At 34.9% G+C, this 106,253-nt stretch overlaps 1 protein-coding gene across 1 annotated transcript; it reads right to left on the bottom strand.

Annotated features, from left to right (window-relative positions):
- Window positions 1-20,828: 20,828 nt before the first annotated feature.
- Window positions 20,829-96,484, bottom strand: LOC149085275 (sugar phosphate exchanger 3-like). The gene is made up of 15 exons (XM_089233195.1): window positions 96,165-96,484; window positions 87,137-87,245; window positions 82,189-82,281; window positions 80,345-80,428; window positions 73,085-73,230; window positions 70,448-70,544; window positions 62,483-62,567; window positions 62,236-62,381; window positions 58,710-58,851; window positions 45,672-45,697; window positions 43,045-43,120; window positions 35,662-35,861; window positions 31,549-31,614; window positions 30,768-30,910; window positions 20,829-21,614 (listed from the first exon to the last, which is right to left on the bottom strand). Exons 1-15 carry the CDS (start codon window positions 96,299-96,301, stop codon window positions 21,599-21,601), a joined length of 1,566 nt encoding a protein of 521 aa, XP_089089321.1. The 5' UTR covers window positions 96,302-96,484; the 3' UTR covers window positions 20,829-21,598.
- Window positions 96,485-106,253: the final 9,769 nt, after the last annotated feature.

Genomic DNA, 106,253 nt, shown 5'->3' with positions numbered 1-106,253 from the left:
TTTATGTCTCTAAACTCTGAAATAAAATTGTTTAGAGTGAATAAATGATGTTTTACTGCTTTTACTGCATCTGATTCGAACAAGAAATACAGTAATTCCTCGTTACATCGAGCATATCGGGAGACAAAAAAAAAAGAGCGTATACTTAAGGGGGAGCAACTCCGAAAAAAAAAAAAATTGTTTTTTTATTGGTTATTATTATTATACACCCAATTTTGCATAAAACACCGTGAACAGCGTATTTTAGCGATAAATAGAAATTAAAATCTTTGTTAGAAGTGAGGTTGTCAACATGTTCTTAGAAGTTACATTTCAGTTTTTTTTGGCTCTCCTGAAAAATTTAGTTTTTTTAAACTAAACCTCAGCGGCTCTGAATTTAAAATTATTTAACCTTTACATTAAACCTTTTTTTAAATCTTTTTTCAAAGCTACCAGATATCGGGATGTTTTTTTCACTGTTATGTTGGTAACACACAGAAATGAGGGAATTTTAAAAATCAAAGTGCGAAAAATTGTACAATCAGTTTTTTTGTTTAAAAATGTGTAGTAAAAAGTACTACTTTTGAAAATGTTTATGAAAATCATGTAAATACAGTATATAATTTAAAAAAGCTCACGTCTGTGTGCTACGAGCATAACAGCGATGAAAAAAAAAAAACCGCCCCGATATCTTTTCTAGTTTAGGAGAAAAAGGAACGAGATTTTTTTTTCAGCATCAACAGCACCCCCAACCCTTCTAAGTGCCTAGGGTCGCACTTGCAATTTTTTAGCTGAGCAGCGGGCACTATCGTCCAAATTTATTGTAGAGTGGTTTTTTTCATGATCGTGAAATAGTAGTGTGATATTCATTCTCGAGTATTAATGTAGGGGTTCGCGTGCACCAGGGTCTTCATGGACACTGGGGATTGGGAAACCCAGTTTTAGAGGACCGCAAAGCTATTTTTGCCCCGGGCAGCTAAATACTTAAGTCCGTCCCTGTTCGTAGGTGATGTAAATTGAAAAAAAATTATATATATATATTTTTTTTATAGCTATATATTATATACACCGTCATAATAATTTGATGACCATATTGTCCATTTTCTGCTCTCTCGACTTCTCAACAAAACATGCCCCGTTTTCAACGAAGCTTATTTGAATTTGTAATCTTTACTGAAGTCGTAGATAACGCTTATATAACTTATAAATAGATATAAAGTAGAAAATTACATTATATCATAAATTCCTTGACTATACAGAGTGCATAGGTAACAGGGCGTATGGTATTTTACTGGCGAACTGTTGATTCTAGAGGCATACTTCCCATTATAAAAAGTATCCAAATGACGTGTACTCAGATATGTCATTCATGTTGCAAGGGGTGTTTTGCGTAGTTATTAAAATAAAAATTTTAACTTTTTATACGGACACCCTGTGCTCAAGAACCCAATTAGAAATTTGGTGCTCTGTCTCTCCTAATGCCAAAAAAAATCTACGTTTCTAAATACAATATTCACAGAGATATTCGAATTTGAAAAACGAAGGGTAGTTGAAAAAAAACAGTGTTAAATACGGGTAAATCATTTTATCCGCATTACGGAACCAAAATTAATTTAGAATATTTTTCTAATATACAGGGTGACCGTAAATTTCAATTAAGTTCTACGAAGAAGAAGTTCTATTAAGAAGCTTCACACTCTTAGAGAATACGAAAAAACAATCGCTTTTACGACTCATTCGGAAATGTCCCGTAAAATACGAGCGAGTCACGGGTCACCCTAGATAATTTCTAGATAAAACGAGAAATACACTCTTTTGCAAAAAAAAAAAACAAAAAAACGAAGCATCCCTAAAAATAATCCGATCATCTCGAAATTTCGCATGCAAATTCCTTTATGCCAAGTATGCAAATGATTAAATTTGCAAGACCAATGAATGTTAACTTCGGTCATAGCGCGCGTTTCTACTGCGCGACTAGCTGAGCTGAATGAACAGTTTTGTGTCGATCCCATGGATTTGTTCCACTCTACCGACCTTACAAAAGGATCATATCATGACCTAAAAAAGATTATGTCCGTGTAATGTGTGTAGTGAAAATGTGTATAAAATGTAAGTGTATAGGACAAGCCAGGAGAGATACTGCGCAACTAGCATTGTATAAAACAGGTAACAATCGCGGATGGTTTATCTTTCCTTGTTATATATCGGCGTTGCACTTAAGACATAACCAATAATGCCGTTACGTTGTCGAAGACCTTATAGCCAATTGGACGACTTCGAACGTGGTCGCATAGTCGGGCTGAGCTGAATAGAACGTAATTTGCTGGTCCCGCGGTACAATTTTTTATGACCGCTCTACCAGTTTTAGGCGTGGACCACTGAAGTACGTGGCCTATATTGGAATGTCAGTGTGTGTGTGTATAATGAAGTGTAGGGACAAATTTGGGAATTAATTTCGAGCTTCAGCTTTTTCGTCATTTCTCACAAGTAAAATGCCGCCTAGTCCAAACAGCACCTAAAGAGAGAAAATGGCCCAAGTCCAACGGCGAAACGCCATTGGCCAAGAGCCCACCTGCGTCAGGATTGGCTGTTGACTTGTGAGGAAAAAATGATAGCAGAAAAAATAAAGTCCAGAGGTGAAAGGAAAAAGAAGAGAGACGAGAAATTTTTCTTTTTTCAAAATTTTTAGATTTTTTTGGAGATTTTTTGGATTTTATGAGAAGAGGTAGCAAACAATTAAAAATAAGATAAAAGTAACATAGAAAAAGAGGATGATACAAAAAGAGAGGGGAAGAAAAAAGAGGTCCAGCTGGAGACAACTTGCCAGGAATTTGTCGCTGGTTTTGGTTTCTTTCATCTCTGCTTTCTGACGGTATTTTTCCTGGATTCGCCGTCTGGTTTCCGCCAGTCTTTCCCTGGTGCCGGGGATTGCGAGAGCTGCTTGCACCCATTCTTGAATGCTACAGATGGATTGACGAATTTTCTAGAAAGCGTCGTTTTTCGAGAGTCCGTCTTGCTCAGTTAGCTTGATCATTAAGTCCTGGTACGTCAGTCTAAAAGTGTCCATAGGGTCGATTTCAGAATCAACCCTAAACTGGTGTCTGGTGAATACGACGTTGATACTTCTGCTGTTTTCGGGATTTCAGGTGATGGTTGAGGCATCTGAGTCGGTTTGCCTGCTCTCTGGGTTCTCTGAGTGGGTTTCGACTTCTCTGCCAGCTGGTAGGCTTTACTGTAGGGAGAGAATTCACATTTTTTATAGTTCGCTATGTGGACGAGTCATTTACGGATTGAGGTTTATTGACCCCGTGTACGTTAGTGAAGTCCTTCGTAGCATGCTGTTGGATGTATTTGACGCACCTCTCGGGCGCGGAGCATCCAGAAGAATGATGACCACATCGTTGACATCTGAAATACATGATGTGTTTTGCTGCGCCACGGGGCCGGAACTTCTCCACTTTTATCCGGAGTTTATCGAGTGAAGTGAGATTCAGGATCGCTGAGGAATCGGGGGTTTTTGGCATGTCCACCCGCCAGATGATGGGCAAGATCTTGCTCCATCCCTTCTTCTTCGTAGCTGTTGTACCTTGACCGCTTCATATCCACTTTCCTGTAGGGAGAGAAGAATGTCCTCATTGGGGGACGAAGGGCCCAAGCCCTTTATGACATACCTGTCGGGTTGGTCAGTCTTTAGGGTAAACGAGTGAAACTCGATTCCCTTTTCGTTCAAGCGCCTGATGACGGCACGATGGTCGTACGTGCAAAAAGCGTTCGAGAATCTGCAAGTGACAGTGAACTGGGTGAAGGATTATTGCGAGGACTCGGACATAGCGCTCAATTTCCAGAAGTGCAATGCGATCTGGTTTTTTAAAAGGAACCCCCCCCCCCGGCGGGACCGAATCACCATATTCGTATTGGTAATGCTAGACTGGCCCCAAAGGCGCATATTAAATATTTGGGAATAATTTGGGTCGTCTTCAGTTGATGGGACCAGGACCTTCCCGTTCTGAATCTTGGCGTCATATGCATGAAGGGTGGGATCTTGGGCCTTCTACGCAATGGCTGCGCTGCGATTGGTCCGCTCAAGCTGGGGGGCGGAGCATCCGTAACTTCTTCAGAAGACAGCGTTTCTATTGGCTTGCTGGGAATGGTGAGCGGAGTCAGGATTTCATCAGATGATGCCGCATTGTCTTCCAGCAGCGTAGAATTTTCTGAAGGCGGAAAGGGAACCGGGAAGAAGATTGGATTCCGGCTTTTTCGGTGGGCTCGGCTTGCTCTTTCTTCTTCGTGGCCTTGGTTTCTTTTCCGGACTATCTCGCAGTGGTTCGGATCAGCGATGACCGTCATCAGGTAGAAGTTGTCGATGAGCTCTGTTCTAGCGCTTATCTTTTCTGCTTCGGACGACATCTTGACCCTCTCGAACAGCTCGTAGGAACCGCTTAAAAAGGGAGAAAGTTTTGCATGATCTTTTCGTGGTCAGCTTTTCTTGGATAGCCGACACATGATCATCGCTTAGCCCAAACAAGATCTGAGCAATCGCCTCTACGATCTCTGTGATCAATTCAGCGGGTTTTTCCTTCTCAACATAGTCGCGGGTTAATCTCCCCAGCGTTTTCCAGTGGGTCTCCTTTTCCGGTACCAGTGTCGAATGTAGGAAACAGCATTGTAAAATACCGATCTTCATCTTCCCGGAGCAGTGAGACTGCTTGGCACGTGCGGGATCGTGTACCTAGAAATAAAAATGACGGAAAATACGGAGCAGCATAAGTTGCGACCGTACCCCACGAGGTGCACACTTCGCATAGTCGGTATGCGTGAAGCTGGCTGGTCATGAAATTGTGAGCTCTTTATACTTTTGCACATTACGAGCCAATCAGAGTCAAGCAACTGTGACGTACGTCACAGTGGACCGCAACTTTTGATCCGTTTAGCGTCACGATATTTCCTGGCGACATTTAATAATGGATATGCCAAATTCACGAGTGTCTCGCTGCAGTGTTGTGCAGGTTGAGCATTGTCGGAACGCGTATTCGCGAGTGTGTCTCTGGCTGTAACGCTTGGCAACTTATCGCCAAACGCTCGCTATTTTCGACTACTTTATTAGTAAATGCACCTATTAGCCGAACTCCGTTCGGCACGGGCCTGCGGCTCGCAAACGGCTTCGCCCCCCCCCCCTCCCGAACGGGCTTGGACGTCGCTTCGCTTCTCCGGCCGTTAAAGGGGGGACCCTGCCCCTGGACTGAAAATATCATCTCTGTTTTCACCCGGAATGCATGCGGCGATTGATGTAAGGGCCGTATTCAACTGTAGTCACAATTTTTTGATAAGAGATCAATATAGATTGGTTAAAAACCTGAATTTAACCAGTCCGTGTCGATCTCTTATCAAAAAATTGTGGCTATAGTTTAAACCATGTCGGTGAATACCGCCCTAAATGAGTCACATTTAACCTGTCCAACGGTTTAAAAAGGTTAAATTTTATTGAAATAAAAAATAAATTTAAGATCACACACACATTAAAAAACGAAGATGGTAATAAGGAAAAAACCTCAGCCGAATGTGTGGGGTCCACAACCTCCGCTATGTGCGCCCCACGTTTTAACCATTGTACCAATTGCAGCTGTCGAACCTTTGTAGAATTCAGTATATCCATTATATTAAACGTCGCCCGGAAATATGTTGGCGCCAACCAGCAGTCACCAGGAAAGCATGCGCGTTCTGACAATACTTAACCTGCACACACTGAGCTACGTATATACCTTTCCTTAGAGCTCAGTGTCTGCCATAGCTTCATTAAGAGTGCATCCAAAGCGTATTAATAATTAAGCGTCTTTAATACCCTTTGAAGCGGCTTTGGTGCCTGCACAACACTGCGAGACGCTTCCCTAAATTCTACTCTACTCCGGCAACCACGATTGGTACAGTGGAATGCTCACGGGACACCTGAAACAAAGGTTGTGAGTTTAATTTCCTCTTCGAACCCATCCAAATTTTTTTTTCCTCTTTACCATCGTTTGAAAAAAAAAAAATTTAATTTCTTATTATACATTTAATTTTTCTTTTAACCGTTGCACAAGGATAAATGTGATTTATTATATTATAATTCACCACCAATTGTCAGATGCACGGGAATGGGGGTTGTTCCCAAACAGCGAACGTGGCGAGACAAGGGAATGGCGACCGCCCCCGTATAATAAGTTATCGTTTATTGAATCACTAAAAAATGCTTTCATTTTTTTCTGATTTAATCCAAATGTGGTTCAGTTGCATCAAGCAAGGGTGGACTTGGGGGTCTGGTCCCCTCCCGAAATGTGAGAAAATTGAATTTTTTTTTTGAATTGAATATTTATTTTTGAGCCCTAGCTCATTACAATACTACAATGCAACAATCAGAAACGATAACATTAATTCGTATTAGTGACAAAACACAACTATCTAATACAAAAATATTTTTCTAAACGTGAGAAAATGACCGAAAAAGAGGAAAAAGCAAGGGTGGACTTGGGGGTCTGGTCCCCTCCCGAAATGTGAGAAAATTGAATTTTTTTTTTGAATTGAATATTTATTTTTGAGCCCTAGCTCATTACAATACTACAATGCAACAATCAGAAACGATAACATTAATTCGTATTAGTGACAAAACACAACTATCTAATACAAAAATATTTTTCTAAACGTGAGAAAATGACCGAAAAAGAGGAAAAAGATGGCCAAATCTATTGTTCTATCACTTTGGTCCCCTCCGAACGAAATTTCTGGCTACGCCCCTGGCATCAAGTTAACAATAATGACGGCTCGCGAAGCGAGCGCACAGCAAAGCTGGGCTCTGCTATCATTCATTGATTCATGGGGTGCCGACCCATTCCTTTGTTATTGGCTCATAATGAAAATAGATTCATTAGGAAGCGGAACATAAAACTTACGTTGCGGCAAGCCACTATCATTATTATTATGATCGTTATATTATAGTATTATTAAATTATACGTCATTGTAATATTATCGTGTGAGCAACGAGACGTCATGACAAAATAAAAGCGAAATCGTTAATAGACGCTAGTGTTTGGCGATAAGTGGCCAAACGTAACACCAGGAGGTACACTTTACACATACGGTGATGTTTCTATGACGTCACAGTAGCCTGATTCTGATTGACTGATATAAGTATAAAGACCTCACAATTTTTAAGCGCTAGTGCTGGTCATGCCGAGCAATAGGCCGCCACCTGCACCGTACGGACACGGCTGTGGAAAGGTGCTGGCAGCAATGGTTGCTGCCAGGAACTCATCAGAGGAATGAAGGCTCTGGAAAGCCAATGTGCACGAATACGAGGCAAGACTGGATGGTTGGGCGACCTACCAGAACTGCCCCAACGGCATCATTGTCCGCTATCCAATTTGTGCTACAGACTCTTCCATACCACCAGTGGTACCTTCCACAATCTCACGGCGCTTGGCTGAGGCGGGGTTATACCGTGACCTACGTGAGTGACACTTTCGAAGGTCACGGTTATACTCACAGCGGCCTTCAAGACGTTTGCTTTTAACCCCACAACATCGGTAGAGTCGTCTAAAGCAGTGGTGCACAAACTTTTTGAAGCGCGACCCCCCCCCCTTTTTACCAAAAAATTTATTGCCAACCCCCATATATGCTGACCATGTGCCCCGGTTTTCCGGGACATTACGATTTTCTTTTGCCAGTAAACGTGCTGTCCCGAAAGCCCTTTTCGGAACGCTTGTTCCGATTTTAATTAAGCGAAATCGACTTCCGAAGATATTCAGTTTTTTTAAATATCATATTTATTCTGTTTTTTGATGTAATTGGTGTCCCTTATGCAAGATGGAAGTGTAGTGAGGTAATCCTTGATTAAGGGTGATTTAGAAAGAATCATCCGATTTCAAAATGATTCTACACTTGAAATCGACCATTTGATCATTTTTGGCGCACCACGGTCATTTTCTGCACACGAGGGCTAATTAGACCGGGACCTACAATTTATTGCCGATTCCGAACGCAGGCTTGTTTTTTATACTCATCGAGAGGTTGGTGCGCTAACACCTCGATGGGGGACTTCCTGCGGTCGCCATTTTTGTTGTACCCTGTGTCAGGAAAGTTTTCTGACAAGGGCGAACCGGGTATCGAACTCGGGGCTCGGTAGCCCGGTCGATAAGGAAGTCGTCTAAAGCAGTGGTTCTCAACCGGGGGCCATATGGCCCCCTTGTGGTACTGGGATATTTCAAGGGGGCCACGGAAGAAAATGGAGAAAGGGGCCATGACAGGTGGTTTGGAGAGCTGAGAAGAAAAATAAGGTGTGGAGAAATAAAGATTTTATACTAGTGACTAACACTTACAGTGAGAGAGAGAATCCAACAAAACCACCCATAAAACTAGGGCCTTCTTTAGGGCATGGACTCACCCAGGCCTCACCACCTACATTTTGCAACAAGTTCCCTAGGATGGGGTTTTTCTCAAGTCCCCGGCTAAATTTTTCAGACCCCCCCCCCTTCTCTATATGAAATTTATTGTATGAAAAACAAAAATAAAATGATGAAAACCATATTAGGCCCCGGGCTGTAGCTCTGTCAGTCCCACTCTTGTGAGGGGTCATGTCCAGGGACCTCATGCCCATAAGTAACCCCACCTTATGATATTTTGTATAGTACAATATTAATTTTGAAAATAAGTAGGAAATATGTAGGCTGTTTATTTCCAGCTAAAGTATGGGACTACCATAGCATCACTTTGCCTAAGGTGGAGGCCCCCATGATGTTGAGACGGTTCTGATAGAACTCTGACTAGCGGGGAGATCAATATATACCAGGCTAGTGGTCTGGAGGCCAATTTTCTTTGCAAAATTTTCGTTTAGTATAAATTCACTGAAAAAAAATCATTTCAATACATATAAAGTGTCTTGCTTCTAGATGAGAGTTGAAAACTCTGGGTAAGACAGGGGAGCCACAAGAAAAAAATATGGTTCAAAGGGGGGCCACGGGCAAAAAAAGGTTAAGAAACACTGGTCTAAAGTACCAAAGGATGTTTAGAAGTGTCGCGAGTTCAATACCCGGTTCGTCCTTGTCAGAAACCTTTCCTGACACAGGGGTAAAACAGAAACGGCGACATGACCACACAAAAAATTGCTACCGCAGGGAGTCCCCCATCGAGGGGTTAGCGCGCCAACCTCTCGATGAGTATAAAAAACAAGCCTGCCGTTCGGAATCGGTAATAAATTTTAGGTCCCGGTCTAATTAGCCCTCGTGTGCAGAAAATGACCGTGGTGCGACAAAAATGATCAAATGATTGGGTATCGAACTCGCGACACCTCTAAAGCCCCGTTTACATGTGCAAGATTGGGGGTCGCTTTGGTGATAATTACCGGCATGACAACTTTTTTCTCCCTCGTAGGGAAGTAAAAGGTGGGAGAAAAGCTCATCAAAAAAGCCCATCTTTCTTGGGGTGGATTGGAGGTCGACACCGACCTTCTCTCCCATAATCCTTTGCGCCGCGAAAACTGCTATAAGCTCCTTCGTCAACCATCTTGAATCAGTCACTTCCGTCCAAACTACGTAACCAGTGACGACTTCCGGAAAGAAGAGGTGGAATTACCTAGAACTCCTTAATACGTATATGAAGTCGTCTTAGGATTACCTGCATAAAATTAACGTCATGTGAACGGTTTGTAGCGAAAATCCCCGTTACCGGGAGCTTCCCGGGATGTTTTATAGTACTTGTGAACGGGGCTTAAACATCCTTTGGTACTTTAGGCGAGTATCCGACCATTTAAAAAAATTGTTCATAAAACATTCACATATTACTTATTATTCTATTGTGTTTTTAATTTTTAATGTTAATTATTTTGTAAACAATTTTTTATGAATGAAAAACACGAGTAAGGGGCTTTTCAAGTATTACGTCAGCAACTTTTTAGCTATTTTTGACCCCCTCCCCCTTGTCTGCAAACTTTCGTCATCAGCTCTGCCCCCTGTCCCCTAACGCATATTGGTGGAATTAGAGACGGGCGCGGGGGGTGGGGGCTCGTGGTCTCCCCCCCCCTCCCGAAGATCAAAATTTATTTTTTGATGTAAGAAATATTTAAAAAAAAATTAAAATTTCCGAAGAAAATACCTTAAAATGTTATTATAATCAATTTCTATTTATTTCAATGCTATTTGAAGAACTCAAAATTTCTTTTTAAGAAATTCGTTGTGACCCACCCTCTAAACCAGGAGTTCTAAAACTGTGCGCAGAGGAGCGGTGACCCTGACAAAGGTTTTTCGAAGAGATTCTTTGTTAAACAGCTCTGGGGAGCCGGCGAAGCTCGCAGATAAGCATTAATTAGGGAAAGGGGGTGCCACGAGTGGAAAATGTTTGGGAACCCTGTGCTCTAAGTTATATATGATAAACCCTTGGTCCGCTGACCCAGGGGCGTAGCCAGAAATTTCGTTCGTGGGGGGACCACTTTCATTTTGGGGGGGGGGGACCAAAGTGACAGAACAATGGATTTGGCCATCTTTTTCCCTTTTTTCGGTCATTTTCTCACATTTCGGGGGGGGGGGACCAGACCCCCAAGTCCCCCCCCTCGCTACGCCCTTGCGCTGACCAGATGCGGCATGCGCCCCTGAAACCTAATTTTGCAAAAATGAACTAAGCGGCACATTTACAGATCGCTTGAGTGACCCGTGGCACAATTCCAGAGCATTTGAGCGGCCCGTGGCACATTTTTAGATCACTCAAGTAGGCACGTGACACAGTTCCAGAACACTTAGGGAAGAGCGGGGTAATGCCGAACATTAAGGGGAAAAGGGGGAATCTCTAATTACTCAATTATTTGCAATATTTGCTATATAGGTATTTATGAAAATATTTGCTATATAGATATTTTATGAAAATATTTGCTATATAGGTATTTATGAAAATATTTGCTATATAGGTATTTATGAAAATATTTGCTATATAGGTATTTATGAAAATATTTGCTATATAGGTATTTATGAAAATATTTGCTATATAGGTAGATACCCTGTTTAATTACCTACTAAAAAGCCCCAAAACATTTGACTTTATAGTTAAGGTTTTCATAGAATTTTTTTTGTAAGAGCTCACACTGTTCGGAATTGCCCCAAACGACACTTCGTGGCGATTTCTTAGTCTAACCTCAAAATGTACACAGCAAAGCAACCAATCTTTCTTCCAACTTCATAAATAGCTAAAGAAACGTAGAATCTAAAATTTAGATTCTAAATGATACCAAGCTCACTACCTCTAAACGTATTATCTCTTATAAAAATTAGCACCAATTTACTAACGAAAGTTACGAAAAACTGTTTTTTACACCCCACTCGCAATAATACAGCCAGAAAGCCATCGCCCGCTGAATGAGTTTACGGTGGACACCGCCAGGCTGCAACACTAATCAGACCCCTCTAAATCCAAACAATGACCGAGAACAAGGGTGTTCGGGATTACCCGTTGTTCGGTATAACCCCGCTCTCCCCTAAGCGATCAATGGCACATTTAGAGATCCCTTGAGTGACATGTGGCACAGATTTAGAGCACTTAAGCTAAACCCAGTGCGGTTCTACATCACTTAAGTTACCCGCAGCCCATTCCCAGATTACTTAAGTGATCCGCGGCATAATTACGGATCACTTGAGTTATGCGTGACACAGTTCCAGAGCACTTGAGCGGCCCGGATTCATTTCCAGATTACTTGGATTCGCGAAGCTTTTTTTTTTAGAGATCACTGAAGTAGCTGTGTGGGGGATTTTTCAATAGGGAGAATATTAGTTCAGGTGCCCAAAAATTAGCGAAAGGTTTTTCTCGTTTTTGGTGCACCGAGTAAGATGCCATTAAGACTATTTCATATTTTCATGAAGGATGGTTGATGACGTAAGTATAATCCAAACCCCTCCCCCATTAGAACCCCTATATACACGGCATCTTACTCCCCATCGATGTTGATATAATGCTTGAATGACCACTAACGTGCTATATTGAAATAGACATACTTGTTTACTTTATGGTCGGCTCTAGACCGGACAATACCTACCCACCCCTGTCTAAAACGTTTCCTCGCCGACTATATTATGATGTTCGGGTTAAAAATATCTTGTTGCACAGAAAGACTTGGGGGGAATGATATTTGAGGCAGGGATGAGACGATGAATCACCAGGACCGGTTGTTTATTTACTTGAGCACCAGCACAGTTCAAAAGAAAAGCGACAGAATACCCCCTCGAACATGATTTTCGAACATGTTATAGCAAAGGGAAAAAAAAATCCACGCTCATTTAGACCCCATTAACTTTTTCTTTCCCAACCAACACGGCTTCAGACGATCCCTTTCTACTATATACCAACTGTCCTTTTTCATCCATGACCTTTCCAAAGCCATTGACAGGAAGGTACAAACCGATATCTTGGATTTCTCTAAAGCCTATGATGAAGTTCCGCACCTTTGATTCACCTTTTTCCACTTTGCTGTTTCTAATATATATATATATATTAAAAACAGCAAATATACACACACATACATACAATGGCACATGCCTATTAACCTATCTAAAACAGTTTTCATGAGAGCTACACGTAAAACTCTTCCCCTCGAATTTTCATACTCGATCAATAACGTAACCATATCCCAAGTTTCTCAATTTAAATATCTGGGAGTCATAATCTCGGCTGATCTCCGTTGGAATAATCATATCGATTATGTCTCTACCAGAGAAATGCCTCAATAAACTTTTTCCTTCGCCGCAACATCTACTCGTGACGGCCGACTTTTTTGCTACCAAACTTATATTTCTCCCGTTCTTTCTTATGCAGCTGAGGTCTAGGACCCCCACACCTCTTGTAACATCGACAAACTTGAATCTATCCAAAATAAATCCGCCCGCTTTATTCACGACTGCTGGTCATCTTTTAGTTCAGTTTCCGATCTTAAACTCGAACTTAATCTCCACCCACTCGCTACTCACCGACTTATCTCCGCTTAGCCATGCTTTACAAAATTATTCATGGAAATTTAAATTTCGATACGTCCGGTATTTTGTCTAGGCCTTCCTATGTTTCCAATAGATTTGACCACCCCAAAAAATTAAAACCTATTTTTGCCTCTAGATTGTTTTAAATTCAGTTTCTTTCCCAATACCATAGTTGAATGGAACAAACTCCCCTCTACTATTGTTAACTCCCTCACGATCTCCGATTTCTTGTCTAATGTTTCAAAGCATGTGTAATCTACCGCGTCCTCTTGTATAGGCCTAGGGCGAACAATAACAATATTGTATAAATAAATAAATCGACGTATACAAGCATACAAGGCCGCCAGAGAAGGGGGGGGGGGTTCACCAATTACTGATTTGAACATTCAATGTGCAATTGCTAGCCATTGATGGGTGCTACGGCTTTGAATTTTAATCATTTCATTATCTGTGTATGAGCTTTACACATGTTTAATTTCAATAAAAACTGTCAATTTCTCCATGGTGCTTCGTTTTTTTTAAAGAGTGTATTTATGACATCTTGCCATCGCATGGAGTTGAAACCGGCTTTTGGTTAAAAAACCCCATATTATTTTAATATTGAAGAAAAGAATAATTTTGACGGAAAAAAATTTCAATTCAATGCTTTCCTCGAATTCTTTCCGTGGTTGAAATGTCCGCAGTTTTTGACGGACGAGATCGGGAGAAAAATCTACTGGAAGTAGGCTACTGTTTCTCAGTTATTTAGTCATCCAGATGGCCTGAATTTTTTCAAATGACACAATTTCGACGAAATTCAAAATGAACAGTTTACATACCAGTAATATATCATTTTTTTAATTTTAAAGCTCTTCTTGTTCCGTGACTTCTGAAGACACCAATCGGAAATTTGTGCTCTAACAAATAAAACTAGTTATTTTTCGACATTTCTACATTAAAAGAAATATTTTAGTTTTTTTTTTTTGGGGTGGGGGGAAAGAAGGAAAGCGAAGATATATATCACGAGAACAAAACAATAAACGTTTTGACGTAGAATTATCTTATGGCCACTATAAGACGCCTTCATATACGTGTATTAAGGAGTTCTAGGCCACTATATGCGCTATTCTGACGTGACGTCACATATAGAGCAATAGATTTGGCAGATTTGGCTAGAACCTCTATATACACAAGAAGTATATGAAGGCGTCTTAGATTTGGCCATCTTTTTCCTTTTTTCCGGTCATTTCCTCACATTTCGGGGGGACCAGACTCCCCCCCCCCAAATCCCTCCCTCTCGCTACGGCCTTGCTTTAGGCGAGTATCTTATCGAAGGCTCGGGCTAGTTGGATCCTACAACAAATATACAATCTGACCCACTTATAACGAACACGGATATTACGAATTTTCATAGATAACGAAGTTTTCCGTGTCCCGTGAATTTTGTATTTCATCTCGATGTTATTTTGATTGCATATAACGAACACCGATTTCAAAGTACGCTTATAACGAATTTTAAGCAGGTTTTGAAATACGAATTTCTTTGTTATCCTATCTAAATTTTCTTATCTGTAAATTTACCTTTCTATTTGACACAATGAGCTTTTTTTCCTTGAAACAAAATGTATTTGAGTTTTTTGAGCATTGTAAGAAAAGTGGCATAAAATCCTCTTCGCTTCACTTTTTTTACACTTCTCACTGTTAAATCCTTACAGAAGATAGAGCCTCCTATACTCCTCTGAAGTTAAATCCTATTTTTCTTGCAAAAAACCTTTATGAAGGAAAGATTAAGGCTATTAAAGAAGATACCAACGAATAAGGCAAATACACGGAAAACAAAAATCCTAATGCATTTCGACACCAATGGGTGTCGTCTTCAGAGGAAAAATATTTAACCACTAATCACGCTGACCGAATTTCCCATTTGGGTTGAATACCAACTCTTAACCCTCGGTTGCTCAGCGGAAAAAGTACGTCTGTTCACTTAAAACGTCGTGGTCAGAAATGAGTGTCAGTTTGAAGTGAACAGACGTACTTTTTACGCTGAGCAACCGAATATTTTGTGTTTTTATTTATGACGATGTTGTTTGGCCGAAGCCTATACAAGAGGGTGCGGTGATGGGATTTGACATAGGCGATTTATGATACATGCAAAATCGGAGATTGAAGTACAGTCTACAGAATTTGATGGAAGGTTGTTCCAATCAATAATTGTACAGGGGAAAAACTAAATTTGAAGCAATGTCATTGATATCATCAGCGTCAAAGAGCGCTTGAAGGTGATCCAGAAGGATCAGCGTTTTAGGTATCGTTATCATGTTTGTCATCATTGAAATTTATTGAGCAATTGCCCATTTAGGCCGAATCCTGTTCGTCATCGTGCATTATTTGCTCGTGAATTTCTCAATTTTTTTCATGGATGGGTATTCTTCAGTCAGAAGAAAAAAAGACTTCAGTTTTTGACAGAAGTCAGCATGATACCTGCAAAAAAAGTTATAGTTTCTTGCCCAAAATGTGCCGCTAGCATGATTTCGAACAGCGATCGCACCAAGAAATTCAGTTGGCGTTGGGTTGCCGGAATAATAACGCAGAAACCAATTAAAGTATAATATTTCGGTGAATCCCGTGGCCAATGCTTTCTTTCTTCATTGGTTCTAGAATTCTTCCTCGTGATGTTCTAGCTTGCCGCAAAAGAATCGCCGAATGCCTTTTCTGTCGGCAATCTTGATTTTCCCGATGTTAAAAAATTCTAGGTCGCCAATGGGCAAAAACCTTGGCGAAATCAGAAATCCCCAAATTTGGCGTAACCCCGCTTACGGAAGCTTAGCCCAGTGGGCTGTATCCAAGGTTTCTAGAATATATAGGGCTCTATCGTCATTAGATGTGGCGTCCAGTGCCATCGTAAAGCACCCGAGTGGCGTGATGGTAAGACGCTCGTCTACTACCGTGAAGGGCTCTGTCACGGTTCCAGGCTCGAACCCGGGGAGAATATAGATAAAATATTTTCCTAAAGAGCTTGAGGCGACCATCGATGGGAGATGCCGCTGTACTCCAATTTATTCGAAAAATCTGGGTCCTTTTTGAGTGAAAGTGGGTCCCTCCCGAAAAAAGTATGGTCCCCCATAATTCACCGGTATCTCTATGAATGTTTTTCAGCCAGCATGCCCCAGGTTTTTGATCACCTACTTATATCTCTTTGTTGAGACAGAGCAGCAGACCATGTTCTGGGAAAGAGGTATCTGTGAATCGAATAAATCATTCATTTCCAATAACATGTTCTATCCAAAAGATCATTTACTTTCATTGTCTACTCAATCCATGATATGGGGATGCTTTCATTACTAATAGTGTCATTCTTTTATACCTAGTAAAAAACAGTATATATAAGGGCAGGTTCCATTACAAAGATTGCGTTGCATAACCACACGCTATCATTTACAATGTGATACACACCACAATTATAGATATTTCAGCACAACAACGATCGTGAATACATCTGCAAGCAATGCTCTCCGAAGTTCCGGTACCCATGTAGGAGGTGGCAGGGCCGTATTAAGAGTATCATGGGCCCCCGGGCCAAGTGGTTTTTCGGAGGCCCTATCTGGTAAATCCTAGAAAATTTGAACTGGATTTCATTTTTGTGAGGCCCCTCTTCTCTTGAGGCCCGGGTGGGCCCATGCGTTAAGACGGCACTGGGAGGTGGTTGACGGGCTGCAACTCGTCGGCCAAGCATGTCCCACACATGCTCTATTGGATTCAAGTCAGGTGAGAATGCTGGCCATTCCATACGGGTTATATCCTCAGATTCAAGGCATTCGTTTACGATGTTTGCTCTGTGAGGACAGCCGTTGTCATCCATAAACACAAATTCTGCACCCATGGCACCCCTGAACAAACGTACATGTTGTTTCAGAATGATGTCCCGATAAATTTAGGCTTTCATGGTTCCGGTTTCAACATGCAGATCTGTTCTGGAACCCAGTATAATTCCATCCCAAACGAGCAATGCTGCACCACCGTAACGGTGTCGTTCAATGATGTTGTCTTGGTGGTAACGATACCTGGCGTTCTCCATATGAAAGTCAGACGTGAATCAGACTGCAAGCTAAACCTGGACTCGTCGGAAAACATCACACAAGCCCACTGTGACGATGTCCACATTGCATGTTCTCTACTCCAGGGTAATCGCTGCCGACAGTGAGTTGCCGTGAGTGGAACACACAGGCCTGCGAGCATATAGACCAATATCTCCCAAACGTCTGTACACGGTTTGCCTTGAAACTGTGGTACCCGTGGCTGCAGGTAGCTGACGAGACAGGTCGGATGCTGTGCTCCGTCTGCTTCTTTTGGCAGTTACTGCCAAATACCGGTCTTCATTCGGCGTTGTAACTCTGGGGCGACCTGTACTGTAACGTCTACTGACATTTCCGTTATCTTGGAATCGTTGTCAAAGCCTAGAGATGACACTTTGGGCAATTCCAAGTTCCTCGGATACTTCCATCTGAGTACACCCACATTCCAGGCGGCCGATAATTCTACCACGTAAAAAATTATCCACACGCGTCCTCTGTGTCATAACTATTCGCTTATGGCACTGAGCGCCTTACAGAACTCTTGTGAACAATTTTACTTCTTTGCCACCATTCCTTATATACCCCCTCTTACACTCTCGTCATTGTGACGTACTATCGGCATCATCTGGTGGCTTCCTGAAATTTGCATATCATTCTTGCAGCTGTGTGTGATAATTCTACAGGTGAAATTTTCACTTTAGATTTTGATTTCCGTGTGATTCTGAATTATCCTTAATTTATGGACATGAGTGTATTTCATATGGTAATTTAATCAAAAAATTTTAATATGAATTTTGTAAACACATTTATGATTGTTGAAAGACTTGAGCGTTACTGTATATGTAATAATGATATACAGGACTATTTTTGTAGTTGATAAGGTTTGCATTCATCCATAAAAAATGTTTCTTATAATTTTTTAAATAATTCTTAAAATGAGCACTATATTCATATAGTGGTTATAAAATTATTTTATGAGAAAAAAAATGTCAACACACTTATTTTAGAAAAGCAAATGCCCCCTTTCCATTTATTCTAATTAAATCTAATAAATAGGTCACGGGAAACTAATTTTATAAACATACATTACAATTTTTATTCCGATATAGGATAATTTACACATGGCACAACATTTCTTTTTTAATAAAAATACATATATGAGAAGAAATTCACAGAATTTTCACTATCTAGAGAGGTGTGCAAAATTATTATTTGTGAGTCTCAAGACCCTTGTAACCACCAATAACTTTTTTTTATTGTTCAACTAATGAGGTTTCCTTGTAGTTTTAGTCTCTTTGAAATAATTTATAATTGTTAAAAATTTTCATCCATGCTTTAGGCTCTGTGTGATAGGTACATATCTGTTTTGCTAAACAATTAAAGTGAATTAATAATGTTTTCTTTTCAATCCTTTCACTCCCACATTGGGATATATATAAACAGGGTGCATGGCTAACAGTATGCACCATAAATTACTGGCCAACCTTTGATCCTGGAGACATACTTCAAATTGGAAAAAGTATCCAAAAACCCAGATGCATCATTCATGTCACAAGGGGTTGTATTGTTATTAAAAAAAAAAAGAAAAAGAAACTTTTTACACAGACAACACACCCTGTGCTCAAAAATCCAGTAAGAAAGTTGTTCCCTGCCTCCTTATGCCAACAAAAAAAATTCCACGTTTTTAAGTGCAATATTCACTGAGATATTTGAATTGAGAAAACAGAAAAGTTGGGAAAAACAGCATAAATACAATTAAAACACATTTTACCTGCATTTATCCTATTTTTCCCAACTTTTCTCCATTTCTTAAATTCCAATATCTCAGCCAATATTGGAAACTTGAACTTCCATTTGAAAACATGGAATTTTTTGGTGACATCAGGAGCAACAGAGCAATAACTTATAATTCGATTTTGAGCACAAGGTGTCCATATAAAAAGTTAATTTTATTTATTTTAATAACTATAGAACCTTTGCAATATGAATGGCTTATCTGCAGTCCACACATTATTTGGATACTTTTTATAATTGGAAGTATGCCTCTAAGATCAATGGTTTGCCAGTAATTTCAGGTGCATGCTATTAGCTATTTACCCTATATATGTATATTCCCAAGGTTCTAAATGGGTAGCAAAAGGGTTAAGAAGTAAGGTTGTGAATATATTCTAATGTAATGAAAAATTTATTGTTTTTTAAGAAAAAACTTCTCAATAAAAAAAATTACTAAAATACCAAGTAGCATTTAAAACTATCATTTATGATCTATGCATTAAGTGAAGACAGACATTTGTTAAACCTTGTATTTGGACTCAGACTTTTCCAGTGAGAAAGTTAAATTGCTTTAGTAATTCTGTGAAAATTAACATGCCTGCAAATACAATAATTAATATCACCATTAATATTTAATTTTTGTTATTAGTGACTTGAGTGAATTCAGCAAGAGCAGTGTGATCAAAGAAACCAAGTAAAAAGATATTTCAAGAATCAAGAAAAGTACAAAATTCTATGAAGACATTTTGAATAATTTGTTTGATTTTGCACACCTCCATTTTCTTTCTGACTAACAATAAAAAATTTCAAAAACAACAAACATTACAAAACACTGATGGATAAAGAAAAAAAAAAATTCTCAAACAAAAACTCCTCATAAAGCAAACTGCTTTATCACACTAATCTGGTATGTTTTATCTGACACTATAACAGAAATATACTTTGTGTTACACATTTACATTTCCATAGAATGTTTTCTTTGTTAGCTTTGATTAGTCTTTCTCAGAACATAAATGCAATACACTTTGTTAACCTTCAGATCAATAGTTTCAGAGTTTCATAAAAAATAAAACTTATATACTATTATTTATAAAAATAGCAAAAATACAAAACAGTTATACGGATGTAATTCATTCCATTAATCTTTTACAAAATGTTGATTACATTTTCTGAACTATCTAAACCTTTATGTATCATAGCCTGCACTCTTGTATACCTCTCAAATACCTTAGAGAAAGAACAAGTTGGACAGATGAGCTAGACAAAAAAGATTTTTTTTATATTCCAGAATCTATTAGGAAGTATCTATTAAAATGGAATGTCTTGAATACTTTCAAGGTGCACACAAGTGCATAAGCTTATATGTACAGTATTATCAAAAGTAATTAGACATCATAATGATTTAATAAAACTATCTATATTATAACCAAAATTTGTCTTTTTACAATATTGCTGTCACGGTCCCAGGTTCGAATTTGAGGGAGGATATAGATAAGATATTTTCCCTAACAAACTTGAGGCAACCCCTGATAGACAGTGCCTTCATTTCCAACCCATCTCATTAATGGCAGTAAATTGCAATATAGCGATATTGCCAGAGTTGGTGTTTGGTGAAGTAGCATTAAAATATGTGCATACTCTCAATCAATCTATGAACAGCTATAATTGAAATGGTTCATCATTTGCCCTACAAAATTGTTATAAATGGCGAAAAAGATATGAACATAAAACACAGACATAATGCACAACTGTTTGATTTATCACATATGAGGGATTGAGAATCAAAATGGTCTAAGTCACTGGAGTGCAACTTTGCATAATAAAGCGTTCTTTCCTAAAAGCAATGAAAAAATCAGTTTTCCTTGAAATGATTTTTTGCTTAGGAATTGGAGCATTATATGAAATAAAACATTTAACATAACAATGTGAACTCACGGTAATAAATCATTAATATGATGCCATACTTCATTACCTTCCAATTTTTTCACAACTGTCTGCAAATATTGTTAATGATGTGAAAAAAGCAATTTTTTTTTTTAAGTTTTTGCGTACAGTACTTATTTGAAACAATCTGCAGTTTGATGCAAACTGCCAAAAACAATAAATATCTATGAGAAGAATAGCCTAGTAAAATTTACCAACAGTTTTAGCAGAGCATTTCAACTTTATCTTTGCTTCCCAGGAATAAAATTTTTTGTGCTTATGCAAATTTTTGTTATGATGCTTAAATACTTTTGATAATAAAGTGTATGTACCAAGAAAAAAAAAATCAAATTAAGTATATCACACCAGCCTCTGAAATATCCCTGATAATTAAATAAGCCGTTGAATATATACTCTCAATGGTTACTATATTTTTCAAATCAAATGCACAATAACAACAGTAATATAATAATATATAATATACAAAGTATATAGTGAAATTATGATGAAATAATAATTGAAAAACAAATCCTTGTTTTCTCAGAGACATTTTTCACACATTCTTTCACTTAAAAGAAATACAAAACATGTAGAAGTTGAACTTTTAAGTATTTTGATAGTTTGAAAGCTCATAGAAACTTTTCACACTGATAATACAAAATATAGTTGAATACTTTTCACAACTTTCTAATGCACCATCACCCTAGTTTATAAATTTAGGTGCAAATGAATTTAAAAATTTAACCTCAAACTTTCTTGTAGCAAAATATATATAATATGTTTATGATCCATGAACATGGTAAATCTTTTTAAAATTGGGAATATTTCACTTCTTTACAGGAATGAGTCTTTTAAGTACTGCTGAAGTTACTTAACAATTACATGGACTCATTTCACTCGTCGATGTTCCTAAAAAGACAATAAAATTTGCAACAACAGCAACAAAAGGAAATGTTTAAGTTACATTAATTTCATTTTGTATTTAGCTGCTATTCTGAGGATTTTTTCATACTTTTGATTCTTTACTAAAAAGGGTAAAAGAACATGAGCTTTTTGTGCAAGGTAGTATCGTAATGATGCTATGCTTAACAAAAAAGACAGGAGTAAAAATATGATGGTATGTACAAACAATAATAATACATAAACAACATTCAACAATAATAATAAAAAATTGTGATTGTACTTTACACATATCTCTATATATATATATATATATATATATATATATATATATATATATATATATATATATATATTATCAAACTTGAGATGACAATCAGAATCAAACTGATTTTTACACAAATATGTTGAGCATTCATAACTGTGAGCAGAAATATTGTCCGGTTTATTACTAATTAGACCTACATTGAAATTTAACGTTTAAAATTATATTCAATAAAACCTAATGTGTTTCTCATGAGAGGCTATCAAAATTAAAATAAAATAATTTCAATGTATAATGTAAAGGATGGGAAACCAAAACAGCAGTAAAATGTTTTTGTGAATTATTTAACTGCTTCTAACAAGTTTTAACTTTTAGGTTATCAGCAAATGATAGCAGATATATAAAGAATCGGCACTTATCATTATTCAATCACAATAACTTGATCAACTCTGATTACCCCTTTCCAATAACAGAATGATATTTTTGTTGAAAAAAGGATATTTATTGATTTAAAGGTAAAGAGCAATAGGTAGAAAACCCAAGATGCCTGATTGACTATGAAATTATGAATATTTAGAATTATATTTATGAATAATTTATGAGACAAACTAGAAGCATGCGCCAAAAGTGTCATAAAGAGGATTTCATACTCACCAGAGCCAATAAATATAATTTTCAAAAAATACACCAAATTCCAAAATATCACACCAATCACTGTTCTTTATACCCATCAAGATCACATGATCCAATTACATCAAGGAAAATAAATATAAAAATTTGTATAGATGTACCTAGTGTTAAACAGAAAAAGCAAACTCCACATTTCTATGGTTAAGATAAGTACAAAGAAAAATTTTTAAAAATATATTATTAGGTGATTTTTTACAAAAAGCAACTATTAAAAACTTTTCAACCATAAGTAACTAAAGAATTTGACTAACTCTGCAAGTAGTAGATGGTAAAAAAAAGGGAAAGAAAGCATTTAAATTTATTTTATTCTCAAATTTTTCTATAGGTTCAAAACAAAAATTTCAAGTGCATTTCAGTAAAAACAAAATGAATATCATCTGACTATACACAGTCAAGTCACATTATAGCAACCACCTCCTATTTTTGATATTAACTGAGTGTAACTAATGAAATAAGACCAAGCTCACAAGCTGGCTTGGTGAAATGTAAACATTCTGAAATACTATCACAGGTTAAGAGCTATTTATCAAATTTCGAAAAAAGAATGATTGATGGCTTGATGATGATTTCAGCCATGCATCACAACATGTCTGAAACTGGGCAATCGTAAAATATTTGGTTGTTGATGTCATTCAAGTGTACCAAAAACTAGACAAATGGCACCACTGTGATTAACAGAAGTAAAGACAGCAGAGTACTAAGTGTATGGATGCGAGAGGTGAACATGGGCGAAAAAGGTGCAGGAGAGCCAACCAATACACTATGATTCATAGTCCAAATGAACCAGGGAGCTACTAAAAGTCTGTTTAAAATGCAGTGTACCAAACCCTGCTGGGTACAATTCTTCAAAGGAGATGGAGAATCACAGCACTCATGGTGTAATGAAGTCGTTTTGCTACAAATGACAGTAATTTTCATGGCAAATCATACATCATCTTATTGGGAAAAGGGGCACGGTAGCCCGGTCGATAAGATGCTCGCCTAAAGTACCAAAGGATGTTTAGAGGTGTCGCGAGTTCGATACCCAGTTCGTCCTTGTCAGAAAACTTTCCTGACACAGGGGTACAACAAAAAACGGCGACTTGACCGCAGCAAAAATTGCTACCGCAGGGAGTCCCCCATCGAGGGGTTAGCGCACCAATCCCTCGACGAGTATAAAAAACAAGCCTGCCGTTCGGAATCGGCAATAAATTGTAGGTCCCGGTCTAATTAGCCCTCGTGTGCAGAAAATGACCGTGGTGCGACAAAAATGATCAATGATCTTATTGGGAAAGTGTTACTTTATTGAACAAGTCACATTCTATGCAGCATGAAATGGATAGCTGCTGCTGTATCCAAGGAAAAATTATGAGAACAAGACTCCATAATAGTTGCTGGAAGAATAAAAGATAGTGATAGCAGTGTATTTATCCACTGAGAAACATTATTGTGGCATTGTCTAGGTTGAGTGGATGTACACTTTCGATGGATATGATTATCAATTCCTCCTTGCAATTATGTAAATCAATGAATGTTTATTGTCTTTCTTGGAGTACTGTTCTTCAAGAATTGTAATGCAACATACGATGAGGCCTTGACGTGTCTGAATATTGTGGAAAAGAGCATGACCAAAACTTTCAATTAGTTCGGTCCCTCAATTCTCCAGACTTTAACCTAATTAAGCACATTTGGACTAATTTGATCATCATACGCTCTCTATGGACACCCTGCTTTACACTTTCAAGCAATGGACTGCCATCTACTTGGCTCTCAGATGAATGTAACAACCTTCCAGCATTTTACTAAGCTACTTCCAGATTATCTTGCTGAGACCCACACTGCACAAAACAATTTTTCCAGATATAAGCTGGTGATCACATTAATGTGACTCGATTATGTTATGCAGCAGTGAGAGAAAAAGAACTAGTAAACAAAATCATATCCTGGTACTTTTTTCTGTTAATTTGATTCTAGACTTGCAATATATATGCTCTCTCTACTCCTATAAAAAAATTTCCTTTCAAAATTTGTGTGAATGTCAGCCCATTTTCAATCAAGACTTAAATTTCCATCATTGCCAATTAAACAAAAAATGATTATTTTGATTTTTTTCTCTCTTTCAAGTAATTACTATATTATTTCATACTATCTAAAAAGGTCACAAAAAATAAAGTTCTTAAAGATTTTCTGATCTAAATATGAAAAAAAAAAAAAAAAATTGCTGTTTACAGCAACACCTAACATTATTCTGTGCATGCACGGACATGCAGACACATCTATATATATATATACAGGGTGGGTTTTAATTAAGTTATCTCTATTAAAAACCCTCCAGAGCAGGAACTAATGGGTGAAATGACACTAAAATTGGGAAATATGCATCTTAGACCATAATGAAATGATATTTTTTTTTGCATATTGTAAAAGTTTTGTGTTATTACCAGGGTTGTTTGGTTTAAACCACGTTGGTTTTAACCAAGTGGTTTTTTTTCAAAAAATCACATAAAAAAAGTGCCCTAAATATAATTTTTTCCATTGAAAAATATCATATTAGTTCATTATTAGCCAATATGTTTTATTCTTACCACATTTTATATTCTTGGAGTATATTTTGGTGGTACACCTTTAAATGGTGTAAGATGATATGTGGTTTTTTTTCAAAAAAATCTCATAAAAGTGTCCTGAATATAAATTTTTTTTATATTAAGTATCTTGGTTGCTCAAAGTTATATATAGAAGCCAAAATTTCTCATTCTTGCCACATTTTCTAACTATTAGCTACATTCTGATGCTCTATCTTTAGCAAATTCATGAATAGGGATTAAATTACACATCGTGATGTAGTGGTGTATTATGTCACAGGGTTGTTTTTGTTTTTTACCTTCACAAAGAAGCAGCAACAGTAGTGATGACACCATCATGCTAGGGACATAGGTGGTCTTATAATCTAATAAAGACATCAGCTGCTCCTAAGGGACACAAAGACCAGTGTACTAGTAGTTACATTACCTCACAGATATTTTCATTTTCTTTCCCATAAGAAGTAGCGCATCTCATACTGTATATCACCCAGCCTTAATATTCAATAGTGTTTTTTTTACTTTCACCATTAAGCCCAGTCAATCAAGGTTCAGTAGTAACAGCTTAATGAAAAATAATCAGTTATATACAGCATGATTATAAAGTTTTGATTCCAAAACTGTACAATAAGAGGTACTGGTCAGAATGACTTGAAAATTTGCATGGGTGCTCTGGAAATTTCTTTGGGAAAAAAAGATAGTGCAAGTAGATGATGCTGTACTTGGCCAACCTAATCTATTTTGTGCAACTACATCATTTCGACAGTTCAACAGCATCAGTGTGTGGACAGCACAACTTTTATCAAGATGCACATCACAATACCAGCAAAGCAGCTGCTGAAGAGTCATTTTGACAATAATACCTGGCCGGCCCTTGCAACTACTTGCTGGGGGGGATACCTCAAAATCTCATGAACAGAGGTTGGATAGCAAAACATTGGTGATGTGCAAGCACATCCACATCATGACCATGGCATAGTCTGATCTGTTGTTAAACAAGCATTTCTGTGCTTTCACCTCATTGCCAGATTATGGACAATATTTTATTTATTTATACAATATTGTTGGCCTTTGGGCCTACACAAGAGGATGCGATTGAGAATAACAAAGATATTGTTTGATATTGGATAAAAAACTAGTGATAGTGGGAGATTCAACAATAGAGCTTGGGAGTTTGTTCCATTCACCAATGGTATGAGGAAAGAAGCTGTATTTAAAGCAGTCAGTGGAAGCAAAAATAGGTTTTAATTTAAGGGAATGGTCGAGTCTTCTAGAGATATAGGATGGTTTGGCTAAGATACCAGAAGTATCTATGTTGAACTGACCATGGAAAATTTTATAAAACAATGTTAATCGAGAAATGAGACGAAGAGTAGAGAGAGGGAGGAGATGAAGTTCATTTTTAAGTTCTATTTATTATTATATTTAATATATTTATTAATATATTTAACATTTCTTGAGTAAGAGTTGTAGTTATTTGCTCAATTACTTCATTTTTGTGATGTTTCCATGAATTATGAAATCGTGCAATGCTAAGTTATCATTTTGCCCTGATTGGCCATTATTCCCATTCTGCAAGCAAATTTTGCGTTCAATGAGTACAGTATCATTAATTTTCCATTTTTAAACATTTTTTCCTCTTTGCCATATAAAATTCCATTGCTTCAGGAATACTCATGTAAATTTTCAAGTCATTTTGACAATGGCTCTTCTTCTATAGTGTTTTAAATTGGAACTTTAGTTATATAATTTAGCTATATAATCACCCTGTGTATCGTAAATCATCACTAGTTAATCTGCATTATTTATGCTTCATTAAATACATTATATTCACTTAATTTTTATCACAGTTTTTGTAAAATAGCTTCCTAATTAAGTATACGAAAGTAACTGGAGAAAACACCCCTTTTATATATTATACAGTTAATAGTAACATCAACAATTTTCAAACACACTTATTGAGTTCAGCAAGAAAATAATTAAATTGCAAAAGTTGGTTTTTATTAAAATGTAAGAAATATTTCTAGATTAATTAATATGGGAATAGTGTTAATTGCAGTAATAAGCATTTTATTTTAATTAATTATTAGAAGTTAATTAGTTTTTAGTTAATTAATTATTAGAAGTTAATTATTTTTTAATTAGTTAATTAATTAGTTTTTTTTACCAACCCTGGTTGTTACTCTGACATGTTTTGTCAAAGTAATGATATTCACATTCTGTTGTGTAAAACCAATATGCAACAGAATGCAAATGTCATTACTGTAATCTGGAAATTTTTTATGGTTTCTTCACCATTCTTGCAAAAAAAACTTCACCTGTAAACTATGCTTGCAGACATCATCACAATCATCAACTATCGATGTTATTACATTTTATGTCACTAATTTTCAACATGTTACTCAAATTTTATCTTTAACATAATAAATTAGCATACAGAGTAGAGTATTTGTCCCTTATTGGTAATTTTTTTTTAACAATTAGTTTGTAAAAATTATTTCCCTATGGTCTGAAATGCATACCAACCCAGTATGGAGCAGTTTTTCCCACCGTTTCTCTCTACAGAATGTAGAACTTTAATAGGGATACTTTAATCAAAGCAACAGAAATTCATACAGCATAATCACCATATAATAACATTTTGTAGATCAACTGAAAATATCATTGTCGAGGGATTTCTTTTTTGATAGAGAGTAGTATACTTGCAAAATTTTAAGGAAGGGGAGAAGTGATTTTAATCCTGACTAACTACTTCAATATGTTTAGAACTAATATAAAGTTGTTTTTATGAAATAAATAAATAAAAAGGTGTTTAAGATTCTTCAGAAATACATAAAAATCATTTAAATTTTGCTTTGATGATAGTCACACATACATCATTATTTTAATCACTGCCTTTTATCTTCTCTGTGAATTAATTCAAAATTAAATCCATGCCTATCATGATAACATATTTGCCAGTCATTGATGGCTTCAAAACTTCATTATATGGCATATTAGTATATTTTTTTGCTCGTTGATACAGTGAATAGTCATTTATGAACAGCTTGGTTGTGCATCTATGGTTCTCTTTGTCTCCTGAGAATTTTTTAAATTTACAGTTCAACTCTTTTTTTTCTAACCATAGAACATCATTATTAATGATGTTTTGCTTGAAGGGAAAATTGTTCTCATGAATTTTTTATTTAATTTTCTTCACTAAAATATAAAAAAATATCATTGAAGAGAGAGATGTGGTTGAATCGGATGTGTTACTTTCTATATAAGCATAAGTACTTTGATAGAAAAGGTTTTAAATACTCAAAATTGCTCTCATGATTTCTTTTTTTCTGAGCTCACATAAACTTTGTGAATATTTCTCATAAAAAAACAACACAAGCAATTGGAATAAAATGATTCTTTTATAAACTTTATACAGTCAAACTTACTTACAATGAACAGATATTATGATTTTTCATATATAACAAAGTTTTTCCATGTCTCGTGAATTTTGTATTGCATTTGTCATTTTGATTGCTTGTAACGAACACTAATTTCAGCAAAGTACGCTTATAACTAATTTTTAGCTGGTTTTAAAATACAAATTGTCACAAATTTCTTTGTTATCTTATCCCAATCTTCTTATCTGTAAATTTACCTTTCTTCCTTGGAGGAAAATCTATTTGAGTGTTGTAAAAATGGTAGGATCTTCTTCGCCTCACTATTCTTTTTAACTTTTCTCTATTAAATCCTAAAGAAGGTATAGAGCCTCCTATATCTGCTACAAAGTTAAATCCTATTTTAAAACTTTTAGGGAGGAAAGATTACGGCTATTTGTTTTCAAGAATCCAACCTGCAAAACACCTTTTGTGCTCATTTACCCATGTCTGACTAGATTCGAAAGCTGGTTGTGGTGGAGTTATCATGTGAACGACTTAATTTTCAGAAGTTTCAAGTGCAAAATGCTAATCATTGCTTCGAAAATTGGAGATATATAGCTTGTTGATAGCCAAAAATTGAAAAAAAAGTGAGGTATAAAAAAAAATTCAAGATTCAACATAGTTCGTTATCAACGCTTTGGAACAAAGAGAAATTGAAGAGAAAGTTTTTGGATGGTTCAAGAATGGATTCAGAAAAAAAAGCTCATATAGATGTAAAAGCACTTATTTTTGAATGGTTCGAAAAAGTCAGGCAAAAATATGCAACAGTGACCCGGGGCCAATGCTATAAGAAGAAAACATGAAATTTTGCATGATTATTAGGCAAAAATTATTTCAATACGAACACCTTACACAATCATATAAATTGAAAAACAACAACAAAAAGAGATTGACAAATACTTTCATTGCATTACATAATATTTAAATTAAATTTTAGAATTTTTTCTAAATATATTAGTTTAATCTTTATGTGTATGCAAATTATGCTTAATTTCATTTGCACGCATCATTTTCAAAACCGGTATGGATATAACAAAGTTTGCATATGGACATTTTCTCTGTTTTTTCCAACTTCATTATAAGCGGGTCCGACTGTATTCCAAAAAATGATAAATTTCACTTTGATTTCCTATCACTAACAACAATTGACAATATATTCAAGTTCCAGGTTAAAACTCGAAATTCACATGTATCTTGGTAAGACAGGATTGTCTAATAACATGGAAGAATTTTGATTATTAATCACCCAGTAAAGTTCAAATATAATATGAAAAACATTTTTTCACTTCATCACACAAGTGAAAAAAATTGGCCGTCAACTGAAAATGAAGCTAATTATTAAAAACGGTATCGAAAATTTTTATTTTCTAAAACTTGACAAGAAACCAAGTGAGAGTGAATTAAAATTTAATTTTGTTTCAAAGGTGGGTCCACATTGTGCATACTACGTTTTGTCCTGAGCACGTGTAAAATGTGGACGAGATGACAGGCTACAATGATTTACATGACAAGCAAAAAAACAGCTACTCACTAGGATAAATTTTGTGCCTGTATGCCAAAGAGACTTGCACCATACTTCCCAAATCTTTTATGACAGAATGCTGCGGCAACGCAACCAATTTGTGATAGGTGGAAAAGAAAACAAACGCCGAGGGTATATATTTATTACTCTCAGAGAAATTTGAACACACACCTTGTGGACCAACCTTTAGAGTCTAAAATTCATTGAGTATTTTATTACAATGTAGAACATTTTGTGAAAACATTTTTTTTTATCTTATTCCAATTTAAATGAAAGAAACTAGAAAAATGTTAAGTTTATCCGTAAAAGGCCCAATATATAACTTTTAAATTGTGAAATGGTAAAACAATTTATCTTAATAAAAAAAAAAACAATACAGGATTATGCATATAAAAACATATTTCTCTGGTAACAGCATGCACCAGTCAACAAAAAAATTTAGCAGTTAATCATAATTTTACAACCTATAATTTTCATTAAAAATTTAGAAGAAAAGAAACTTTGAGATCTAAAAGAAATCAAAGGAGTCCAAATGAACAAGTGTAAAAAACATACAGGGCACAAAACTTAGGGGTTTCTAACATGTGTAAACAAATACGAGTTTCGAGAACAAATACATTAAACAGTTTAAGTTATAGGAATGATGAAAGAAAGACACTGCTAATAGAAATTAACTATTATATATGAACAAATGATTGGCAAAATCACCTAATTTCAGAATAAGACACTGACTCATCATTATTAATGGATGTATTTCTTGTCTTGACGTATTTCCTCAGCTTCCATTTATTGATAATATCTTTTGTGTCTCTTATCACTATTTTAATGATGCAGACCAAAGTAAGAACAGTCTGGAAAAAAATCAAAACAAAGTACTAAACATTGAATTTATTCCACTCAACACATCATGCTGCTAATGCGTGTTATAAAGAAAGGAAAGTTTTATTTTTGGTGTATTGGTTAGTGCACCTGCCCAGTTTGCAAGAGGACCCAGGTTTGATTCCCGAGGTAGACAACTAAATTTTCTTTCAAATGTTTGCCTCGAAAAAATATCCAGAAAGTCTCCTTCCTAGAAATACAGGAGTATTCCAGACTTTGCCGTAAAGTTGAGCTGGAAGAGATCTTGGTAACAAATTAGTCTGGTGGCAGAGTTCTAGAATTCATTCATTCATGCTTCTGACAATTTTTCTAGGGCCTTTTTACACATTTCCTACACAATAAATGTATTAAATGTATTTCTTTTCCCATAGATAATATTTATAGATAAACATTTACCATTTTGAAAGTTTTACTTCTTTAAAGTCAAAGTTGTCTGTTTCAATTCTAGACCTCATTTTATGGCAAAATACTTCAACTGCCCCCTCCCAACTCTTTCAATACTTCTTGAGAAGACCATGAAAACATATTAAGACATGGCTATTTATGGCTGTGATGAAAAGAACTTTAAATTGTCCTGCTTAAGTTAAAAGCAAATTTCAGATTTACTTACCAGAAACATAAAAAAATAAAAAACGAACTTCCATCCAATTTGATCTTGAATAACTGGTATCAGTAGCTATGGAAGAGAACAAAGGATATTATTTATCTAGTTCTTTCACTTTTCCTACATAGAGTTAGATACACAAGAGTTATCTCTTCTCTGCAGTTTAAAAAGTGATATAAAACTACAATTTGATCATTTTTATTCAAAAGGGTTAAGCTATGTAAGATTACTTTGTGAAAATAATAGTTTTTTCTCTCAAATGCCTAAACCCTCCAGCCAGGGGCAGTTTTTGAATTTTTATGTACCAAATTGTGCAGTATTTTTACCTGTTATGTATATAGAACGTGATAATAGCATGACCCGCTAAACTTTCTAGAATACATTAAACACAATATTCACATTGCCAGAAGGTTCTGCGTTTGGTTAGAGAGTTAACAATAATGTAGGGTACCCACCAACTCAAAAAGTAAGACAATTTTAATTTAAAAAAAGCAGGACAAGTGCAACCATTATAGTCATGATAATTTAGTCACCTGAAATCATCCCATATGCAATACTTAATAGTATAATAAAGGAAATGGTCTTTACAATCATAACTAATGAAATAAATTTCAAATACATACATAATTTCTAAATTATCAGTTGGTTACTGCATCAAATCTTTATTTGATGTCTTCACAGCACTATTTCAGTAATAATTTATAAGATTGTTTTGATCTTGAAGATTAGATTGACTCATAGGCAGAAAAAAAACACAGGACTGACAAAAAATGACTTGTCAACAAAAACAATTTAGGGCCAAGACAGCATGCTACTACTTAACTGCACATGCAACCTTGTAAATATTCCTCTGAGGTTCTTCTAATAAATTGGTGCAGGTCAGAATACGTTGTTTGAATAATGTCAAGTTTGTTTTTGAAAAATGCTTGTAATGTAAAAGTGTTTTTACATAACAAGCAAAAAGTGCTGAACACATTTTTTTCAAAGTAATAAAAAGTGCTGACATTTGCCTTCCAGATTCTAAAGCAAACAACCCTGCAGGCTATTTAGACTGTTGTATTGTGCGCAAATTTTAAATGTTTCAGGTCTGATCTCTCCATGGAGAGACTTTTTCACATGGGAGATCGGCTTGCATTTGCACCTTGAAGTTGAAAACACCATTTGTTAGCAATCACAGACAATTTTTTTCTGTCTCCCCATAATTAAATTAAATTTTTTTTTGAGGGTTGTTTCAGAAGTTCAATCTGTCAATTGCTTAATGTGAATAAGTCCATTTACTTTCTGAGAGATGTAACCTTGAATTTTGAGCACAATAACAATCAATTCTGCAATATTTAACTCATTCTTTTTCTCTTGGATGTTCTATGTCCTCATCTATCTAGTATAATTGCCACTGATATAAAATTTTGTCCTTGTCAGATTCAGATCAAATGAAGCAACTAATGAGTTTAAAGGATATGTAGCCCTCTTCCTCAGTGCACAACAAATCATGAAGACATAGAGAAGTTTTTTTAAGAATGACACTTCTTTTTTGAAACCACTTTCAAAAGCACTGCGCAAAATGTGTAAATTCCAAGGTCCAATGTAAACAAGTTGATGGGAACTGGATGATCTTACTGTACTGATTATCTTTTTTTAAAGGGAATCTGTTTACACTTAACCTATTTCTACCCACTGTACTCATTTGAGTACAGCAAGGATTCGGCTTCATATAATATTTTAGCCTTGCAGATAGATGTTATACATTTTAGACAACCCTATCAGAGACTGCCACTGAAAAAATTCTTGAGAAGCCATTTCTGGTTTAGAAATGAACTCTTGAAGTTGATGTATTTTATTATCTATGAGGGTACTTTTGTTTTTCCTGTTGTATTATCAACATTATATTGTTATTTTCGTGCAAGTGATTCTTTTGTAACTCATTATTGAGATAATAGTTTAATGTGAATAAAATAACACAATTAAATTTTGTTTCACTTCATTTTTTTTTCAAATATGTTATATTTTTCTGTCATTGAGGACACTTGTTGTCCAGTGTCATACTTCCTATTTATGTATTTGAAAAAATCTCTTGGAATATTATTAATTGGTACAATTTCAACAAAATATCCCAATATCAAAATGGAATTCAAAGCATTTCAAAATGCATACATAAATGGGTTAAACTGTTCATTGCTAGCATGGTCATTTTTGACAAATGAAGCACTTTCATTTGCAGAGCTTTGTAAATATTCTATTGGGTGACATCAGAATCACAAAACCAAGAATAGGTACCTATGTATCCAACTGCTTTGTTATGCAAACTGTTGTTTTACCTATACTCAAAATATACACCATAATTTCAAATGATGAATGTTAGTTACTGTAGAATGAATAGTCCAAGACCATGAAGTACATAGTGAATACAGAATTTTTTGTTTCATCTAGACCAGCGGTTCTCAACCGGTGCTCTGTGTGCACTTCCCAGGGGCTCCACGGCAACTCAAGGAAAATAAAATAAATTAGTAAATTTGATAGATAAATAAAAAAAATAGGTCTGCAGGGGGTCCGCCATAAAAATTATAAACTAAAATGGGCTCTACGAGTCAAAAAAGGTTGAGAACCGCTGTTCTAGACAGAAGAAATTTGTAATGACTACTCAAAACTTTGATCCAAAATGAGTTTCAAATCCTCAAATTGAGCAAAAGAAAAATGGTCTACATATAAACAATGGTCCACAAATAACCTGAAAAAACCATAGAATTTTCACTTTCACAGAATCCTTCATTGAAATCTACTATATTTTTACTATTTGGTTTTGAAATTTAGGTGATTCCTTTTTTATTTATACAAAGTAACATGAATTTTGCTTACAGAATTCAGTAAAGAAATAGAAACACTGGAACAAAACTTGAAAAGTAAAACATTTTTACCAAAAAAGTAGGACAAGTGGGTGCCTTGAACAACGTGACTTATGTTTTGAAAAACCCTCATATTCTTTTTTTTTTTGCAAATTATTATCATTTAACAATACTTTTGCATGACGAAAAAATAAATTGGGAGAAATTTTCTATCTCAGTATATTTTCTTAGAGATTCTGAAAAAAAATTACTTTAGCATATGCAGCACCAGTTTTTGCTATTTGGTGTGTTTTAGCTCCTCTACACAGACAACCATCACATTTGACAATTTTTGCAGCACCACGGTCATTTTCTGCACACGAGGACTAATTAGACTGGGACCTACAATTCATTGTGAATTCCAAACAGCAGCCTTGACAGTTATCAGAATGAATGTTTTTGTGTCTATCAAACTCTAGTATAGAAAGCTGAATAGATAGAGTAACTACTTTATACCAGGGCTTGGCAAATAAAATAAAAAAATAAAAATTATTCACTAGCCAAATTTCTCAAGAGCCATTTCGGGGCTTGGCGATCTCTGTCCTAGCTGGTGGACATTCTATAAAGTTTGTCTCAACAACAAACCCCAATTTAGTAATCAAATATAAGACAATTCATTACCAGTATCAATTTTTTGATAATGAAATTAATAACTTTGACTGAGATTAGAAAGGCAGAAAAAATCAAATCATGCAGTAGGTGAATAACAAATTTAAAAACATGGCACAACACAATTGTGTTTCGTTTTGAAAGAACACCTGAACAATATTTGAAAGAACCAAACTAATCATATGACCATCACTAATAACAGAAGGCAACAACTTTGACTTCAAGAATGAGAATAAAATACTCAACTGAAGCAAATGATTCTGACCCTGCAGGCACTCACTCACACACATTTTGACCAAATTTTTTGTTGGGTGCAGAACCTTTTTGCTTTGCCCTGAAAATGTCATGAATGAGTGCCGAAACACAAAACGGTGCATTTTTAAATTTATTATTTGCCTATTACATATTGTCTTTTTTCATCTTCACTGGGTCACCATGGTATCCTGGTGCCTGGGATTCAGCAAGCTTTGCTTTAAATGAATTTTCTTTCATGCACTGGTGAAAAAGACAAAGCACTCTAGATGTCAATAGTCCATTTTTTTCCAAAATTGATTTTTTTTAACTTCAGTTCTTTTAAAATATGATTCTCTTCAATTAAAAAAATGTCTGATTTGTATATATTTATTTTTACCTGTCCAGCAGCAGCTCCTGCACTTCCAGTTCCATCAATTATTCCTGTAACAGTAGCCAATGCTTCTTTGCTGTCTGCTATTTCTTTTTGTCGTCCCAGATCTGCAGCAACAGCAGTGCTTATCAGATTGGCAACACCACTAATAAAAAATCCAGCTATAGACATCAACACTGCATTGACTACTTTATCACGTGGAGAACCTAAAAATGAAAAGGAGATTCTTTTACAAATATAAAGGCAACAACAGGCAAAATACCCAACAAACTGGATGAATAAAAGATACAGAATATATGCCCCCCCACCAAAATAAAAGTCAAATATAACTAAAGTACAGATCATGAAAAAACTAAAAATTATAATAAAATATAATGCACTGCCTATAAAAAATTATGGTTGTCTTATCTAAGTATGGATTACACATAAACAAATAATTTTCGCATAGTTTAAAGATATGAAGAGAGAGCATATCGAGTAAGCATACCTTTTTCATAAAATATAAGTAACATTAAGCTTAAAAAATGTTTCTTACCAAACAAAACATAACCACCAAAAACTATACATTTTGGAACCCTTTTATACTTGTCAACCTCAAAAAGGGACAGTAAAAGAGGAATGACTAATAACCAAAAAAAATAATAAATAAATACACTCATTGCTATAAAAATTTGCGCACCAAGAAATAATTGTGGGATCGAAACGAAAGTTGGCCTGAAGGTACATGTTGGACAGATATGAAAATGATTAGAAATGCAGAGTGATTGCGCATTGCGTAATGCCACTAGAGGGCGTTGAACTTTGTTCTCCTTGGAGTATAAAACAGGTAAGCAGAGCTTGCTGGAGTGTATTTAATCGTTTGCAAAGGAAATGCTGAGGTAGACATGCCGTTACGCCGTCGTCGAAGACCATATGAGCAGTTGTCAGAGTTCGATAGAGAAAGAATCATCGGGATGACGGAAGCTAGGTGGTCAGCTCGGCGAGTAGCTCGTCAACTAGGCCGTTCCGATTTTACTATGAGGAGGTGTTGGGACCAGTGGACAGAAGAGACGTCATTTACACGGCGACCAGGTTCAGGACGCCCTCGACAAACCGTCACATCATCCGAAATGCACACGTAGAGCCAACTGCCTCATTGGCCGCTATCCAGACACAGGCAGCAGCTTCACTACGGGCCCCTGTGTCTTCCCGAACCATTGCAAGGCACCTGATTGAAGGACATCTGGTATCACGGCGCCCATTACGTGTGCTGCCAATGACACCCACCCACCAACGCCTCCGTTTGGAGTGGAATCGATCACGACGGGATTGGACTGCAACGGAATGGAACCAGGTCGTCTTCAGCGACGAATCGAGATTCAACTTGAGCAGTGATGACAATCGTGTTCGTGTGTGGAGGCCCGTGGTGAACGCTTCAATCCTGCCTTCGCTTTACAGCAACACACCGCTCCCACAGCTGGTGTCATGGTATGGGGTGCCATTGCTTACGATACACGGTCACCCCTAATATTGATCCCCGGCACAATGACAGCCCAGCGGTACGTCCATAACATCCTTCAGCCACATGTGTTGCCACTCATGGCAGGGCTTCCAGGAGCCATTTTTCAACAAGACAATGCTAGGCCACACACAGCAAGGATGTCACAAGACTGCCTCCGCCACATTACCACCCTTCCCTGGCCTGCTCTATCCCCAGATTTGTCACCAATCGAGCATATCTGGGATCATTTGGGACGGCAAGTTGGACACCCTACAAGGTTGGTCGAACTAGAGGCGCATTTACAGCAACTGTGGAACGAGATGTCTCAGGACATCATACGGAACTTCTATGCCTCAATGCCCGCTCGTATCGCATCGTGCATTCGTGCTAGAGGGGGGTCCAGCAGAGTACTAAAACTTCTGTTCATCTGTACTTTTTTCTACAATAAATGATCCTTTTTCTTGGATTTTCTAATCACTTACTTATATCAACGTAGTACTTACATGTGTAAAATTTCGTTTAATTTTGACGACTTCTTCTGGGTGAGCAAATTTTTATGGCAATGAGTGTAAATCGGCAAAGAAATATTTGATAAATAAATGACTTTCTGGTTAGAAAAAAATTCAGCAGCAATTTTTAAGGTGTTATTAACCCTTAAGATGGTTCTAGAAATCGCATAGTTTAAGCCCTAGTATATTTGAGCCAAGCATTCAGAATCCTGTCCACTTACTCATAATTTTTGCAACATGTTACTATTTCCTCACAGTCAACTTTCAACTTGATCTTGAGATACTAAAAAATTTCATTAAGCGATGTTCTAGGAATCTCTAGGTTTTTTCCTCAAATGCAATTTCAGCTATCCTGAATTCTTCAATTATTTTTTTCACTTGCTTTCAATGCAAGAAATTATCAAGTCTTGGCAATCTGGATGCATAGTAAAAAGAAAAGTAAGCAAAAAACTACACTGGTTACTTTTTTCTACCAGACTGCTAATCGGAAATGAAGTGATGAGCAAAAGCCATGCCATAACTAGTGTAAGACCTCGAATAAAACAAAATAATGAGCTGATAACACACGATGTTGTTAGGTATGTTTGCAGGGATACATGTTTTGAACAGATTTTGAACCAGCTTTAAAAAGCTGGCTTTCTCTCCAAGAGTCAAAATATAAACAATATCTTAGTCAGAAAAGATTGTTTTTTGGTTTGATACAGAAAGAAAATAAGAAATTTAACACAAAAAAGACGGTATATCGAGATAAAGTATAAAACTAGTAACAGTGTATGATGATGCTGTTAGCATTATTGTACTATTTTTCAGCCATGCTAACTAAAACTAGCAGTATAAACAAACTACTACTATAAACCACACATATATCTCGTCTATATTCCTCTCCGGAACTTCTAACGAATTCGTACATTTTGGGATGTGCGTGTCCGTGTTGTGAACCTGACATGAAGCTTGTTTCTATGTAATGCTTGTTATACTGCTGCCATCTTCCAGGTATTTTCCGAACTATGAGTTAAGTGTAATAGTATAAATAGACTGCCAGTTTAAGAGGGTGACCTACAAAGAAGTTCTACAATTATTCATAAGATATATTTATACGTATATATATATATATATAAAAGAAAATGAAGTGGTGATTTGAATAGTTGTCCGTAAAGTTTGTAACAATTAATCATTGGTATGTGTCTGACTACACAGATGCTGAACACACGGAAAAATAATCACTCATGATCATTTGATGAAATTCAGTTACCTAAATGGCTATGATGTCTGATTAGGGCCTGAACTAGGGAGGGCAATTGTCTTGGGCAGCAAATTTTGTGAGAAATGAAAAATCCTGTTAAAAAATCAACTTACAGTGAAGGAGGGCAGAAAAATTATGTTTGCCCCCACCCCCAAAAAACCCTTGTTATAACCCTCTGTATGGGTACAGCATCATTTCACCAAATAGATTGATTGACCACATTCCACTGTATAGATTCACTATACAAATGTAATGAAAATATAAGTCTTTTTGGAATCATTTGTGACAAACAATAAAAAATTGATCCATAATAATAATGAAAAAAAAAATCTGGGTGAGCAAAATGAACTGACATTAGTTAGCTACCCCAAAAGCTAGACTTTGAAGATCCAAAGAAAATCTGCAGGGCTCCCACTCAAAAAATTAGAAAGAGTTGGACACAGAGAGGGTACCCCCCTTAGACAACAAAATCATAACAATAAAAAACAATCTCTGAAAAAAAAAATTGAAAAATTTCAAAATTATTATATTTTTTCACAGCACCATTTGAGTATCCTGTAAGATTGACTCGAGTCAAAGCAAAATGACAGAAATGACTTGGTTACAAAAAGAATTTAAACAGTTGCTAGTATACTAGCAACAAATTGTATACTATTGCTAGTATACTAGCAACAAATTGTATACTATTGCTAGTATACTAGCAACCACAGATAATTCTGCTCTGTCTCTCCTCATAATATTTGTTACATTCTTTTTTTTGAAGTCTTCCAGTCTGTCAACTCTCTTTGACAATGCAAACAGCAAATTATGGAGATGTGTAAATTTTTTAAGAATGACATTCTTTCAAGACCACTTCCAAAAGCACAGTGCAAATGTGTAAATTACAAAGTCGATATAAATAAGTCCAGGTGGATAAGATGGTTTTACTGTGTTGTCCATCCCTTTTTTAAAAAGATTTGTTTAAATTTTACCGTTCAGTGCCAGTGTAATCGTTTTCAACAAATGAAGCACTTTCATTTCTCACTCTTTGCTGAGCATTGTAAATATTGTTTATGCCTCTGTATGCCCTAAAAATACAGAAGACAATTGAATGCTATTGGGTATCATCAGAATCACAAAACTTAGAATAGGCCTATGTATCCAACTGCTTTGTTATGCAAACTGTTTTCACCTACACACAAAATGTGCACCATAAGTTTGAATGATGAATGCTAGTTACTGGCATTATATCGATTATTCCCTCCTAAATTGAAATCAATTATACAAATTTTGTTGATAACTAGGGAAAGTAGAACAAAATCGAAAAAGTAGGACATTTTACCAAAAACTAGGAAAAATAAGATGAGTGGGAGCCCTGAATCTGGTGAAAATGAATTAGAATTCTGTAAACTGGCTCCTAACAAAAAAAAAAACATACATTGATAGATTCAGATAAGTATTTCTACAATCGAATGAATTATAGACAGAAATGCAGAAGAAAACATGGAAGATCAAATTATCTTTACAACATGAAATGTAATTCTCTTTGTCTACCATAAGAGTCCTCTATAGAAGTTTTTCACCAAACAGCCTGAAAAGCTTTTAAGTAAGTTTCAAGTTACAAGAAAGATTGTATTATTTTGCTCCACAAATTCCTTCCATCATTATTCACAGAGCCATCTTAATGCAAACATTATTCACAGTGCCATCTTAATGCATGTTCCCCAGGTCTCCATGATATTGAAACCTGGTATTACGATTTTGAAGAGTTGGGATAAAAATTAATAGGCTCATGATTATTGAATAAATATGCATTAAATAGAAAAATTTTGCCTTTGATATTCTTTCAAAATCAATATAAACTTTCTAGACAATCCAATTTTTTCATGATGAAATGAAAAGAAAAATTATGTCAAAGATTTTTAGCCCAAAAACTTGAAAAAGAATTTTTATCAAAATTTCATTTTATGTGATAATTAATGAAATAATATTAATTACTACTATATATATCACAAAAATTTTCACAAAAACAGATTCTTCCAAAAATAAGATTTTTAGATCTAAAATACAAATAAGATTATCTAAATATAATTTGATATTTATCTAAAACAATAGACAATGCATGATCTGAAATGGAATATTTTCCCAATATCACCACGTGCAATTGTTTCCTTCAAGTATTGACTTAAAGTTTGGCAAAATCTGTATGTTATTAGTTCTTCAATATTACTTAGAAATTTGTATTTTGTATAGTGTGTTGCTCATTACTTCCTCTTTGTTCTAGTCTAGTGATTTTGAAAAGTGGTCCCACAAAGGTTACTGATAAGGCACTGATAAGAGGTTTTCTTTTCCTTCACCCCTCCCTCTCCTCTCGCCAAAAACTATTTTCTTTTTTAATCCAATCTTTGTAATGTGTTTGTAATCTTTGTAAATGTTTCTCCCTTTATACATTCTGGTTTCTTTTCTTTCTTTTTTTCAAACACCTGTTCTCCATAACCAAACTGTTGAAGGGACATTACCGGATTTTGTAATCGGCATGGGGTCTCCCATTCGTGTCCTTATCAGCACCTCTACTTTATCCATACTTTTTTTATATCTCCCCCCCCCTCCCTTAACAACGACCCTTGTAAAGTGAATTGCTTGGTCTTTCTTAAAAAATTAATTCTTTTTGCTGGCTCCTTCTTCTGAACTAATTATACAAACAATTATGAACTTTTCACAGAAACTCAGGTAAACTCCTTTGTTGGTGAAAGCTACTTTCCTTCTTTTTCATTAACTGTGGTTAGCAAAGTACCACAATAGCAATGTCACATTAACAAATTAATGATTGGGAAGACATTAAATGAAATTTAAACAAATATTACGCAATGAAAAATTAATTTATCCTGATATCAAATTTTCTATATCAAATAATAAATAATTCCGACAGGTAAATTTAAGTGAAACAATAATTCGATTTGGTTATATGAATCGTTAACATCAAGTGTAGATGCTATTTATTTTAATTGTTATTTTTGTCTAGCTTTTTCCCTGTATTATTAAAAATTTGCCATTGAATTAAAGTGAAAAAAAAAAAAATGCGTAGAATGAAATTCTCTTATATTAGCTTTGGGTTGCCATAATTCATTTTTTATTTAATAAATAAATATATTTGCACCTATTTGTCCGATATACTTCGTTCTTTTTATCTTTCTTTCAGGTCAAAAGAAATAAGAAGATTTACGTGTATCGCAAGAGCAAAGATGTCATAGGGTCGAGAGCATTTTACTAGCTTTTAGCTATTGCTCTCTTCCCTGTCCCAGCTTTCTTCACCATATTATGAATTAACTATTTTCTACCGTGTCCTTTCTAACATTTTTTTTCTTTCTCTTTGCATTTTCTGTCAAATATTGTAAATATGTAATTTAATTGTAAACTCTAATTTGTATAGTATTATTGAAATTGACTGGGGACAAATAAATTATGTTATGTTATGTTACTAAATGATCTGCTGAATGTGGTTTCGGAACAAATTAAAACAAAAATATAGCAAGAGAATATTACAATTATAGAGAGATTAAATTACAAAATTATATTGATTAAATTAAAATTATATTGATTAAATTAAAATTATATTGATTAAATTAAAATTATATTGATTAAATTAAAATTATATTGATTAAATTAAAATTATATTGATTAAATTAAAATTATATTGATTAAATTAAAATTATATTGATTAAATTAAAATTATATTGATTAAATTAAAATTATATTGATTAAATTAAAATTATATTGATTAAATTAAAATTATATTGATTAAATTAAAATTATATTGATTAAATTAAAATTATATTGATTAAATTAAAATTATATTGATTAATTTAGTACTGGGGTCCTTTGTGTTCAACCAAGAGGTCCTCTGGCAAATAATAATTGATAACTGTTCTGTACTGTTTGTCTCAGTGCAAGCAAAGCTTTCTGAGCATTAGATGCAGATATCATAGACACAGCCAGTGGTCAATTTTACTTTGCACCAATCAGTGATTGTCTCGGGAAATGTCTCAATTTCATGTTTTTCTTTGTCTTTTCTTTTTATAGTAGAGAGGTTACAATTTTTGATAGTGTAAAAAATCATGTGGATAGTTGGGTATCCGATCACGGAACATGTGTGCTTTGACTAATTAAAATACTATTACCATTGTAAGCAAAGAGAGCTGGCGGCGACAATATAAGCATAACAGCTACAACAGGAGATCGAAATCCCAGTTTATCCTATGAAAAAAAATCAGAATTATTTGTAATCACAGAATAAAAAATACATTTTTTTTTTCAACTTTTATGAAGTTTCAAGCAGCAGTTAAAATTCATTGAGAAAAAAAAACTATACGGAGAATATTTTTGTAAAAAAACAGATTTTCTTTTTGTAATAAAAAATAATATGAACTTTTTACTAATCTCTATACGAAGCATATTTTCCTTATTGAGACCCGGACAACTTTAAAAAATTTATAAAACTATTCAATATATGTGATAAGTTTTTGAGAATAAGCTTAAGCTGTGATAGTTTTCAATGATTTTAATGGCTTTACATTTATAAAATTAAATGTCAAATATATCACAGGCTATAGAAAGATGAAGTTCAATGATGTTTGCTAAAAATATAAATTAAATGTCAGTTAGCTGTTTCAGGGGTAATGTAGCCCCTCTGTCAGTGGGGGGGGGGGGGAATAAAATGACCTGTTATAGCACAGGTGACTCATTTAAATGAAAGCACTTGGTTGGATCTAGGCTGATGCGTGAAGTGCAGATGATATCAGAGGTATCTCATGCCAATGTGGTCTGTCATATATCAGCCAAACAAAACGTTGCTTGAAATTTCGCCTTGCTGAACATGAGCTACATTAAAAGTCAAAAGCTCAAGTGTTTGTCCATAGTACAACACTGCTGGACCAATAACCACTTTAACTCAGCCAAAATAATTCCGAAATGCTCTTCACTTCTCAACCTAGATTTCTTTGAAGTGCTCCACATTCTCAAAAATTCTTCTTTGGTTAACGATTTCTCCAGCACTTATTTTTTTTCCAATATATGATCTCAATATTTAATGTTATCCCTTCTTTCTACTCCATCATCGATACACTGTCTCACAATCATAATTGTTTCATCATCATCACTATCTTCCCCTCTGATATCATCTTCACTTCACACATCGGCCTCGAACCGACCACATGCTTTTATTAAAGCAAGTCACATGAGCTACAGCAAGTCAATTTATTTTTTCCACTGACAAAGTGGGTTACACTAGCCCCGAAACAGTTTTTTCCTACATTGTGCTAAAAAGATATTTCCATCATATCAAAGATTGTTTATGTTTGGCTGCTATATATAAAAGTTTTTATATTAACCTTTTTTAATTTAATGAAGATTTAAAATATTCCCCAGGAGTAGAGTCATATTTGAAATTCAGAAAACTGTTACAAATAATCACAGATGACATATGATATACTCATAAGTGGAGATGTACTCAAAGGGATAGTGGAGGGGTATGGTGATGATGATGATGTTAGTACAAATGTTACCATTAAAACTCAGACCTAGTTATAATCTGCTCATTACCTAGGTAATCTGCAGATTATAACTTATATTCCGTTAAAGAGTGGAATCTACAAAATAAGAGTTTTTTGCACTTTACCTAGGTAATGTGCACATTAATGTATTCTGTCAAGTGCAGATTATTTAGGTAATTTGAGAAATGAAACAATTTTCTGCACTCCAATAGATTGTCCTAGTTAATCTACAGATTATCTAGATAATGTTCCAACATTACTTTATTTCCACTCTTTTTAATGGTAACATATGCCTACACAGGGTGAAAACTTGTGAAGAATGTCTGTTAAGGCTCAAATAAACTAGTGAACTGAGTAAATGTGGTGTCTGGGTATAGTGAAACAACTAAACACTACATGATAAAGAACTGTGCATCAACTCCAACTGGTAAATTTTGGAGTTAAAGTTCATATCTTAAAAACTATAGGAGATGCAAACAAACATTCCATTACAAAGCTGAGAATATTATTAATTTAGTAAGAAAAGATAACTTGCACACATGGATACAATAAATAGTCACCTGTAGAACACAAAATATCTAAAACCAATGCAAAACATTTTGTTATAATGTCTGAAGAATAAAAACAAGGATATGAGAAAGAAATATAATTCGATTGATAAACAATATGTATTATGTCAATATATTTTCATGACATTAACCAATGAAGGTTGCTATATTGGCACAACACACATTTGTATTCTAGACATTATGTCTGTATACACGTTCATCAACATGGAAATTATTACATGACTACATGTAACAGTGATACGGTGGCATAGATCCAGGAGGCTGACAGGTGGTATTGTGTGAAATTGATTTTTTATATACAACCCAGAAGAAAAAAATTCATGGGAGTGAGGGTCTGGTGATTGCAGAGGCCATTTAACAGCACCACCACAGATGATAATCTGATCTCTAAACATATCAGCTACAAAAAAATAGCACTGTTTTTGTTCTGGGACATGGTGATTTTGGAAGAACAATAAACATAATGTGGACAGAGGAATGTGATTTAAAAAATTAGGTATGATGTTCTATAGCTGCTGGAAGTATCTCTGACTCATCAATGAATTAATTCTAAAAGAAAACAGATGCCGTTGATGCACTATAATGCATCAAATACACCAATTTTCAGAAAAGTTTCCCAACAAGTTTTAATGCAAGATGTCAATATCACACAAAATATTCAGAACATGATCACAAAATAACACTTACAGAAATATAGCCACCAAATATTCCACCTATTAAAATGAAAAATTCATTAATGAAACATGATTAATCTTCATATACTTTATCAAAGATAGTGTTATCAAAGTTATGACTACTGTAACAGTTTCAGAATTAAAAAATATTTTCAAATCTGAAGCATATATTTATTAACCCTAGAATACTAACTAAAATAAAAACTGTTAAAAACTGCATGTTAGTTGCCTACATATCTACGTTTCTGAGATGTAGAGTTAGTATTTCAGGCTTGCTTATAACAAACATGGATATTATGAACTTTCACATACAACAAAGTTTTTCCATGTCCTCTGAATTTCGTATTGATTATCTATATTATTTTAATTGCTTATAACAAATATTGATTTCAGAAAAGTGTGCCTATAATGAATTTTCAAAGAACTTTGATGAATTTCTTTGTAATCTAACCCAAATCTTCTTATCGGTAAATTTACCTTTCCACAATGTGTAGGTACAACTAATAATTCCCCCTTTATATCCCTGAAACTCTAGTAGGGCGTTTTTGAGTACTGTGAATCCTCTTCTATCTCATGTTTCACTTCATTTTAACTTTTCTCTGTTACATCCTGTTTAGTCCACACAAAAAGTTATCAGAAACAAAAGACTGAAGTTGTATTCCCAAGAATATATCCTCAAAAACACCTTTAGTGTGCATTTAAAAATCTTTAGCTAGATTTCGATATTGTTTGTGATGAGTTGATTTTTGTTTATTTCAAGCACAAAAAAGCTGTCCGTTGCTTCGGAAATTAAAGCTACATGGTTGTTTAAAAGCTAAAAATGGAAAAAATGTCAGGTACCAAAGCGATTCAGGATTCCTCGAAGTTTACTATCCACAATTTTGAAGTGCAAAGAGGAATTGAAGGAAAAATTTTTTGGTTGGTGAACTGAAAACTATGGAGGAGAGGTACAACGAAGGAGTTTTTTTTAATGGTTCAAAAATGAGGAACGAAAAAAAGTTCCAGTAACTAGACACTTGGTAGAAGAAAAAGCATTGTATCCCATGTTTATTAGGCAAAAATCATTTTAACCAAGATGGTAAACGTCCACAACCATATCATGAACGATTGATCGATATCATTGAACGAAAACCACAAAAATGTTCACATTTATGTATTCAACTCCTCACCATTAAGCAACGTACTCAGTATGTCGAGTGATGCAGTACATCATGGCAGTCAGCTCGTATTTTTATTTTTTTTCCATTATATTATTTCATGATTGCTGCATAGTTGGTATTATACGAAAGAGGAATAATAACTTGTACAAGCATATAATTATTATATTATTTTCATTTATCATATTTTATTGTGAGTGATGAACATTTACTGTTTAACACGTGGAGATCTGAGATATTATTATAAAGAGCATGTTTAAAAAAAAAAAGCAATTTGGAGCTAAAATTCCCAGCATAATTGAGTTAGTAGGTCATTGTTACAGCAAGGAGACTGTTGTAAATCCAATTTTTGGCAGCCATGGAAGTGAAAAATAAAGTTACCAAATAAAGTATCATATAAATTTTTAAGTAATACAAGTGATACTATGTAATATTATGGACAAGATCTTATTTTATAAACAAAAAAAATCTGAATAAATTCAATTAGTTTAAAAAATTTTGCATTTGCAAAAACTGGCAATTCCATTTAAATAGCCTCTGGGCTTAATTACTTAAGATTTTGATAAAAACTTTGACCTCTTTTGATAAATTTAATCTCTATTCATTTTAATAATACTCAGAATATTGTAAAATGTGTGTTGCGCATCTAAATTATGTTTCATTTTGCTTAAACTTATAGTTTTTTATGGCGGAACAGATATAGCAAACTTCAGCTATAACAAACAGTTTCACTATTTTTTCCGACTTCACTATAAGCGGATTTGACTGTATATATATTTTAAGATATTCAAGGTACATAATTAACAGGGCATATGACATTTTACTGGCAAACAGTTGATTTTAGAAGCAAACCTCCAATTACAAAAGTATTCAAATAACCTGAGGTCCTCAGATATGTATGTCATTCATGTTGCAAGGGGTTATACACTTATTGAAAAATAAAAAAATAACTTTTTATACCGTCCCTGTATGCTTAAAAACCCAATTAGAAAGTTGTTGCTGTCTTTCTTGATGCCAACGAAAAACATTCCATCTTTCTACATGCAATATTCACTGAGATAGTAGAATTTTAAAAATGAATAAAAGTTGGGGAAAAACAACCTTTAATGCAGGAAAGCCATTTTACCTGCTTCTAATGCTGTTTGTCTCAACTTTCCTCCATTTTTTGAATTTGAATATATCAGTAAATATTGATTGCACTTAGAAATACCGATTTTTTTAGTTGGTATCAGGAGAGACCGGGCAACAACTTTATAATTTGGCAGAGGGTGTCCGTATAAAAAGTTAATTTTTTTTTATTTTAATAACTATACAACCCCTTGCCACATGAATAATGTATCAGAGTTCTACACGTTATTTTGATACTTTTCCAATTGGATGTATGCCTCTAGGATTAGTGGTTTGCCTGTAAAATGTTGTGTGTGCTGTTACCTATGCACCCAGTATATATATTTATACATTTACTTGTAGTGGGGAGGGGGGTTTGTAAAGTAAAAGTTTAAACAATAATGAAAAAGAAAGTGATGCAGAAATTAAAAGAAATAAAAGTCTAAAATGATCAAAAGAGCACTACACATTATTTGAATACTTTTTGTAATTGGAAGTATGCGTTTAGGATCAACAGCTCGCTAGTAAAATGCCATACACCCTGCTACCTATGCACCCTGTATATATTTTAATATAACAAAACACAAGCATATGTACAGACACAAACATATACAGTAAACCTCTTTTTCAGACATCGGTGGGACAAATAAATTCAGCCATAAAAGAGGGGTGACCATTAATCAAGAGTTCGAAAAATATATTTTTATTTTAACTCAAATTATGTACATATATATATATATATATATATATATTTATTTATTTATTTATTTATATTTGGCCATAAAAGAGGGGTGACCACATCTGAGAGGTATCCATTAAGAGGGGTTTTACTGTACATAGATACAAATGTAAATTATTATTCTGATATAAATGTAAAAAAAAAACCACTTTGTGACATCAAGGGACTTGAAGGTCCTTCCAGCAGGTTTACAGGGTTACAATTTCTAATATGTTTCAAGCTACAGCTTATACAACAACTAACAGGCAATGTTTCTTTGCCAGCTTTTCTCCGATTTTTGAATTCAAAAATATCTCTGGGAATATTGCACTTAGAAATATGTAAATTCTTTTGTTGGCATCAGAAGAGGCAGGCTCACAACTTTCTAATTGGGTTTTTGTGCACAGGGTGTCTATATAAATAGTTAATTTTTAAAATTTTAATAAATATACAACCCCATCCAGCACGAATAACACAGCTGAAATCCTTGACTTCGCACATTTATATTCTGCAAGAATGACTAATATCTGTCACTGTTTTCTTGCTATCCCATTTTGAAAACCGTCAGTCGATTGTAACACCATGTATACACACACATATACTACATAATTCACACATATATACATTCATTAAATGCTGTAAGATTTTTCTTTCTTTTTTAATACTTTTTAATATCTAATTGCAATGTTTTTGGCATAATCATTTCGTAATCAATAGTTTAACAAAGGCAAAAACTAAAAAATTTATTTATAAACAGTTTTATTTATGTATGTATTTTATATATTGCCACAAAACAAATGAGATTTTTAATAGATTTATCAAGTCTAAGCACTACTAGCATTACAGGTAAACTGAGCGCTCTCTCCATTTGAGAGGAGTATTTATACGTGGTTAGAATATGGTGTTGATACATGCAAATCAGTTAGAGAATAATCAAGAAACCTCTAGAACCAACACAGGGAATGAAATAATGCAAATGAGAACTGGTTCAACAATTAAATGAAAATTGTCTATCCATCTGGATAAGGCTGGGTTCGAACCCACAACCTTTTGATTATCAACATGTCTCAGCAAACTGTGCTGACTAATGTAACTTTTCTAGCAGGCATAATATAATATTTTTATTTATTAGGGGAAAATATAAAATTAAAAAAAATTATGTTCACTAGATACCTTAATGCCCTTATCACCTTAATAACACAAATTTTGATGCACAGACAAAAACAATGATGTTCTCACGAAAACTGACTGTTTAGGTTCAAAGACACCAGTCTGTTTGAGTTTGTCCGTAACATTTCCCCAACACTAGTGGTTGGCATCTTCAGGAGAATCGGTAAACTGGAACAAAAGTCAAATTTTTCTGAGTCTCCTGTATTTACGCCCTTGAGTGGTTCGGCCTTAAGCCATACTTAAAACTGACTAACTTTACAACATGGCTTAAATTTGGGTCTACTTGCATTTCTATTTTCTATATAAGTGGTTCTTATCAGTTACTGTCTAGAGTAGTGGTTCCCAACCGGGGGTGCTCACACCATTATGGGTGTGGGAGACCATTTTTGGGGGTGCAAGATAAAAAACAAAAAAATAAAACATATACAAATACAACGCCACAACAGACAAAATGCCCAACGAGGTGGCTGAGAAAAAGCCCATAACAAATATGGATGTCACATATTTCAAAAATACAGCAACTCAATTAAAAATGCAATTACAAACAATATATATGGATGATAAAATATTATACAATGCTCATAAAGAATACTTATGGTTGTCTTATTCTAAGTATGGATACCTTCCCAATTTACTCCAACATGTATATCATACTTCTTTTCAAACGTGTCAATTGTGTTAGAATTAAGTACCTCCAGAGGTAAATTATTCCATTTATCACAACCCTATTAAAGAAAAATTCCCTGTGACACCATAACCTAGAATTCTCCTTTATCAATCGATACTGGCGTTCCCTTGTAAAAGCAGTCGATTGACAGAGCTTTAATAATTCATAGTTCATCCTATCCATCCCATTGAAAATTTTGAACACTTCGATCATATCTCCCCAACACTTGCATTCATCCAATGTAAACATACTCATAAAATGAAGTCTCTCTTCATAACTCAAGCTCAGTGCGCCAAGAAAGACACCCGTAACTCTTCTCTGCATCCCTTCAACCAAGTTTATGTCCCTTTGTAGGTATGGTCTCCAAAACCTTACAACATACTCCAGTCCAGGACGAACTAAGCCTCAAAAAAGTGGAAGGATCACTTTACAAGAACGTGAAGAGACCTTTTTCAAAATGAAACCAAGCATTCTATTAGCTTTTTTGACCACCTGTGAACAATGTTCAGAAAACCTAAGCCACTCATCAACAAGAATTCCCAAATTGGTGACTCTAGTTGCATCCGGGATAGTGATATTCAATTCATAAGTGAAATGTGGGTTTGTTGTACCAAAACGAGCGATCATGCACTTTTCAATGCTAAACGTCATACCCCATTCATTTGCCCATGTTCCAATCCTGTTTAAGTGGGTCTGGAGCAACTCCCTATTGCTTTGATTCCCGACTACCCCATTAGCTTAACGTCATCTGCGAATTTTCTAGCAATCCCATCGATACCCTGATCGAGTTTATCGATAAAAAGTGAAAAAAGGGGGCCCAAGGACACTTTCTTGCGGAACTCCACTTGTGACGCCTGTCAAACTGGAGAATTCCCTGTTTACCATAATTTGTTGTGACCTATCTCTTAACCACAATTCTATCCAATTAAGCAAGTTGTCCCTAATCCCAATCTAGTGTAAAGTTCACACTAGATTGGGATTAGGGTACACTGACATATTGTTTACACTGTAAACACCTCATAGTTTACCATGTTGGACCCAATCGAATGCCTTCTGTAAATCAAGGTAAACACCTACATTTTTGCCCTTACCCAAAGCCTTAGTCACGTGATCATAGACGCAAAGGAGGTAAGTTCCACAAGACTTCCCTTTCCTGAACCCATTACGATTATCCGACCCCCCTGAGTATCCAACAATACATTATTCTCATCTATCCACTTCACCAATTGCCTTTTGATAATAATTTCCAAAATTTTCAAGAGGGAGCCCTTGGCACGATACCCTCAGCAACACTACTCCTGTAAATCTGTGTAACTGGCCCCAACAATTCGTTAGCACATTTCCTCAGGAATAGATATCATCTGGTCCTGGTGCTTTGCTTGCACATATATTTTGTAGAAGATTTAGACCTCCAGGACTTCCATTTGAATTTCGTTGAGGATTTTATTACCCCATGCAACACCCATACATGGAATATCATTTTCTCTATTAAAAACCAGTGAAAATGTCATTGAAAGCACTATACATGCCTACATTGCTCTCTAACCTAGACCCTCCTATTGAGAGGAGACAAACTGTACCCATACATCCATTATTGACATATCTACAAAATTTTGCGTCAGAGCCAATGTTTTCTACCAACCTATTCGACTTCCTTTTTACTATCTCTTATTGCTTTTTTCTATCAGTAAACAATGATATGTCACCTTGTCCACTTTTGTACTCTCTGAATGCTCTTTTCTTTTCAAGATTAAAGTTACACATGCTATTCGTGAACTGTTGGGGGGAGCGATGTACAAACACGCTTTTTTGAACAAAGGGTATGACGTCATGCAAAACAGAGGACAGTTTCGTACTAAATTCTTCCCATTGACCCATCACCCAGACGGATTCCAACCAGTCTTTGATAACTTTCGCTAACTGTTCTCTCAAAACATCAAAGTTAGTTCTTCGAAAACAAGAAACCAGTCTTTTGTTATCAACCTTACTTGCAGAAAAGTTACAGAAAAACTAACGATACGATGATCACTGGAAGAAAACTCGTCCCCCCCCCAAAACATGTTCAACAAGATCCTCCGAACTGGTGAGAACTAAATCTAAAATAGCAGTACCCCTTAGTGGCTTCTGATACATGCTGATACAAAAAATTATGGAGCACTAATTCAAGAAAGTCTTCTTCATATTGATCTCCACCTGAAAGGTTCTCCCAATCGATACCCGGGTAATTGAAATCCTCTAATATGACAACCCTCTTATGCTTACACACGTATGAAATTTCATCATGAGGTTTGGCAATGTACAGGGTATACATAATTAAAAGACCCTATTTTAAAGTAGCCGACAGGCGAAACTAGTCATCAGAAAATTGTGAAATTTTGTTGAGGACTTCATGAAGTGATGGGAATTTGTTTTGGGGGAAAAAAATTAGTTGCACTTGTTGTCACCAACACTAAATTGTTAAACTTTCACAATTGTTACTGCAAAAAAACGTGTTCCACATGATGGCCATCATTTTCAGATACCATGTGAAATCGCAACATGCCGCCATGTTCCACAACTGACCAAAGTGAGTGCGAGGAAATGTTCAGCACGTGGCATGAAATGCTGCCTTTAAGGTCAGGTAAAGTTCTTGGATTGTCACGACTTACCAGAAATTTCAAATGCCCCCAAAGCCAAAAATTGCATGGATTAAGGTCTGGGGATTAGAGAGGCTATAGATTAAGGAAGTGATGATGACATGTTCTTCTGTAAAATGTGTTTTAAGAACACTCTTAACACACACTACAATGTGTGAAGGAGCTCCATCTTGCATAAAGATTGTGTCTGCAAGGCAATGATGACGTGCTTGCAGAGCTGGAACAATTTCGTTCTGCAACAGCAATGCATATCGCTTCCCGGTGATTGAACATGTCACTGGACCTGTAAAATGTAACTCCTCCTAGAAGTAAGGACTGAGAATAAATGATGCAGTAAATCCACACCCTACTGTCACTTTCGGTGAATGCAATGGAACCTCTAAGTTAGAGTGCAGATTTTCTAGTTCCCAAATTCAGCAGTTGTGAGTATTGACTGCACCATCCAAGGGAAAATGCATTTTGTCTGTCCAGAGGATATTCTAAGGCCATTCTGAATTGACCGTCATAATCATGTGGAAGCTATTGCTGCACAAGTGAAAGATAGTGGAGGATATTCTGCATCATCTTATGGACAGTTGAACGTGGCCTATCCAAAGCCTGTGCTACATGCCTGACACTAGTGTTACCACAAGAATTTGAAGCTCTGTCCTCTTCACCTGAAGTGAAACCTTCTGTACTGCGTCTATAGAAACAGGTTTTTTTCATCTTTTAGGACGAACAGCCAATGATTCTGTGGTTTCAAATTTTGCTATCATACTCTGAAGATTTTTAACATTCATTGGACCCTTTTGAATCCTCTTCCAAGTCTGATATTTCTGTAGAGCAGTTACTGAGGAATTGCTGTTTTGGTAAAAGAATTTGACCAAAAAAGTTTGATCTTGTAAATTTACCATCATTGTGAGCAGCAAACACATTGAGAAACTAGACCTCTGTGAATGTTTTTAGGTTCTATAACAACTGCTGCATGACATCACATAAATTTACATGTTTACTACAGGTACTCAAAGTGAAATGTCCTCTGGTGGCGACTTGTGCAAATAATTTTTTTCCCCTGAAACAAATTCCCATCACTTTATGAAGTCCTCTACAAAATTTCACACTTTTCTGATGACTGGTTTTGCCTGTAGGCTACTTTAAAATAGGATCTTTTAATTATGAATGCCCTGTAGTTTGGATCCCGATTCGGTGGATTGTAACAAACCCCTACAATACGTTTATGTCTTTTTTTTTTTCAAGCTCAATCCATATAGTTTCAATATCACTTCTCTGCATGTTACAGTCTCTAGCCTCCAAACATGATTTCATGTTTATCAAGACTCCACCCCCTCTCCTATCCGATGTATTTCTTAAAATACTATCGTATCCTGAGATATGTAAGAAAGATTCATCCCTATCGTTTGAACAAGATTCTGTAATGGCTATAAGATCCAGGCCCTCCACAGCCATTATATTTTCTAGAAAATCTTCCTTATTACCGAAGCTCCTGGCATTTATTAGCACACATTTTAGTTTGCTTTGTGATTTAGTGTCAATCGAGAAGCCATCCAAGTCAGAGGTGGGTAATTCTCCGTCTATACTGCTATTATTAACAATAACTAACCTGCATTCCCGTCTACATGTCTGGGAGTAAAAAACGTGACCTGAGCCTATCGTAAACCGCCCAGAACCCCCTCCTATTCAGATGAATCCCATCGCAATGAAGCCACCTGTCGGTAAATGCGGGAAGCTCCAAGAACGTGACCCCAAGCGAGGAGCAAATGTCCTTTAGACCTTAACTGAATTGGTGGATCCTAATCCTATACCCCCTACTACCCTTTGGCAGTACTGGAATCACTGCCACATCTGAACCCTCCCTCCCGAGCAGATAATAGTACTCTGACAGACTCAGTACTATTCGCTCCTATCTGATTCATTCCCACCCACAGGATTACCTGCAAAGGCAACTTTCAATGATGAAAAACGTCTCGAACGTAGCTAATCTTCCCCCCCCCCCCAGGAAAATGTCTTTCTTAGTTATTTATTTACATCTACAAAAAGCTGGTTGCACTTACAATTGCTGCATAATCGATACAGCTTCTTGGACATGGTCAAAATTCTAATGACAAATGAAATTTCCATCTCCATACACGTCTTTAACTTTTGGAATCAAAAGGTAGAGAGCCACCTGCATCCAAAGAAGTCTTATAATTCATTGGTCTATTTTTTTTGGCTCCAGCAGCTGGAAGACATTGTTTGAAGATAGAAAATACAGACTGGATTAAGAATTTGCAATGCCCATGAAAAATCATTGATACTTCCGTAGTTTCATCATATTTGATTATTGTACTTGATGCTGATTCTATCAAGAGATTCATGGGGGGAAAAAAAAAAGCTGACCAATTGCAAACCAGCTGCTACTGACTCTACAATAGTGATGATGAGATTCATGGTTAAGGTGAAATCTAGATCTGCGTGGAGACTTTCACAATCAATTCAATGTCTCGATGCATAAAATCCATGGTCAAGTACAATGCATTGGCCACAGTACAATGCATTCGTATAGTATCAGCACACGTTTTCCCATACTGTCCAAGCAAATACATAAGTAATTTTGCAGAAATGTCTCATTTTTCTAACTGCAATGCAAAGATGAACTATTCTAGGTTTACATACAAAACCAAAATAAAGACATACAATACTCATTTGTCAAGTTTGTGTAAATTTACATGAAAATATTAATGTAATAATTTTCAATTCAGATGTTCTAACTTTTTGAAATAAAGAAGAAAAAGTAATTTAGCATTTTAGAATGAATTTAATCTAATTTTTTGGGCCACAGATATTCTCGAGAAGAACCTCTTAGAAAATGGAAATGCAGATTGAAACTATGCTGTAAATTTGGGCTTTCTTAACTTGAGTATTTCATGAAGAGCACTTGTAAATTTCTGGGACGTTCTAATTTTTTAAAACAAATGTGTATATTAACTGACAAATCAAATATCTTTCACCCCAGTTGTAGGTGACCTTACAAATTTCTGCTGAGCCCAGGATCCTCTCACGTCGAAATTGGGCCCTGGATTTAGGTAATCTACTACTTTTGTTAATAAATTATTCTATACATTACTGTACATCCATGTGATACAAAATTAATAACTCTTTATACATGCAACATTAACATAAATAAATAATTTGTGCAGTGAGCCTAACCACTATCTTAACAAGGTTGGAAATCATTTACCTAAGTTCAGCAGTTGCCAGAGAATATCATTTTTTTTGCAAACTGTGAAAATTTACACTCTTCTTTCAATATTATATTCTAATTTTGAAAATAGAATAGGTTTATAAAACTAGAACATGAATAACAGCATCAGTATCTGTGGTAACTTTTTCCCGTGGATCAGAAGAAATATTATAACCAGGGTGACCACCCCCTTTCTTCCTTCCACAACTTCTTACTACCAAGGCTCTCTCTTGCCAGAGAGTGAGACTCGTACACCATTCAGAATTTGGGGTGACCATATGACCCACTTTACAGGGCACATTTATTATTTTTTTTTAATTAGCGCTTCTGAAAATATTTTTTTTCTAATTTTGTCAAATTCATTTAATTATTAAGTAATTTAATGACAATTAAATTTGTATCAAATCCACTTGAAGAATTAAATTAATGACTTGAAATTTCCTAGGGAGACATGTGTCTTTGCAGCCTCTTCAGGAACCATCCCTGCATTCTTGATAAAATCTTTGAGAGGCTCTTGTCCATTTCCTTCAGCTATTCCATACACTAGGTGTATGTTTGCCAGCTCTGTGTTCATATATGATGCATTCTCTTTGTATGGCGACTACAACACAAATGAGGGAACTAGAAATTTCTGCTCTAGCACACTGATGGCACACAACTATCTAATGGTGACATTTTTGGTCATGGGTTCCCATGTAATTGTCATTTTTTTAGAACTTATCTACCTCCCATAAAGGTTCATATTAATATTTTTGAGATCCCCCGTATGTATATACAGTAAAACTGTATTAATGCAGTGGCAATTATATCAAATGTGAATAAGGTGGTAACTTGCTCTATGTAAACAAATTCTATAGTCCTAGGTGGAAGAATATGTGTTACAATGTTATTTCTTTGCATAACGCAGAAGCTACCTAATGCTGAAATGAAAAACAATATTTCAAGAACATATCAAAACTACTTGTATAAATCAGAAAGTGTTTTAAAATACAAACCACTTGCTTACACACACTAATTTTTTGTTCTTCTGAGGACATCTAACAGTGAAGTTGCCAACATTGCTATTTCTACTACCAGCAAGTGCATGTATAAAAGCTCTGCAGGTTAACCCCCCTCCCAAACTGATGTGAAAGTTCAAACATTTCAGTTTTAGATAAGTCAATCAGTTTATTTACTTTTTTTTTTTTCCTTATGGCTAAATTTTTGTGAAGTTGTCACTAAATATGGAATAGTCAAAGTTTTTCAAACTAAAAAAAGAGCAAACTTGAGAATAAGTATAGGTAATAATGATGCTGTTCAAGTGAGGCAAAAAATAGGTATATAAGCTACAGTGATTTACATGAAAAAGAGAGGATAAATAATGAACATCATGGTTGCAAAGAATCAACAGAATGATGAGGGAAGCAAAGATAGCAATCTATACGAATACAATACCAGGGAAAATTCACATATCTAGTCCAATTTGCCAAAGTGGAAAAAGTTCTCACAGTAACCAAAACTCTTGGAAAGGAGTTTTGAATGAGACAATTTGAAATCCTGATCTCATTTCCATGAGTGTGATGAATAAAAACATTTTAGAAATCCTAATTTAATGGACTGCCATGGCAAATTATGAACAGCTTTATTAATTTATTGTTGCGCATTATGTATTACTGCTTTGCATTTGATTAACTAGGGTCTCCAAGTATGACCTACTATCAAGAGTCAGCTGATTATTCCTTTTAAAGAAGCATACACCTTGTTTATGATAGCAATTTCATATAATGAGGTAACTTGACTAATGTGGGAAATTAATGTGGTCCAATGTGATTCAGCTTTGAACAACATATTGTTAATGTATAATGAAATGAAGAGAAAAACATGACTGGAGCAGGTTTTCCATTCTTTCCCCCTTCTCCATATATAAGGTATTGCTTTTTTTTTAATCATCAAACCATAGCAAGGAAGAAAAGAATGAATAATGCTGACATAAATAAAAAAAAAATCCCTGTTTATAGGGTTACCAATGAGTCCCGAAAGAAGAGAGAGAGAGAGCTAGAATGTATTTGTCCCACCTATTCTAGGCCAAGATATTTTGCCCCTGCATGGACAGAGGTTAATTTGCAGCATCCTTGACAAACAAATAAAAAAATATAAAACAAGAGGGGAAAAGTGTCGTGTACTTAATTTTTTTTGCCATACACCTGTAGGCATGACCTGTATGGCAAACTACACAGAAGGGTCAATTTACTTTTTTAATTGTTAACTAGTATTACCAAAAGTTCACTTTAATGAATAAAGGTACAAACATTCAGAGAATGATATCAACTTCTATTTCATGGTAATTGAGTGATTATGCTAAAATGAAACTTCAATAAATAAAAAGTAATTGTTTACCAAAGATGCCTCCAACATCGTACCAAACAGAAAGTTTGTCAGCTTCAGACTCCTCCCAACCATAAGCACTATGCAAATAGTATGGAAGCCAGAAGAAGAAAGAATAGTTCACAAGCTTGAGACAGGCATATGCCAATGAATACTGAAAAATAAAACTGAGGTAATTACATAATTTCCAAAAAAAAAAAAAATGTAAATTGGCCAATACTACATGTCATAGCAACTAGAAACAAGTTTTCTGTAATTATGCATATTTATTTCTGAACAATAGATACAAAAATTATGAGTGTCACCAATGTATGATGAATATCAGTGAGTTTTAGGCAACTGGGATAACACTGAATAATCAGTATTTCTCATCTCACTCAAAATTCTGTGTAAACTACACTTGATATATTGCAAAATACAATAGAACCTCGATTATCCAAACACATCAGGACCGAAGGGTGTTAAGAAAAGTGAAAAGTTCGTAAAATCGATTTAGACACAAACCAATTAGACAATGCAAAGGAACAAATTGAATTTCAGAATTCGTCAGACAAAAAAAAAAAAAAAGACAGCCCTAAATCTGCTCCAATTCACACGTTTGTTTACTTGTCAATAGTTTATAACTACATACACTGTACCAGGATCTGCCCCTACTTACATCTATAGCTCACAGGTACGGTATGTACAATTGTTTGGAAGTGAATTATTGTACAATATTAAATGAAACTATCGAGTTGGGAGATAAGAGGATTCAAATTCTAAGAAAATACCAACTGTTGAGCATCATTGACTGTAGAAAACTGAAATTCAGTAAGGTTGAAAAGATGTTCGGTTGACAGATTTGTTCTGAAAATTGATGTTCAGATGAATATGGTTCTACTATAATTAATAACTTGATTGTTTTACATATTTTTTTAGAAAATGCATGATGATTTGAAGAATAGCATAAGTAAACTTTTCACAGTCTTTAATGATGTCTCTATTGCCAGTGATATAATTTTGAATGTAAAATATGTTTCACCTAGTAACTTAATTAGGGAAAAGAAATCAACATACTTCAGAAATAAATTATACAATCATGTGTACAGGGATATCAAAATTAAACTCTTCCTCCACACAGAGAATTGTGTAGCATGGTCTAATGACCCAAATGAAACCAAATTTAGACAACAGGCTCTTCAAATGATGTGCTCATCACTTATTAAATAAACAAATTAGAACAAAATTTTCATGTATATAGGTGGCATTGCTTCTAGACAAATCATTCTGAAAATGTTCAATGTATTCACCCCCCCATTGTTTTCTACAATTTTTTCTATTCACAGGTCTGCTGAGAACAAATTGTAGCCCTGTCACATTTGAAACAGGGTTGGGTTTTTGACATGACAAGTGTCAAAAACTGGTTTAAACTGTCAAAAACTGTCGAAAACCGTAAAAAACCTAAATGAATGCCTTTTGGCAATGTTTTGAACACAATAGGTATACAACATGACATGATGAAAAACTTACTTTTTTGCATATTAGAATGTTTCATTTTTAAACATTAATTTATTACAATAATTAAAACAAAATATTAATTATAATTTGCAATTTTGAATTCTTCAACATAAGAGCCCAGAACATATAAAATATAATTTTATGGTTTATTTATCTAAGCTACTCATTACCTGTGTTCAATTTGCTAAGTGGAATAGAGTTGCTTATTCAAAATATGTATGATAGGGCATCAGGGTTAGGTTTTTGACCCCAGAAACTAACTCGGTATTAAAACTATCAAAATCTTACTGTCAATGATGTCAAATAGTTTTTGTTAACTTGATAGATATGTTAAATAACAAAACACTTACTTTTATTTAGATTAAAGGGTTTTATATTCAGAATGATAATTACTGAAGAAAAATATCTATTTTGATATTTTAAATTTTCTGATCTGTCCAAAATTTTATTCCATATAAAAATTCTCACGCAGCATCTGTTAATGCACTAATTAAACTCATTTATTTTCACCTAAAAATTTCTTAGATCAGGGTGTATAAATTCACAGAGCTTTAAAGAGTATTTTCAACCAAAGCAGAGCTGACAAGACTTGATACCCAAAGCATTTGTTTTGCATGTTTGAATACAGCTTCAATTGGAAAACCATTGCATTATAAACGCTAGTAAATGTATCATATCATAGTGCAGAAGTAAGAATAACTAAGTTTGACATATACAAGCTAGCATTACCAAATTAAATGGCATTTTAGTCCTACAATTTAGTATTTTGATCGCTAGATATATTTCGATGTTATGCGCAATAAGGGTGGTATCAGTGGTTATCTAGATAATTTAATAATAACAGAAATCAACATTACATACATGATGTAATAAACTTTTTTAAACACTTATCTGTTGTAAAAAGAGTACAGCAGATGGTTTATGTCAATGCAAACACATATAAGCAGTTGAAGAAATTTTAGAAGGTCAAGAATCATCTTGAATTAAAGAATGTCAAATCGTTCCAGTTATCCCTTCAATGTTCATGTTATGCTTTATTGAAATTTTATAAAAAGAAAACATATTTATTGACCAAAATAATTCTGCTGAGAGTAGAAAATTATTTTAGAATCATATTAAATATTTATTCTTTGTAAAACACAGTCACTTTAAACATTACATGCAATTAACGTGTGCACTTCCAATGGGAATTTTTATATCGAAAAGCAATATTTGAGGTTTTAGAGGGTTTTTGACGTGACAGTTTAAACTGCGGTTTAAACCGTCAAAAACTGCCATGTGTCAAAAACCTACCAACCCTGATTTGAAAGACATGTTCTAGACAAATTGGGCATGATTAGTACAGTGGTAAGATGCTCATTTCTACCACCATAATGGATACTGTCAGGTCAGCAGGTTCAATCTCGAGGATCGGCAAAGGAAAGTTCTTTTCCCATCAAATCTGTTATAGATGATAATAGATGAAGCCTTTTCAATACGCTTTTGCCAAAAGTCCCCTCCATCCTCAAGATGAGAATGGAAGTATAGCATGACATTCTCTATATTGAAAGAGAGAAAACTAGAAACCAGAGAGAAAGATTTCCAACTCAATTCTATCAGCATTAAATTGTTGTGCGGCGATGTGACCGGAGTTGGCGTGTAGTGAAAAGAAAGAAAGAAAAGAAACATGTTTTTCAAAGATTAATGCAGAATTATTGCAGTCAACTTTAGAAAACCTAATTTTGCAAATGTAAAACATACATTGTAGCTGTTAACACTAAGAGGGGCATATTGAACACACAATAATAATTCTCTGAGCAGCTATGCCACTTATTGGCAAATTTTGTACATATTTTTATATACATAATAAATAGTGAGCCCATCACACCAAAAATGTCATTGTGCAACTTCATCATTCAGACCAGTAGAATGCCCTCAACAATTTTCTGAGTTCGGAAATTTCCCAACATTGATTTTGATAATGCTGTACCTTGTATTATGCAACACCATAGCTGAAACACAATGAAGGTAGAGCGCATATGAATCCAAAATATTTACTTACTGCAAGTACACCGGGTAAACAAAATGCTGAGAAAAATCCGATGGCATTAGGACGGGCAGATATTGTTCGTTCCAGTGTTGGCGATTCACTTGCAAGCAATGGACAATTGTCCGGTGCTGCAACTTCTTGATCTACATCAGGAAGACCTAAAAAAATTGAAAATGTGGGAAGTAGTTTAGAAAAAACACTCATATGCAAAGAAAACACACACACAAAAAAAAAGACACAAAGTATAAAATATTCTTACCAACTTCACGAGGTGATGGTATTAGACTAAAGTAAATAATAATGCCACCAGCAAAAGTAATGCAAGCAGGTAAAAGGAAAGCATACTGTAAAAGATTAATATTGTTATACACAGAAGATATATTTAAATAGAGAGTCAAAGTTACAGTTTATAAGAGCAGTGAATACATTTTCACATTTGCTTACATTAAGGGGAGTTGATACCTTTATCATGGTGAAAAACTATGTTCTACTAGAAATATAATTAAAAATACTATTTAACCATTGATTTATTTCAAATTTTTTACACATGCTCTTGTCTGTATGTGCTATCCTATGCCAGTATAAAGATTCACAGATCTTGGATATACTTACTCTTTTGTAAATTTTAAAAGAAAAATAATTAAAAACAGCTTGCACGCATGATAAAATACCATGACATCAATGTAATCAAATGATACTGATTCAATATAAAGGAAACTGTTCAGTTCATGAACTAAAGCAAAAGGATTTCATTGACAATTATATTTAAAATTAAATTTTAAAATTAAAAATTTTGAATATTAAGATTGAGTCAACGAAATCTCAACATTTGCTTCATTTCATGAAGTTTCCTTTATATTGAATCAATTTTTATTCAATTGCATAGTTTTTCATCATGTTAAAAGTATCAACTCCCCTTAAACACTATTATTTACATCTGTAACAAATAAAAATGAGAAAATGAATAAGTAATGTCATGCAAATTGGGATCACATAATAAAACATAATAAACAAATCATCCAACAATTCTGTATAAAATTATGTTGAAGTATGATTTGTTTTTAAATTAGTATATAATGAAGGACCCTGTTGGCTATACACTGAATGAATTGGACTCCTGCACTACGCGATACTTTATTGCTAGAAAACATTTTTTCATGAACTATGATAATCAGTTGTGGGTAAATGCATTTCACTAACAAAACCAATTTATTCCCAGAAATATTTGAGAAATGGCAAACTTTCATGTAACATAAACATGCATTAATGTTTATACATCTCCTGTCTGTTCTTAATTTAATTAATTTTTACAACATTTGTAAGAATTGAGGAACCGTGAATCTGCTCAAAATGTCCATCAATTGTTATGCGCTGTCACCAATGGTCAGTTTGTGATTGCTCTTTGCATACTTGATCTCATCTACTCCTGGACCCTGCCTGTCTAAAACTTTGCAGGCTGTGAACTGTGATTTAGTATCAGCACTGGAGCACGTCAATCTGATTTTGACCACACTGAACCAACTAAGGGATAACACGGCAGAAAAGTTCAGTGCAGTTTTCAACGAAGCTTCGAAACTTATCTCTGAGGTGCCCAGAACAACATCAAGGATGTTCCAGAGGGAAAATGTTGCATGCAGTACTCCAGAAGAATACTTCTGAATAAACTTGTTCCTACCTTTTGTCGACTATGTACAAATGCAGATAACAGATCGATTCAATACTCACAAATAATTGGTAGTTGCAATGCCAGGGGTGCAAGAGCTCCTCATCCATTTTGGAGCAGCAAACTTTCATTTTTAGAGCAGAAATTTTGAAAATGGAGCAGAACTAAAAACTAACTATATCTGCAGTATAAAAAGTAATTTTTCTGTAAAATGCCAAAAGTTTTGCCAAAAATGGTTGGAACGAATAATTCTAAATTAATTTCCTTCACAAATTAAAGTCCATTTAAATTTTTTCTGAAGTATCTTATCTGTCACTACTAAAACATGGATTACTGAAATGACGAATAAAAATTATTAGACTCTTTTCAAAGCATGCATACTGAAAACCTAGGCAGCAAGAATTTCTGCTGCTTGAACACCAAAATCTTATTCATCCTGATATAGCAAAAAAAAGTGTGTGCAATATAATAAGGGTTTCTGTGAAAAATAGTTAGCTTCTCACAGAATTTAAAGAAATGATTTATTTAAAAGCAAAATGCAAAAAACGAGAATATAAAAATACCTAATTTACTTGAACAATTTCTCGACATAATTGCATGTTAATTAAATTAAAAATGTTTTTTTTTCTGCTGTTTTCTCAGCGTATTACAATATTTTCTATACGAATTCACGAGTCGTTCAGCATCTCAATGACAATTTTTTTCGAATTTTTCATGCCTTTGAACATAAGATTTTGTGTGCCTCATTCTTTTAAAGCATAGTCTCCCAAACTTTTTGTTCCATCGCCCCCTTCTTCAGAAATATTTTTCTCTCATCGTCCCCCAACTCAAGTGAACCCATAGGATCCTATGTTAAATCCGTAGCTTCTATAGCCCCCCTGGACCATTCCATCGCCCACCAGGGGGCGATATTGCCCACTTTGGGAAACACTGTTTTAAAGCATTGGATGGACAGATTTTTCACTGTTCAAACAGACTTTTGTTAACACTGAACTCTCTTTCACTGTCTGCGTTACCATGTGCCAAAGATAAAAAAGCCTTCACCAAAACTGGCAAAATTTTGAACTTTGGGCTGCTTTCAAGGTTACAAAGTTTGAATATGTTTGCCCAATATCTATCTATTCTCTGGACTGATTTCACTTCTTATAATTCTATGCATTGTAGTGCAACCCATTCACCACACATAAATTGACAGTTCTGTTGGGAATACAATGTTGAGCAACATCCCAACAAAATACATGAGGGAGTAATGTACCATCCCAGCACGAGAGGGAGTGTGAAAAACAAGAGAGGGTGCAAACATTTCATCCTCTCCAACATGTTTTGGAAAGGTAGGACATTTATATATAATAGGTATCTCGCAGAAGTTATGTAAAATGAGCATGCTCCTAATACAAACTCCTTCCTTTGACAATTGTAAAGAGCATGCCCCTCAGACACCAATGCAGGGGTGGACCGTGCGGCCATATTGGGCACTGCTCTAGGAGGGGTGCCAAATGGAGATAACAGAGTGAAAAAAGCTTTGTCGACCAAAAAAAAATGTGGTCAGTAGTGCCAAAAATAGGTTCTGCATGGGTAGAGATTTTTTTCCTCAAGCCGCCTATGTTTGCCAAATCCGGATTTTCGCGATGTGAAATTGTCATGATCGGCAACCGCCGACGATAACCACATGACCGCATAGTGGCTAGATGACAAAACTATGAATATTTTAGCTGGAGTTTTTACAGATCCCATTTTTTCCCAACGATCTCTGAAAAATTTTGGTAATTTAAATGAGTAAACCAATCCCCTTTTTTTCGATTCTTCGCAAAGGCGCGTGTGCAATCTTGAGGGAAATAAAGCGAATTTATGCCGTAGATATGCTGTCTTTGAACGCAGTTTGGTAGCAGCAAAATTTTCGTTATTTTCGGTATGTAACCCGCAGGAGAAAAAACACTCTCCAAAATCAGAAAATTCGGTATATTCATTCAGGGAGTTTGTTAGCCCTCATGTCATACCAATAACAGTACAGGACTTTGTGCTTCAAGGTAGTAGAACTACTAGGTCGAGATAACGTGATAGTGGTAGATGATGGAAAGTGAAAAAAATTGAAGTTTCCCCTTCTGTGTGTATGTTTTTCTTGGTCTCGGAAAGAATGCGTTACGTGAACAAAATTTTCATGCTTCTTTTTCCTAAATTCCGAGTATTTGACGCACTACAGTGCATTAGCAGTATCTCCACAAACCACAAACAAGAAATGGCGTAAATGCGCAGGGATTCTGCATCTTGCCGCACCATGTAGCAAGAGAACCGTTTCGGTGCAGTTTGGCGCAGCTTTTGAACCCCTGCAATGCAAATAATTCTTCCTCATCACATCAATTCAAATTGTGGAAAACAACTCACCGCATGCAATTTTATGATAGTGGTCCTTCCAGAAACTAGAACACTCGATGGCAAGTATTCTGTATGGTGGAATAAATGGATTAAAACTGACAAAAATCTGAGACTGGGAAACGCAATGGAAGCCATTTTACAATGCAATGCAAATCTTTATCCTAATATCCATACATTGCTGCAAATTCTTTCTGTACTGCCGATTTCCACAGCTACTCCAGAGAGGACATTTTCTATTCTTAGACGACTAAAAACCTATTTGAGAAATACAACTGGTGAAAATAGAATTATCGGCTTAGCCCTTTTAGCCATACATCGTGACATTGATTTGAACCCAGAAGAAATCTTTGACCGATTCATCAAAAGCTCAAGACATGCAAATTTCTGAGGTAAGAAATTACTAAACTTCTCGATTTTTTAAATAAGATTTGTCACCATGAACTTTGTTTCTGTCAGCTTGATAAATCATAATTTTTCTTCTAATACCTGAATTACAATAGGTTATTCCACAATTGGAAAAAAATATACAGTACATACCAGTATATACTTATCATTTGATCATTTTTGTCGCACCGTGGTAATTTCTGCACACAAGGGCTAATTAGACCGGGACCTACAATTTATTTTCATCTAAAAATTTCTTAAGAGCTCAGGGTGGGTAAATTCACAGAGTTTTAAAGAGTATTTTCAACCAAAGCAGAGCCGACAGGACTTGATACCCAAAGCATTTGTTTTGCACATTTAAAATTAAATACAGATTCAATTGGAAAACCATTGCATTATAAATTCTAGTAAATATGCCATACCATAATGCAGAAGAAAGAATAACTAAGTTTCACTAAGGATAAGTTACAAGAGTTTCTTAAGCTTCATGTACAAGCTAGCATTGCCAAATTAAATGACAGTTTAGTTCTACAATTTAGTATTTTGATTGCTAGATATATTTCAATGTTATGCACAATAAGAGTATATCTATATCTATCTATCTATCTCTATATATATATCTCTCTCACACAGAGAGAGAGAGAGATTATCTAGATAATTTAATAATAACAGAAATCACCATTACATATAAGATGTAATAAACTTTTTTAAACACTTATCTGTTGTAAAAAGAGTACAGCAGATGGTTTATATCAAAGCACATATATAAGCAGTTGAAGAAATTTTGGAAGGCAAAGAATCATCTTGAATCAGAGAATGTCAAATCATTCCATAGTTTTTCCTACAGTGTTTATGCTATGCTTTATTCAAATTGTATATTTTATAAGAAAAAAAAACATGCATATTTTATCCAAAATAATTCTGTAGAGTAGAAAATTATTTTAGAATCATATTAAATATTTATTCTTTGTATAACACTGTCACTTTAAACATTACATGCAATTAACATGTGCATTTCCAATGGGAATTTTTATATCAAAAAGCAATATTTGAGGTTTTTGACGTGACAGTTTAAACTGCGCGGCTTAAACTGTCAAAAACTGCCATGTGTCAAAACCCCTGCCAACCCTGGCTCTAAATCCCCCCCCCCCAGCCAAGATTATAGTGTTATTTTGCAGGAAAAAATGTAAACCCCCTCGAGAAAATTCTGCGTATGCCTATGGTCTAGGAATATTCCGCCACCTCACGTCAAAGAAACACACCTTCACCCGACATCGTTTATACTATTATTACTATTTTTGATAACATTCTCATAGAAAATAATAAGAATTATTCTCAAGTTATTTATAATAGTCCTCTTAGTGAATATTCTTGATTACTACTCTCAATGAGAATATTCTCAAGTAAGTTATAGAGATTATTTATTATAATATTGTATATCATTATTAATATTCCTGAAAATATTTTCTGGAAGGACTATTAAAAATAATGGGAGAATATATTCTCAAGTTATTTATAATAGTAAGCCTTCCATAGAATATTCTTGAATATTCTCCTAGATGATTATATTCTTAGATGTAATATTCTCCTAAAAATTATTCTGGAGAATTTTATATCTCTAGTTTAAACTTTTACTTTACAAACCCTCCCCTCTACAACTAAATATATAAAAATATATAAACAGGGTGCATAGGTAACAGTAACAGCATGAGTGAAATTTTACAGGCAAACCATTAATCCTAGAGGCATAATTCTAATTGAAAAAGTATCAAAATAATGGGTAGAGCTTAGATACATTATTCATGTTGCAAGGGGTAGTATAATTATTAAAATAAAAAAAATAATAACTTTTTATACAGACGCCCTCTGCCCGAAAACCCGAGAAAGTTGCTGCCGTCTCTTCTTTTCCCAACTAAAAAATCCATGTTTCTAAGTGCAATATTCACTGAGATATTGCACATATGAAAACAACATTAAAAGCAGGTAAAATGGTTTACCCGCATTAAAGGCTGTTTTCCCCAACTTTCCTCTATTTTTCAAATTCTTATATTTCAGTGAATATTTCATGTAGAAAGATGGAATTATTTTAGTTGGCATCAAGACAGGGCAACAACTTTCTAATTGGGTTTTTGGGCTCACAGGGACGGTATAAAAAGTATATTTTTTTTAATAACTACACAACCCCTTGTAACATGAATGGTATCTGTATCTGAGTACACGTTATTTGAAAACTTTTTTCTAATTGGAAGTATGCCTCTAGGATGAATGGCTTGCCAGTAATTAGTGGTGAATGCTGTTACCTATGCATCCTGTATATGTAGCAAAAGCAGCTAAAACCTAGATTTAAAAATTGATATGTATTGTCTCTAATTTGTTTTTGAAATTTTGGGCTTCTGGTGTTCATCTGGACGAAAAATCTGTTTCAATTATTTTATAACTTGAATTAGCTATTTTGTTTTATTATTTTAACCTCCACTTTTTAACTGAGTTTTTCAAAAATATCAAACTTTTTTTATGCGTGATACATAACCCACCTAATGCCATGAGCTTCAGAAGTTATGAAACTAGTCTAATATAAATACAGATATAAATCATTTTTTTGAAGGGCTCATATGGATTTCAAGTCTTTGAAAATGAAAATTTTTAAACTATTTGTCATAATTTTCTAAGGATATACTAACTATGTGGAAATATGCTTGTTCATATGCCTTAGACTTCAAATATGCATTTAATTGCATTTGCTTAAAAAAATAAAATAATAATAATAGCCACCCAAGCTATTGATTCAGCTAAATCTAACACAACATTTAGTTATAAAAATGTTGCTTACATAAAAAATTACTCATTATCACATGAAGCATGGTTTTTCCCTCAACAAAATGATTGCAGAATTTGCCTTTTCTTCTATCAGAAAGTTTCATTTCTGACCCAACAGAAAAAATTTGCTCACGACAAATTTCATATACAAAATAATTTACATTTCAATCCTCCCCCTTCAATTTTCTTTGTATACTTACATGGTATATTATTGGTTTCCATGTCTAAACCACTATACTCTCAGATTGTTTTGATAAGTGTAACTCATATTATTAATCAAAATACAGTGAAACCTTGCAACAACACACACATTACTCAATACAACAATAAATTTCTCTACAACAATATTTCTTCAAATCTTGTTTGGAATTGATTTTAGTCTAATGTTTAACTCCTCTCAATGTAACAATATCCCATACCATGATAAATACCTCTACAACAATATTTTTTTACAGAGGTTTTGAAACCGCTACATTTTTTTTATCATCATCAACCACTGCCGGGATTGAAAAAAATAAAAAGAATCATTTTTTTATATCTTGCTCAAAATTAAAAATACATTTTTAAACTTGTTGCCCATTTTTGTCCTTCCAAGAGTATTCCTTAACATCAGTATATTGCATCACCTGATCACTAAAAGTGTTGATGAAGTTGTTGGTATTGCTACGTTCTGTGTAGTACACAAAAGAGTAATACAGTGAGCCCCTTCGCAGGAGCAAAACATCTTACTGAATTTTATTATTCAATTAATCAATTATATTTTTTACAGCAAAGAAATATTTACAGGTGCATTTTCTGGTGTTATTAACAACATCAATTTAACAAAGATGTGAACAACAGCATAATTTTGGTGCTGTGTGATAATTCTGCTCGCAATACAATATTTGTTCTTGGTATGAAGAATATCATTATACTGAGATTTCAATGTATTTAAATGTTTATTCTCATGTGATTAATAGAAGGAACAATGATTCAGTATTAAAATACCTGATATCCATAATGAAGAACACCTGCCACAGCATATGCACCAAGAATGTTCCCTATAGATGGCGATGCTCCCCAAACTCCCATGACAAGACCTCGACTGAATAACAGAATTAGCATAACATTATGAAAAAATAATAATAAATTAAAAAATATATTTTCTTTATCAAAGTAAACATATATAAAACATTGATTTTCAGAACCAAGCAAATACAGTTCATTCGAACTTAAATTAATTTTTGGATAATTAGCCCCCACTAAAGAAATATAGAAGAATATACTTTGAAACTATAGATATTCAGAATGTGCGAACACATACTAAATATAATTATAGTTCAATTTTGGGAAATAAAAACATCCAACTTTGTTGCACAGCTTAATAGAGAGTATTTCAAAACTCATAGTGCATACGTTAGGTGGGTGATAGAACAGAACTAGACAAGCAAAAATCACTGTATAACCCATGCATGGAACTCAAGTGGTTAAGCAATAGAAGGCGCTTCCCAGTGAATGTAATAAATACTGTTCACAACAGATGTGGATCACGGATGACATGCATACACGAATCAAAAGAAAATCAATAGAAAGAGATGGCATTGACGCATTATAACACGTCAAATACCAGAAATTTCAGGAAAGCATGCATAAAAATTTGGTTCATGTGTCCTCCGGGATGCGTTCTTTCCTAGTTCCAAGATGAAAAAAGTAGAGAGAAAAACTCACCAACTTTTCCCCTTTTTTTAGTCTTATCACAATCGCACACGACCTTGAAAAAGTGGTTTTACTACGTATACTGTACTGTATTGTATTGATATACACACGGGTTGTTGAAGATATTTAGTTTCCCTTAATAAGGGCCATGTACAGAATTTTCAAAGAGAGAATTTCTGAGTTTTTACTCCCCTACGGATTTTCTCCCGTAGTTCCTTCCATTTACACATCGGAAATTTTTCGGGGCTATCTACCGGCATTCAAAGACAACGGTCTAAACGGCGTAAATTCGCCTTGTTCTTACAAGATTGCGCATGCACATTTTTGAAAAATCTTAAAGGATTTGGAATGCTCGTTCAAAGTGTGAAACATTTTCCGAGATCATTCAAAAAAAACATGACAAAAAACTTTCCTTTGAATATTCACAGTTTTGTCATCTAGCTGTTATGTGATAGTCACTGTTCATCGTGAAAATCACTGGTGCATACGCAGAATTGGCTTTAGGAGGGACAGAAGGATTTCTTCCACAGAAATTGTGGATCATTAATGCTCAGAAAGAATTTTAAATTAACATAGTACAAAAGATTGTATTTTCTCCAATATTTTAATTTTCTACAAAAATATTTTTATTTTTTCATTTTCTTGGTGCTGGGGACCTCCATAACCCCCCGATTTTGCCTTTCATGAAAATCCGGGGTTGGAACCCGCGATTGCGTAGTGGTAATCGGCTAAAAATATGATTTCCTAAGGTTTTCCAATTTGGAGTTGGCTATTCCTTTGAAAAAAGCTCTAGTTGCCATGAAAATAACAGACCTACAACACAAATATGTATACATTAAATTCCCCATATATGTATACATTAAATTTTCTGCAGCTGCTGGCACCTTATAAGGTATGCCTAGTGTTTTCATTAATGTTTGGCAGTCACATGATAATGATAATAATAAATGATAAATAAAATGAAAATTAGTTTAGGGATTACTTTGAACCTTCTTTATCAACACTAGATAGCAGCACCACACAAGATAATTCATACCTTTGGCCTGTGTTTATTTTTGAAAATCCTTATCTTTGGAAGAAATAGATTCAAATTTCAAAGAACTTTTTTTTTCGTCATAAAAAAGATTTCTAAAAAAAAATTCTGTCATTTTGTTGGCTGCACACACTAACCTCTTTATTTATTTTTTTTTTTTTTTTAACTTTTTACATTGAAAGTTTGCCTAAAATTGAGTCAAGATTTCAAGGTGTGCCCTCTTTGGGTATTCATTGTAATGGATCTTTTTACTATATACAGTAGGACCTCTCAAATCCAGACTTCTCAGGACCTAGGTGATTCCAGATTAAAGAATCTTACAGATTATGGATCCATTTTCATTTATTTCTTAAGTTGTTTTCATATATTTAAAGCTGTAATATACTTTTTTGAAGCGCTCCGATTAATATTTTCCTTACAAAAAAATTAGTAAAGCAACATATATACAGTGAAACTCCCCTAGACAGCCACCCCTATTCCCCAGCCACATGCCTTCATGGCCAGTTTTCCTTGGAACAGACAATAGGCTCCAGTCATAATACAAAAATCACCCCCTGTTCCATGGCCACCTCAGTATGCGGTCAGCGGCTAACCTGTCCACAGCCACTTCCCTGTAGATAAGAGTTTAAAAAAATAAGTTTTTGTGAATTTCTTTTCTTCCTAGTGCATTCACAGCTGGCAGTTCTTTTTGTATAACCTTATAATCTTTATACATCAGCATAAATATCTTTTTGGATCAATCAGATTTTCTGTTCATGTATGACACTATCTATGAAAGATAGACGGGCTTAAAGAAAAACGACGACTTAACGAGGTTTTACTGTATTTACCTGAAAATTTTAAGCATTAGAACTATCTATGCAATTAAAAAACAATTAGCAGTGACAGAAACAAACCTTGATTTCCCAAACCAGTTTCCCATTATAGCAACAACAGTTGGCCAACCAGTAGATTGAAGTAGTCCAGTCAAAGACCAGAATATAACATACCAATACTTGTTATATATGTGTAGCACCTCACTTATATAGCCAAAAAAAATAACCTGAAAACAGTCAAATGACCACATAATTAAGCATCATACCAAGTGCTTCATGAAGAGTATATGAAAGGACTGAAAGTTCTACAGTTCATTCAAGAGTTAAAATAAACTATTCAGCAAAAGATGGGAATTTGTGATTGAGGGCAGTAAAAAATTTCAATTTATATACATATTTTTTTAAAATTTCATTTCATGGAGTGGGAAGGGGGGGGGGTTTAAATTGTCACAGCTGAGTTAATAATTTTTTATATTTCACTTAAACTCTAGAATGGATCAAAGAATTTTTATTCCTTTATGGCACTCTTTGTGAAGCGCCCTGTATAATGAAAGATGATACATATCATGCACTTTTAGAAACATTTTATCATATTTACCTCAGGTTACTACGCTATTCTAATGTAAAGAAAAAAACAATTCTTTATACAGTAGACTCTCATTAACTCGATTATCTGGATAACTTGACATCTATTATTCCCTTGGTTGGCACAATACTAATTTCAATGTAGGGAAACCTCCCTAACTCGACACATGTTTGGCTTAACTCTGCTTAAGTCGACTACGATTTTTGTCACTTCACCATGACTGGTTTTTACAATTGGCCTTCTGTTACCAGTTCTAAGAATTTTTTGACATTGTTCATGGGTACTTTGACAATCCTTTGTTTCTTTGTTCTCTATGATGGGTCCCTTTTTTGCATTGGGGTGGGCGTGTATGTGAAGAATGAATGTTTGAAACCTGTTGGCCGGCTTATCATTTTAGTGGTTTCCAAAAAAAGATCTTTCATTCTTTTCATGGTCAAAAAAAAGTGTGGATATTGTCAACATCCAATAGGTGAAAATCTTATCTATTGGGAGTTTTAATATCGTCTGTTGTAAAGAATGTTTTCGGTGGAACTCAGTTTTACAATTTCTTGGAAAAGGAGTAAAAGAAAAAGAGCTAAAGCCTGATTAGACGCTGAATATGTCATTTGGTTTTCATCTTGAGTATCAATGGCCGTGAATACAATGGCTCCCGCAAACTTCATACTTCATAACTTCATAAACTTCATACTAAGTTTAAAATCAAAAGTTGAAATTTTGAAAAAACTAGAATCGGGTAAAACTCAGAGTGAACTCACCAAAGAATAAGGAGTTGCATGAAACACTATTTTAACATTTGCCAAAAATAAGGAAAAAATTTTGTCAGCATTTGAATATTCTTATGAACCAAGCAGAAAACGCATAAGAAAATCAGACTTCAGTGACGTAGAAGAAGCAACTCTTTTGAGGTTCAAATCCGCTCGATCTCACTCAATCCCATTATCAGGACCAATAATTCAAGAGAAAGCAAAGGATTTCGCAAAAAGTCTCAATCAAGGTGATTTTACTGCGAGCAGTGGATGGTTGACATGATTCAAAGAGCGCCATGGCATTGTTTTTAGGAAAGTTTGTGGAGAGAGTATATCTGCATCTTAAGAAACTTAAAAATTGGAAGAATGATATTCTGAAACCAATGATAGAAGGGTATAAAGATGCAGATGTGTTTAATTGTGATGAGACAGGTTTATTTTTTCGCCTCTTGCCTAACCAGACGCTTGCCTTCAAAGGCAAAAAATGTGAAGGAGGTAAAAAACACAAAGATCATTTGACAGTTCTTTTGCCTGCAAACTCAGACGGTTCTGAAAAATTGAAGCATTAGTTATCGGAAAATCAAAAAACCTGCAGTGCTTTAAAAATGTTAAAACTCTTCCTGTGGACTATGATGGCAACAAAAAGGCATGGATGACATCAGAGATTTTTGAACAATGGTTGAGGAAGTTAAATAGAAAATTTTCAAGTGAGAAAAGAAAAGTTTTATTTATTTTGGGTAATTGCACTGCTCATTCAAAAATAACGGACTTTTCTGAACGGAATAAAATTATGCTTTTTACCACTTAATTCAACAGCAATTTCACAATCACTGGATCAAAGAATTATCCTAAGTATGAAAACCTTTTGCACAAAATTACAGACCAAAAAAATTTGTAAATGCTGGAATGGACACAAAAATTTCTGTTTTAGATGTTATTGAAATGATTGATTCTGCGTGAAAGTCAGTCATGAGTGCCACAATTCAGAACTGCTTTCGTCATGTTGGTTTTTGTTCCGAGTCTTTGGAAAATGATAATTTATCCAAAGATTCCTTTCAAATTACATGTGGCGAAATCATAAATAACGCTACAGGTGATTTTATAGAGGTTGAATTGGTGAACGTTGACTTTGATCTTGTAACTTCAGGACTTTTAGAAGACGACGATATTCTAGAATCAATCAATCAGAGAGGAAGTGCTTCATGTTCCGAAGTAATAGAATCACAGAAAGTTCAGATGAAGAAGTATCTACACCATCTCGCAATGATGCATTAAAAGCTGTAAATGTGATACATCGATTCCTACGCACTCAGGAAAAAGCCGAACAATCGTTGGATAAACTGAACAGTGTAGAAGAATTTTTGTTTTCTCTATGGAAAGAAAAACAAACAAATACAGTCAAACCTCGTTAATGAGTCACTCTTGGGAGAGCAAAAATATGACTTGATAAGTGGAGTGACTCATTAAACGGAGTAAGCCATAGCTGTTCCAATTCCTGCATGAGGATAATTGGGAGTTCCAAAAAGTGATCCGGTAGGCGGAGTGACGTGTTAACCGGGTGACGCACTAACGAGGTTTGACTGTATACTTGATTATTTTTCATGAGGTAAATTTTTTTATGTTTTGATTCTATTATGAAACAACCCCGAATTAAAATTAATGAGAGAATTAGCATTTTATTTAATCAAATTGTTTGAATGCATATAATTATGTACACAAAAACGATCGGACAAAAATTTAGAGCGAAACCCCACTAAGTTGACATGTTTGTCGATACTTTTAGGGTGTCGAGTTACAGAGAGTCTACTGTAGTTGTAATTTTTCACATAAATACATGATATTAAAAAAAAAAGAGAAGGTAAGGTAGTGGAAAAATTTAATGAGACAAAAAATTTCATATCAAGAAAGCCCATAGATGTAAATACAGTAGAACCTCATTATAATAGAGCCTATTATAAATTATATTGCATGTCGCTTATATAACGGACGGTTAAAAAAAATTGTATTAATAATAAAGGTTGTTTATTTTTATATGATAAGTTTTACATTTCCAAGCAAGTAATTAAACATAGAATATTATATTGTTTTCATAAACATGGATGCATTGCATGACTCGTACTGCTTGTCAGCCAGAAAAATTAAGAGAGATTAATGTACTGCATAAGTATATATCTTCTTCAATTCCACCTATGTTGAAGGCTATTTTTTTATTTGGTACATAACGAACCCTTTTTATAGCTAACTAGTGTACTTTCATTGGTGCAACCCTTGTTACAAACCAGACTTACATTACAAAAAACAACCTTTATAGCCCCTGTTAGTTTGATATAATGAGGTTCTACAGTATATACAAATATTAGAGTGATAATTTCAAGTAGAAGTAAACACTTTTCAGTGAAAATAATTATGATGAACATTGCATTGTTTCAGAACGGAATTATTGAATTAATACTAATACAGTGATCTCTCAATTATACATCCTCTCACTAATACATTTCTCTCAGTTATAAGATGATTTTCTGCACTCCTGGTAAAAGATATAGATAAATAATGTCATTCACTTTTTTACACGCCTCTCTCATCTATGCATCTTTGTTCCTTGTTCCCTTGCACCAACACATAAGTGAGAGATCACTGTGTATTATTTTGCTGAGCTTCAGATAAACAGGTCTGGGATTGAATCCTGATTTGGGCATGGATGTCTACCAACACTAACGAATTCCCTGAACAGACCATATGAATCTCTTGGCAATATGTAAAGATTACATCATTATTATTATTAATGTCAGATTTCGGAAAATGCAGCACAAGGATATATGTGCCTTTTAACCCTTTCACTACTGGCGGTATCTTTAACCCTCGTAACATCCCTTACATACGTTATAGGTACGTTATAGAGGGTGTTGTGTGTATACACACAGCACCCTCTACTTCTGGTATTTTCCACATTTCTACTTCTGGTATTTTGAAGTATAAATGTGGTAAAACTACTTCATGATTAACAGATGACAGCACAGGTGTGGGACAACTAGCTTTCTAAATGTGTTAATTAATAAAATTCAGAAATTCAGTTAGATATTTTGCCCCTATAAAAGTGTTTACTGCCACTGGTTTCTACAAAATGATCTCTAACAAATGTGTAAAACAAATTGGGTTTTGTGGTAAAATAAATAAACACATTCATTATTACATACTATTCAACACAATTTGAATGGTTATTTTTTAATTTTATTGTAAGAGTATAGTGCTGATGGAACTTTAGAGAATCAGGTTTATTTAATTTGTTGTGTACTAAATAATTTTTTGAAAAAAATGTTTTTTTTTGTTTTTAGGGTTTAATTAAAACTAAAATGACCAAAACCCTAAAAAACTTACATGATAATTATTTCATTTTTTCATAATGTGGTTGTGAAAGGTGCTTTTGGTAAAGAAATTTGCATTTCAGCTGAAACTGTTTTGATCAGTGTTGTGCTGTGAGAAATCAACTTTGTTTTTCTTCAAAAATGTAAAGATGCTAAAGGCAGCACATTTATTGGAAATTGATAAGGCCAAAATACAGTGATCTAGCACTTATACACCCTCTCACTTAAGCCTATATGTTTCTCTCAATTAAATGACAATTTTTTGCACACACGGTCAAGGATAGGTAAATAATGATATTCACTTATACGCCTCCTCATTTGTGAGTTTTTCCCTTGTACCGACACATAAGTGAGAGATTACCGTACTTGCTTTGGAATAAAACAGGATGCTTGCTCATGAAATTGTGAGAAGAATTAAAAGATCAAAAACTGTTGTTCACTATTTCATAAAGGATTTTAAGAATTGTGCACTGAAGGCTCAAACAGGTAAACCTCCTTCTCTTGATATTCAACCACAAAAGATCTATCATCAATGAAAAAAAAAAAATCCTCTAGTACAATTCAGAAGGAATACAACTTGCACAAGTCTAACTGGCGTGTGTAATGTGTTGAAAAATTATCCAAATGTACAGCATGCAAAAAAGAAGAGCAAACCTCCCCTTGCTAAACAGTGCAGACATAAGCAAGGTAAATTTGACAAACAGTATGCATCTTTCATTGTCAAGTGAAATAATGATGTTTTTTTCTAATGAGAAGAAATTCAATTTAGATAGACCCGATGGCTTGAAATATTGATGTCATAACCATTGACAGAGAAATATTTTTGAAACACCCATTAGGAAGTGAATTAGTGATAGTTCGAGGAGGTTTTTCATCCAGAAGAAAAATTCCAATCATGTTCATAGGCTTTAAAATAAACTCAGATGCAGACAATTTGGCAGAAACCCTATTTCCTGAGGCACCTCTCATAGTTTTTTGACAGTGCGTTTGTAGCCAATTCAGTAGAACTCCTTGAGTGACCAGCTAGAAGTCCTGATCTTAATACTGCAGATACAATTTGTGGGTAATTTTGTTTTGTGAAGTGTATATAGAAATGGTATGCAGCATAGAAACAAACATGTTTCTTACAGAAGCCATAAAAAAAAACATGCTTGGAAAATTCTACAAAGAGTTATTTATGTTATATTTCAATCAATAACATCTTGAACGACTGAGATTATACAGGAAAAAAAGATGTCTTTCTTCATTATTACTTATGAGATACATTGCTAGTTTATCAAGTTAAAATTTGCTTAAAAACTTTGTTCATCTTATGCAACATTGGTAAACCACGTTACTTGTAAAAGTTTTACAGTATAAAAATACACATATACTAGAACTACTGGAATTTCCATACCCCAGAATTACTGTAGCAGTTTTTTTGATGGCTATAGAAAAAATACATAATACAGCTGTAAATGTGGATTGATTTTTGATTAAAACAAATGTCATAAGAACTAAGTTTGCCTGCCTTGAAATAGTCTGTCTTTTATGGGGGTTTCGAGGGCCCCAACTTGGTGAAAAATCTTACGTTTATATTTTTAAAATTTATATTGTGTATTGTTCATTGATTTCAAGATTTCGGAACGTAAGTTGAGCGAGACAACTGAGTAACCCCACCCCAGGGGGTTCCGATAAGGCAAAACAATGAAGGGTTACTAAGAATGCTAGACATCTGCCATAAACACGTGGGGAAGGGTATGTACATTGCTTTGTATGTTCATGAATTATTGAGGGCATGCTTCACAGAAATTCTTGGGACTCAAGTGACCCGAATCCTTGGGGTTCCACCATCTATTGCACCCACCACCCCATCTCAGCTGGATCAATCAAGAATATTTTAAATTTGAAGCTAATACTCAATTTACTAGCAGAAAAGAATGAGAGGTTGCAATTTTGTTGCCTTTGTTTTCAAGTGGTTGCATCAGGCAAACAATTTTGTTACTGATCATATAATTGTAATGAGCAAAAAGAATATAGAAAAAAATCTGATAAAATATGGGATCTGAGGTCACTGTGCAACTTTTACTCCCACTTAGTCACCCCTTTGACATATCGACCAGGGACTGCTGCCACAAAATGCACGGCTGAAAATAAAATGTGATCTACCTCCTTGGCTTTACACTCAAGGACAATCTCGCATCTATGTGCCCCATTTTTCACTGTATTTGTAAGATAAAAATAGATTTTTTCAATGCATCCTACTACCTTTTATAAATTAGCCCTTCTTCTTCTGAAACACCCTATATGTTTGCTCACACTTGAAACATAAACAACTCTAATTTTATTTCCTAAAAAATGCATTCGTAGTACATTTAAAGTGTAGTAAAGCAATTTCCAACTGGAGTCAAAATGACCGCTTGGTAGTTCTAGGTAGAAGTAGTTTTTAAAAACAATGGAATGACTCAAAATTTTATTTTTTGCTCTAAAAGATTCCTTTCAACGAATTAGGAAAAGCCAGAGGGAAATTTTCTAATTTTGAAAAACAGTTGCAAGTGGGGATCAAAGGTTCAAAAGCGGCCAGAATGAACGTGTGGCAGTTCTTGTGTTAAAACAAGAAATATGAAAATCACAAAGCAACACTGAAAAATTAACTTCATTAACTTACGGAAATTGAAGATAAGCACATTCCAACTGAAAGAACCAAGCGCAAATCTAACCTATCGCCAACTGCACCACTGATATAAAGACCCTAGAACAAAAATGATAAAAAAGGAATGATCAAACAAAAAAAGAAAAGGAAAAATAATAAGAGAACCAATACAGTTATAACTTGGTACTAGACAATTTTGTAACTTATCAAACAACAGTACCTAGCTCATTTTGCCAGGAAAAAGCAATGCTACTGTTCACTCTACCAGCTTGGATGAAAATTTACTGAATGAGTTTGGTTATACAAACTTAAAACTTACTTATACAACCACTATGTTCTTGCCTCCAACAGAACACTTCAGAACATCCCAATGGAACAAGTACAGTAATTTTCCATAAGAAAGCTGAGGTTAATTTGATAAGTTTTCTCCATTGTCTTCCCTCCAAATTTTTTTCATTAATTAATTTATTTTTTGGTATTGATAAGTGTTCTTAATATCCTGGATGTTTTAACTATTTTTCTACTCATAATATTTGCAAAAGCAGTGTTTCTCAAAGTGGTCAGCATCTCCTGAAGCAGTGGTTCCCAACAAGGGTTGTGCGCACCCCTAAGGATGCGGGAGAGCATTTTTGGGGGTGCGAGATGGAAAAAAAATTACAACATGTTGACTGATTATTCAAGAAAATTTAAATTATGATGAAAATTGAATTTCTCATTTCCTAAAAAAAATATGAATCATACCAATATTTTGACTTCTGCTTGCAGAAATGTGTCATACAAATTTTGCATTGTAAAAGTTTCTTTTTCGATTAGTGATCGTAATTGTTTTCATTTCAGTTGAGAAAAAATACCATTATTTACTTAAACTATTTTGTGGTTTTGGTACCTCATATTATTATTTTGGACAAAAACATGAAGATTTTCCCCTACAGTGTTTTTTATTATTTGTTTTTAAAAAAGAATTTTCTTTTTACGAAACTTTCAGGAGGGCTGGCATAAACTATTAAATTTAATATTATTTTAATGATGTCAGTGTTTTTAATCCACATTAAGAATGGAGACCATTACTTATGCAGTGATTACCCAACCTAGAGAATAATTTGTTTACCACATATATAAGTTTTGATGGATACTGGTAAACACATAAGGAACATAATACATTCACACAGCCATCATGAAAAAACAAAACAAATTTTTTTTTCATTGACAAAAAATTCAAAATTTAAAATGAAAAGTCCAATGAGATTTTTTCTATTGGTGAAAGACTGGCCCCACCTCCATATTTTTCTGCTATGATTTCATCATTTTGCTTTTTGTTCATTTCTGTAAAGTTTTACATAAGTTTTAAACATAAGTGTGTGAAAAAGCGCAGAAAGTTTGGAAAAGCGCAGCTGTTTGAGAAAATGATGTCGGAGTTCCTTTTTTTTCAGTTTGGGAATGGAAATTATATCAGATGTACACCAAGTCCCAGTGTGTAAAAAGCACTGCCATTTCTGCAAAAACGTTTTCCTTTTAGTAATTTTTCTGGGTGTGGCTTATTTACCAGAAATTATGTTAAGTTATTTCCGACTTTTAAAAATAGTATACAAGCTATATATAGCATGCCAAAATGTGGACTTGAATGGTCACACAATGTCAATTAATTTTGAGATATAGACAAAAAAATGAGAGCATCCAGTTTCTTGCTATCATCTATTAGGCCATATAAAATTTGACTCTTGGTTCTGTTAAAGTGAAGCAAAATATTTTATTTTACATAGACAAGTGATGATGTAAAATGTAAAATTGAAATAGAAGAAAGGTTTGCTGACATGGCATGCAAATTATGAACAATTAAGCAAATAATGAAACATAATTACCAAAGAGTATGAAATCATGAAAGCTGTATCTAACATTCCTAAAAATAACTTGGAGTGATCAGCAGTGTCAAACATATGATGAGAGTTCCATTGCTGAAACAAAGTAGAGCGGCAATGTTTTAACATAGGCATATATGAAAAAATCCAGAACAGTAAGAAAAAATAAATCAGTTGAATGAACAAACAAACTTTATTATGACTAAGAAAACAGAAGTATATAAGAAATTGTTTCATAAAAACATAATTAAAGTCAAATTAATTGAAAAACCCTAACGGCAAAATAAAGGAACTGTTAAATCTAACCCAGTAATGAAGTAAAATAGAATAAAAATGTCAGTTACAAAGTTGAAAAGCATCATCTTATTATGAGAAATTGACACCCAAAATAAAGAAATGCATAATAATAATTCATTAAATGTGGCTGAAAGTCAGATATTTAACTATGCTTAAATGTACCGGTAATTTACTGCATTTAATCCATGAACTTTGTTATTATTTTTAAAAGTGGATTATTTTCTATATATCTTGCTCCATTATAAAGTTAGATTTGATAACTTCCTTAGTTTACCATTAGGTGTGCTGCAATCGTCTTTAATATGCCAGACATTTTTACTATATTATAGAGGTCATTTCAGAAAAGATAGGTGAAACTTTAAGATACAGTAGAATACACCAACATTTTCTTTGTCAGGCACTTCTTGGGGAGTCTAAGGAGATGCAGTGAATACACAATAATGACATAAAAGATAGAAAAAACAACTAAAACCACAAATAATTATAGTAATTGCATCAAACAGTGACCACTAACTACAACTACTAATGGCGCCAGAGCATTTAGTGGACATTTTGAAAGTACCAGACATATAGGATGAGACAGATTCATAGACAAGGTTTTGAAGATGTCCCCACAAAAAGAAAACAAGTATACATCATCTTGGGCAGTTATAGGGGGTCATGCTGTGAGACTGACTCTCTCTCAGCTACCTCTACCATTATGCATCTCTACTTTTAATCACTATGTAATTTTTTATAATTGTTTTCCCACTTTTTAAGTTTGACTCATCTGTTTTAAAATACTGTACAGATTGACTCTGTTTAGTCAAAGATATAGACCTTTCCTTTAGATGTAAATACAAATTTTAATTTAGAACCTGTATATAGTTGGGGAGGGGGTTTAAAAAAGAATTTCCCTTATAATCAAAATCTTAAAGGCTGTAATTGTTAAGAAATTCAAATTAAGCATTAGATATATCCATTGGATATATGTCTTGAAGGAACATGTCAATAGCATTAAGAAAGTGCTTATGATTGGGGTTGCAGTGAACTGGATTCTGAAAAATCAATTCTCTGGTGCTTCTGAAAATATTTATGCAAGAATGTTGTTTAAAAGTTTGTAAAAGCGAAAAACTTGGAAAGAAAAAATAGAAATATTGATCAAAGTTAACCACATTGCTGGAGTTTCCCATTATTACGGCAGCAATGAGTTCCCAGTCAAATATATGAAGAAATAAGAATGTAAAATTTGATCAGCTATCGCTATAACTAAACCTATTATATAGCCCTTGATCCACATCTCTCTCATATAAAAAGTGCTGTTTTTCTGTAGGAGCGATAAAATAAGGTATGCGAGTTATGTACTGCATAACTTGCACACTATAGCCATCATTATTTAATTTGCAAATCCTGAGAATTAGAAGACAAGTTCATTATGAACAACACAGCAAAGGCTTCATAAGTTTAAACTGGAAATGGATTGTTTCCATGAAATAGACACATCTGTGGTACGTTTTCGATATGTAGAAAAATTGGTAAAGGAAGCCTCGTTACTGTACTCTAACAAATTAACTGGAATTTATAGAAGAAACGACTAATGGGCACTACGTTGTTCTTTCTAGAAAGCATCGCATTGACTCATTGGACCCCCTCCTTCTACTTTTTGCCACACAAAACATATACTGTAAAAATGAGATGCCTATTTTCTAAAGAACAAAATTTTAGGGTTTGGATTATTCACAGATTTTCCGTGTTTGCGGTCACCCCTGAGAATACGGAGGGACAACTGTATATTCATATTATCTTGAAAAGAAATGCTTCCTGAAAAGTTTTTAAAAATGGATTGAGAACCTCATGAAATAGAATCTCACTACCTACTGAGAGAATTAGATAATTTTTATAAAGGTCACACGTATAGCACGATATACATATCTAACTGAGAACACACTTACTTCATATACGATAGCTTATCAAAATAAATAAATAAGAAAAATGGGAAGCATAACATCAATTTCTCTTTTAATGACAAAGCAGTTGGATACACAGGCTTATTCTAGGGTTGGTGGTTTTGATGATGCTACCTCATAGCATTTAACTGCTTTCTGTGTTTTTATGGCATGCAGAGGCATAAACAATAATTAAATTTAAACAATATCAAATTTAAAATGCTCAACAAGTTAAACTGAACACTGAACATTAAGACTTTTTCCCTTTGGTCATCATTGTTATTTGTATATGTATATACATATTATATGCATATAAATTACATAAATTCTGTGACTTTTCCTAGACTAATTTGTCGACATTGGCGATTTAACACTCGTTATTTGGTGAAATCACTCTTTTACTTGCAAAAACTGAAACATTTCATCAAGGTTTAGCAGAATGACAATCGACAACAGAAATCCTGGTTGTTTGTGCAGCTCACTGTGGTGCCTTTTTTGTAAATGGAAACTGACTCATATTCATGCATGATGGTTGGAAAACCATCTTAGGCCAACCACCACTATGTGATCACAGGTATCTATCAGTACAGTTATGAGATTACAGTATTACAGATACCAGAACTTAGAAATAAGAACGCATGCGTTGCACATCTTTTGAAACGTCACTTACATATGATTACAACAGATAATACCACTATACAAAGAACAAAATTTTTTCAAACCAAAACAGAACTGCTTTTATCGCAGTATTTTTTGTGTGAGGGTGCTTTTTATCGTTAATGTAGGACAGGGTGGCTTTAGGGTTATGCAACCTATTCAGCTGCACCGGGTGCCAAATCAGGGGTGCAGAAAAAATATACCTTGCAGGAAAATTTCAATTTTATAGACAAAACATTTTTTAACAAACTGATCTGCAAGTTTTCCAGGCACTTTACTGGTGTGTCTTATGTACCAGAGGAGCCTTGTTTTACTAAAGAATCAGGCACTGAATGTTGTTTCACTCATTTTATTTATTTCTGAAAAGAAAAAATAAGAGAGCTAATCTCAAGGCTGTATCAATGCATGGGTCCACTTGGGAATAACAGAGGGTCTTGGGTGCATAGGCCGACTCCATGATAATTACATTTGATGATAATTTTCAAATGTAGATTGGTTGGTAAAAAAAAACCACTTTCACCAAATAAAAATATATATGACTCAGAATGCAACTTTTTTCCCTGGAAAGAAAATAAAGGAAACAATTCTGGAAACCTGAAAATAAGGATAAAGGGATAAATTTTAAAAATGTATGGAATGACTTCAAAAATTAGGAATCTGTTAATCCTATATCAATCAGGCTTTCGTGATAAGAAGTTTGATGAGAGGTCATGATTTCAAGCACAACACTTGCCAGGAAAAATCAGAAAATGGATTTTTAACTTTCTTTCTTATTTCATGACTTTTCCATGATGGTAGACACTCTGTTTTGAAAAATATAAAACATTCAATAATTAGCAATAAATGATTAAAAACTATCATTTTTTTAGTCCATAATATTAAAAACTGCTCAAATGAATGGTTCAAGATAAATTAATAACTTGAAAAAAAAACCCCTTAAGAACTAATTTTATTTTTTGATTTGCACCTAAAAATGGCCAAAGTTTAATAACCAATATTAATATGTCACTAATATTGATTATTATACAGCCTCACTTCTTAGAATTAAGCAAAGGTTAATTCTATTTTCCAAATTATAATTTATTCTGTGATTTTATACTAGCTGATACTTTCTATTTTACCGCTTTAAACAGCGAAATAAATGTTAGAGTTTCTTATGATGATTGAATTAAATATAACTTCAAATTCAAAGTTTCAATGATTCTTTTAGCAATATATGGTCAAAATCAACAGTTATATACTTGGATAGTCAGTGACATACTACTGTAGGACCTCCCAAATCCGGACTCCTATAACTCAGATATTTCAGCCAAAATATTTTCTTTTTTTTTTAAACTATATTTTTTGATATTTTTTCTTTACCCAAATACTATTTTAGTCTTTTCTAATACGTCAGACATTTCATTTATTTTTTGTACACCTTGTTGTTTACTGTGACTTTTGGGCTTCTGGAAAACAATGAAGGCAACTGCTGGTCTCAATGAATGTGATTATTCAAAACGTCAGGTTTGATGAAAGGAACTTTTCCTTCATCATTTCATTTCTCTGTGATGTACAATTAACCTTAGCATTTTAGAACTTCTCCAATGCTCTATTTTTTTTTCTGAGATTATTTTAGTGAATCTCCAAACACATTAAGTGACATAGCAGGTACAAGTTGCAAATGGAAACATGATGTTTCACGTAATATGTGAGAAAATTGAATTCGTGACAAAGCCTGGATGTGGAGCACTAGTACAAATATTGTGTGGAGAACATGGAATTGGAAAGTCTACTGTTTCCAATATTCAGAAAAAAAGAAAACCATTTTTTTTTTGGATCTGAGTAATGATTACAAAAAATGTTTAATGAATAAGTAAATTTTTTTCTATGGATAACTAGTAACAGTCTTTAAATTATAAATTATGGTTCCAATTATCTGTTACTATATTGCTTTATCAATTTTTTTCAAAGGAAAATGTGAGAACCAAAAGTTGATCCATAATCCGGAAGATTCCCTAATCCCCAATCACCTAGGTCCCAATGAGTCCAAATTTGAGAGGTCCCGCAGTATATTGTTTCACAATATTCACCTCATAACTGTATATTTCTGGTAATGTCATATTACATGGAGACCATACTTCTGAAATGGTATTCTTCACATTGCTGAAAATTTTTCTGATCACATGAAAAAGAGCATAGCTGAAACAGAAAAGGAAATAACACATCAAAATATTTGGAAGATATCTTTTAAAACTCATCATACTTATAATAATAATTGGAATATCTTAGAAATTTTAAACTGATTGATAAAAATCAACAGAAAGAAATATTATATAGGCATTTATAATAATTATACATGCACAATGTTATATGATTCTTGATTATTATTCCTTACATATTAACATTATTTCTGATTTTATAATGAAGTGGACTAGAAGAATTAGCAAAATATAGGTCCATAAATGTGAATTTGAATGCTCAGCAATATTTAGTACGATGAGTGAGTATTTTATTGTCTTTCTAATCTACTTTTTAGACACATATAAAGAAGAGTGATATGTCGATTCTTAATACAACATAAGTTGACCATAGTATAGGAGTATACTTACAGACAAAATCAATATATTAATAGTATATACGTTGAAATCTCAAAATGATATTGTTACGATCTTATAGATGATATAGGGCGCGATTTGTTCGATGGCTCTCAGAAATATCAAAATCTGTTGATACCAGTTTCGGTACTGTGCAAAGGCATGCGATTGGCGAAGAACTGGTGGAGGGTTGGACAGAAGCTTCCAGAAGGTCCCGCCCCTCCAGACAGTGATTCTGCACCTTCGTACGGTGGGGCCGCCAACTTGGAAACTGTAAAATAGAAATTTGTGGAATATTCTTTTTCTCGAAGTTTCTACCAGGGCTATGAATAAGGCACAGAGAGAGAGAGAGAGATTACCCAGTTTCCAGTTTAAAGAGATTCGATGAAAAGTCAGTTATAATTGAACTTTGCGGGAAAGTTGTTGGCTCTCCGATTAGCTTGTAAATATGTGTAAATTGCTGTTCTGTAAATAAATCAGTGCTTGTCCGTCGAACCGCTTCTTGTTTTGCAATCTTGAAGTCTTGTGAAAAATTATCCGGAACAATATTATACAGTGGACAAAATAAACATTATTACAAAAGGATTATTGTTGTATCAAGAGGCATTATCATCACCAAATTTATACTGTTTTCTGCATCATTAATGTTAACATAAATATCAAAAAATGTTGCTAACCTAACACAGTTATCCATCACAAAAAATAATTTGATAATTGATCGACCATTTAATATAAGAACTGTTAACAGGCACATTCTTTTTTTATAACCACTGCTTCCATATACATCCTTATTCTCATTGCTGTCTTCATTTTATCTCCATAAGAATCAATTCGATTTGAATTCAAATTTTTTCCCAATTTCTTTGCTTTCTCTCAGAGAAATAACAATTTTAAAACATAGTGATCAAGTTTTCAGCAGCATCAACATATTACACACCATTGCAGTAATACTTTGGCTAACAATAATAATTTTTCCTGGAATCGCATTCTTTACCCGAAACACAATTTTTGATAGGTTGCAATGGGAAAGAATTTAATTCATTCAAGTACTAGGAGAAGAAAGAACTGACTAAAGGCTGAGATGAACAGTTTCACAATTAGATGAAGAATTTTTGGTAAGAATATGAATAGATACACAATCCCATCAGGTTTGGTAGACATAGTGTAAAGCAAAAAGATGTGTGTGCAGTGGTGTGCTATGTGTTGTGGTCAGCTCATTCTTCTGTCTCGTATATAGACAGAAAAGGTAAATTCCTAAAATATCCTAACTGTTCAGTTTGATGCTAATCACTAGGGCTCAGATTTTTATGAACTAAAGATGAGACATCGTTGCTGACCTGAATTTTAGGTATTATAAGCATCCGGTATAGTGACACCATTCAACTCGTAAGAGAACTGTGGGTTGTTTGAACCAAAATGAGCAACCATGCATTTATCAACGCTAAACGTCATGCTCCATTGATTTTCCCATGCTGCAATCCTGTTTAAGTTGGTCTGCATCAACTCCCTATCGCTTTGATTCCCGATTACACTCATTAGTGTCACAACATCTGTGAATTTGTTAACAATCCCATCGATACCCTGATCGAGTTTATCGACAAAAAGTGAAAAAAGTATGGGGCCAAGGACACTTCCTTGAGGAACTCCACTTGTGACGCCTGTCCAACCAGAGAATTCCCCGTTCACCATAACTCGTTGAGACCTATCTCTTAACCACGATTCTACCCAATTCAGCAAGTTGCCCTCAATCCCAATCTCATGTAAACGCTTCAAGAGTTTACCATGTTGGACCCTCCGAATGCCTTCTGGAAATCAAGGTAAACAACATCTACATTTTTGCTTTTACCCAAAGCCTTAGTCACGTGATCATAGAAGCAAAGGAGGTTAGTCACACATGACTTCCCCTTCCTGAACCCATGCTTATCATCTGCCAATATATTATTCTTGTCTATTCAGTTCACAAACTGCCTTTTGATGATAATTTCCAAAATTTTCGAGAGGGAGCTCGTCAAACTCACTGGACGATAATTGGACACAGCTTCTCTACTACCCTTCTTAAATATCGGAACAACATTAGCAAGTTTCCAATCTGATCGGAGGATACCCTCAGCAACACTGCTCCTATATATCTGTGCGACTGGCCCCAACAATTCATTAGCACATTCCCTGAGGACCCTGGGATAGATATAATCTGGTCCTGGTGCCTTGTGTGCACATACATTTTTTGATTACGTTGGTCAGAGCCACACAATGTTATCTGCCAACCTAGATTCAACTTTCTTTTTACTATCGCTTTCTTCAACGCTCTTCTTTTATCAGTAAACAATGATAGGTCAACTCGTCCACTTTTATACTCTGAATGCTCTTTTCTTTTCAAGAGGAAGTTTACGCATGCTATCCGTTAACCATAGGGGACATGATGCACAAACACACTTTTTTCAAACAAAGGGCATGAAGTCATGCAAAACAGAAAAAGTTACAGTGAAATCTGACGATATGATGATCACTGGAAGAAAACTCTCCCCCCCCCCAGAAACATGTTCAACAAGATCCTCAGAACTAGTAAGAACTGAATCCAAAATAGCAGTACCCCTAGTGGCTTCTAATACATTCTGATACAAAAAATTTTCGAGCACCAACTTAAGAAAGTCTCTTTCATACTGATCACTAGATGAAAGGTTCTCCCAATCAATACCTGGGTAATTGAAATCCCCTAGTATGATAACCCTCTTCCTACGCTTACACATGTAGGAAATTTCATCATGAAATTTGGCGATGTAGTTTGGATCCCTATTCGGTGGATTCTAACAAACCCCAACAATAAGTTTATGATGTCTTGTTTTCAAGCTCAGCCCATATAGTTTCAATATCATTTCTCTTCACGTTACACTCTTTAGCCTTCAAATATGATTTCATGTATATCAACACTCCACCCCCTTTCCTATCAGATCTATTTCTCAAAAAAAAACATTGTATCTTGAGATGTGTAAGAAAGATTCATCCCCATCGTTTGCTCTAGTTTCTGTAATGGCTACAAGATCCAGGCCCTCCACAACCATCAGTTTCTAAAAATCTTTCTTATTACCCAAGCTCCTTGCATTTACTAGCACACGTTTTAATTTCCCCTGTGATTTAGTGTCAATTGAGGTAAAATCGAGGTGTGTAAGTCCTTCAGGCCTATATTGAGTTGGTGGATCCTATTCGTATACCCCCTACCACCCCTTGGCAGCACTGGAATCACTGCCACATCTGAACCCCCCTCCCCAGCGGATAATAGTAAATCCTGGTACTCTGACAGACTCACTAATATTTGCTCCTACCTGACTCGTTCCACCCACAGAATCACCAGCAAGGGCAACTTTTGGCGATGAAACACATCTCGAGCGTTGCCAATCTTCCCCCAGGAAGACAACAGTGCTCGAAAATTTGAAAATCCCTACACACTCTGTTCCTAAGTTCCCTAACCATAGAATCCCCGATGATTAATCCCCTATCACTATCCCCTTCTACCTCATCCACGACCACCCATTCGCCCTCTAAACTTACGTTGTTCATGGAGATCGCTCCTTCATCAACAGGTGGCTCGACAACAGGTGACTCCGTTATAACCGGGCCCTCCAGAACCCTACCTTTTTCCTGTAACGCTTCGACCTTAAGTTCCAACCTTGCCCTATCCAAGTACCCTTTACAATTGAAACTGTCGGCTACTATACCCCTAGATCAGGGAAACCTCCAGTTGCAAGCTCTACACAACACTAGTAGAGGTTGAGGCATGCTAAAACTAGAAAATAATTAAAAAAGGAAAATGAGAAACGTTAACAGAAAATTAAAATAACGTAAAATACATTACAATGCAAAATATACATAAGAGATTGTATGAAAAAATTAAGTAAAATAGAATTCTCAACACAAAATCACGAAGAAAACTATACATGTATATGAAGAATAGAACCCACTCTAAAAAAGTATTAAGCTATAAAGTACAATTTATACTTATTAGATATATATACTTATCAGCTAACTATCTCTATTCACTAACACTAAAACAATGGGCCAAAATGGGGAAGAAATAATTACTAAGAGTACCCGGGAAAAAGTATACACTGTTTGCTAACACTAACATCCAAAAAACCCACAAATTTATATAAAAAAAAGCAGGAGAAACACAAGCGTGATGAAAATACAATGAAAATGAAATGAGAGCAAGATAAAAATTTAAGTCGATCGAAAATACACAACAAAAATTAAAATAACTGAGACTAAATAAAAAACCACTTATCTCGCAACTCCAATGATGTGCTAGAAAAATAAAAAGAGACAGCAGAATATGACCAAAAATGAAAAATACGCTAAGTAAAACTAACAAGGACGAAGAAAAAGACATAAAATGACGCACTGATGTGACAGATAATCCTTCGGTAATCCCCCGGCAGTGGTTTCGGATAAAACTGCTGCTATTGGTCAGTGAGCGGAGAGCATTAAAAGCATATCCGGTCCCCACGATGGCGAAGACGAGAATGAATCAGCTACAGATGTAGTAGCAATTAAGTACATCTGTATTATTTGGCAATATATGGATGATTCTCTCCTCCATTAAAATCAGTTACATAAATTTTATTGATAGGATTAGGTAAAAAGGTAGGAAAAGTAAGACAAAAACTAGAAAGTAGAACATTTTACTGAAAAGTAGTACAAATGGGAGCTCTGTAGAAATCTTAGAAGATATATATTATAGAGAAGGCAAGCTATTCATTTCTTTCAAGCAGCACGTGCAAACATGACACCAAGTAACTGTCGTTGGTGGAGTTGCAGTGGTTGGCTTACTATCCCTAATTTGGCTGCACATTTTATTTTCCCTCTTCTACTCTTTTCAGTTTGATGGTTTTTAAAGTGTCCTGTGAGCAGCTCTGCGACGAACCTCCGAGAAATTGATAATTTTTTAAAATCACAATTTCACTTCAATGAGTTTGAAGTTGGCGTCTTCAAGAAATTCAATGAATGTTAAATGAAATATAAGCTTTATTTCTCCTTTCTCTCTTAGAAATTTTTCTTGTGTTTTCATTACATGTCTAGTTTTTGTTCATCAGGCGATCATCAGCTTTGAGGGAAAAAAAATTGCATGCAAAAAAAATATATATTTCTAAAAAAAATTTCAACCTAAAAATTTTAAAAAATTGTTATAAAATTATGTGGATGATTTCTGTGAAAAATTTATGGGATGATGAGGTACAGTTGGCCCAAAAATCAGGCTTTAATCACTTGATTTTCAAACTTGACATTATCATAAATAAAAAGCCAAGGACCAAAATACATAAAACATATAAATTTTGAAGGGGTGGTCCAGTGTGTCTTGTCTACCGCACCACAGGCTCGTCATTTGGGGGCCCCTCCGGCTTTTGAAAATACACTAAAAATGGGGTATATATATATATATGCACATATATATATATATATATATACAGAGTACATGTTCTTTGCCCCCCTGGAAAAAGTTGAAATGACGGCCCTGCTGCACCATATGCCCATTATCTTCCCCTAATTTATTTTATTCACATGAATATACAGTAAAAACTCCCAATAACTGCCACTAATGGGGCCGTGAAAATGTGGCCATTATATTTCTGGGGGGAAAAAAACTAAAATTTGTGACATAAAAATGTAATGTGTAAAATAATCGGTTCTGTAATTGATACTGCTGTCAATTATATAATTGATTGCATTTGAACGTAGCCTATAATTATATTGCCACTAATATTACAATAATTGATTAATTGACAAGGCCACAACTAGAGAGGATCTGGTGAGTCTGGTGCCCCGGGCGCCAGACCAGAGGGGGCAGCAATATGTGTGCTTGCCCTGGCTGACCAAGCATCTAGTTGCAGCCGTTAACACTAGAAAGGGACAGGGGGACTGTGTAACCCCATATCTTTTTCCGGCTATTTTTGAACATTTTAATATTTTTTAGAGCATGATGTATTTTTATGATAGAGTAGGGCTATAACATGGAAAATTTGTGGGTGAAACCATTTATCTATTAATATATTTTTATTATTATTTACTTTTTATAGCATTCTGTGCAAACAACCTGTCTTAATGTATGTGTCACTGTTGAGGAAACTCGAGACTGGGGATTTGTATTTTCTATATTACAGATAGCATTTCAGTGTTACAATGGCCTTTAGGTTTTGAAAATGATCAATGAGTGCAATCTCGCTTTAGTTTTTTTTGCAGTTGGAAGCACCTGACGATGTTCTTTCCGAAGGATTTCAACCAAGCTTGTTGATTTAAATTTGAAAAAAATTCACATAATTCCAGTGATGTGGAATATGTATCTGTAAGCAATGAGTTTCTTGTAAAATAATTTGGAATCCTTGACGTTTTATTGAAGAGGAAGTGCCCCCCCCCCCCCATGATATTTCGTACATTTTCATCTGCAGTAGTTTTTTCCGCTACTGATTGATGGGATATTATTGACATCTCAGATATTTATGGCATGAAGTTGACGTTTGAGTGTAGGACAAGGTTTTCATTAGAGGCTTCAATGTGAATTGCGTTCATTTCATCTAATCTTATTTCATTTTGCATTAGCTGAGGCATTGATGGACACATGATTTCATTCTGATTCACACATCCATCATCAATACTGTTGCTTACTTCACAAAGGTTTTTCCTGGGATAGTTTTCATTCTCCTCTGAATTCTCAACATTACCACCACTGCTTCTGGGTTTTTCTTACCCAATCTTTTCCAACTTCTGAAAAGTTATCTCTGGTGAATCTGAGCCTTTTTGTCATCTTTACAGCAATAATAAGCACATCGATACTTTTACTTTGCGGAACAAGCAATTCAGCAGACAAAATGACAAAAATACTTGACAACAAAAGCTGAAACACTTGCTGACTGACACCCACAGATAACAATGGATGTAAAAAAAATCTCACGAATGGGGATTATGCCGTATTAGATGCATAAAGATGTACTGTGTGTGTGTATATATATACAATATATATTATTTGGTAATTTTTTATGTTTTGTTTTAATAAAGTTCTTTAATCTGATTTAAAATATTTGTGCTCATATATATATATATATATATATGATAGCATCTGATATGCTATCAGAATAATTTTGACCATGAATTTTGGAAAAAACCAATTTTTTAACAATGTTGGTAGTATTATACCATGAATTTGTTCTAAAATATAATGGGAGGGTCAATGCGATCCCCCTCCCATCTTTCTAAGTATGTTCGTTCGTATCTCGTTGCTAAGGAGGATAATGAAAAAAACTGGTGTACACTAAGAATATAATAATACAGGAAGTCAAAAAAATTTTAAGCATACGATTTATTCTTATTTGAGATATGGGAGTAGGAAGAGTGCACAGGGGGGTCACACAGACCCCATCCATTTTTCTAGTGTTAAGTGACTCGCAGCACATTTACAGATCACTTAAGAGATCTGCTGTGCATTGCTCGGGGAACAAGACCCCCCCAGTTGGGCCCTGTTTTGCACACCACATTGAGGAACACATGGTTTTTCCATGATAGAGTCCCAGCAGGCCTTTAGGCCCCCCCCCCCCCCGATGTGTCCTGAATGCCAGGTATCCCAAACGGTGGATTGGACATGGTGTGAAATGGCTTCTCCATGCTCACTCAGACCTAAATCCATTGGACTTCATGTGGGAGTGTGTTAAAGCATTGGTGTTCAAGACACCTGTAGACTGGGGAAGATCTCGTCACAAGAATCATTATTGCAGTGAACATGATCAATATGACACCAAGGGTCTATGAGAGGGTGCGCTAATATTTTATTTGCAGCATGGGCGGAGATACAGGGGGCATTGCCCCTCCCCCCCCAGCATCAAAAGTGGAGTCGATTGATCTAATGTATATGTGTATATATGAATTGACATCATCGTGCATGGGCGGAGATACGGGGGGGGGCCCACAGTCAAACGTGTAGTCGACTGATCTAATGTATAGATCATAGTCTCCCAAACTTTTTGTTCCACCAGGGGGCGATATTGCCCACTTTGGGAAACAATGGTATAGATGAATTGACATCATCATCATCGTGCCCCCCAGCAATAATGACCTTGCCCCCCCAGACTTCCAAGTCAATCTCCGCCTATGATTCGCACATGTGAACTGCGCAACGATATTCTTAGACATCACTTTGAGCATCTCCTTTGAGTGGTTCACTGATCTGCACAGGATCGTGGAAATTATGATTCCGTTATGTGTCCCTTTTTTTCCACTGTTGAAACTACACCGAGGATCATTTACTTTACTCTTTTCTGAAACTCTGAGTGGACGGCAACAATAGGTTTCATTGTAAATATTGTTCGTCTTGTACAATCACCCTTCTAATTTTTTCTAAACAGTTTACAAACACCGTATATACAACACATATGGATATGTTGACATTTTGATCCTTCAACTGAAATGGGTTTCCATTTAGTAACAAGTCATACGATATATATATTTTTTTGTCTATTATTACAACTTCATATCGAACACTTACCTGATGAACGTTAAAATGAATGCCGATATATGATACTTAGTGTATTCGGGATGTTTGTCCTTTTCCCTTCTATTCTCACGTGCATCTTCATTGTCTTCCAAACCGGTGTCATCATTAGCTCTTCTGTGAGAAGCCATATCTTCTAGATCTAACTGATTTCTTGAAATTCCGTTCAAAATATATCACTAAAGAGTCTAAAAAGTGAATTTAAACACGCGATCACGTAAAAAAACAAAAAAAAACAAAGAATATCAGCGAATCTCCAAAGCCCTCTGCTCTTCACTATCTTACCCAACACTGAACTGACATCTAACTTAACTGACAACTAACGAAAGATGACGAAATACCATGGTCCCGCCTGCTTCATCCTATTGGATAGCTGATTGTTAGATAACAGGATATTCAACTTTTTACGCTTGTGCAAGAGTATCGAAACCAATCACCAATCAAAATTTATTTCTTATTTCTATAAAAAGAAACTGCATCTAAACTTTCTTCTGATAGCAGGACAACGTTTCGGTATCGCCATCTGTTTCGTTCATGATTTATACACATTGACCATGCATCCTGTTTTATAACGAGAGAACGGGATATTTTGTAAATATTTTTCTTCACCCAGTCAATTTTATTAAATCTTGCGATATTTTTTTCAGAAAGCGCAATTTTTATAATTGTTCAATTCATTATTCGCTATGAAAGTGTATGGGTATATTGGGTATTATTTATAGTACCAATTTCAATTTTGTCGATCACATTAGAAATCTTTGTTCTGAATCATAAAAACTTGGTGTTCTTAAAAGAATACGGAGAGATTCAAGGGCGTAGCGAGGGGGGGGGGGGGACTTGGGGGTCTGGTCCCCCACCCCGAAATGTGTGAAAATGACCGAAAAAAGGGGAAAAAAGGCCAAATCCATTGTTCTGTCACTTTGGTCCCCCCCGAATGAAATTTCTGGCTACGCCCCTGGAGAGATTATCAATGATATTAATACTTTAATATCCCTCTTTAATACCCTTATAAGATCTAAACTGGAATATGTTCAATCATCTGGAACCCATTTCACATTTGCCATATTATGAGTCTTTAAATCATTTAAAACAATTTTCCAAGGGTATTAATATTTCAAAAACATTGTCCTTATAACAATATTTTATCTGCCCCTCATCTACGCAACAATTTCAATATTATTAGTTTACAAAAACGCAGAGAGTACTTGCTTATTTTTTTTTCTTCAAAAAAGTTGAGTAACCACATTGATTGCATATCCATTCTAAACGAAATAAGTTTTAATATATTAAGCGCCACAATATATAAGATCACACTGCTTATTTGCCGTCAAGTCATCTAGTACTAATATTGCTAAATGTACTATACTATAGCCTCTTCAAACCCGAGGCTTCAAAAACAGCTAAAAAATATATTTGTCGATTTTATATGTTTCTTCGGTATTTGTAGACTGTAATAGACAAGAAAATTTTTCTGTAACTATTTGGGGGGGGGGAAGGGAAGGGCAAGAAATTTTAGGTACACATATGTATACTTCAGGATTCAAATGAGTAGAAACACTTAATATTTTAACCATAGTGAAATTTATTGTTAGATATAGACTATTATTTACAAATTTAAAGCACAACATTATATGACATTAACTCGCAACAGGCATCAGGAATTAACATGTGTTAGTTTTATTCCATAGTGCTAATTACCAAATGGAGCAATATACAGGGTGCATAGCAAACGGGGGTATGACATTTTACTGGCGAACCATTGATCCTAGAGATATACAGTCGAATCCCGTTATAACGATTTACGAGAGACTGGAGAAATCACTTCGTAATAATGAGATTTCGTTGTAAAGGAATCCCAGATTATATATTTTATTGTTTCTATGTAAACTTATTTGGGGACTTGAAAAGGTTTTCGTTCAAACGAGATTTTCGCTATAACGGTATTTGTTAAAAAGGGAATCGACTGTGTTACCAATTAGAAAACGTTTACAGATAACGTGTAGTACTCAGATATGTTATTCATGTTTTAAGAGGTTGTATAGTTACTAAAATAAAAGAATTAACTTTTTATACAGTCCCCGTGTGCCACAAAACCCAATTAGAAACTTGTTGCCTCGTCTCTCTTCCTGCCAACTATAAAAATTCCACGTTTCTAAGTGCAATATTCACTGACATATTCGAATTCGGAAAACGGAAGAAAATTGGGTGGAAAAAACAGCATTAAATGCGGGTAAAACGGTTTTCCCGCATTCACTCCATACAGTCGAATATCTTTCATGAGTTGGGGAACAACTTTTCGTTGCTTTCGCTCAGGTTCTTCCTCATCTTCAGAGCTATCCAAAAGTGGAGGTCTTTCTCTACGTGGAACTATATTTTCCTCATACTTGCAAAGTGCTCTGATACAACAACCATTCTATATTCAATTAAAGTCTTATAGGCACTTATTCTTTTTTTGTGACACCTAACACACATTGCCCAACAATTCGAAGTAACAAGATCAACAAAATGAGTGAAAACTCTAATAGGCCATTTATTTGTTCTTAGCACACACCGGTAATATGCCAAGTATCTATCGCACAGATCTATTTCTCCCGTGGATGTATTAGAGGCTATGACTATCTCAGACTCATGAATGTCAACTTTTTAAACTTTTTTTTTCAATACGAGTTCCTTGGCTTTTTTATTCATGCTGCTCTTATCAGCAACTGTTTCATCATCTGAACCACATTCGTTAGAGTCATCTTCCTCACTAAAAACTGTAGGCCAGTCATTGTCACTGTCATCAGAAACACCTGAAAGATCACTGTGTTGCAGAATAGGTTCTATTTCATCAGGACTCTGAAAATTTAAATAAATAAAATGCATCCATCTGTTGATTTGAGTAACTAATAAAGTGGACAATGTATATGAATTTTTGTTTAAAAAGGCATTACAATAATATCAGGAAAAAAAACTCATTCACTTTTTAACTTAATTATAGCATACATATACTTATAATTACTTTACTTAATTATATCATAATTAATCATTTGATTTAATGAATTATTGCGCATATATATATATAATAATTACTACTTTTATTTTCATGTCATTATTTTTTCAAAGTAATTTTGTCACACAATGATTATGTATAATCAATATCTGTACAAACATTATTACTGGCGAACAATATATTACTGGTGAAAACCTTATCAGAATTAATCAAAAAATGTCTTTTAAGAAAGGTAATATGCTTTTCACCAACATAAGCCCTTCCGTCATAGATATGCATCTTTGAAAACAATGTTTTCCCTCAAAACAATACAGAAATACAAAAAATCTAACATGAGATACTTCAGTGTTATCACGCTTAAATTTATCGTTCAACGCCGAATGTACACTTCCTTGGCCTTAATACAATTCAATGTGCTGCGTTTAACAAAAACTAAAAAACTAGAAAAATTATTTTCAGAATGCCCCTATATTTTATTATCTTAAAATATATCATCTTTAACTATTCAATTCTTGAAAATATATAAAAAATTACTTAATTTTTCAAGTACGCTTCATCGCCGCGATCTCGTCAATCTGCCTTTGCATTCGTTTGTTTTCTCAGGTAACATCATTACGAACTGCATTATAGTAGAACCAATAAGAAGCTTGAACTACCAGGTATGTGCTAGAAAAGGGTTGGAATTGAATATTATCTACGATATAATTAGAAACAGGAAATCGTATAAAGGTTCACATATGTGTACCTCAGGAAAGAAAAGGATAGACAGATTTTCTGAATTTTATAATAAGCTTCCTCGACATCTTGATATTTTTCGTTTGTCTGTTACTGAGTTTAGAAGATTTTCGTTGTGATCGTGTCGTACATACATACATGCCAACCTTGGAACTAAGCCTCTCCGAAGTAGCAATGCTCATCGCCGGGGTGGGGAAGAGGTTCCCCCCTCCCCCGAATGTTTTTTCTCTCGCGGCTTTTTTTGAATTCAAATCAATTTTCTTCACCTTTAGAAAAAATTGTGAATCTTTCATTCTATATCAAACTAGCAGTAATACCTGGCATGCCCGGGTTTTCTTCATATACCGGGAGCATTAAAAGTGACAAGCCATTGCTTGATAACCAAAGTAACAAAAATAGACATTCCAAAAGTCGTTGTTGCTGGACAGTTTTTTGACCCCATCGAGCCCAGCTCTGACAAACTTTTAAAGTGGCCTATTGTTTAAGTTGGGGGCCTGTTTGGTACACGTAAAAAATTGCACAAAGATTGGTGTGAAATTATAGATTTGTGTAGAGAACACACACAGACAGACACTCAGAAAATCAATTTCATATACATATAGATATCGAGTTTTTCATTTTACAATGCCATCTGGGAGGGACATTTGAACTTTCTTTTATTTATAAAAAAAAACTCTAGGTCATGCAAGTTATCTTAGTACGAATTGCACTTTTTTACGTCAATTGATTAATTTGTTATTAATTTGACATCTATTCTTAGCTTAATATTTGAAGGGTTCCCAACCATAGTAGACCAAGTCCATTTATCTTCATTATGAATAATAACGCTTTAAAGTTTTTGATAGATAATTAATTCAGTTCAAGTGATGTAAATGAATTAAATATGTCAAAGTTTAGTTAAAAATGTCATTTTTAGTGCCCTGCTTTTACAAATAATAAATCAGTATTCTTGTTGTAAATTTGTAGTCTTTCTTTAATAATGAGGACTTGGTTCACTATGGTTGTGAATTGAAGCTTCTACGTGAAAAAATATAATTCTACAATGTGTAAGTGAAGAACATTTTATTAAGATTTATTTTATATTATGAAAAATTCTTGATTTTGAAGTATTTTCATTAGGTATATTTAAACTACAAATCAATTAAAATGGATAAAAAATGTTACCATTTTTAGTAAATCGATCACTGTACAAAATATTATCATCTTCATCAATTCTAGAGGAAGTAGCTTGGAGTCGAGTATTTGCCTCCACTGGAAGATTCTGAAATATACATGATGTATTAACATGAAAGGACAACCTCTCACAACTCGCAGCCATCTATATTCAATCAACTGGAACAAACTCCCTCAGTGTCCTTCTTTCAACTTCTTCCAAAGCTGTGGTAGAAGCAAAATCATAATTTTTAACTTCTGTAAATCAAAATTTTGGGCATGTCCTCTTTGCATTCTTAATTATTCCGTTCTAATCACCAGGAATTTGAGGTCAATTGACTGTGTCTGTACTATTGACCAGTTTCAACTAGTGTAAGAGACATTTTGATGTACCGGTTTTGGCCACCACATGCATCGGAATATGAAATTAGTTCCTTATATTTAGAGGCTTTTCTCTCAGGTATCTCACAACAATGCTAGAAATATCTTCAGAACCTCTTCTCTCTTCCATTTCATCCCAAACGTGCGTGTATCCGACATTATCATTGAAGGAATGTACCCCAAAGTTAAAAACATATAGATTGCGTTTATTATAAGCTACGGATATTGAAAGCTTAGGAAAAGGAAGTGCTTTTTGTGGAATGTATAACAGTAAGTGTCATTCGACACTTTCCTGCTGTGCTTTTTGCAAGTGGGGCTCTCATTTAGTTTCAAGACTTATTCTAGTGATTTCATCATTTTCTGTTAAAAGCTTCATGGATATGTCATCGCATAATTTACATGTATCTGTACTTGTTAGTTTAAAGTGTCAATTAAATTTTGCGCTAAAGATTTTTTAATAGTTTCGCTTTCACGGTCGATATGATACGAACTACAAAAAAAGGTTTATTCTTATTCTTTGCCGCACAACTCGGAGCACAGCTCTACATAAATGTCATACATCTTCCGAATCAAAAGATCAGGATGAAGGTACTTTCTATTAGGATTATCTTTCCTGTAATAGTGACTTTGATAGCCTGGAAATGACTTCATGTGATCAATAATGTCTGTAATGTCAATTTTGTTTCCAGGAGTCTGTCTGCCTCTAGCGTCTGAAGTGGCTGATGTGATGCAATCCTTATTCTAACATCTATAAACACGTCCCCAGCTAAGTTGCAATATTAGGTACCTACCGTTGACAATATTATCATTCGATGATTCATATGATGAATTAGGAACATATTCCTTTCCAGAAGACTCAAAATCGTAACTCATTTTGACTTAAAAATGATTAATATAATGAAAAATAGCAACGAGGCAATCAAAATTCTAATCAAGAATAGACTTGGTTCAGTATGACTGTGAAAATTTTATGTATTACATCACAAGCTGTGAAAACAAACGCCACCCCTGAGAAATTTATTCTTTGGAGATGCGGTCTTTGCGTGATGTCCTTATTGTACTCGATAGGATAATGGAATTCGAAGAAATCCTTCAACAAAAGAAGTTTCTAAAAAAAAACCAGATTTCCGTAGTTTTTCACGATTCGCCCTAGTTCTGTATTTTATGGTAGAAATCCGTAGAAACTACGGAAATTCCGTAGTAGTTGGCAAGTATGCGTACATACTGCATCTTTGTGTAGAGTTTTTGTGTTTTGTGTAATTTTTGTCACTTTATTTGTATTTTGTGTAATTTTTGTCACTTTATTTGTATTTTGTGTAATTTTTGTTACTTTATTTGTATCTAGTATATTTTATTATTTATTCGCATATTCTGTGCTAATTTTTATCTTTACTGCAAGCTTTAATTGGGTTTCAACCTGTTGCTTTGTGCTTTAACTCCTTTGTTTACAAGGTATTAGCAAGAAGCTCGAGTAGTGGTGTTTTGGGTCGTTCTGGCTGCACCCTTACAAAAATTGTCCCGTTCTGGCTGCACCCGCACAAAAATTGTCCCGTTCTGGCTTCATCCTCAAAAAAAATGGTTCCAATTTCTCACTCCCAATTCGGAAGGTAGATCACAGCGATGAACGTTAGACTAACACTTTATTGCAGTGGTTCTCAAAGTATGCGTCGTGGCTCCTAGGGCGTCGTCAACCTTCATCATGGGGGGGGGGGTGTCACGGTGAGCTGGTGATATTGATGTGTACCTGTTCTGTGCTTTGGAAGGTTTTTGTTAGACCAATCTGGGAAGCCACAGATGCACGTTGACCAAGGCAAGGGAGAAAAGCTACATTTGAAAGGAATACATATTAAAAAATGTTGTTATAAATTCATCAGAATCACTAGAAGTCAAAGCGTCGGAATATATATATATACACACTCGTGTCCATAAATTGAGGATAATGCCAGCTCCGGCAAATAAAGGTTCAGAAACAAAACAAACCTTACTTATTCATAAAGCCCATTTATTAAACAAAAGATAAAGAACAAAAACGATGGTGTATGTATGATACCATTCATAAAAACTACGATTTTTGCTCCCTGGAGCAATTGTAAAAAATATCTCCTTCACAAAAACTTACTATTACATGGTTGGTATGATGGTTAATACATTGTATGTCTCCCATGCGATGAAATACAGACCTTACAACGCCTAGGCATGCTGAGTATCAAATTATCGATCTGATCTTCGCGAAGATCACTCCACTCAGCAAGCAATGCTCTCCGAAGTTCCGGTACACATGTAGGAGGTGGTTGACGGGCTGCAACTCGTCGGCCAAGCATGTCCCACACATGCTCTATCGGATTCAAGTCAGGTGAGAATGCTGGCCATTCCATACGGGTTATATCCTCAGATTCAAGGCATTCGTTTACGATGTTTGCTCGGTGAGGACGGACGTTGTCATCCATAAACACGAATTCTGCGCCCATGGCACCCCTAAACAAACGTACATGGTGTTCCAGAATGATGTCCCGATAAATTTGGGATTTCATGGTTCCGGTTTCAACATGCAGATCTGTTCTGGAACCCAGTATAATTCCATCCCAAACGAGCAATGCTGCACCACCGTAACGGTGTCGTTCAATGATGTTATCTTGGTGGTAACGGGTACCTGGCGTTCTCCATATGAAAGTCCGACGTGAATCAGACTGCAAGCTAAACCTGGACTCGTCGGAAAACATCACACAAGCCCACTGTGACGATGTCCACATTGCATGTTCTCTACTCCAGGCTAATCGCTGCCGACAGTGAGTTGCCGTGAGCGGAACACATCTGACAGGCCTGCGAACATATAGACCAATATCTCCCAAACGTCTGTACACGGTTTACCTTGAAACTGTAGTACCCGTGGCTGCAGATAGCTGACGAGACAGGTCGGATGCAGTGCTCCGTCTGCTTCTTTTGGCAGTTACTGCCAAATACCGGTCTTCATTCGGCGTTGTAACTCGGGGACGACCTGTACTGTAACGTCTACTGACATTTCCGTTATCTTGGAATCGTTGCCAAAGCCTAGAGATGACACTTTGGGCAATTCCAAGTTCCTCGGATACTTCCATCTGAGTACGCCCACATTCCAGGCGGCCGATAATTCTACCACGTAAAAAATCATCCACATGCGTCCTCTGTGTCATAACTATTCGCTTATGGCACTGAGCGCCTTACAGAACTCTTGTGAACAATTTTACTTAATTGCCACCATTCCTTATATATCCCCCTCTTACACTCTCGTCATTGTGACGTACTATCGGCATCATCTGGTGGCTTCCTGAAATTTGCATATCATTCTTGCAGATGTGTGTGATAATTCTACAGGTGAAATTTTTACTTTAGATTTCGATTTCCGTGTGATTCTGAAATATCCTTAATTTATGGACATGAGTGTATATATGGGTCCTGAATGTTCTAAAAAATGTATTGTTTGAAGAAGGTGTGTTTGTACATCATGTCCCCTATGGTTCACGGATAGCATGCGTAAACTTCCTCTTGAAAAGAAAAGAGCATTCAGAGTATAAAAGTGGACGAGGTGACCTATCATTGTTTACTGATAAAAGAAGAGCGTTGAAGAAAGCGATAGTAAAAAGGAAGTTGAATCTAGGTTGGCAGATAACATTGTGTGGCTATGACCAACGTAATCAAAAAATGTATGTGCACGCAAGGCACCAGGACCAGATTATATCTATCCCAGGGTCCTCGGGGAATGTGCTAATGAATTGTTGGGGGCCAGTCGCACAGATTATTAGGAGCAGTGTTGCTGAGGGTATCCTCCCATCGGATTGGAAACTTGCTAATGTTGTTCCGATATTTAAGAAGGGTAGTAGAGAAGCTGTGTCCAATTATCGTCCAGTGAGTTTGACGAGCTCCCTCTCGTCAAAAAATTTTGGAAATTATCATCAAAAGGCAGTTTGTGAACTGGATAGACAAGAATAATATATTGGCAGATGATAAGCATGGGTTCAGGAAGGGGAAGTCATGTGTGACTAACCTCCTTTGCTTCTATGATCACGTGACTAAGGCTTTGGGTAAAAGCAAAAATGTAGATGTTGTTTACCTTGATTTCCAGAAGGCATTCGAAGGGTCCAACATGGTAAACTCTTGAAGCGTTTACATGAGATTGGGATTGAGGGCAACTTGCTGAATTGGGTAGAATCGGGGTTAAGAGATAGGTCTCAACGAGTTATGGTGAACGGGGAATTCTCTGGTTGGACAGGCGTCACAAGTGGAGTTCCTCAAGGAAGTGTCCTTGGCCCCATACTTTTTTCACTTTTTGTCGATAAACTCGATCAGGGTATCGATGGGATTGTTAACAAATTCACAGATGTTGTGACACTAATGAGTGTAATCGGGAATCAAAGCGATAGGGAGTTGATGCAGACCAACTTAAACAGGATTGCAGCATGGGCAAATCAATGGAGCATGACGTTTAGCGCTGATAAATGCATGGTTGCTCATTTTGGTTCGAACAACCCACGGTTCTCTTACGAGTTGAATGGTGTCACTATACCGGATGCAACTAGGTCACCGATTTGGGAATTCTCATTGACGAGCGGCTAAAGTTTTCTGAACATTGTTCATCGGTGGTCAAAAAAGCGAATAAGAATGCTTGGTCTCATTTTCAAAAAGGTCTCTTCGTGTTCTCCTAAAGTAATTCTTCCTCTTTTTCGAGACTTAGTTCGTCCGGGTCTGGAGTATGCTGTAAGGTTTTGGAGACCATTCCTACAGAGGGACATAGACTTGGTTGAAGGGGTGCGGAGAAGAGCTACGCGTGTCCTTATTGGCACACGGGG

This window comes from Pholcus phalangioides, unplaced genomic scaffold (genome assembly GCF_987345545.1).
Source record: "Pholcus phalangioides strain wild (caught in Gottingen) unplaced genomic scaffold, Ppha-v1.0 ptg000007l_1, whole genome shotgun sequence".
Classification (NCBI taxonomy): Eukaryota; Metazoa; Arthropoda; class Arachnida; order Araneae; family Pholcidae; genus Pholcus; species Pholcus phalangioides.
The sequence above is the reverse complement of the archived record's forward strand: the minus strand, read 5'-3'. Positions and strand labels throughout refer to the sequence as shown.

Bases quoted from the DNA above. Each gene is read 5' to 3' on its own strand.
- LOC149085275 (XM_089233195.1), bottom strand. From the start codon at position 96,301: ATGGCTTCTCACAGAAGAGCTAATGATGACACCGGTTTGGAAGACAAT. The intron at 82,282-87,136 runs GTGAATATTGTG...ACTTTGTTTCAG, and splicing joins CAGAAATATACAGTTATGAG to CAATGGAACTCTCATCATAT. The intron at 80,429-82,188 runs GTAATTATGTTT...TTTTTGTTCTAG, and splicing joins TCATGATTTCATACTCTTTG to GGTCTTTATATCAGTGGTGC.